This window comes from Dermacentor albipictus, unplaced genomic scaffold (assembly GCF_038994185.2).
Source record: "Dermacentor albipictus isolate Rhodes 1998 colony unplaced genomic scaffold, USDA_Dalb.pri_finalv2 scaffold_30, whole genome shotgun sequence".
NCBI lineage: Eukaryota > Metazoa > Arthropoda > Arachnida > Ixodida > Ixodidae > Dermacentor > Dermacentor albipictus.
The window spans coordinates 2,965,733-3,109,911 of NW_027225584.1; the positions used below are offsets into that span (position 1 = coordinate 2,965,733).

Sequence of the window (144,179 nt, forward strand, 5' to 3'; positions counted from 1 at the left end):
ATGTCAGAGAAACTACCCCACCACGGCAAGCGCTAATGCTGTAGACTGGAAATCATTTATAACACTGAATAAGACATTGGAAAAACGGGTTGATATCAAGACTAGCCGTTTTAAAATACGTGAAAACTGTCTTTATTTGCGGTAAAGTATACAGTAAAAAGTTAAAACAGGCGATGTTGCACAGCGCTAACAGTCTGCCAGAAGTGCTTAAATTAAAAGGAAGACTTAACGCATCTTATTGCTTAGACGCTAAAAGGAATGAGAATGTGTATGGAAACTGCAACAGAGATCTACCAAAACACGAAGCCTGCAAATGGCCCGAGCGCGTAGGCTGGCTGCTGCAGCACAGCAGGCAGGTCTTCCGGCAAAACGTGAGGCGAAGGTTCCAAAGCAGCTCGAAGGCCGCCGCCTTGACCCTATGCCGTGGACGTGCGCCCGGTCTCGACGCTGCCAGCGACGACGTCCATCTCTCGCACGCCCCCAGATTGACCATCCGTCGTCCTGTATTGTCCACCTGCAGCTGCTCCCCTAGGTAAAGGCGGTGCCAGGATTCTGTGCATCGGATTCCTTGCCTGCCATGCCGCGAAAGCTCGGTATTGGAAGCGAACCGCGAGGAACGCCCATTCCGCGTAGGCTGTGACCAAGAGTCCGGCCAGAGCGACTAGGCTGGCCGCCTCAATGATGCGGCCTTCGAACGCTTGCTTCGAAGCGTTGTGGGTGCACAAGAAAAAGCTCAGCGCGGTCACCGGCGTCAGGAGTGCGAAGCAAAACAAGTCTCCCAGCACCGCCCGCTGCGAATTGCCGTGCAGCGCCCAGTGGAAGAAGCGGCGTACGCAAGAGTGTTGGCCCGCGGTAGGAAAGCGGTGGTGGCAAAGTTCGCAATGGTCTATGTTTCGGGTGTTCAGCCAGCGCTCTAAGCAGATGACATGCACGAGGCCCATGGTGCCCGAGCACCTGCACAACGACACAAGCGAGTCCTGTTGGTCTCCCTCGTGGCAAATGCGGCATATGGGTCCGCTACTCGCCGTTACGTTGAAAGAACTGGCAGGTGTCTGTGCAGGACTGCCAGTCCACTTCGGGTCGCTTTCGAAGTCGCTACTTTGGTTCGAGCTTGGAGAAGAGGCCTGGAAAACGTCCGCAGGGGGCACGATAACTATTTTCTTGTTCTTTCCTTCGCTTTCTGGGCTCGAATCAACAAAGACAAGGTTACCCGGGGACGTACAAAATGGCGAAGGCTCGATGTCGGAGGGCAGTTCCCGGTTGGCACCGCGGGGCTCTGGAGACGGCGAAGGAGAGGACGACGACCAAGAAAAGTGGCAGTTCTGCTCTTCGTCGAGTATCGGAGCCTCGCTGTCACCCTCGTGGAAGCTCCTTCTTCGACACGCACGGCTGCGCGGTATTCGGACGGCAAGTTGCCGCAGCCGAGAACAGTGGCCACCCGTCCCAGATGGTGCGGCGGCAGCTCGTGATTGTGCTGGCGCGTCTTCGGGAAGAGCCTGGTACCGGTCGTTAGGCATGGCGCCGTCCTTGTGCTCGCGCAAGGAAGTCCGTGGCTTTATGTAGGGGATCGCACTGATCGCGCGGGCACCTACGAAAAAGTTCGTGCAGCGCCTCCTGTCGGGTACCTTAAGGTGAGGCGACGCTGATATAAAGCAACCTTCTCCTCCACTTTGGCAGTTCACTTGTGCCGTTATCATTATCGGTGTATATCAGTCCCCTCAAAACATTTTGTTTGATGTACAACTCATTGAAGCGCTACCATGCGCTACCGTCTATGAATGAAACCCACGAGGCTGTGAACTACAGCGTTTATCGTCTGCGAAAAAGGAACGTGATTGTGCGCACAAACGCATATGCTTGGCATATTCAGTTTTTCTGGACACGTACCAACTAGCGCCCCAAGCGGGCCCGGCACGAAGCTAGCGCGTTTTTAATGGAACGAGCGGGTTTTTTTGCGAATAACAAAAGCTGCAGGCTGATTATTGAAAAACGCAGGTGACAAACGTGTTCTGGATGACAGTCCACACGAGCCAAATGCAGTGATCACTCTATGGCACGTAAAAATTTTGTTCCCACAGCACTTAAAGTTTTAGCAACGGAAGCCTATGGAAACGACGAAAATTTGTGCTCAGTTTTTGAGGCAAGAACGATGACTGTAATAAAACTATCCCGTCTATCGTAATACGCAGTGCAGCGTATGTAGTCCGGAGACTCAGGTTTCGATTGATGCCTCTCTCGACTCTCCACATATGGCGTAAGACTGTTCCCGAAAGCGATTTTCGTAACACTGTCGTGAAAATTGCCGTGGTATCTATAAAAACATGAGCGTACCCCTTGGCGAAGCCTCGCTAGCCGTAGCTGAGTGGTAGAATAGCAAGCACCTTTCGTCCCGCATCACGGGCGGCCGTCGTTCGATTCCCCCTTCGCAGCGTTTTTTTTTTTTTTAAGCAGCATAGGACATAGTTTTGTAGTCTCACTAGATGGCAGAATTACAAAACCCAAGATTTGCTTTCGGTTTTGGTTTTTCAGCAGCGCATTTTTTGAAAGCCGCATAGGGCATATAGTCTCCTACCAAATGGCATAAACACAAAACTCAAGAATTGCTTTCGGTTCTGGTTTTCCAGTGGTGCTCTTGAAATATTATGCTTTCTGTTTTTCCTTCATAAAACGTAGCAGTGTCGTGTTCATTTGTTAAGTCATCGCTTTTATGAAGGCTTTATTCATTGGACAACATAACTAGAAGCTTGCGCATGGCTCTGTGTTATGAAAAAAAAAAACTTTCGTGCTTTGTAGCGTGGAACCTGCAAGAACAAGATGGCTATTCTTATTGCGTTCTTCTGGAAGGTCCGTTTTCTTCGACTTTCAGCTGTTCTTAATGGCACACACTCCGAGCGAATGACGTCCAGCTGTGCCACAGGGGGGCTAACTTAAATTTGGGAGTGATTTGCGGTGGGCCATCCTAAATTTGAGGTGATAGACGGGTGGGCCAGGCTAGTTTGGGGTTGATATGGGGGTGGGCCAACCTGGATTTGAGGATGATATGAGGGTGGGCCCACCTAAATTTGAAGGTAACATGGGGACGCGCTAACCTAACCATGGGGGTGATGTTTGGCTGGGCCAAGCTTAATTGGGGGAGGGGGGGGAAGGTGATGGTAGGACTAACCTATATTGGGGTATGATTTGCGGTGGGCCATCCTAAATTTGAGGTGATCGAGGGGTGGGCCAGCATTAGTTTGGGGCTGATATGGGGGTGGGTCAACCTCGATTTGCAGGTGGTATTGGAGTGGGCCAATATAAATTTGGCGGTGTTGTGGAGGCGGGCCAATCTGTATTTGGGGGTGATATGGGGTTGGTCCTACCTAAATGTGGGGGCAATCTCGGGGTCGGTCAATCTGAACTTGGGGGCGACAAGGGGGTGGGCCAACCTAAATTTTGGGGTGTGTCGATTGGAATTTCGGGGGACGATTTATGGAAATTCGTGGGTGGACCAACTTGAAAATTAGGGGTGGCCCAATTGAAATTGGGGATGGGCCAACTCCAAGTTTAAGGCTGGGCGAAAAAAAATCGGGCGTGGCCGACTTAAAATTGGGGGGTGGGCCAATTTTAATTTGGGGGTGGGCCTATCTAATTTTTGGGGGTGGGCCAATTGAAATTTGGGGGGCCTGTTTACGAATAGTTAGACAACACAAGTGGTGTTTCTGCATCTTTTTCATCATCGCAAAGTATGTATATTAATAATTGTTACCTAATACTCCTCAAGGTGAGCTACAACTCGAGCCTTCCCAGCCCACTGGGCTGATAATGTCACAGAAGTACTCTCATCGTGACAACTGCGACGTTCAATGCGGAGATCACATGAACAAATCGCAGACTGAGCTGACCATTTTCACAGCAATGTCATTGCTAACACTACTCGCTCGTGCTAGAGGCAACACAAGCTGACAACTATCATAATTCAACTTTCAGTCGCACGCTAGTCGACACGCTCTCAGCGCACTATTTCGCCAATCATTGGATAGAGCCTTGCTGGATGTTTTACTGTCATGTTGCGTCGTTTTTCATGAAGGCCGTCTCCCGAAAAGAGAATAGATTTTTGAGATTGACGAGGCAAGCTAGTATATAACTCATACGAAGCAAATGTATAAACGGTTATAGTGATTTTTCAAAAATGAATATAAGTAAATAAGATTTCAGATGGTATTGTTTCGACCGGGCATGACAACGAGTTTTTCCCGCCTGTCAGAGTGTTTTGACCGAAAACCTAATCATTTTGCTCAAGCGTGTTACCCAATACTACATGTGCTAAATGTAGAAAAGTGCGGTGCGTGGTCACAGCTTCAAAGCCAGTCTATTTTGTGTACGGTTGTTGATATTGTAATAATGTGGAGTTTTCTTTTTTATAAGAGCACAAAAAGAAAAATATAACAGATGGTAGCTAAGAGCAAAGTAAATTGGAAGATCTGAAACCAGCAATTATTTTTAATTTGTGGATTGGTCTTCTCCGCCGGTAGATTGCTGTCGCATTACTTCAAGGAATTTCGTTTGTGTGCAACTGCAGGAAAAACGAAAATACTACCATTTCATTGCCAGGACCTCTATGCCCTCCACACACACAAGAAGGACACCAGATAATTGGCAATATCAGTTTATAAACTGACATTGTTTTGCTAATTTCAGTGTAGCGTGGTGCCTGCGGACGGAGTATTTTCTTAGTATCAGTCCAGTGTTAGCAGTGAGAAGCAGTTCGGTCTACCATTCCCATGAGGGCATACTAGCCATTGTAGCGCTTTACTGTAGGACAAATTAAGTGCTAAAAACTTGGTGTGCCTTGTCCTTTCCGCAGGTCGTCCATCCATTCTGTGATGGTGACGATCAACATTGTGTCTGTCAGCCCTCCCCCTCATTTTTAGCTTCACCATCGCGAGAGTGGACAGAGAAAGGAAGCTTTCTTCGCAATCAGCCCCAGCGGGATTCCACCACTCGTAACTGCTGCAATTTGCATTCAGTGGCTGGGCATGCTAAGCACATTCTTAGTTTCACAATGGCTAGAGTACGCAGAAAAAGTAGAGCTTTGGTGGCTATCACTACCAGAGATAGAGATTTATACAGTACCAGTGGCACCCACGACAATAATGGAAGGGAAAATAGTCTAGAGGAATTCGAAATCCCAAAGGTAACGCCGGAAGAAGTAAAGAAAGCCTTGGGAGATATGCAAAGGGGGAAGGCAGCTGGGGAGGATCAGGTAACAGCAGATTTGTTGAAGGATGGTGGACAGATTGTTCTAGAGAAAGTGGCCGCCCTGTAGACGCAATGCCTCATAACCTCGAGCGTACCGGAATCCTGGAAGAACGCTAACATAATCCTAATTCATAAGAAAGGAGACACCAAAGACTTGAAAAATTATAGACCGATCAGCTTACTGTCCGTTGCCTACAAACTATTTACTAAGGTAATCGCAAATAGAATCAGGAACACCTTAGACTTCTGTCAAGCAAAGGACCAGGCAGGATTCCGTAAAGGCTACTCAACAATAGATCATATTCACACTATCAATCAGGTGATAGAGAAATGTGCGGAATATAACCAACCCTTATATATAGCTTTCATTGATTACGAGAAAGCGGTTGATTCTGTCGAAACCTCAGCAGTCATGGAGGCATTACGCAATCAGGGTGTAGACGAGCCGTATGTAAAAATACTGAAAGATATCTATAGCGGCTCCACAGCCACCGTAGTCCTCCATAAAGCAAGCAACAAAATCCCAATAAAGAAAGACGTCAGGCAGGGAGATACGATCTCTCCATTGCTATTCACAGCATGTTTACAGGAGGTATTCAGAGACCTGGATTGGGAAGAATTGGGGATAAAAGTTAATGGAGAGTACCTTAGTAACTTGCGATTCGCTGATGATATTGCCTTGAGTAACTCAGGGGACCAATTGCAATGCATGCTCACTGACCTGGAGAGGCAAAGCGGAATAGTGGGTCTAAAAATTAATCTGCAGAAAACTAAAGTAATGTTTAACAGTCTCGGAAGAGAACAGCAATTTACAATAGGCACCGAGGCACTGGAAGGCGTAAGGGAATACACCTACTTGGGGCAGGTAGTGACGTCGGATCCGGATCATGAGACGGAAATAATTAGGAGAATAAGAATGGGCTGGGGTGCGTTTGGCAAGCATTCTCAGATCATGAACAGCAGGTTGCCATTATCGCTCAAGAGAAAAGTATAAAATCGCTGTGTTTTACCAGTACTCACCTACGGGGCAGAAACCTGGAGGCTTACGAAAAGAGTTCTACTCAAATTCAGGACGACGCAACGAGCTATGGAAAGAAAAATGATAGGTGTAACGTTAAGGGATAAGAAAAGAGCAGATTGGGTCAGGGAACAAACGCGAGTTAATGACATCTTAGTTGAAATCAAGAAAAAGAAATGGGCATGGGCAGGACATGTAATGAGGAGGGAAGATAACCGATGGTCATTAAGGGTTACGGACTGGATCCCAAGGGAAGGGAAGCGTAGCAGGGGGCGGCAGAAAGTTAGATGGGTGGATGAGATTAAGAAGTTTGCAGGGACGGCGTGGCCACAATTAGTACATGACCGGGGCTGTTGGAGAAATATGGGAGAGGCCTTTGCCCTGCAGTGGGCGTAACCAGGCTGATGATGATGATGATGATGATGATTACTACCACGAACCCATGTCAATGCAGATATAAGTACGTGCAGGGGCTGAGTATGCTAACCTCTCCGCTGCCACCTGCTTCCACCACCTTAGATTTTCCAGGCATACCTGCTTCTTGTTTTCATCGCAGACGCATGGAGGATAAACGCGGTAACTAAAAAATCTCAGTGCCCTTCCACTCTGTGAAGAAACATGACTTGCAAAGCTGTGTATGTGGGTCCCTTATTGGTGAACTGCACCTCCACCGTATGTCGGCCCCGCATTGCACTGTCTTCGGGATCGGTCCACGTATGGGGAGTGCTTAACGCCTGCTTCACCTCCGCCGCGGGTCTCCGCGGCATGGCGTTACATTCGGGGTCAGCCCACATATGGGGAGCGCTGAACGCATGCTTCACCACCGCTGCGGGTCGGGCCGGTATTACGCTACCTTCAGGATTTGGCTCTACACGCGGACGCGATAGTGGAGAAAGTAGCCCTTAAGAGGAAGCTTTAGCTCTGGTGGTCCTATCTAAATAAATGTAAAAGGAGAATTCGTTTTTCTCGACAGCCACTGCATCTAATTTGACAAGGTTTGTTGCATGTAAAACAAGAACTTAAAATCCAGTGTCTTTTTGTTTCGAATTCTTGAATTAGGTCATCATTTGTTTATTCAAAATTGTCCAAAATTGCTAATTTTTGAAAACGAAACCATCAAATTTACAACTCTCTTTCGGCAAAGAAAACTGATATCAAAATTATGTACATTGCATCTAACAGCACATCTAAAGCAGACAAAATTGGTATATTACGCATGAATCTTAAAAAAATTTAGTAATATGGAAATACAGCTTTTCCACAACCCTTGTTCACAACGTAACGACTTCACGTAAGATATAAATCGGCATATTGGAATTGTCTAATGGATGCTGTTTACAGAACCGCGATATCAGTTCTTGATCTGGAGTTAATAATTTGTAAACTTCGTGCTTGTGTACTTTCCCACTTTCGAATTGTTGAATATTTTTTACCAAAATTCAGGCCCTAAATAGAAATTCCGCTTCCAATAGTCACGAGAATTTACCTTTCTCTCCCGAATCCAACAAAATTCATTAAAATCGGTCCAGGGGTTATCTAAGAAAAGCGTTTCGGCGTTTTACATCTATTTGAATAGGCCGAGTCCGAGTAGGGCCCGTGTTAAAGCTTCCTCTTAACGACTTTGCTGTAAAAAAAAAAGAATAAAAGAGTAAAAGAAAACAAAAACGCTGCATCCATCAATATCGCCGGCTCAGATTTCGTCATGATGGCACCGTCCCCATCGGCACGGCTCCGTGAGCAGCTACCAAACTGTTCACTTTCGTTATCTTCCTTCCCTCGGCAGCCGCGCATTGTCTTGATGCCAGCGGCGCGCTAAATCTGCACCATCATTCCGTCATGCATCGCTTCTGCGACCAAGCAAGCTTTCGGCGGCACACGTACACTGCCGCATTGACACCAAAACTTTAAACTGCTTGCTTTCGAGAAAACAGCATGAGTAAAAATGGAAGGCGACTATAAGGCCACGTGGAGTATGTTCGCGGGGCCATACTATTGATGACAGCATCCCGAAAGGCTAGATGTGGTCAGGTTGGCTTTACAGGTTTGGAAGGAATGACTGACGGTCTAGCTGCTTCATTATCACATAAACAGCGCTTGAAGTTGTTAGCGCAATTTGTGTGTGGTTCCTCCTTTGTGTCCCGTCGTGAACTGCTGTTCTTTCTGTGGCTTTACAGATGTCCTTTTCTGCGTCAGTTACGCCTCCAAGAGTGTTTACTTGGAAAATGTTCGTTTGCATGGCTCTTACAGAAGCATGTTTAGTCAAAAGTTTTTCGATTGGCTGCATAATCTCGAGGACGGGCTCCAAACTTCTCATTTTCTTTAGCCACGTAAGAACCATTACTGAAAATTTAATTAACGTAGCTTTGTTAATTAGGCAAACAACTTCTCAACTTACTCCGCATCTAAATATTACCAATCTGAACACTCGAATGATAAAATGATGTTAACATTGTTTGTATCATTTCCATAGTTTTGTTTCGTGCACTTAAAGGCAGCCGGCATATTGATGGTGTTGTAGACTTCTTATAAAGTAAGTGTGAAAGCTTGGACAGGTTATCTTGGCACAAATCAACTTCATGAGCTTAAGCACATGTGCCCAACCTTGCACGACTGCCTTTACAAACGATTCTTGTATATTATACAAGAAGCACCTCAGCGCTACGGTACATCCCACAAGGTGTGCGAGAACATTGTGTGCGCTCCCGATTAAGTGCCTGAGCATTGGTGGCATCAGGCTCGGTTTCCTGGCATCATAGGGAATAAAAACTGCTGCCTGGAGGAAAGCATTGGGTACATTTTCAGTACTTTGTAACATATGGATCAGCACGGATGTGCACGTTAGAACGAAAAGTACTGAAATATTAGGATGACGCTTTCGCTGGATGTATTTTAGCTGTCTAATAATAAGATCTAAAGAAAAATACTGTGATTTTGTGACAAATAATGCTGACATGAAATATGAGCTCCGACACAGTAGCCGTGGTGGAACTGGCCCCTGGACTATTGGGATACATTGAACCACGATACGCCGGTTTGATAGTTCGCGCTTGAATTTCCTGTATGTCGGCGTCGCTGGGCGGTGTTGGAGGCCCTTTTTAAACAACCACTATTTTTCAGCTAATATTGAAAGCAACTGTATTCCTTTTTTAAGGGGGGGGGGGGAGCTTTTTTTTTAGCGTCTAACCACAGTTCCATAGTTATCAGTTAGCTCAAGATGCGCCTGCATGTGTTTCTAATATCCAGTATGTTGTCACGGATTCCATGGCGAAAGAGCGTTATCTTATCAGATTGCGCGCGTGAAGCGAATACTGGCCTACATTCGCCGTCACATTTGAGGACCCGAGATTGCGCTGCAATGTACGAGCATTTCAGTCTGACGAACTGACGCCTTGATCCGTAGATCGGAATCAGAGGAAGCACTTTGCGCGCAGCCATCGTTGCGCTTTGAGCGTTTTCTTTTCCAGCGCAAGCTCACCTTATAATGAGATATATTCGTGAATCACTCTTTGTAAGTGTTTCGTTCTTGACATCCCTACAAAGTGAGAGTATAGAGGCGCTCCATCTTCATTGAGTGAATACTTGGAAACGGACTAGGCCTTTTCTTCCGTCTGCGTTTACACACTTACCGCATCAATTTATTTTTTATAACCTAAATTAGGAGGCTGTAAAACACAGCAACCTTTTATTAACAGGACGTTTTAATAACACAGAAAATATAAATACTTATTAGTCGGCTTTCACCTCATGGTAAGGAATTTCAATAAAGATATCTTTATGATAATTAAAAGCCTATCCTCTTGACAACGTTTAATCTGAGTTCCCCTTTGCAAGCTGATACAGACTTGCAGGTGGTTCGTATAGGGGGCCCTCAGCATATGTCTAACCGTCAAACAAAAAGTTATTCCGAATGTTTAATTTCAGGAAGGCGTGTTACCCTCCTGTCTTTCATTCCCGTTCGCAAACACGCATAAGACGAAAGTGCTGCATGAAGAGCGTCGTTAGTTAAAACCAACGAACTAGCGTAACTCACCTCGCTTATATCGCTGTCATTTAGGCTTATATAAGAAATATATATATCTTATATCGACGCATCACGAATCGAAAAAGAGCTGTCCGTGACCAGCCCAGCTAGGTTTCTTTCATTTCGTACTTCGTAGTAGCGGCTAATAGTACCTCACGAAGCAGAGCACTGAACGTGGATATGGCAGAGAAGGTGTTCTATATAATGTCTCGTCACCCACCGAAAATTGCCCGCCGTGCTACTGGTCATTCGTAGAAAATTGTATATGTGACGTCCAGCGATTTGCAACACCGCAACTGTGTTTTGCGATTGGAGAGTCCAGGTGAGAAAGAGGGTGGTTATGTAGACAAAGACACGCTATTTTCTGCAGTAACATAGGAATGCATGAATGAATGCCTTCCTTTATTGAGAAAAAAAGAGCAAGCATCAGTGGAAGCACGTCTCAGCAGATTGGGAAAGAAGCGGGGGACAAAGAGGAAAAGCTGGAGGTCGGGTGGCAGGCAAAGTCGCAGTTTAGGGGCGAGAGAATATAAGCAAGAGTTGGTGAAACCAGTTGAATTCTAGTGTAGATCTGTGATGTGGCGAGTAAATGATTGGAGTCACCGCCAAGCATCCGTCATTTACGGTTGTATAAGCACCCGCCGTTCTTGGTAACAAACGTTTACTGAAAACCAATCTTCGCAATTACTTATTCATCAGCCATACCTCGCCACGTATTTCTTAGTGGCAGGGTCAGTGGATGTCAACTGCGCTGTCGCGACAAATTACGACTATAACGTGACGCTTGCGGTTACGGTTGCCATACTCGTGACTCTTACTATTGCGCGAATACTATAAACATGGGTTTACTGCACAAGTTAGTGAACAGACATTTTAGAACCGCGTTTCTCACCTTACATACGCTCAACGCAAGCACCATTGCAGTATGTTACGGTGCGTCCCTCCAAGACAGAGACGAGAATAAAAGAACGCGTTAGAAGACAGGGTACCCACTTGGGCCTCGTGCCAAACATATCCAAGCCAACAATATTTATTTTATTTCAATAACCTAAAGGCCCCATGCGGGCGTTACGCAGGGGAGGATTCATCAAAGAAAACTTAACAATATACAACACAGAATATGAACGCCTGAAGACAGGAATAAACAAGTTAATAAGCCAGGTACAAGTTGACAGGGGAAAGAATGGCTAGGAACAGGTACTGAAATAATGCACATGTAGCGAAGCCCACAAACAAAACAAAAATCGCACCTTCAGAAGTTACAAAACATGTCATCTAATATTCCACGGAACGTTACGGCCCACACGCACACAATGAAAAAAAAAACGAAAAAAAACCCGCATATCATTCTACAGTGGAATTTTCTAAGCAGGACCAAAGAGCTGTTTGAAATGATGATGTTCCAGCGATAGCCGCAATGCTAGAAGGAAGCGAATTGCACTCTTCAATAGCCAGGACCAAAAGTGAGTATTTGTATCGTTCTGTGCGAGCAAAAATGGGTTAGTCTTCTTCATGTGGTCTACACAAGCCGGGGTGTGCGGCACCGGGAGAAGATGCGAACTTGCGGATGGTGTGTTGCTGTGGTAGAGAGTATGGAAAAAAGATAAACGGCTGTGTTTTCTGCGCATGACCAGATGCGGGAGATGGAGCAATATTTTCAGTATTGTTACACTTTGATACCGAGAGTAACGGAAACGGATGAATCGAGCAGCCTTGTTTTGTATAGATTTCAACATGTTAACAAGATCGGTATAATGACGGTTTCAGATCACGGCTGCGTATTCTATCACAGGCCTGATTAGCATGTTGAATGCGTGTAGTTTTGTGTCCTGGTTGGCTTGGTGTAGTCGGCGTCTAAGACGACCAAGTTGTTTTAAGTGTTTGGTAGTAATCAGTTCTATATGAGTGCTCCAGGATAAATACGAGCTAAAATTTACACCGCGGTATTTTACCGACGCTGAAGTTTCAATGATAGTATTATTAAATGTGTGGGCATTAGGAATCGCCTTAGCAGCGGAAGTAAACTTGATATGTATAGTTGTGTCTGCGTTAATTACCATCTGCCCTACCGCACCAATGAGTTAGCTCATCAAGATCAGTCTGGAGAGCAATGATGTTAACAATCATGTCGGCGTTTCTATGCAAAGAGGTTATGTATTTAAACTTCTGGAGTGACAGTCCAATCCACCACCTACGGGAGCGCTTGAAGCCGCCGGCGGCCATATTGTTAGAGGAAAAGGAGCACGGTTACAGTACGTGGCTGCAAGCACGCGCGACGCAACTGTGCTTGCGGTTCTGCGATGAAAAATGAAATGAGACCCCTTTAGGAAGTATATCAGTCCGGCATTAAGTGTCACTGTTGTCAAAAAAAAAAGAATGTCATGGTGGTGGGTGCCTTGTGTTCTGCGTACAATATGTTGCGAGAACTGAAAAACAGTCGTTTCCTGTTTTCTTCATTCAGTAACCTGCCGCGTGCATCGGCACTGTGATGCCCTTTCGTCGATACGTGATGCCGGGCCGTATTGGCAAAACATGACCTTGAGATATAGTATCTTTATGCCATTTCTTAAAAAAATCACTATTTGTGTTAATGAGCGTTTTTGATTTAAACCTAGAAAACAAGAAAAATATTCAACGGTAGGTCTCATTTTTGTCCGGCGTTTCAGTTCTAGCTGAAAAGAGTTGGTGAAAGCAAATTTACAATAAAGCTAAGGCGACCCACCATCTGCACGAAGCCGCAAGCCTACATGCGCTCCAATGAGGGTAACCTGCCAAAGTTAAAGTCATGCGTCACTGGCGGCTCAAGCAATCTTTAGTTTTTTTTTTGTTTCCGCATCCGTTCTTCCTGCGTCTGCGGTAAAAACGAGAAGTGGGAAGGCAGATAAAAGGAAATTGGTGGAGGCAGGTGGTAGCGTAATGGTTAGAGTGCCCATCTCCCAAATGCAAGATACTGCATTTGGGAGATGGGCTCGAATCCCGGTGGTTTGTTTGGGAAGACAGCTTTCTGTGCATTCTGGTGACTGCGACGCTCAGAATTAGGCGGCAGCCTGACGACAACGGTCGCCGTCAACGTAACAGAATAAGCGGGCGTGCAAGGTCCCACTTAAAGCCGAAAGTACATTCAGAGGAGATACGCTATACTCTTGTCGGCAAAAAAAAAGTGATGAGTAACGAGCGGTGTTGTTGAGCGACGCTGTAGACCGATAATGTCACCATAGACAGGACCATGCTCCAATTCCGGTGCTCAGCGGAAATATACATCGACAGCATTTCAACTAGCGTGTTATTGATACTTCATTCAGGTCGTTGCGTGTTTGTGTTGTGTCTTGCAGGAGCGAGTAGTATAGGAGATGACATTGGAGAGAAGGCGGTGAGCGAAGTCTGCGAAAAGTAATTGAGGGTAGCCATATTGAACACGTCGACGCCGTGTTGAAGAAAGCCTGTGACTTCAGTTGCTCAGCCGACAGAAAGGCTGGAGTGGTAGCATACCGCTGGGCGTATTTGGTAACCACAGCGATAGACACACACTTTGCGGAAGTAAACAGAGGAAAGGCACGTAGTGAGTTGGCCGCCCTTTTCAAGCTCTGGTATAGCTTGAAAAATGAATGTGGCGAAGTATGACGCACCAAATAGTATATGCCAATCCAAATGAATCAGCGTGGTCATACTTGCGCGACGTGCCATGGTGGCCTGCCACCAGGACACCATGAAGTTGCAGCGATGACAGTTTTCATTGGGTACTTGAGAATAAAAACGAGCACATCAGAAACATCCGACGGATGTTTCTACGGTATAAGAACACATCGCCTTCGCCCCCCCCCCACCCAAATAACTAAATCACGAATATAAGCTTACAAATAAGGGCATCGTAAGATCGAGCACTAGGGCGCTTGTTGATCTTGTTCAGGATGACGTCAGCGTTTCATTCAGCGTTTATTTCTGAGAAAATGAGTTGGAGTTACGTTTATTTGCATCACAATGGCGGGCGTAATCAGGCAAACATTGACAGCATTTCATTAGAGGGTGCCTGACTACTCTGTGGAGATTACGTTTAACAATGACAACAAACACAGAAAGCTTTGCTTACATCGATTCGCACATACGTGGGATACGCATAATTTTGTGACTATAAATTTAGATGCTTCAGAATGGCGCTCATTAGCCCAACATTTCCATCCACATTGAGCAAAAGCGGCTGTCGTATCCACAGTAGAATTGATTTAAATGGCTTTAATCCCATGGACATATCGTCGCCAACTTCCGTGGGAATGGAGTCGTCAAAATTGAATACAGGTGACAGGGAAATCAGGAGGTTGATGAACGGCAAGAAGGCGGAAGCTTGCACAAGACCTCAGGGATATAAAATGACTTTTTGAGCAGCTTGGTCAGGGGGCCATGCAATGGTTTCCACGTCTATTAAAAATCCTCGAAAATATTAACAAAGGCCGACAAAAATGCGCGAATTTTGGGAAAGGTGAAACCGATGGAAATTTCACGACAGCCTTAGCCTAAATATAAAAGATGACTTAAAAATAAGAAACCATAACGTTGACAGGGTGGCCAAATTCTGGCACAAATAAATCGGCTGTTGAAGCAGTTCAGCTGAAACGCAATGGTGCGAAGTAAGGCGAGAATGTCGGCAAGTGTTGAACAAAGGTCAAGTAGGTCCTGTGGCCGACGCCAGCGCTCGGCAGCTGTCAAACGACTGCACGTATTAGTGAGATGCCTGGTCATCAGTAATTACAGTATGATTCGGGTCTGAAATATTGGACGCGGACTCCATCACATTGAATACAGTGCATTCTTGGACAGATGGTACCCATTCTCTCGCAATGAGGATGGGAACAAATTGTCTCACGAGGCAGCTGTCACCTTCCTCCTACTGCCAACATTCCTTTCCCTCCGTAGTTGCTTAGCTTTTATTGGGTTCGGCTCCTAATCACGAGGTCTCAGGATCGAATCCCAACCACGGCAGCCGCATTTCAATGGGTGTGAAATGCGAAAACCCGCATACTTAGGGTTAGGCGCACGTTAAAAATCCCAAGTGGTCTAAATTATTCCCGAATCGTCCACTACGGCGCGACTCATAATGAAATCGTGGTTTTGGCAAGCAAATCCTCATAATGCGTTATGTAGCATTCGTTAAGGATGTCCTGGGCAGTCGCACAACTCTTGAATACAATTAAGTGTCAGGAGTTGCGCGCCAGGTCTTTGGATATGTCATTATCATCATCATCATCATCAGCCTGGTTACGCCCACTGCAGGGCAAAGACCTCTCCCATACTTCTCCAACAACCCCGGTCGTCTATTAATTGTGGCCCTGTCGTCCCTGCAAACTTCTTAATCTCATCCGCGCACCTAACTTTCTGCCGCCCCCTGCTACGCTTCCCATCCCCTGGAATCCAGTCCGTGTATAGTAGCTGTGTCTTACCAGTACACACCTACGGGGCAGAAACTTGGAGGCTTACGAAAAGGATTCTACTTAAATTATGGACGAGGCAACGAGCTATTGAAAGAAGAATGATGGGTGTAACGTTAAGGGATAAGAAAAGAGCAGATTGGGTGAGGGAACAAACGCGAGTTAATGACATCTTAGTTGAAATCAAGAAAAAGAAATTGGCATGGGCAGGACATGTAATGAGGAAGGAAGATAACCAATGGTCATTAAGGGTTGAATATGTGGGTAGCCTTTATGGCGTTCGATAGCTGCTAGTCTACATTGCGGCTATATAATAAAGGCGGAACGGCAACATGGTAGCGAATGTGGAGAACATACAAATCCCGCATACATTACTGCACAATAATTTTAAATAGCGTTCTTGCTTCACGCACGTGCATAACCGCATTAGGAGACTAATCTGGAAGCTAACTGCAAGTACTGTATATGTCGTACCCAAGGGTGTACCTGGCCTGGTGGCCAGTAAATGTGGCGTAATATTGCGAGCAGCTTCGGCGATAGCATGCTAACGGATGACGACATGAAGTGACTAGCGCAAGAGTGGACAGGAGACACTAAAGACGCTACAAGGAGAAGCGCCCAGTTGGAAGTTTGCGCTTATCCTTGTCGCCTGTAGTGTCCCGTGTCCACTGTTGCACTAGTCACTTTAGCATGGAATACCAACTAGCCCGGTCTCACTCCCTGCGACGACACAGGGACAGTTTGCTCAACTCTTGTTTTGTGACTTTTGTGTCAAGGTGAAAACCAACATATCCATGTATATGCCTTAATACTTAAGCACATCTAGATTTGCAGCTTCGGCGATAGCCCATGAGTGCGCATTGCAAAATCGCTAGTGAAATAATTGTGTGCTCCTTAACGAATTCGATAAGGGAAAATCAAAATCCATCCACGACGGTGTCTCTAGTAGGCGCTGTGCGATGTTCCGACGTTAACAATGTATGCCGATTGAAGAAAGGCTGCCCCGAAGTGCTTCTGACGGTTAGGCTTGCTTCTTTACTCCGTAGAATGAAAAAAAGGGAACAAAGAAAAGGAAAAGAGAAGAAAAAAAATAACCGAATCAAAAGCCCAGAATCAACAATTGCTCGTCGCGAGTAAACGCTGGATGACGAGTAATTTCCAGGCGACGAGCGAATACGCTTGATCAAGAACACTGATAACACCGGCGGGACAAGCATTGTTTTGTTTGGTTGACGTCATCACGCGTCACCACGGGAAGTTTGAAAAGTTTAAGGTGAGTACGCCACGTGGTGGCATTCACGCGAACTAAACCCTTGTGTCCAGAAAAGCTGGATACGGAGCTGCGCAACATATTTCCACTTGGCGTGGAAGCGCCATCCCGATGCTTTTTAGGCAGAAAAGGGCTGGTAGCGTTTTAGGCGGCTGACCTGAACGACGTCATGGGAAGTCTGGATGGAGCGAGTAGTAGGTGTGACCGGAGACATATAGTAGGTTACGTAGCTTACCTGACAGAGGGCACGGTAAGCGCCGGAGTAGCGGGATATCAGTTTTTCCGAGAGCCCGAAACGGCGGGTGGGAGATCGAAGAGGGACAAGATCCCCGAGAATATAATCGGCGTCCCGGCGACTACTGTCACAAATGCTTTTACTCTTGTTCTGAGAAGCACAAAGGGGACAGTGAGCAACTTGGCGTTTTTCTTGGGCTCGAGCTATGGCATCGCTTTTATACTGAGACACGGACTCTTGAGGGGTAGGCAGTATTGTATTAAAAAGCAATACTGAATCTCGGCCGCACAACAAATAAAATGGCGAATAACGTCCAGTGTCCTGGTGTGATGAATCGTACGCGAATATGACAAACGGGAGAGCAGTACCCCAGTCACGATGGTCATCAGAAACATATATGAAGAACATGTCTGTTATCATTCAATTAAGCCGCTCCGTAAGACCATTCGTCTGCGGATGGCATGCATTAGTAAATTTGTGCTTGGTAGAATAAGGACGGAGGAAGTCGCCCACATCTGTAAAGAGGAAGGAGCGACTCCTGTACACTGTAAACACAAATTAGCCCATGTGGGCGTTTTAGCAGCTGACATCCCCTTTTACCTCCCGAGCCCAAAATGCGTACCTCCACGAAAGGTAGTAAAATGGGCTGAAACCTTCATTTTTCGGAGTATCGTTTCATTTCGGAATCATTCATTCAGCTTCATTTCGGAATCGGAGTATCGTAATGGGGAAACGGGCGTTTCTCAGGAAGGGACCGCACGCAGTCTTCCCGTGAGCGCCCAATGCGAGGCGATCCACTGACCTTTGGTTCCAATCGAGTCCTGATTGTACCCCTGATTTAGAGCAAACAACCACCTTTTCAAAAGTAAGTCCTGGAACCATTACACCTTTCCACCTACCTCGGAGGACCTCGTCCTCCGAGGTAAAGAGAAAGGAGCGACCCCTGTCGGTAAAAAGTTGACGAGGAGCGCCGGGGCGAACAAGGACGTTGTGCATTACAACAGTAAGTAGGCTACGCCAGTTGGAAGTTTACCCGCCGTGCTTGCTCAGTGGCTATGGTGTTGGGCTGTTGGGCTGTAGAGCACGAGGGAGCGGGAACGAATCCCGGCCACGGCGACCGTTTTTCGGTGGGGACGAAATGCGAAAACACCCGTGGATTTAGATTTAGGTGCACGTTAAAGATCCCCAGGGTACGAAATTCGCGGAGTGCTCTACTACGGCGTGCCTCATAATCAGAAAGTGGTTTTGGCACGTTAAACCGAATAATTAGGTTACGTCAGTTGGAAGGGCTCTAGTGAACGCGAATCAAATTGTATAATGTGTTGCGACGGCAATACACTTGTTGCATCAGTCGGATCTGGGGAAAGGTACCAAGAGATCTACACCAACGCGATAGAAGGATTCGGTAGGAAAGCCAAGAGGTAGGGGTAAAGCAACAGTGAGCTCAGATGGTTTGTTCTGGAGTTGACGTAACTCACAAGAAGCGACGTAGCGGCGGCCAGATCGCTGCATACCAGGCCAAAAAATCGTCGCCGGACACGGTCGTACGCACAGATTCCCCGAGGTGACCAAAAGTGGGTACATCATTTAGCTTGGACAGAATAGCAGTGCGAAGATGCCGCGTAATAACCAGCACCATCTAATCCACTGGGGTACATGCTACGCCGATATAAAATGCCGTCCTTGAGTAGGAACATACCAAGAGAATGGTCACATGACCTAAATGTAAACTTTTCCATGATACCACGTATGCTTGGATCTCGGCGCTGTTCGGTAGCAAGGTGAGCTAAGCAGATAGAGAAAATACAGAGCAGAAGCATAGGTCGCAGGAACATCGCCTGGGTGGCGGTACAAGCAGTCGGCATCTTGGTATAAACGATCGGACTTGTAAGCAACTGTGTACGGGTATTCCTGTAGGCGTAGCGCCCAGTGACCTAGGCGATCGGTAGGGTCTTTGAGGGACGAAAGCCAGCAGAGCGCATGGTGGTCTGTGGTGAATGTAAAGTGCCGACCACATAGGTAAGGGCGCGATTTCGCCACTGCCTAGAGAACTGCAAGGCACTCACGTTCAGTAATGAAATAATTCCGCTCAGCTGGAGAAAGCAGATGGCTGGCGTAGGCAATGACGCGGTCGTGGCCTTGTTGGCGTTGGCAAAAAATGGCACCGATTCCATGACCATTGGCATCAGTGCTGACTTCTCTTGAAGCAGTCTGGTCGAAGTGCGCTAGAAGAAATGGAGATGTATGTAGAGAGATAAGCTTCGAGAAGGCAGTTGCTTGTTCAGGTCCCCAAGAAAATGAAGCACCTGCCTTCAGAAGAGCAGAGGACGAGTGACCTCCGAAAAATTGTGCATGAAGCGGCGGAAGTACGAGAACGGGCTCACGAAGCTCCGGACATATTGAGCACATGTTGGCACGGGAAACTTCTGTACGGCACGAGCTTTTCCCGGGTTTGGGCGCACACCAGATGAATGAACAATATGAACGAGGACAGTAATTTAGCGTCGTCCGAAGTGACATTTAGACGAATTAAGTTGAAGGCCAGCAGTGGGAAAAGCAGAAAGAAGGAGCGAGAGGCACTCCGGGTGCGTGGCAAATGTAGGGACAAAAACGACGGCGTTATCTAAGTATCAAATACAGATGAAGCACTTGAGGTTATGAAGGAGTGTGTCCATCATGTATTCAAAAGTAGATGGAGCATTACATGAGCCGAATGATATAAATTTGAACATGTATAGGCCATCGGCTATTATAAAGGCGGTTTTCTCTCGGGCCATGTCGTCGACGCAGTCTGCCAGTAAGCGGAACCAAGGTCGATCGAAGAAAAGTACTTCGCACCATGGAGGCAGTCGAGGGCGTAATCAAGGCGTGATAGAGGATAAACGTCTTTATTGGTGATCTTGTTGAGGTGCCGGTAATGCACGCAGAAACACCAGCTGGCGTCCTTTCTAACTAGATTGACAGGGAACGCCCAAGGACTGGATGATGGTTCAACGATTCATCGAGAGAGAATCTTCTCGACCTCCGTTCGAATGACTTGTCATTCGTGCAAGGACCGACAGTATGGTCGCCTGTGAATAGGCTGTGCGTCACCCATGTCAGTATGGTGTGTCGTAAGAGAGGTCTGGCCGAAAGGGCGGCCCAGGTCAGAAATGTTGCTGAACGCGGAGAGCAGCTAGTTGGCGTGGTGAGGCGGAAGTTTGGGAGCAATAACGTTTTTAAGCTGAGGAAGAACAGCCGGGAAAGAAGAAGAGTCAACGGGAGACGATGTAATATAAGCAGCCGAGGCTGAAAATAGGCAAACTTGGGAGAAAGACAGCGTACCTAAGGCTATGCCTTGTGGTAGGACGTGGTCACCGGTTCCTAAGTTGACGAGCTGAAGGCTGGTAGAGTTGTTGGTGATACTGATGACGGTTTGCTGAAGAGCAACGTGATGAACAAGGAGGACTTCCGCGAGAGGAGACACAACACAGTCTCCATAAGGCACAGGTGTAGATGTATAAAGCAGCACTCTGGTCATGGTTGTGGGGCGACTCGATAGTGCTCAGCGAAGCAGAGCCTGCTGGGAACTTCCTCAGGAGCGTTAGGATAGGTAGGTAGGCGGAGCTAAACTATTCTAGGCCAAGTAAAAAATGGCGACTTCCTACACTAACTATACTCTTGTAGTCAGTATAGATAAAAATATAGCCCTATTGACTTCATGAAGCACGAAATTTAAACTGTAAGGTGATTTATTAGAGCTGGCGTTGGAACTGTAATTGCAGTGCAAGTGTGATTCATTCTGCACGCAGTAGCGTCTGGAGAGGCATCAGGGAGGAAGAGGGAGTGTATATGGGTGTGCACGTCTGGAGTGTGCATGCGCGTGTACTTGAGTTTGTGCGTTCGCCCGCGCTTGTGTCTCCGTATTTGAATCTGCGTGCGAACGAGCGCGCTTATGCGTCTGCGTGCATACGCGCATTTGTGTATGCGTGCATTTCAGTGTATGTGCGTGCGTGCGCACATTTTTCTGCGTGTGTACATGCATGGGCGCGTGGAAATGTGCGTGGAGGTGACGATGCCAGTTATCTTTACGTCTGTGTGCTTGAGAGAGAAAGTGTGTGTGTGGTGAAAATATGTTTGTGTGTATAGGTTTGTGTGAGAATCTAGCATTTCCTTACTTGTACCTATTCTCGCATGCAAATGAAATATCGAATTTAAAATTATGGGCTTGTTACGTGTCAAGCTCACAATCTGATTATGAGGCTCATCGTAATGGGAGACTCCGGAATAATTTCGACTCTTTAACTAGCACCTAAATCTAAGTACACGGGTGCTTTCGCATTCCATTCCCATCGAAATGCTGCCGCCGTGGTCGGGATCTGATCCCGCGACCTCGTGCTTAGCTGGCCAACACCACAGACACTAAGCAAGCACGGCGCGGATATAGAGTTTACTTGAATCTTATTTATATTCACAGAGACAAGATTGAATGGCACGCCCTTTATACCATTATCACTTTCTGAAACCGAAACCGACGCAAAAAGAAAAAAATATATTAGGAGCCATTACACTCTGTCAAGATGGATGACCAGCTAAGCTGTAGCACATCAGACAGGATTAGACAAGGGGTCATGCATTTATTTTCACCCTTTGGTAATGGTAGTGACGATAGCCTTGTGATTACTGTGACATATACGGGTTGGCCCGGTTACAACCTTAGACAGAATCTTGGCCAAAGTAGAATCTATGCACGACCGTTGTTACCCAATTGAGTTACTTCGATCGGTCTAGCACTTCAAATTCTTCTTGCACAAGCTCAGTGAACCCTATTGCGCGAATACTATAAACATGGGTTTACTGCACAAGTTAGTGAACAGACGTTTTAGAACCGCGTTTCTCACCTTACATATGCTCAACACAAGCACCATTGCAGCATGTTACGGTGCGCGTCCCTTCAAGACAGAGACAAAAACAAAAGTACGCGTTAGAAGACAGGGTACCGACTTGGGCCTCGTGCCATACATATCCAAGCCAACAATATTTATTTTATTTCAATAACCTAAAGGCCCAATGTGGGCGTTACGTAGAGGGGGGGATTCATGAAAGAAAAGTTAACAATATACAACACAGAATATAAACGGCTGAAGACAGGAATAAACAAGTTAATAAGCCAGGTACAAGTTGACAGGGGAAAAAATGGTAGGAGCAAGTACTGAAAAAATGCACATGTAGCAAATCCCACAAAACAAAACAAAAATCGCACCTTCAGAAGTTACAAAACATGTCATCTAATATTCCACGGCACGTTACGGCTCACCGGCACACAATGAAAAAAAAACGAAAAAAAACGCAGATCATTCTACAGTGGAATTTTCTAAGTATCACCAAAGTGCTGTCTGTAATGATGATGTTCCAGCGATTGCCGCGATGCTAGAAGGAAGCGAATTCCACTCTTCAATAGCCAGGGCCAAAGGTGAGTATTTGTATCGTTCTGTCCGAGCGAAAATGGGTTAGTCTTCTTCATGTGATCTACACAAGCCAGTGTGTGCGGCACCGGGACAAGATGTGAACTTGCGAATGGTGTGTTGCTGTGGTAGAGAGTATGGAAAAAATATAAACGGCTGTGTTTTCTGTGCATGACAAGAGGCGGGAGACGGAGCGATATTTTCAGTACTGTTACACATTGATACCGAGAGTAACGGAAAATGATGAATCGAGCAGCCTTTTTTTGTATAGATTTCAACATGTTAACAAGATAGGTATAATGAGGGTTTCAGATCACGGGTGCGTATTCTATCACAGGCCTGATTAGCATGTTGAATGCGTGTAGTTTTGTGTCCTGGTTGGCTTGGTGTAGTCGGCGTTTAAGAAGACCAAGTTTTTTCAAGTCTTTGGTAGTAATCAGTTCAATATGAGTGCTCCAGGATAAATACGAGTTAAATTTACACCGAGGTATTTTACCGATGCTGAAGTTTCAATGATAGTATTATTAACTGTATGGGCATTAGGAATCGCCTTAGCAGCGGAAGTAAACTTGAGAAGTATAGTGTCTGCGTTAATTACCATCTGCCCTACCTCACCAATGAGTTAGCTCATCAAGATCAGTCTGGAGAGCAATGATGTTAACAATCATGCCGTCGTTTCTATGCAAAGAGGTTATGTATTTAAACTTCTGGGGTGACAGTCCAATCCGCCCCCTACGGGAGCGCTTGAAGCCGCCGGCGGCCATATTGTTTTAGAGGAAAAGGAGGACGGCTACAGTACGTGGCTGCAAGCACGCGCGACGCAACTGTGCTTGCGGTTCTACGATGAAAAATAGAATGAGACCCCTTTAGGAGGTATATCAGTCCGGCATTGTGTGTCGCTGTTTGTTGGCAAAAAAAAAGTGATGAGTAACGAGCGGTGTTGTTGAGCGAAACTGTAGACCGATAATGTCACCATAGACAGGACCACGCTCCAATCCCGGTGCTCAGCGGAAATATACGTCGACAGCATGTCAACTAGCGTGTTATTGATACTTCATTAAGGTCTTTGCGTGTTTGTGTTGTGTCTAGCAGGAGCGAGTAATATAGGAGATGACATTGGAGAGAAGGTGGTGAGCGAAGTCCGCAAAAAGTAATTGAGGGTAGCCATATTGAACGTCGACGCCGTGTTGAAGAAAGCTTGCGACTTCAGTTGCTCAGCCGACAGAAAGGCTTGAGTGGTAGCATGCCGCTGGGCGTATTTCGTAACCACAGCGATAGACACACTGTTTGCGGAAGTAAACAGAGGAAAGGGACGTAGTGAGTTGGCCGCCCTTTTCAAGCTCTGGTATAGCTTGAAAAATGAATGTGGCGAAGTATGACGCACCAAATAGTATATGCCAATCTAAATGAGTCCGCGCGGTCATACTTGCGCGACATGCCATGGTGGCCTGCCACCAGGACATCATGAAGTTGCAGCGATGACAGTTTTCATTGGGTACTTGAGAATAAAAACGAGCACATCAGAGACGTCCGAGGGATATTTCAACGGTATAAAAACACATCGCTCTCACCAGCCCCCCAAATGACTGATTTGATTGATTGATTTAAATGGCTTTAATCCCATGGACATAGCGTCGCCAACTTCCGTGGGAATGGAGTCGTCACAATGGAATACAGGCGACAGGGAAATCAAGAGGTTGATGAACGGCAAGAAGGCGGAAGCTTGCACAAGACGTCAGGAATATAAAATGACTTTTTGAGCAGATTGGTCAGGGGGCGATGCAATGGTTTCCACGTCTATTAAAAATCCTCCAAAATATTACCAGAGGCCGACAAAAATGCGGGCATTTCGGGAAAGGTGAAACCGCTGGAAATTTCACGACAGCCTTAGCCTAAATATAAAAGATGACTTAAAAATAAGAAACCATAACGTTGACAGGGTGGCGAAATTCTGGCACAAATAAATCGGCTGTTGGAGCAGTTCAGCTGTACGCAATGGTGCGAAATAGGGCGAGAATGTCGGCAAGTGTTGAACAAAGGTCAAGTAGGTCCTGTGGCCGACGCCAGCGCTCGGCAGCTGTCAAACGACTGCACGTATTAGCGAGATGCCTGGTCGTCAGTAATTACAGTATGATTCGGGTCTGAAATATTGGACGCGTACGCCATCACATAGAATACAGAGCATTCTACGGGGTCATTCTTGGACAGATGGTACCCATTCTCTCGCAATGAGGATGGGAACAAATTGTCTCACGTGCCGGCTGTCACCTTCCTCCTACTGCCAACATTCCTTTCCCTCCGTAGTTGCTTAGCTTTTATTGGGTTCGGCTGCTAATCACGAGGTCTCGGGATCAAATCCCAACCATGGTAGCCGTATTTCAATGGGTGTGGAATGCGAAAACCCGCTTACTTAGGGTTAGGCGCACGTTAAATATCCCAAGTGGTCTAAATTATTCCCGAATCCTCCACTACGGCGTGCCTCATAATCAGAAAGTGGTTTTGGCAAGTAAAACCTCATAATGCGTTATGTAACATTCGTTAAGGATGTCCTGGACAGTCGCGCAACTCTTGAGTACAATTAATTGTCAGGAGTTGCGCGTGAGGTTTTTGAATATGTCATCATCATCATCATCAGCCTGGTCACGCCCACTGCAGGGCACAGACTGCTCCCATACTTCTCCAACAACTCCGGTCATCTACTAATTGTGGCCATGTTGTCCCTGCAAACTTCTTAATCTCATCCGCCCACCTAACTTTCTGCCGCCCCCTGCTACGCTTCCCTTCCCTTGGAATCCAGTCCGTGTATAATAGCTGTGTCTTACCAGTACTCACCTACGGGGTAGAAACTTGGAGGCTTACGAAAAGGATTCTACTTAAATTATGGACGAGGCAACGAGCTATTGAAAGAAGAATGATGGGTGTAACGTTAAGGGATAAGAAAAGAGCAGATTGGGTGAGGGAACAAACGCGAGTTAATGACATCTTAGTTGAAATCAAGAAAAAGAAATTGGCATGGGCAGGACATGTAATGAGGAGGGAAGATAACCGATGGTCATTAAGGGTTGAATATGTGGATAGCCTTTATGGCGTTCGATGGCTGCTAGTCTACATTGCGGCTATATAATGAAGGCGGAACGGCAACATGGTAGAGAATGTGGAGAACATGCAAATCCCGCATATATTACTGCACAATAATTTTAAATAGCGTTCTTGCTTCACGCACGTGGATAACCGCTATAGGAGACTGCTTTGGAAACTAACTGCAAGTGCTGTATATGTCGTACCCAAGAGTGTACCTGGCCTGGTGGCCAGTAAATGTGACGTAATATTGCGAGCAGCTTCGGCCATAGCATGCTAACGGAAGACGACACAGACTGAAGTGACTATCGCAAGAGTGGACAGGGGACACTAAAGACGCTACAAGGACAAGCGCCCAGTTGGAAGTTTGCGCTTATCCTTGTCGCCTCTTTAGTGTCCCGTGTCCACTCTTGCGCTAGTCACTTTAGCATGGAATACCAACTAGCCCCCTCTCACACCCTGCGACGACACAGGGACAGTTTTCTCAACTCTTGTTTCGTGAATTTTGTGTCAAGATGAAAAACCAACATATCCATGTATATGTCTTAATACTTAAGCACATCTAGATTTGCAGCTGCGGCGATAGCCCATGAGTGCGCATTGCAAAGTCGCTAGTGAAGTAATTGTGTGCACCTTAACGAATTCGATATGTGAAAATCAAAATCCATCCACGACGGCGTCTCTAGTAGGCGCTGTGCGATGTTCGGACGTTAACAATGTATGCCGATTGAAGAAAGGCTGCCCCGAAGCGCTTCTGACGGTTGGGCTAGCTTCTTTACTCCGTAGAATGAAAAAAAAAGAGAAGGAAAAGAGAAGATGAAAAAGAACCGAATCAAAAGCCCAGAATCAACAATTGCTCGCCGCGAGTAAACGCTGGATGACGAGTAATTTCCTGGCGACGAGCGAATACGCTTGATCAAGAACACTGATAACGCCGGCGGGACAAGCATTGTTGCGAAGTTCAATGCGCAGGGATAGCTTTTACTTTTTTATTTTTGTTTGGTTGACGTCATCATGCGTCACCGCGGGAAGTTTGAAAAGTTTAAGGTGAGTACGCCACGTGGTGGCATTCACGCGAACTAAACCCTTGTGTCCAGAAAAGATGGATACGCCCTACTCCTCTGCCGAGCCGCTGTCCGTTGCGCGAACAGTGGTACACACCCTAAGTGCGTCTGTGTTGTCAATTACAGCTAAACACATGGCACGGATCCCGGGGTAGCGGGCCGTGTCAGTGTAAAGAAGCGGTGTCTGTGTGGTGCCATTTCCAAAAATGCGTGCCAGGGCCTGAGTTCGGGCGCGTTTCCGGCCGGCGTGTCGCTTGGTATGCATATATTGCGGGGAATCGGGGCTACATGAACGCTAGCGTCTAGAGAAGGAGCAAGGCGATATTGTGGGACGTGTGTGGGTGTCTCAGAGACAGAGTAGCCAAGACGAGGGAGTATAGCGCAGCCCTGACGGCTGCACCCGAGATGTTGGAGCTGACCGTCGCGATGAGCCTCGAGAAGCTCGCCTACGATGTGGTGAATACCAAGGCAACCCAAGCGGCGTGTTCACTACCTTCCCTAGAAGGACTACCATCTTCTGAGTCTCAATGAAGGTGACATTATGATCGAGGAGGTGATAGGTGAGGCGGCTGATTACCACAGCCTGTACTATGCGCAGCACATCTTTCTCGCGTAAGCTTCTTCTACGAATAATAATGCGGTGTAACATAGGTGTAGCTTCTGTTATGTGCTGACTCAGAAGATGCGTAGAGTCTGAGGCTTTGCCGTCACATTGAATGTGGAGCCCTACGATACGGAGTCTAGTCACCTGAGGGATAGGGCTGTCATGTAAAACAGAGACATTAGGGGATTCATTGACTCTGCGGCGCCGCCTGTGCACGAGGATCAATTCAGACTTCAAATACCGTCACTGCAAATGCCTTCACTGCAACGCGGATACTTACGGCACCCAGCATTCTAAGCCTGCTCTGTACCTTTGGCGGCAGAGTATATGGAGCTTCGCCACGACTCTCAGAAGGAGAAGAGGTACCAAGCACTGCCAAGTGGCTTTCATTCGCCTTTTATTTATTTTAATGTCATTTATTTTTACTTTGTGCTCAGTATGCATGAACTCGAACTTCAACTTTATTCGCTTTCGTTTTTCAATGTGATGCTTAGGTGGGATATCATAATCAACCATTTGAGTCGTTTTCACCTTTACGTGTTAATGAGTAACTTTGTCCATCATTCGTCACTCATAGTGCCTTAGTCCCAATATATATATATATATATACATATAGTTATTTACATTTGAAAGGTAGCCTGAAGAATTCCCCTTTACCTACTACTACTGCTTTACTCATGGCTACTAAACCTGCTACAGGGAAACAAATCTCATGGAAATTCCCGCATAAAATACCGCATTGTGCCGTCATCGGCGATTCGCAGAAGTATGTTTTCAGTCCCTTTGACCCGCACGAGGACGACGCTCCAGCCTTCGTCACGCAGTCATGTGCGTCGATTGAGGACACGTTATCGCTTTTGGACTTTGTGCCACGCTCCGTGACTACCTTGGTGCTACATGTGGGCACGAACGACCTCACCTCTCAGTCAGGCAGCATGGTCTTCCAGCGGTATAGAAACCTGCTGGACACAATTCGCAAGCTGCGCCCGCAAATCAAGAAGTTGTTCGCCACCTTGGTGCTGCCGAGAACACCAAACCGCCGTCGAGCGTGTCGCAACAGACGGTCCGTCGAGCGCTTCAACAAGGAGGCATGTCACTTCAATGCCTTGCTGCGAAATCCCTGCCGGCGAACTAGGAACGCCATTTACCTTGACCACGAGTTCCAGTGGCTGCCCCCAGGCAGAGTACTCGCATCTGATGGGGTGCGCCCCAGCTTCGAGCGGGTGGCCATCATTGCCAGTCACCTGAGGTGCGTGCTCCTGCGGGGCGGCGGACGGTCGCATGGATTTTGGCGTGATCACAACTCAAATGGTTACGCCGCGCGGCGGGGCTGACCATCCCGTCCGGGCGATGCCCAAGCTGCCCCCTGGGACGGGTCTGACAAACACGCTGCACGTGCCCGGAGCTCTGGCACGACCAGGGGCGCCAGTTGCCGGGAGGGCAGCGGACACCGTGGAGATCGCCCCACCTACGCCGAGGCTGTCGGCTGCGCAGCGCCATTGCCGAGAGATTGAATGGCCAACATTTCCGGTACAGCGCGATCCGGCACTTTTTGGTCCCGCGTGTTCATGACGTTGCGTAAAACAGTTGACAAGCGGGTGGGATCTGAGATGCATGCCTCTAATATGAATAAATATATAGCCTCAGGCGTCGCACCGAAGGGTCTTCAGGGAAAACAGAAGCTGGCAATGGATACATTTGACGAAAAAGAAAGAGAGCAGTGGCATGCTATACTACGGGAGGCCTCGCTTGGGCTCACTCGGCTGGTGGCACAGCGTACGTAGTGCATCGCAGCTTAAAAATGAGGAGCAGCTGCTGTTGTGTCAATCAAAGCTCACAGAATTGGAAGCGCTGTAACTGGTAAAATACGAGGTAAGAAAAATGTCAACATCCAAGAACAACAAAGGAAGAAACGGGAGCGTGACAATATTCCAACGGCCATCAGAGGTGATTCTCTAAGCCATAGTCTTGAATCCGAAGCGACCGGTTGTTCTGAAGTAATCAGGAAAAAAAAAAGGCACGAGGCAGTGGGTAATGCCTCAAATGTCATAAACTTGTCGAGTAGCCCATTGTCGAGTGCACAAATAAATCTCCTTTCGAAAGGTCTAACTTTTTGTCCAGCGTCCGAAAGGATGAACGAGTTTCAATTGTTTCAAGATTTGAATGATTTCTCGTGAAACTTACGACTACGGGAGTATTTTTATGATCGAAAAACTACAGAGGGGTGTCGTGATCAGCTACCTGAACCCTCCGAAAAATCATGGACACCTGGTGAGGCACGTGATAAATACTTGGACATGTATATTTGTGCGGTTCAAAAAGACATAAAAGAGTGCGAGAGGCATCGTCCCATCCGCAGTAACCTCTCAAAAGGGGAAGAGGAGGCGCTGCGAACCCTACGTGATGATCAAACAATTGTCATTAAGCCAGCGGACAAGGGTGGTGCAGTGGCGGTACTTGACCAGAGTGTTTACATAGCCGAAGGTTTCCGTCAACTAGGCAACTTTTACACAGAACTCCCAAGCGATCCTACCGAGAACTTTGAAAGCGAAATAAAGGACGCCCTAACCACTCGGCGCAAGGCAGGGCAGATAACCGATAAGACGTTCAAAGCATTGATCCCAAGAAACTCTGGCTCTGGCCATTTCTAGCTACTACCCGAAATTCACAAAATGAACAATCCCGGTTGGCCTATCGCTTCCAGTAATGGTACAGCGACCGAGAAAATATCCAGCTTTATTCACAGTCTCATCAAGGACATCCCATCTTCATTCCCCTCGTACATTTAAGACACAAATCACTTCCTTCGGGAGGTATCAAACCTGACGGTACCGGCGGGGGGTTACTGTGTCACTGGTCACTCCTTCCAGTGGCTTTGAATTCTGCCCCCCAGGGCTCCAAGAACCTGCACTCATTCCTTGACTCCACCAGCCATTGCTCATCCATTCCCTTGCACGAAATAAATTTCATCTAGAAGCTCGTGCATGTTGAATCTTTTTCCACTTGAAGATCTGCTGCTACGAAGCAGCTGTTAATTTTGCGGTATGAATCGTAAAAATAAGCTTTGCATAAGGTGTGCGCATATGAACATTTGAAATGCGTTTAAATTTACGTGTCTGCACCGCATACATTGAAAACGTGCAGCTGCTGGGAACGACGTTTAGTGATGAATGTCGGTCAACGGTCACTGACATTATTGCAGGCACGATAGTTCTGTTGGCGGCATTCATTATTCGTCTCGTTTCGGCAGCCAAAATGTGCTCACATAATTGTCTACTACACGTGTATGAAGGTTTTTTTTTAACATGCCCTTTAAATCATTTCTTGTCTTCCACCTCTGCGGGAAAACTTCATATGCATGCTGAAAAACATTGCACCGCTTTTTTGTTGCAAGGCAATGCGCGTTTGCACGCGAACTTTTGAGCTCTTCGAGCCACTGGCGTGGTCAGGATTTTATGTCGAGGGGGCTCCTATTCTTTATATGTGCATTCGTGCGTGTGTACACAGAAATTAAAAATTTCGGGGGGTAGACAGCTCTCCGGCTATGCCAACTGCTCGAGCTTGGCCTGCATTAAAAAGCGTAATCTTGCTCAGCGCTTGCGTACAGTTGCCGCGTGTAGCTCGCGACCAACAGACTAAAAAAAGCAAGTGGAACACCGCGTGGCATTTGCCTCCTGCGCGCGCGAGGAGTGGCTCCACTGCAGAGCTGGATCATAAACCGGACCTATGCGCAACACTAGTTTCCTCCGGCTGCTCGGGGTGGCGGTGACATTGTCCACGCGAATGTAGAGAAAAATCACAGTAAGCGAGTTCGTGCCTTTGTTCGAAATTCTGTGCCGCCTCTGTGTCGTGTGCTAAACAGCTTCGCTGGTCATTGCCCTTTCCAGAGTGGAATGGTTTGCGACTTTTATGCCCTGACTTTTTGGGGGGGATTGGAAATTTTGCTGCCGCCCGTGAGCAATTTAGTTGGTGTGGGCGCGCAGCAGCAGCAGTGGGTGTCAACAAACACACCCACCACTGCGGAGTCTTCTTGCGCTTCGACGCATCCGTCCTCGCCTTTGGCCACTTGCTCACGCAAAAAAAAGAATGGATGGTGTGCGGCACCACCCATTGTTCGCAGACTTCGCGCGGGCTACGTGGTGGCCGCATCTCACTCAGCTATTTGAAGCAAGCGCTCTGCTACGCTGTCGAGCAATTCGTTAACAGATTCCGACACTCGCGCAACAGTTTTAGAGAGGCGATGAAGTCATTTTTATGTGCTGCGGAGATGGGAGCGCCTTACGCATAAGGAAACAAACGCTTTTCTGGCTTCAGGCAAATATCGAAATGTCAACGAATTAATCCAGTGACGATGACGAGACAGATGTGGGGCTTCTGCCACAACGACAGTCAAATTCCTGCGATCAACGTTAAATGCAGTCACTTTAGCGCGGATACGTACGGCACCCAGCATTCTAAACCTGCTCTGGACCTTTCCCGCAGAGTATTTTGAGGTACGCCAAAACTATCACACGTGATAGCGAAAGCAGAGGGCAAGGAGAAGAGCCACGAACGGCTCTCGAAGGCTTTCATTAGCTTTCGTTTTTATTTATTTTTATTTCATTTCATTTATGTTTACTTTGTACAGAGCATGCATGCGTTTTCGAAGTTTCACATTATTCGATATTTCTTTTTATTACGATTGAAATTATATGGACACTCGAGGTGCATCGCAGCCGTCGCCGTGAGGTTCCGTATAAAGTCCCAGTGCTGTAAAAACGTCGCCGCGTGCCGTACGCTGCATGTGCGAGTGAAAGTTTGCGAGGGTGAGCCGGCGAGCAAGCACGTACGCAGGATTTTTTTCGGAGGCGGGGGGGGGGGGGGGGCAACCCAAGGTAACTTTTCAGGGCAAATAAGGCAGGGGGGGAGGGGGTATGTTTACTAGTGTAAATGTGAATGATGCCCACCGTTCGCCATAAAAACGCGCAATCCCGCAAAAGAGAAATAAAATAAGATGTATCTCGCAGGTATACGCCTGTGAGATAGAATTATGCTTTGCTTGACAAACAAGGAACCACATCAAATAGACTCGCGCAGGAAAGAAGCGCAGGAAGAACACTACCAAGAACACGTTCAAGCAGGTCCTAGAAAGACAGGTCATGCAAACGCCAACTGCATGTCAGTGCTATAACCAAATGTGGTATACCCACTGCGAGATTGGCTACCCCCACAACGTTAATTCTTGCCGTCCGGAAACTCTGAAGTGAGCAAGAAATAGAAGATAGGACAGACGAAAAGGCGAGATAGAAAGATAGATTAAAGAGGAGGACAAGAAAACGCGACTGCCGGTTTGCTCCAGGTGGTCAGCCTGCGGCTGCCGTCTATGTCAAGCAGAGACCGAAGAGGTGTTTAGCTTCCGCCCGGTGGCCTGAAAGGTTCAAACACCCGAAATCAGCTCAACCCCAGGATCCTCTTTCCCCAGACACGGATAAGCCGCGCACGGCTACGCGTGGGAAGGTCCAACACTCATGTGCTCGGGCACATGGTGTCGCAACACACTAAACACCTGCTGACGGCAGCGACACTTAGGACTGCTTATGTGTGGGAATGCGAAAGCATTGTAGTCGCTTTGGAGAAATGTTTTCGCTTAAGTATGCATCCGTATGTCGTCGTGTACGTTGTATATTGCACGGCATTCCCTTTTGTTGTTCCCTTGCTTTGTCTTCGGCGGCGTGCTTCCGTGAGCGACCACGTTTCACAGATGCCACTGAGGTAGATGCTTCGGAGTGCATCGCAATAGACGCAGCACCGATGAAATCCGAAGAGCATGCGAAACATGGGAGGCAGTGAGGTGATGTACGCAATCACGCACGCATTAGACAACTTTAGTCAACTATAACCGCAGAGATGATGCCCTTTGTGTTTGCTACGTGAAATAATCGGCAATAAAGAAAAAAAAGCCACGTGGCGTCGGGGAAGCGTACTCGCCTCGTGCCAGTGAGGCTCGGGTTCGATTCCCAGACAGTAAAAAAAAAAAATTTCAATTCTATTAATTGACTGTGCTCGGATTGACGTGAAATTTGTGAGGCTGCGAGCATTTGACGTATTTTTACTTTTCGTGCCGTCGGCCGTTTTTTGTACCATCCTTCGGTCGCGCCGGCGACAACAATGCCAGATTGTCGCATAATGGGGCGTATAATGCTGTCGCATTAAAACGAGTCTACACTAGCCCCACTTTTGCATCAGCCGCCACGCACTTCCTCACAATACAATGCAGTACAAAACTGCCAATTTATTTCGTGGCAGCATTGCGACACGCCTATCTTTTAACTGCTGCGAGGCTCAGAACCAATGACTACGCCTTAAGCGCCCACCTGCATGGATCCCTCTTCCAAATGAAACAAAAGCGTTGACACCAATTAAAAGTTCGTTTTTGTGAAACTTCTAAAGGCGATTATTATCATGTACCGGATGCCTACTACTGCTAACCATGTTCTGCCCACCCCCCCTCCCCAAACGGAAAAGGAAACTCGGTGCCCTTCGCCTCTGAAGGATGGCCAGCGAAAAGTTGCGTGTATGGGCCCCTTAATGCCGAACTGCACCTCCCCCGCGGGTCGCGACCCATCACTGCACAATCTCCAGGATCGGCCCACGTATAGGGAGCGCTTAACGCCTGCCTCACCTCTACCGCGTGCCATCCCGGTATTGCACTATATCCGGTATCGGCCCACGAGTGTAAAATGGTCGGCATACGCGAAGACGCGATCCAGGAGATCATACAGCTTTGCTGTGAAAAAAACTGTAGCCGGGAACTACCAGCGCGTAATAAAAAAGAACACAACATCTGGTAGTTCTTCAGTGCACTATCTGAGCTTCCATAAGACGATCCCGCGAATGAGCGCATACCACTGTTTATAAAACAGCGCCTTAGCACAAAAACTGGAACACAGTCCGCATTAAAAATTGACACAGAAAAACCGTAAGTTAAAGCAGCGTTATATTCTGCAGATCGCGAACAGCAGTTCCGCACAAACCCATTACATAAACAAAGTTGAATGGTATAACGCTCGATATCACATTCAAAGTGGCCAGTTTTCATAAACCCCTACCCAAACATTATGCCGATTATGCGCTTGCATCCAGCACTATGTCATAGGGCGGACTTTTATTGCGAAAGCAACACTGCTCGAGGTTTCCGCTCTTGGCCGTCGTCCCGGAGAATCCACCATTGACCTTTAGCGTGACCTATGTGTGATGTCATACCAGCTGTGGAAAAGCGGGGCCCCAACTCGGCTCGTCGCGATCGTCCCAGCGAATCCTCCACGGTATGTCGGATGATGTGTATGAGGTGAAGCTGCAACGATGTGCTGCCGCTAAGAAGCAGGGCGGCATGCGGAAGAAACGGATGAAGAGCGGGAACAGCGTTTAGCTAAACGGCGTGCATATTATGCCGCCAGGCGAATGCGTTCAACATCTCTTGATATGGGTGCATCTACAAGTATCATGCATGCTCTCAATGCTGACGCGACTTTGGCGACACCTGATCGTTCGACAGCAAGCCTTATGGATGCTTTAAACGGCGACGAGACTGCATCTACACCTTCGATGATTAGTATGGAAGTCTACAACCTGAACAGAAGATTTCCTTCGCAATCCACTAGGCTTAGCCAAGCTAAGCTTTTGCCAATTTTTTTCTTCCCAGATCTGACGAAGATCTCTAGCATGGAAATAAAGACAGGGCATTAGACATAGCGGGGGAATTAATCATTTATTCACGCAGAGCATTTCGTGAAAACTACAATTCGTAAAAACTACAATTCGTAAAAACTACAATTCGTAAAAACTACAATTCGTAAAAACTACAATTCGTAAAAACTACAATTCGTAAAAACTACAATTCGTAAAAACAACAATTCGTAAAAACTACAATTCGTAAAAACTAAAATTCGTAAAAACTACAATTCGTAAAAACTAAAATTCGTAAAAACTAAAATAAACAGAAACAAAACATTTACAGCATGCCCTAAACATCAGTCTTTACAATGTCATGCGAATCGCGTTTCCGCGTAGCCGTGGCCACCCTGCGCAGAGATCGTCGGAGGAATCCCGTGGGGCGTTTCTTCTCAGGCCCCTTGAGTGGAGCCTGTGATCCCTCTTCATGACTGAGAAAAAAAGGACAATTAGTACGGCATTAATCAGGAAACTGCACGCCTGAAAAGGCGTAACAAAAAAAAAGGAGTATTTAAAGCGCCCGAACCAGCGACAGCGCGGCTTGCCTATGATGCTGGAGACTTCGAACACGCCAAAGGCATGAGTATTGGGGCCATTCGCACCATTGCGTCGTTAGTCAGGCAGTTAAGGCGAAAGTCTTTCTAGGCTCACGGTGAAGCTTGTGTCATCACGCGATATGAAGCCAGATTAAAGAGTTAAAAATGACTGATAGTGACAGTGAATGATAAAGTTATAACAGATTGGTAAAGGCTAATGATTACTAGTAATGACGCATAATTACTACTAATTACTTGTAATGACTCCGATGTGACCACTATGTGTAATCACGGCTTGTAATGACCAGAATTGATTAGAAATGTCTAGAAATGCTTAATAGTGAGCAGTAATGAGTAAAAGAAAGAGAAAGATAGGAAACAAAGGAAGAGTTGAATGACAATAGGAGGAAGAGTCGGCTTTCGCTGTTCACCTCTTACGAGAGAGGTTAAGAGACCCTGTAATTTTTTTAACCTGCATCCCTATGATGGTGGGCACTCATCACTCGCGATAAATTTAGTTGACGGGTGACCACCGAATCACTTCGAAGACGGGAAAGGAGGTCTGGTTGGCGTGTTAAAGACCTGCAGTGTATGTGTGATGTCGCTGCTCACGCCGCACGTCTCAAAATATTTGTTTGCCTCGATGACTGAAGATACTGGTACATGAGATACCGAATGTTCCTACTCACTATTATGCATGGTAGAAACCCAACGCACAGAGAAAGAAGGTGTTCATTTTGTAGCTTAAAAAAAAGATCGAAAGGCAGCAGAGCGAGCACGGAGACTGAAAAAAAGCCTGCAACTACAAAACGCCTTCACAAATTGTACCCAGCCGCGTACAACGTACAAGACATTACAATAAGCCATCTATAATACAGGGTGTTTCAGTGAACGCTTTCAAAATTTTAGGGGTTCCCTGTGGCAGATAGCTCAATTCTAGTTTATGAGCCGGTCTGCTCAATGCGACGGACACGACTTGCACAGCAAAATTGCAATGCAATATTATATTTAAAAAGAATTCACCAATAAAATATTATGGGGTTTTACGTGCCAAAACCACTTTCTGATTATGAGGCACGCCGCAGTGGAGGACTCCGGAAATTTTTACCACCTGGGGTTCTTTAACGTGCGCCTAAATCTAAGTACCACAGGTGTTTTCGCATTTCGCCCCCATCGAAATGCGGCTGCCGTGGCCGGGATTCAATCCCGCGACCTCCTGCTCAGCAGCCCAACACCATAGCCACTGAGCAACCACGGCGGGTAATTCACTAACTTAGCTAATTATGTTATGACCCATATTGCACTTTAAAAATTCTAGCAGTGGACTTCGCAAGGCGGATCCATTTGGAGCGAAATCTGAGGACGACACCAGTCTCGAGATATGAATTCCCGAACTTTGCGGAGAAATGCATTGGCGTTTCAGTTACTTGTGTGCTTCAGTGCATGAAACGACGTTTCTTTAACAAATAACTGGAACGTCAATGCATTTCTCCGCAAAGTTCGGGAATTTATATCTTGAAACTGTTGTCATCTTCAAAATTCGCTCCATGTGGATCCGCCTTGCGAACTGCACGGCTAGAATTTGTAAACTGCAATATGGGCCATAATGTAACTAGTTGTAAACTTAGTGAATTTTCATTAATTATTCGATTGTGGGACTCAATTTCCTGTGCAAGTATTGTCCGCCGCTTCGAGTAAACCCGCTGATGAACTAGAAATGCGATATCTGCCATAGGCAACTTTGAAGATTCTTTAGTGTTTTCTGAAACACCCGCTACACAAGAGGTTACACTAAGCCGTCCATAATGTACAAGTAATCGCATTAGAATAACAACTTCGCATACGAAATGCAAATGAATGCATGTTGCACATCAAAATTGGCAAGGCACCTTCGCAATGCTTATATGACACCTTGCATTACATAGAATGAAGCAGCCAATGAAGCAGCAACATCCTTAAGTTGCACTGGCAGGCACACTATACATGCGCTGGTTCAGGGTTTTGTTGCCAGCGGTGGTGTGCTTTGTTATTGCACCCACCACGTCTTGATCACGCATATGAATTATAAACGCAAGACTGGCATCCCCTACAAATAGGAGAAGTCCCCAACCTCCGATTAGCGGCAACTTCCGCATCCTACTGGAATTACCTTGGGCAGAATTGCTCAACGCTTGTCATTACATCCCAGCGCGTCAAAAGCAGATGGAGTTAAATACTTCTGCATCTGGAGCGCCTTAAATCGACGGCACTACTACGGTGGGTAATCAGAAATCCATTAATGTCGTGCCCTTTAAGGCGACAACTGCACGGTTCGAAAGTATTAATTCTTACACAGCTCGGGAGGTTTAGAGGCAGAATGCTTTTATTGTGTGATCTCACTTATACGAGAAGGAAAGGCAGTTGACGTCTCATCCGGTTGCAGTGCCACAAACACAGTTCGGCGCTTAAAATGTTTGTAGAATTGTCCGCTGTGAAGTGAATGAAATGTAATTGAATTACCAATGAGGCTATTCAACTCAGAAATGACAGTTCTGTACATACACAATGCGTACGAAAAGGAGGCTGTCAACAGAGAGGCAAGTGCCCCACATAAGATGCCATAAGTAGGACTGCACGATCAGCTTTTTATTTATCCGCACTTTTGGGTAGAAAAGAAACCCATGCTTACTTCTGCGACTTCGGCTGAATTCCAATGAATTCCTGTTGGTTTACAAGATCACTCGGAACAGTTCAACCAGCAATCAAGCAATGGGGTACGATAAATTACCAGAGATTGAATGTATAGAAAGTCCGGGAGTTTAACCAGAGGGATTTCTGGTTCGCTACCTGGCACGGTAGGAAGGGTAGCAGGGATAAAAATAAAGAAAAAATATGCGAGCTCGACAGCGCTCAACCATACCACCGAACAAGGGCTGGAGGTGTAGGTGACACCCGCGAGGAAGGAGGCGAACTCGCCACTGCTGTCGTCTTTCGAAGGATCCTTGCTTTTCTGATGAAAAAGTACGTCCCGGAGTCGCTGCCAGGCTTGCTTTTTCTTGAAACGTGTTGCCGAAACAACATGACTCCGGTGCGGTGAACCACTGTCCCACTCCTCGGAAAGTGTGAAGCGCTCGTTCGGGTCGCACTTCTGCTGGTACGGGGGCTGCGACGAATTACGGCAAGAAAATGTTGCCGTTAGCTGAAAACACGAAATATTGGGAGGAATCAAACAGGAAAGTAAAAACTAGAGGGGCTCGCCGTGTAGCTAAATAACACACCTAACCTAATTACGGCTCTGTAGTGAATGTTTCAGCGTTATACCATCCTTGTGAGCACATTTCCATAACCTTGTAAGTCTCAGAAAACTGAGTAGAAGTAATTGTAAAGAATGACTTGTCACCTGGAATAGGTATGAAAAAGCAGCGGGTAAGACAGACTCGCCGTTTGTACGCATGGGCATTTGTGCAACTAGCATGTGTGTACTATCCGAAATATAATTAAAGGAGCGGCACTAACGAAAACAAGGTAAGTACCAATAAACGCTGGTATTCTAGAACAAATCAAGAAGCGTTTGCAGCATCGCTCACGACGATGTGAAAGACATTCACAATTTTAGAGCGCAGCTCTTAGGCGCCCGTTCCTGCGGCGAGCGTCGGCGTCCTACTTACTAACCGAGCGAACGAGCACAGCGCGAGATGGAAGACGGAAACCGAAAAGAGCGCGAAGAGGAGAGCGCGAGGAGGAAAGCGCAGGAGGAGGGTGCAGCGGAAGCGGAGGGGATGACGAAAGCGCGAGAAGAAAATCGTAGTGAAGTGCATGGCGGGCTTTGCGGCGACGATGGCTACGAGATGACGCCACAGTAGCCCGCGTCGTGTGCATGGATCCGTACACAGGAACGTAGAGGCGAGCATGGAGGTGGATAAGGCACTTAATGCTAAAAGGAAATTAACGGAAGATATAGACTTCACTGCACAACTCGCGAACAGCCTCGAACAAAGAGTCGAAGCGGTAGAACAAAGAATGACAAGCCTTGCTAAAAGCAAGGAAGAAACATTCAACACAATACAGTGTTTAATGCAAGAAACACTCAAAGCCTTCCATGACATGCTTAAAACCGAAATCATCAGCACACTACCCACCTTAGGCAGCAACACAGAAACTCCGCAATCCTCGCTCCCACCATTGAACATGGCTACGAGTCACGCAGGATAACCTCACGACGGGCACAGCATCGCCACAGATGCGCCCGACGCCAGGGCATCCCGCAGAGGGAATGGCAGAACAAGTTCGGATATTACAGTGGAACTGCAGGTCGTTTGCCAAAAAGAGGGAGGCGCTACAGTTTGCAATGGCGGACCTCGACCCCAAGGTCGATGTCATCGCGCTACAGGAAACAGAATCCGCAATCAAAATAACGGGATATACCTGCTTTAATGAGCTCTCGACAAGCAAGAAACCGACTGCCAGAACAGCCATTTCTGTGCATGGAAACACCACCGCAATGCAAATCGACTTAAAAATCGAAAATCTGCCTACATCTTTGTGCAGCTAATGCCCAAAAACAGACAGCGTAAATGCCTCTGTATACTAAACATATATAGCCCGCCAAAGTGCCATACAATCAGCTTCCCCACAATCATGACAAAGGCGAGGAAAGAGGCGGCACAAGTCCAGCTCGTCGTCCTGGGAGACTAATGTAAGCCATACCATGTGGGGCTACCCGCGAAATACTAAGAAGGGAATGTCGATACCAAATGGAGCCAACAACCACCATTTGACCCTGCTCATAGATACCAAGCAGCCGACACGTATTGACAACAGCGTGCCACGAAACACCATTCCCGATCTGATCTTCGTCCGGCAAGTGGAGGGAGCGACGTGTCCAATACAGGCCTCAATTTGGGCAGTGATCATTATGTCCTGAAAATAGAATACCTGCAGTGGGGTATAATAAAAAGAAGAAACTGCTCGTCAAACATACCAAGTGGGACCAGATTCAAACGCAACCGTCAGGCAGCAACGAAGATTAAAGACCTAAACGAAGCGGATGGCGCAGCTCCTCCAGGATGCGAAATAAGCCACGATCGAGGCGCCCACCGAGGAAGATGGCCCCAGGCCCGACTCTAAGCTGATCAGCCTCTGGGGAAAGCAGCAGACTATCCATGCAGAATGGATGAAGCCCAAACGTAACCGCACACTCAAACTAGCACTGGCCCAGGCTGAGGCGGAAGTACTGGAGTATTCACGCGAACTAAATTCGGCTCAATGCATGCAGCTGTGCAACAGGCTAAATGGCCAGCTCGGCTCGAAGAACCCCTGGTTCTTGTTTAGACATTTGCTCGATCCAGATAGCAGCTGAGGGGTAACGGCCATGAAGGTCAATCGGCTCCTTCGTGCGCATCCGGCCTCGGAGCAAGAGATCATACAGGAGCTCAACAGCCGCTATTTTAATACAGAAAGAAATGAGGTGGCGTACGCAGAGTACACTGTCGAAACGAATGGCAGCATAGATGTCGACATAACCGAGGCTGAGGTGAGAGCTGTGCTCGCCGATCTAAAAACCACCTCGGCGGCGGAGCCGGACGGCATAACGAAGAAAATGCTGCGCAACCTCGATGACCGGACAATTAGAAGCCTAACCGGCTTCTTCAATCAGGTGTGGCGCACCGGGGAACTACCACAGCCGTGAAAGGAGGCTGCCGCAGTCCTTATTCCAAAACCTGGAAAACCGCTGCAACTGGAGAATCTCCGCCCTGTCTCACTTACGTCATGTCTGGGCAAACCATTAGAGCACGTGGTTTTAACACGCCTCGCCGTCCATGCAAGACATGTAAATGTTCAAAAGGGACGTTGTGGATGCCGGAATCCCGGGGTCAGTGCGCACGATTCTAGGGCTCGATGTGCACAAAGGGTTCGAGAACGTCAGACACGAGGCCATACTCGGAAACCTATCGGACATGAATGCCGGGGCACGGGCGCAAAGATACATTACTGCCTTTCTTCTCGAGCGGACAGCCACCTTCAACATCGGAGGTATCAACAGCCCTCAGATCAATCTCTGCGATAGGGGTACACCCCAGGGTGTAGTACCATCTCCTTTGCTTTTCAACTGTACAATGAGGAACCTACCCGAAGAACTTAACAAGATCCCGCTCATCCACCATGCCATCTATGCGGACGATGTTACCATTTGGACGAGGCAAGACAATGCCGCAACCGTCAAACAGGCATTGCAAACAGCAGCCGACACGGTACAAACCTACGTGGCCGGCAACAGCCTCACATGCTCTTCTACCAAGTCAGAACTGTTTATTGCCGGCAAAACAACGCAGGCAATCAAAACTACACTGCAAATCGTAATCGGTAGAGAAGTACTTCAGGTCACCACCATCAGAGTACTGGGGCTCTTTCTAGAGGAAAAGAACTCGTTCACAGAATCTATGAAGAGACTGGCGAGCACCTCTCTCGCCAGATAACCTTCATTCCTCCTCGTTCTCACTTTCACGCTGCCTCCGCGACCGTGGCGCCACCTGCACTGCTTGAGCGTAGCAACGGCGCCAACATGCGCTCCTCGCCACTCCGTAGACGCTTCTCGAGCAAAAATGGCGCTGAAGCAAGGCTCGAGGGCCCCCCCCCCCCCATGATGCTATTAGGCCAATAGCGACGCCATGGCGGCCTCGGCCAGAGCGGGCGAGGAGGAGGAGGCGGCATTCTTCAAAGCGTGGCACTACTTTACGAAGTTTAAGGGGTTTTAGGAGGCAACCACTGAGAGGCCTCGCAGGGCTCGAGGATGTGAAGCGATGGGGAAGTGTTTTTGTGCCGCGCGCCGTTTCGAAAGATGGAATCCACTCGTCCCTAGCTCCAGTGGGAGCTTGCACAATTCGGTCAAGGAATCGGTGGCCACGCCCGCCTCCTCAGCCGCCACTGCTTGCGCAGCATATCCGCGTCTCCTGCTGCCTCACTGACACAGTTGCTTGCAGACCTCGCAACCTAGAGCTGCCACCACCTTAAACATTCACGTCCGTCACCCGGTATGTCCTCCAAATGTACGTACTTCGCAGCGAGTGCTCTTCGATTTGTCGTCCCGGATTGGCGCAAAACTGTCCGAGTTGCTGCGCACACCAACGCTCTTTGGAAATTTCTACCGTTTTCTTGGCCGTCACTACCACGAGATAGTGCAATATCGGGCCGCGGCGCGAGCAGCGGCGGAGCAGCAGGCTTTAAGCACTCCGCATACGCGGGCCGATCCGAAGATACTGCGATTCTCGGGCCGACCCGCGGCCGAGGTGCAGTTCGCCATTAAGGGCCCTACATCCAGCTGCGCTGGTCATCCTTCACAGAGTGGAAAGGTACCGATGTTTTTTTTCTTCCCCCACAGGCCGGCGGCGCCACTGGCGCGGAGAACACGGCGCGCGCCTCCCGCTGTGATTGGTTGAGTTTTTGGATACGGAGTTTCGAGTTTTTGGATCCAAGTTCCGCTGTGAAAAAGAAAAAAAAAACGCGATGGGGCGCTTGCGCGACTGCTGTTGTGCTGTGCTCGTGTGTAATGGGTGAATAAGCCCGACCACAGCCCGACTGTGGTCACGGGGAAGTGACTGGGCGCTACGCTGGTTGTGGGCCTCGGGGCCTTCGGCTCATGTCGCATAATAGAGGAAAAGCATGCCACTGACCGAGCGCTGAGGATGCGATATAGCGTCCAAGACTGCGAAAGAGAAGGAAACGGCTTTTCATTCAAGTGCAACGAAGGAAAGGGCGGAGCTCGTTAGAACTATGGAAGGCGACTACCGCTACAGTAATGTGCGCGTTCGGTAAAAATGACCTGAGAAGTTCCTACGTCGGGTGAACTCATCCAAACGCGAGAGCGTGAATTTGCACAGTGAAACTGGTCGTGCTTGCTCGTCGATTGCACTCAGCGAAACAGTAGTTGCGCAAGCACCACATCACGTGGTTTTTATGTATTTCGCATGTCTTTGTTTGGCGAAAACCAGGTAACTTTCAGCACACACAAACTACTTCAATCCCAGCTTAATTAAGGCGCTCTGGAAATTTATAATTGGCCAAATGAAGACAAATAATTAGTGATAAAACAATAGTTGTAAAGAACACACGACTACCGCTAATATGCAGTTGGTACGATAACCAGAAATCGTTTTTTTTCTTTTTTTTAAGTCTTGGTCTAATTTAGCTGGGACACTCGGTAAACACCTTGTGCTGAAGCTTCCCACAGTTGCAGTCGCACCAGAACAGCGCCTAGCGAACGGGTGGGGACAAAAATGGAAAGGATGCGTTAGACGCCCTTAAAACCTCCGATCGCATTTCACAAGGCTATCCAGAACGTGCGTTCCAGAAAGCATTCTACACAATTCGTACCGCGCATACAATCTGATTACTCAAAGTTTGTTCAGTTCAGTTTTATTCCTTAAAGGCCCCCATTTCAGGGGGTGTTACATAAGGGGTGGAATTACATTTGTAGTGAGGAAAACAAACAGCGATGGTGATTTAACATTGAAGGTGATCTGTTACACGTTCTTGAAAAGCAGGTGTTGAAACGATGGCGACGATGTCATGGGGTAGGCCGTTCCAGTCCGTGACTGCTCGAAGAAATAACGAAGCTGAAAACGTAGTAGTACGTGATAGTGGGCGGGCAACTTGAAGGGGATGACTGGTGCGGTGAGATATGCGTGACGCGGCGGCGATATACGGTGCTTGATTGACAGGAGAATAAAAGAATTTGTGATAAAGGGTGAGGCTAGCAATGCGACGACGAAAAGAGAGGGGTGACAGTCCGGATGTAGCTTTCAAGGATGAAACACTGACGTCATATGAGTATGAGGAATGATTGAATCGGGCAGTACGGTTCTGCACAGCTTCCAATGCTAGAACATAACTTGCTAGAACAAAACCAACGATAACATGCAAGTTTCAATGATGCAGGCGCGTCTCGCGCTGAGCGGTAACATGAATTTGTTAGAGGGGGAAATGCAATCACCGAGAAAAGGATAAATAAGTACACGTGCCAATATGCGCAATAATATGCTACGCCATTCACATCGCTCGCTCTGCCAGGGTTATCTGCGTAGTCCTGTTTTCTAAAACGCGGCGCATTAATAAATGTAGAATAAGATAGGGAATCTGCGATGCGCTGCCAATTTTTAATGGGGGGGGGGAGCATTCTTCCAGTGCAGCCACTGCAAAACGGGCGAGCCTATCACCGTTCTAATGAGCCGATCGCGGTGACAGTGCAGTCTGAAATTATGTGCCACAGGAGCAACTATAGGTATGTGCCACTGGGTTTAAGTTTGCGATTTTATCGAATCATTGGAAATATTCCGTATTATATTCCGTATTATTGAGACAACAGTTCTCCACAAATCATGAATGTTTCGAAATATGTAAACGTCAATCACAAGAAAAAAAAAGGGATTTATTAGCACACGCGAGGTGTAAAAGAGGCAGAGGCGACGATCGCGAATACTTGAAGTTGCGCGGCCTCGCTAGATCGTGGCGGTGCGCGATGGGACCTCGCAGAATACAAAGGCACGGCGCTAGCACTCGTGAAGCGAACAGCGTAGCAGACGGCAATCAACCGGGTAGAACCTTTGGTCGACTGCAAAGAGTGCCGCCGATCTTGCCGTGCCGTTGACTGGTGTGTGGATGCGCGCGCGCGAGTGTGTGTGTGTGTGTGTGTGTGTGTGTACCACGACGGGCCTACAAAAAAAGAGGCGACAACACACAGTGCCAGCAATTAAGTTGTTAGGCATCACTGGACATGTCTTATTTTACCGTGTCGTGATCGCGGTGCGCCAGTCATGGACTATAGTGAGAAAGGATTTTATCGATTAAGTAGAAACGCATTGCAATTGCCATTTCTCTGCATTGCTAAGCTGACAAAGTGCAAATGAAGGCAAGCATTGCAAAGAAACGGCAAAACGTCGATAACCCGCGAGAGCGGAGAACGTGAAAGCAACCGGAGAAATCTGCGAAGCTTGACTATGCTTGAGCGCTGTACGAGACGGCGCAACGTCGACAGAAAGCTACGCGTAAATAAATGCAGTGCTATGCACGGGACTTGATCCGCCTGGGAAGCTCGGTGGCTATGCCCTTCTGCAGCTGGATACGAGGCCGTGGATTCGATTACCAGCGGCATTCCGATGGGGCGGAGTGAAAGAAGGCTCGTGCCGAGGGCGCACGTTAACAACCAAGATTAGGAGGGGGAAAAATGGAATCCTGAGCTTGCGAGCGAGCGCGGAGAAGCTTGTGCAGTGCAGTGTGCCGAAGAGAGTAATTTGCTTTGGTGGAGTGCGCTAGGAATGCAGTTCTGTACGCGGTCGTAGATACCATAAATTTCGTCCCCATACGTGCTGTCGTGAAGCTTACGTCGGGGCAATGAGTGGTTTGCACTGTACCATTCGACGTACAGCAGAACACTATTCTTAGGCTTCACTTGATGCACATTGTAATTTTGAAGTTAGGGTATTTACCAAGTGCTTTCACAGGTAGAGTACCGATTACGACATAATTCGATAATTACTCGTATGTTACCGGAACATGCGAAAGCTTTTTGTTCGCTTGACGGGAAGATGGCACGAAAACTCTACAAGCCAGCAGCAGTCTTTTCGTGACTCCCACTTGCTTTGCTATCTCCGCCTTGTACTTTGCCCCCGAAAGCTGCACACTTTTCTATGAGAGATGCCGTCGTATAAGGCTCCGAATCAATATTGGCACCGAGCGGATCTTTGCTGAAAGCCTCAACCTTAATTTGCTAGTGCTCTTCCCTACATGCGGCCGCCGAATTTAGCAAGCCCCAGCATATCCACTTCGCCGGACGTTTAGCTCTCTTTTCCTCTCATATTAAGCTCGTCGTGAGGGTATAATATTAGGCCCGAAAGGGTAAGAAAAGGCACAGTCAGCTCGTTTACTCGCCCGGGTAATCAATAAACAACCCCTACAATTTGCTTGCCTTCCGTAATTTCGACCCGGTAGCAAGGACAAGACGGCACGCTATTGTGGAAAGCCTGTTGTTACGGTTACCGCTCAGCACCTCGATGACATTCTCGTCGACGGAATCGGTGAGGGCAGCTGCATTGCTGCCCTTTGGCGCCGGTGAGACGTGCAGCCAGCGCAGCATCGATTCCATTGTCGATGCACTGTTACTGACGGTATTAATCCGACAGCGCGGGACTATATACGCGAGCGCGTGAATTTAAATAGATTTTTCTCAGGTGCCATACTGCAGCGCATGCGCATTACATGACTCGCGAATTTTGACTGTCGGCGCATGTCTTACGTCACCGGTGGGCTTCTGCGTCGTCAGCGATACGCTTTTCGTGCTTCGTTTCATCTGTTACGTGCAAATATAGAGAGTGTAAGGGTAAGTTGTGTGGTTGAGTACCGATGATTACCGCCGTGCTTATGAAGCGCGTGAAACGGTAAACGTTGCACAATGACGTATATCATTTTACTTTGCGTTTTGTTGTACAAAGCAATGAAGTCTGTATGCTACCTCGATTCCGAGAGCAAGGTGTAAATAGGTTCGTGGCGGCAACGATTTAGGAGCAGCTGCAAGGATGCATTATAGCAATAGCACCGGAAGACGAAAGCTGGATGATTATTGCGCTCTCCCAGCAAGGGTACTTGCGACGCGCTATCGCTGGTCTCACGGAATGCAACTCACGGGTCGTTGGCGTTGAAAAGAGCACAGGCAATCCTGTCTCTGCAATTAAAGATGACAATCCAGTGTATGGTGCACTGTATCTGCCTTTTGAACGTCGCTGTTAGAAATGACATAAAACTACAAGTTACAGCTTGAGTGATATTGTGAACAAACGTTTGCAGAAGGAGTCGAAAGCAATATTTTTACATCGGAGCTGTTTTACGCTAGGTTCTCGCGGTTTGTGTGCGTAGGCAAAAAAGATGGCGGCCACCCCAGAGCTATAGCATAAAGCGAAAGCGTATCACCTGGTATGCCCTAGCTGTGTTTAATCGTGAGAAGTGTCAAAACGTACTGTGATGAAAAAAAGATGTAGAAGTAAAACCGGAATACGTACTGTTTAGTATGGATTTCAGTTTGATATCACGGGCTCTGTAGTGGAACCATAGAGAAAGAAATTCATTGATATCACGGGCTTTGTAGTCGAACCATAGAGAAAGAAATTCAACAAGAGGGGACACTCTTCGAAAACTGGCAACAGGAAACACGTCACGCCTAGTTTCAACTCCATCCGTTAGTTAGCTCTGACGCGAGCATCAGAAAAAAGGATGTGAAATGAACTTCCAGACAACGTTTTATTTTTTTTTTAATCTTGCCCACTAAAAGTGAAAAAGTTTTGCGTGTAAATGAACTTATACTTCGCAACTTATTTTTATTGCGTTGCCTCGCAACAAGCTAGCGGCACGCCAGACGCGCGTGCATACGTCATGCGCCAGACAAGCCGCAGGAGTGAGCGAGGCCGGCTGCGCATGTGAAGCTCGCGTGCTCGGCGACCCGTCTGTTTTGGATGTAGACCGTTTTTGGGGCTCCCGGCATTCTCTTGTGTTCCGTCTGCATTTCGACACGGCACCGCTGCACTGCTGGACTACAGCAAGGTGAGGAATTTTGTTTTACAGTCTGCGACGCGCGTCAAGCACATTTAGGCTTACTGCACAAAACTGAACCTATATAGTCACGCAGTTATCGAAAAACAGCTCTGCAGTTCAAGCCCAGTTAATGAGCTAATTACTCTTACTAGGAGATGTTTGCGACGCTTTCTATGAGCCAAAGCATTATTATAACTTATTTCGGTAGTTTTTGGGCACGCTCGCCGCACCTTGCTTTCCGACGAAAAGCACCTTGGCTGTGTGACGCAGTTTCGCGTGTACTGAATCTTACCGGGACAAGTTTTGGCGCTTTCTCTGACCCCAGACATTATGGTAACTAATTTCACTACTTTTTGGAGTACTTTTCAAGCACAGTGGCCGCGGTCGGCGTAGTGGGGCAGTTTGCGAAAAGCAGCTCGGTCGTGTGCCGCAGTTAGTTTCACGTGTACTGGATCTCACTGGTAAAAGTTCGTGACGCATTCTCTGACCCGAAAAAGTATTGTAATTGGTAGCTTTTTGGGATATCTCGAGGCATGCTCACCGCGCCTGAGGTTGTGAAGCTGTTAGCAAAAAAGCAAGCCGACCATAGTGAGTTAGTTTTGCGTGTACTGAATTTTAGTGGGACAAGTTTGTGATGCATTTTATAGCCCTGCAACAACATATACCTTATTTCAGTACTCGCGCTTGTCGAAAACGCGACGAGCGATTGCCGAGAGAGATAACACGGGAGCGTTACATGCGCCGGCAGGACGCGTGAATGATAACACGGAGGAGCTCAAGAACTTACGTATTCTGAGCGACTGAAAACAGGCTTTGCACCCACGAATCTGTCTTGAGTGCGACTAGAAGACATTCTGCGAGCGTGTAACATGGTCTGGCTGAGCCTGTGTTGTAGCCACCTCTGTGTATACTTGGCGTACCATCGCGTCGACTGAGGCCAAGTGGATTTGGAAACGCGCAGTCACCCGTGTATTTGTGCACTTAAAGTGCAGGAAATAATGCCCGGGAAGGGAGGGATGCTTGAAAATCGGTTGTTTTGTTCAGATTTTATTGCATTGTTTGGGAGGAGTCATTGCTGCGAAATCTACGTAAAAGTGAATTTATCTGTAATGCCGCTCATTCAGCACTTACGCGCGTTTCGCCTCTACATGCAATACTCCTGTTAGGCCAATATACCAAAATGATACATGCTTGTAATTTACTTTCTTTCAGCTGATGGCATCCGGTGGAGCTTTGTACAGTCGCGATCAATTTGAAGGTGATCGCGCGAGCATCGACCAGCGGGCCTTCGAAGCAGCATAGCGGCCGATTTCGGAACTGCGAAGATAAAAATTCGCTGCCTTCTTCACCTTTTATGCTCTTCCAGGCTGCAACCGTCACCCCCAAGACTAACTCGCAACATTTTTGTTTGTTTCCCTTTCATGGCAATGATGTGTGTGCGTCGATGTCTCATGCATATTTTGGCTAACAATGACGCCTCCGTACAAAAGCTGATAAGGTAATCGAAATGAATTCGCAGGTTGTCTCGCGAAGGGCGACGGGAGGGACAGTTGCTCAGGGAACAGCAAAAGAGAGAGGGGAGCTATTTGATGCTTCCCTCTCGACTGACGGCAATGACGTACTGTGGCGCTGCTCCTAGTTTGTCGCCGCTCGAGCGATCACCTTCCAATTGATCGCGACTGTACGGCAACGACTGCTGCTTACCTAGTGCCCCAACTTTGGATGAATGTAGAAGAAGCCCTGAACGAGTATTTATACAAAGCAAAATAAACATTTCATCATTTCAGAAGACGTCTTGCGTTTTCTTTATGAAATTGCACCTGACGGATTCGGCGGAGTCTTGTAAAGGTCGTTCGCAATCATTTTTACTAAATTATGAAACGATTCCACGCCAAGGCCACGCGGGGTTCAGCTGAAGCGAAAAAAATAAAAATGCCGCGCCGAACAGCGGAGCCGGCGCGGCGTGTACCAACTGGTGTTCAAAACGCGCGCGCCCGAAACCGGAAGGAATTAATACCATCCGCTTGGTGTGCTACAGTCAATTCGGCCGCTGGGCGCTATGGGAGTGTCCGCTCTGGTTGAAATTTTTTTCTCTATGGTCAAACCACGTAATCTTATCTCGGTTCCCTTCCACCCGTGCAATAGGTAGGCCGCATGCGGTGAGGACTGCGGAAGAACAGCGCGCCTACCAAGAACACCGTCGTCAACGGAAGTGGTAATGTGCGCGGCGGCGACGGGTGGCATGTGGACGAAGATCGTGCCGCAGACGCCAAGCGTATGCAGCTTTTGTTGGATCAGCCCTGCCGAATCCACAGTAATTGTGGGTGATTTCAACATAAACGTATCTCGGCCAGACGGAAAGTGGTTCGTGGCGTTTCTCTTGGAAATGGTCGACGTTCAATGTTACACAGACATATCAGTGTGCCCACGACGCGTCATCGGTCGTGTATGGACCTCACGTTGGTGAAAAACCTTCGCATGTCTCCACAGAGCCACTGGCCGTATATCATAGCGATAATAAAGCTATAGTCACCTTGGCGGTCAAATAATAAATCCAGCAAGCAAAGAAAAAGAAGGTTAAAATAAAGAAAAGTATTGAGTATGCACTTTACTAAAATAGCAACAAAAATCGTGAAAAAACGAAATTCGTTGCGGTATGTGTCTTTTTTTCTGCAGTCAATATATTTATTATAGACATATTTATCACCGTATATATACAGCTCCGCTGGTGATCGAACTTCAAACAGTGGAATGGCAGAATTTTTTGTAATTTGTTTGGGCATTAACTAGCGTATCTAATGTGGTCTTGTGCAAAGGGTATACGGGACGCGAGACCGCATTTTCTTAAGTTTTGACTGGCTGCGCGGATGACTTCGTGTTGCGCTCGCAACGATGTCCGGATGTTATCGTCTGAGTGCCCGGATAACAGCTCTAGCTCGGCGACTACACAACAGATAGAACCAGCGATAACGTTCGAAAAACTTCCGATACGTAAAGACTCGCCTTGCTCTAGGCGATAACTATGAACATTTGTCAGCCGGCGAAAGATTGACACCGGGAACTGTGAATAAGTATGCGTGTTCGCGTGGATAGCCAACAGCCAACCCGAGTACACCTGTTGGCATGAGCTAACCAAGGGAGTCGTAAGAGGCTGAGGGTGCGTGGCGTAAGTAATGGCGACAAAAAGTGTCACGCGCTATTCAGGTACTACAATGCTCCTAATCTTGTACACCCATAGTCACATCGCGAAGCGTGAGCGCTAAACCTGCCGTCGGTGGAATTGATCTAATGTTGAACCGTTAAGCGCTGCTGTAGATGTTATTGCAATAGCAATATACGGACATTACAGGCGAAGTTTCGCCTTCGCCGTGATATTTTATTTATTACACCTCAAGGATCCGACAAAGGACATTACATGAGGGGTGGGTACGACGGATATAACGTAATTAGCGTAAAATCAGGTGCATACAGGTTAAATCAATACAAATGAGTTAGTGAATACAAGGCATGATAAATAATATAACGATGTGTAGCAGTATACACGGTAATCCTATGGGTTAACGTGAATGTGTGTGATTTCTTCGACGGCAGACTTGAATTCTGCAGGTTCGGTGATCGTAACGATGTGTCCGGCAAGGCGATTCGAGTCGCGCGCAGTACGAATAAAAAATGATTGACGAAATGTTGAAGTGTGGGCACGTGGAGTAACGTCGCCGTTTGGATGGGTGTTGCGTGGCATGCGATGCGCGGGAACGATGAGTTTATTTTTAGACACCAAACAGTGAAAGAACTTGTGATAAAAATTTTGTCGAGAATTTCTGCGGCGATGAGCCAGGGCGGGTAGAAAAAGTGATTTTAGTGCTGTGATGCTAGAGTTGGTAAAAATAATCACTCAAGATGAATCTAGCCATTTGGTGTCGGACTGCTTCGAGTCTTTTAATTAGGTTTACTTGGAAAGGGTCATATATTGTACTGGCATAATTTAGCTTTGAACGGACTAGTGTGTTGTATGCCAAGAGCTTAACAGATGAAGGTGCAAGGGCGAGATTGCAACGGATGTAGCCCAAGACACGGTTTGCAGAATCAGTAACTTGATTAACACGATTGGTCCAAGTTAGATCATGAGATATGCGTACACCGAGGTATTTGAACGAGTCACCGGGAATTATAGGACAATTGTTAATGGTGCAGTCAGGATTTGCAAAGTTGCGACGACGGTGAAATGAAATTACTGCAGCTTTATTAACGTTGAGAAGCATTAACCAAGTTTTCCGTCTCTCTTCAATGTGATGAAGATCGTTATGGAGGATAGAAATATCGGTCGAGTCTGTTATGGGGCGGTATAGAATACAATCATCGGCGAGAGGCGCACTTTCCATGACACTTGAAGGGGTAAGTCGTTAATATATATCAAAAAACAGAAGTGGCCCGAGGACCGTGCCCTGGGGGACACCGGTCCTCGGGCCACTTCTGAATAAAGTCTTCTGAATATTCTGAATAAAGTATTCTGAATAAATATTGGGATAAAGTTCAAACGAAAATGAGCGGCCCGCGTGCCTCCATGCTGCGAGGGCAAGCATGCGATTGTAGCTAGGCCAACAAAGATGGTGTCTTAATGTGTGCCGTTCTACTGCGCGCCCAACCTTGGCGGTCACGTTATCGAGACCACGCTAGGCAAGGAGGGCGTATCTCGTCATCTAACCCGGTCGTGGCTGCGCATGGCTGTCCGCACGGCCGAGCCCATACGCGTCCTGCGCGCCTTATGCTGGAGATGCTTAAGGGCCGGTGGCATGGGCTACGGCACGAGCCGAGATGGTCGTTAGTTCCACAGGCGATGTCTTTCCAAGCGCCTAGACTTTTGGGTCACGTTTGGCGAGGTGACTCAGTTGAAATGGTGAAGCCATCACCAGTGTCCCGCTTTTGGACAGGCAAGCTCACTCCCCACGAGCCTACGTTCCTACAGGGACTGCGCGCAGTCATCGACTAAAATCCGTTCACGTTTGCTTGTGTGCGCGTGGCACCATGCGTGTTGACGTAAGACGCGAATGTTTACCGAAATTCTTGCGGTGTAAAAAACAGTAAGCCTTTCTTGGCGCAGTTGTGTAATACTTTGCTGGCGCTATCAATGCGCCACATTTCGAGCAAAAGTGTTACTTTATTTCAATTTCATATAGTCAACGCAAAAAAAAAAGACAAACACGATGCATTTTTTTTTCAAGAAATAACCCATCAGCCTATCGACGTCCCACCTGAGCCCTTGTTCCATGTCAGTTTGGACCTTCTCGGACCCTTTCCTACATCTGCGACAGGAAACAAATGGGTTGCCGTCGGTACCGATTAGGCGACGCGCTATGCAACGACACGAGCGCCGGCGACCAGCTGTGCTACAGGCGTGGCGGACTTCCTCCTTCGTGACATAATTTTAGTACACGGTGCCCTACGACAATTGCTGCCCGACCGAGGCCGTACCTTCTTGTCTAAAGTCGTTGACGATGCCCTGCGCTGCTGCTCCATACAGTACAAGATCGCCAAGTCATACCATCCCCGGACGAAAAGGCTCCCCGAGCGCTTGAATCCGACCTTAATAGATATGCTTTCCAAATACGTGTCGGTTGACACCGTGGTCAAAACCCTGCTGTGTCATATGTGACATTCGCATATAATTTCTCCCGCCACAACAATGCTGGATACTCTCTCTTTCACCTTTTGTTCGTACGTGAACCAGCTTTACCGTTGAACACATTTCTTCCTTCCCCTGCCACTTCGACTAGTGAATGTGAACGCAACGCCATTGGCCGAGCTGATTACGCGCGGCACATAGCCCGTAGTAGACTTCTGCTTCCCAATACAATCAGAAGCACCTTTACGGTCAGCGACGCCACAACGAACGTATTGCTCCTAGTGCCCTTCCCTGTTCCGACGGGCGGGCCTTTCTGAAAAACTCCTTCCTCGCTACACGGTGTTAAGAATGGCGAGCTACAAGGCAAAATTGCCACCCCATTACGACAAGGGGGGCAAGACGCGCATTCCGCGCCCTCTCCGTCACTGCAGCTAGGAGGCGTTCGAAGAAGCGGCCTTTGTGCTGGAAACCGCCTCCTTCCTCCAGCCCCATCGGCATTCTGACGGGACGAGTTCGGTGTGTGAACAATGATTTCGGAGTTCCCCAACGTGGACCTGATATGACACGCATGAACAACCTGCCGTGGGGAAGCCGTATTTTGGTGCTTCTCATGCTCGTCCAGGCGCAAGACAACGAGCTACTCACGATGGGCGCCGATACTTCCCGGAACGGCACCCCTCCAACGCCGGCGTCGGGCATCAGAACGCGGTTGCCTTTGTGTACGTAAACTGATCTGTGGAGCAGCGGCGAGTTGGTGATGAGTAATCGAACAGTCGCCGCCTCGTATGGCCGGCGGACCGAGTGTATAAAAACTGTTGTGCGAATGCTGGGGACACTTCTCTTGAGCAGTCATGTTAGACTGAGTCACTTCTCTCATGCAGTCCTGTTGGACTAATACTCTTTTTCTCAAGCAGTCATGTTAGACTGATTTAGTTTCTGTAAATAAACCCTTTTCCTCGTTCTCGATGAGAAACAGTTCTTCACTTCATCAATGATCTCAGCGTAAATAAGTTGGACGACGGCATGGGCCAGCTACCTTCGAATTCATGCCGTACTCCAATCTTGGCAAAGGACCACGGACGATGGGATTGAGCCCCCAATCCTGACAACTGGCTGACAGCGGTGAGATGGACTTTGCGACATGGTGCTGTATCTGCGGTGAGTGCTTGGTTTTTGCTTTGACTCTCTAGGCTTCATTTTGTGGTTGTTCTGTTTAGAACAGTAGGGAAGCTAGATTGTTGTGTGTTAGCTGGGTTGTGTTTTCCTAGCTAGATTTAGAGAGCAGAATCAAGGCAGTAAAGCAGCAGTCATGGAGTTAAGGACACTGCTGAGAGACGAGTTGTTGATTGTTGGTGAGGAACTGGGCCTAGATGTACGCAAGGAAATGCTCAAATCAGAATTATTGGAGCTAATTTCCAATCAGGCCTGTGAGGAAGATATTGAAATGGGATTGGAACTTCTGAAAAAGACAGAGAAACGGGAAAGAGAAAGAGAAGAACGGGACAGAGAAGAACGGGAAAGAGAAAGAGAGGAACGCGATAAAGATCGCGAGTTAAGAAAAATGCAACTTGAACTTGAAAGCAGACGTTTGGAGTTGTTTCAAGGAAGTGAAGGCGCTCTGGGTCGATCAAGTGAGGCAGAATCGTACCGCATGGACAGGCTATTAAAGCCATTTGAGTTCGGGACCGACATAGGCTTGTTCCTCAGCAATTTTGAAAGGACTTGCGAAAAGATGAACTTCGGCCCGAGTACATGGCCACAGCGGTTGCTGTCTATGTTGCCGTGTGAGGCGGCGGAAGTAATCGCCAGATTGAGTGTGCAGGATGCATATGATTATGCAAAAGTTAAGGCTAGTCTCCTGAAGAAATACCGCCTTTCAGCCGAAGCTTTTCGGCAAAGGTTTAGGAGCACAGGCAAGAAAGATAGCGAGGGCTATCCGGAGTTTGCATATAGCTTAAAGGCCAACCTAGTCGAGTGGCTTAAAAGCGCGGAAGTGTACGACAGCAGAGACATGATCATTGAATGCATGTGGCTAGAGCAGTTTTACAAAACCATCCCCCAAGCTGTGAAACTGTGGGTGCAAGACAGAGGTAATGTAAACACTGTGGAAAGGGCGGCTGAATTAGCCGAAGAGTACGCAACCCATAGAAAATTGAACGCCGAGGAGGGAAACTGGGACGGTCGAAATGGACCGCGGAAACCATTTCCGTTCAAAAAGGGTGCGCAAACTAGACGATCAGAGCCCGTAGACATGGCGGAAAAGCCCGCAGAAAAGAGCGAGGAGAAACTTAACGGAGAAACCGCACAAAAAGAACAGAAAAGAAAATTCGAATCTGTTAGACCAATTCGCTGTTACAAATGCCACAAACTGGGACATATAGCTGTAAACTGCGAGAAGTCTAGCGTAGTTTTTTCCTACGTGGAGGAAAAAGATGAGAATATGGAACTTTTAAGTCCATATCTCCACGACCTTCAAGTTAATGGAAAGCCATGCCGAGTGCTAAGAGACAGTGCCGCCACGCTGGACATTGTCCATCCGTCTTACGTGATGGTAGATGACTTCACCGGAGAAGTAGCATGGATAAAACCGGTTGTAGAAGAACACAGCGTGTGTCTGCCCATGGCCAAAGTCAAAATCAGTGGACCATTCGGGGAGCTAGAGACTGAGGCTGCAGTTTCCAAATTTTTGTGTCTGCAGTATCCCTACATCTTTTCGAATCGTTCGAATCAGTTACTGCGTGACAGAGGGCTCAAACTGGGAGAGGGCATAGTACAGGCATTGACCCGAGGCCAAGCTCGTAAGATCGCGGCGCTTTCGGCTGAAAATGCTCAAGCTCCTCCAGCGGAAGCAGAAAAGGGGATAACTTCAATACCCGAATCCGAGCTAGGCCCGAGGGACAAAAGAACAGTTGAGGAGAGCCTGCCAGCTGACCAGCTCAATGAGAGCGTAGCACTAGAGTGTCAGAGTTCTAGCTTGCAGGAAGAGCAAGTAGACGCGCTCACAAGCGAGACAGGGTCGTTTTTATCACCGGCCTCAAAGAACTTTGATCAACTCTTACGCGTGGATAGAGAGTCACTGGCAGCTGCGCAAAAGAATGATGAGAGCTTAGCTAAATTACGTGACACAGCTAAAGAAGGCATTGCTAGGTGCAACGTAACGATACATGAGAGAGGAGGATTGTTGTATCGGCATTACAGAGATCGAAAGGGTAGGATTTTAGATCAGTTAGTCATACCTACTAAGTATAGGGAGGACCTTTTGAGTCTTTGTCATGGAAATGGGTGGTCCAGCCACCTAGGCATAAACAAATCAAAGGAAAGATTGCTTATGGAATACTACTGGCCTGGCTGTTTCAAAGATGTAGAAAACTTTGTAAGATCATGCGACGCGTGCCAGCGTTCTGGTAAACCAGGAGAGACATGGAAAGCTCCACTGAAGGTAGTGCCCTTGATAACAGAGCCTTTCAGACGACTTGTAATACGCACGGTAGGGCCTCTTCCAAAAACAAAATCAGGCTACAGGTACTTCTTTACCATGCTGTGTCCGGCTACCAAGTTTCCAGAAGCAATCCCTTTGAAAGAGCTCAGCTCCACCGAAGTAGTAGACGCGCTTTTGACAGTGTTTGCACGAGTTGGGTTTCCAGCCGAAATTCAGGCAGATCAAGGGTCAGTATTCACGAGCGCACTGACTTCCACATTCTTGCAAAAGTGCGGGGTAAAGTTAATACACAGTTCTGTATATCACCTTCAGTCAAACAGTGTAGAGAGGTGGCATTCGGTGCTTAAGCGAGTTTTGCGTGCGCTCTGTTACGAGCACAAGGAGGACTGGGAGAACTGTATGCCGGCAACTTTGTTTGCTTTGCGAACGGTTCCACATGAAGCGACAGGGTTCTCACCAGCAGAACTAGTGTATGGGAGGACACTCCGGTCTCCACTGAAAATGTTAAGAGAGATGTGGGAGGAAAGAGGGGAGAGTCCAACAGTGGTTGAATACGTGCTAAATTTACTGGAACGGCTAAGCGCAACCCGAGAACTAGTCGGAAAGAACATGGCAATAGCTCAAATGAACGCCAAAGTCTATTACGACAAGGATGCGAGGCTTCGTACGTTTAAAGTCGACTTAACGATGAAAGCGCAAAAGTGTAGGTTTGGTTGTTCACAGGTTACTTATCTGGGCCATGTTGTCGGTCAGGACATGAGACGGCCGGCTGAGCTGAAAATAGCTACGATTGGAGAACTTTCTCAGCCACGCACGAAAACGGACCTTCGTTCATTTTTGGGACTTGTGGGGTACCATCAACGGTAGATTCCGAATTACTCGCAATTGGCAAGTCCATTCACAGACGTCCTCCGAAAGGGAGCACCGAGTAGCGTACACTGGGATAAGGACAAAGAGAACGCTTTCCAAAGTTTGAAAACGCTATTGGTTTCTCGCCGTGTGCATCGCGCGCCAGACTACACAAAGGAATTCATAGTTCAATGCGACGCAAGCGACAGAGATATGGGCGTGGTACTTAGTCAGGTCGGCGACGATAACGAGGAGCATCCTATCCTCTACGCCAGCCGTAAACTAAATGTAAAAGAGGAAGCCTACAGCGCTTCAGAGAAGGAATGCGCTTGTTTGGTTTGGGCCGCCCAGAAGTTGTCGTGTTACTTGTACGGAGCGAAGTTCATCTTCGAGACCGACCACTGTCCTCTGACGTGGCTCAATCAAATGTCACACAAAAACGGCCGCTTGCTCCGATGGAGCCTCACTCTCCAAGAGTACAACTTCTCCGTTAGATATAAGAAGGGAAAGTTGCATAGCAATGCGGATGGTTTGAGCAGGCTAATTTGAGTTCTGCGTTTGAGGGTCCCGCCTAAATTTTAGGGTTACTAGTGTTAACTTTATTGAGCGAAGACGATACCCTCTCATTTAGCAGAATTTCTTCCATGATTGCTGAATGCGTCAGCAGGAATTTGCTTCAGAAATTGGCATAGCGAAATGCAGCATTTTTTTTTTGTTTCTGCACTTGTGTTGTTTTTTTTTGAAGCCTAGCGAGTCTAAGGTGAGAGCCAATGCACGTCATCTCGGCGCAGAGCCGTGTTGTGGGGTTCGTTTTGCAGTTGCTTGTCCTTGTTGGATGTTTTGGGGCGGTGACATCAATGCACAAGTGGTCGCTGCGAGCCAAGACATCAATCCCGCCCCCCTGACCAGCAGCCGTTCTCTTCCTGCCTAGCGGTTGTCAGCGCTAGACAGTCGAGATTTTTCGGGCCATGGAGGCGCTGTTAAGAATGGCGAGCTACAAGGCAAAATTGCCACCCGATTACGACAAGGGGGGCAAGACGCGCATTCCGCGCCCTCTCCGTCACTGCAGCTAGGAGGCGTTCGAAGAAGCGGCCTTTGTGCTGGAAACCGCCTCCTTCCTCCAGCCCCATGGACATTGTGACGGGACGAGTTCGGTGTGTGAACAATGGTTTCGGAGTTCCCAACGTGGACCTGATATGACGCGCATGAACAACCTGCCGTGGGGAAGCCGTATTTTGGTGCTTCTCATGCTCGTCCAGGCGCAAGACAACGAGCTACTCACGATGGGCGCCGATACTTCCCGGAACGGCACCCCTCCAACGCCGGCGTCGGACATCAGAACGCGGTTGCCTTTGTGTACGTAAACTGATCTGTGGAGCAGCGGTGAGTTGGTGATGAGTAAACGAACAGTCGCCGCCTCGTATGGCCGGCGGACCGAGTGTATAAAAACTGTTGTGCGAATGCTGGGGACACTTCTCTTGAGCAGTCATGTTAGACTGAGTCACTTCTCTTATGCAGTCCTGTTGGACTAATACTCTTTTTCTCAAGCAGTCATGTTAGACTGATTTAGTTTCTGTAAATAAACCCTTTTCCTCGTTCTCGATGAGAAACAGTTCTTCACTTCATCAACGATCTCAGCGTAAATAAGTTGGACGACGGCATGGGCCAGCTACCTTCGAATTCATGCCGTACTCCAATCTTGGCAAAGGACCACGGACGATGGGATTGAGCCCCCAATCCTGACAACGGGCCCACACCACGCCCTTCGACGTGTGACTGACGTTACCCACGTGATTGTGCCCGCGAATCCCGCTACATGTTCCCTTCCGTTGTCCTGCGACGTCGTCCTTATTTCGAAACTCAAGCATTACCACCCTTCCTCTGTTGTGGGTCCTTATAGTGGGGCTGGGTTGGCGCTTCTGCCGCCGGGCGTCATCCTACGCGCGACTCGAAGACGATGATGTCGATAACTGAGCGTTAAATTTGTGCGTTTTTAGTGAGTAACACAACCGATGGCATGTGCTATTAAAAGCAAGGATGAGGGTGAGTAGTGGCAGAACGTACAATGTAGAATGTACATTATGAGCAGAATGTACAATGTATGTTGTTAAATTGAACCAGTGAGGCTATTGAGCATAGAAGTAGACAGCCCTGGACGTGCAAGCCTGTATGAGAAGCAGCAAGCAAGCACACAGAAAATCCACACACCGAAATAAGACGCCGCATATAAATGGGTTGTTCAATAAAGACAGGCTAGTGCTCTGAAATATTAACTTCTTAATATTATAATCAGCATGTTTACTGCTGGCTATATGCTCCGCGTTAAATGAAATGCTCACGTCCCACCATTTCTACCAAGCCAAGATAACAGGAGTGAAGCCATCTTTGGCACCTACTTAAACATCGCCTGCAATGTGTGAACTACCCCTGGTTCCATGTCTTGTTCCATGTCAAAGCACTATCCCCCCCCCTTTTTTCTACCGTTCTTCAAAGCATTGCAACAATAACCTTACCCGTTTTATAGTCCAGATCTGGCACACTTGCGTTTTTTTATGTACCTCACGGTAAAAAGGGACATGGCTCTGACATAGAAAAAACATTGGTTAAAACGTTGGAGGCGATTTCGAAGCCAGTGTCAAAAGATGGCTTCACACATGCTTGGTAGAAACGGCGGTTACGTGTGCATTTAGCTCTCTGGGGAACATACAGAAATGAACAAAAGTGCCGATGAATAATTTTTAGAAATTAAGATTTCAGAGCACCAGTTTCAATCTTTATTGCACCACCATCGTATATGAGGTACGGAATCCCCGAACATGTTTTTTTCTCTATGATTTTCCATAGACATTAAACCCATTATTTCTGCGACATTCGTCAAACGCGGTCTGCGAGCGTTCAACACGTGCACGCGCTGGTACCTTGAAAATGGGCGCTATGTTCAGCAACGCTTCTTGCTGGGAGAGTTGGTATGTACGTGGCTCGTTAATGAACAGAAAACCAGCGAAAAGGACGCGTTTTTAGTGCAGCACTCGTACTGCCCACTTCAGCCCTTGTGTACGCGTCTCTATCGATAGTTTCTTGTTATTTACAAGAACACTATGTGAAGAGTTCAACCGCGTTCACTCAACACTCTTGACCGAATTTCCTGCCAGCGCTAATCGCAACGAGACAAATTATTATTATTTATAGAAGTTGCAAGAATATTGTGGAGAGCACTCTTGTTAGCGTTCTCGGGTGATCGTACGCCCATTAAAGCAATTGGATATGAAAAATTAAAAACATCACCGCCCAAGCACTACGTACAGATGGTTAACCAGCGAAGCTGAAACGTGCGGCCCCGTTGTTTATCACAGGGTAAATTCCTACGCTTCATTAAACGATGGCTTGGGAAGCTGCCGGATCCTCGGTACGCAGTTGCTACTTGCGCTTGGCTGCACGAGCCTGTTCTTGTGCACGAGCTGTAGCATCGGCCCTGCATATGCGGACGAGCTCGGTCCCGATTCTGTTCGCGGCGTTGCTACTCGAAAGCTATCTGCTCCTCAATAGATGACGCGTGGCCTACCCATTTCGGAGCCGGAGAGAAACTGCTGCGCGAGCACTCGGCTGCAACGGAGAGCAACGACGTCACTACTGGAGTGGCTAATCCAACACTTATAGATAGCGCAAAGACTTTTCACTCCGATCCATGACGTCATGCTACCTGGCCCGACTGCTATAGAATCTAATGGGGTTGCTCATGAGTAGCCAACTGTGATTTTGACGTCACTGTTTTCATAACGCCAGCCTTGTCAATTGAAATTTCGGACCAGGTAGCGCGACGTCATGAATCGGAGTAAACAGGCCTTGTGCTATCAAGGTGGTGTTGGCTAATCGCGTGCCTCTCTTTCTCCCTCTCTTTTTTTTTCGTGCGTGCGCACGGGGTTGCGCCGGAGTACATTTCGCCTTACAGGCGAGTGACAGACGGACGCACAGACGAATCCGCTAGCTATATACAGCTTCGCTGTAACAAAAATGTGCAGCAAGGCAGTGTAGAGGTAGCTTAGACACAGAAATGCTTGCCCCGTGCTACACTGCATGGGGCAAGGGGGTACGAAGACAAAGGAACAGATTATGAAAGCTCAACAGCCCATAGAGATGGTTTGTGCGAGGAGAAGTTGGCTAATTTCCCAGGAAATAACTTCTTTGGGCTGTATGCTTTCATAATTTGTTCTCTTCCCTCATCTATTGGAAGTGTATACTCACGAAGCAACGGGCTGGAGGTAACTGTGGCTCCTCTCACGAAGCAGTCATACTCGTCTCCAACGATGCCTTCCGAAGTGTCATCGAGTTCTACATTAATAGCCTTCTTGGGCAGTCTCTGCGTGCGGTAAAGAAATACGTAGAAAAGACCACTAGATAAGAAAGCCTGTCAGGGCATACGCATAGACACTTTGCAACTAACGGTTGTGTGTTAACCACCCGGAATGCAATGAAATGAACACCAACTAAAGCAAAGAAACCCCCGTAAACTTTTATTTTTCGGAACAGCGTTTACCGGCGTCGCTTCCGAAGAATTCGGATGTACGCGTAGTGTCGCGGCTCTAGGAGGCGTTTGGGTCAGGAATCCACAAAGCCCATCGACGAATATATCCGGTTGTAGGAATGAAAGACAAAGGGTTTATTTACATTATTTACACTGGCTCCAGATACCGAAGCCCACTCCACGTAGAAGCATATTAAACGGCCGAGTTCGCATCAGGACACATCAGTTTGTCATTTTCAGATAGAGGGTCTTGACCCGTCAACGGTCGGCGACAAAGCTGCGCTGACTTCTGGATAGGCGGCTGATGAATGGGCTGGTTTGCCTCTAGTGAACGTCTAAGAAATGCTCTTCGCCGTATTGAGACGTAACAGTCTGCACCGCCGCCAAGAGATTCGGCCTGACGGTGACCAGCTGTCAGGGGCCGTATTCTGTAGCGGTTCCTTTGGGAACCGGTTCTTTTTGGCTGTTGCCATTGGTCGGCGCTTCGATGTCGTCATCCGTGGTGGGCGGGACGACAAATTTTGATGACGTCACGCAGGTTGCCAATCATATGGAAAGGAACCGGTTCCCTGCTAGGAGCGGAACCGCGGAGAAGTGGTTCGTTTGAGTCGCGCGCGGGGGCGAGCATGATGTCGAGGGTTGCTAGGGCAACCGCGGCTGCCGGCTAATCTCGCGCCAGCTGACGAGCCGGCACCTAGACGAGACGAGACAGAGACGGCAATGGCGGCTCCCTTGGTTGTGCTGCTGGCGAGTGCCGAAAGACAACGACGCGACGAGAGGCAACGACGCGACGCGTTCGGCATGGCCGAAGAAGAGTTCCGAAGGCATTTTAGTCTCTCCAAAGACATAGTGCGACGTCTTTGCGATGAGCTGGAAGGACATCTCGGACCTCAAAGATTGCGTGGTGTCGACACTACGATGAAAGTGCTGTGCGCGCTGCGGTTTTTTGCCACCGGGAGCTTTCAACAGTGCGTCGGGAATGAAGAAGCGATTGCACTGTCGTAGCCTTCGGTCAGCCGGATCATTACAGCCGTCGCCAAGGCCATTACGGTTGTGGGCAAGGAAAAAGGATGGGTTAGATTCCCATCCACGGCGCAACAGAAAGCCGCCGTCAAGGAAGGCTTTCTTAGCCGTGGAAAAATTCCAGGAGTTCTAGGATGTGTGGACGGGAGTCTGATAGCCATCGTTCGCCCTAAGAAGCTCGGCCCCGGCGAAACGGAATCGTACTGGAGCCGTGAAGGGTATTACACCCTCAACTGCATGATCGTGAGTATTGTTCATTGACAAATATTTTCGATATGTGTTTGCGCGAGTGCACGTTGTAAAAAACTTCGTTTCGTTATTTTTCATCAATTGCCGGTAATACTTGCGTTCCTATTAGAGAAAGTAGCGTTTGTGTTGTATGTGTAATGACGACTTTTATCTTTGCATAGAACACGGCCGCACTTTTTCAGTGCTCTCCAATCACAGTTGAATAGCCTTTTCGATGCTACAATGTAAACACATTACGCGCGACTTAAACCGGAATAGACGCCGTAGCAGTGAAGGGAGTCTTCGTCTGCGAGCGATCCTAACAGAAGACGAGCCTTTGTGATTCTTATTCGACGTAAAACTAAAGCATTGTGGCCAACAGACTGTAAACGCGAAAAGGAGCATCCCATCAATGAAAATGGTGTGAGGGAGAATGAGAATGTGTGGACACCCATTTGCTCTAGCTGTCAATACGGCACATGCTGTTTCCGCGTTCTTTCGCTTGTAATAGGCACTTTGTCTGAAAAAAAAAAAAACACAGGTGGCACTCTTTAGCAGAATCTTGTACAATATGGACGGAAGAAACCAAAGGAATTATTTTGCCCATTGTGTTGTTACCGTATGCCATACATGAGCATGTGAACACATGCCAACATTGCATTTGTAGGTTAAGATGACATTGTTATCATGCTGATCATTAGTTCAACTGCCTACTGCGTATGTTGATATCTCCTTTTCTGTAATTGTGTTCACTGACTGAACAGTAACTGATTGGCAAGTAGTGTTGTAAGCAAAAGGTTGTGCCAGATATTTGTTGCAGTGGCACTGACACCTTCTCTTTGCTTTCCCTTATGAGGTGTGCGACGCGCAGCTGAATATCCGGGAAATTGACCCACGGTTTCCGGGATCGTGCCACGATTCTTCCCTCTGGAGGCATTCTGCATTTCACCGCCGCCTCACTCGTGGCCTGTTACTTCATGGAGAAGTCTTGCTTGGTAAGTGCACCTAAAGTAGCAGTGCTTCTTCCACATGTAAAACATACACAGTCAAATAGTTTTGCATCCTAGCAAGCTTTAAGAAAGCGTGATTTGCTAGAAATGTGTTGTGAATGCAGCAGTACCTAATGAACCTGCAGCGACTATCGAGAGAAACAAGTCTCTCTTAAAAGGCAGATATTTATACCAGCATGTATACAACAGCTGACATGTTATGCTGTTTATTTATTAATTTCAATACACTGAATGCCATGTGGAGCGCTACAGGCAGGCGTGGAATTCTACAGAACACGTTGAAATGGCAGTTTTCAAGTATAGTGGAAAAGGGTTGGTGACAATGGACTGGGGGACCTGGTCCCTGTCCTTGGAACAAAGGAATAAGCGTGTGCGTGAAACTTTCGGCATAGACGTTAGTGATCGGTGTAGTATATATTGTAGAATGGTGCAAGTTGCGCTATTTTGCTTTGTGTCGCAATGTGTGCGATTTTTTTTGTTACAGCGACATGTGGTGCTGGAGCGATTAGAAAGGATCAAACGGGTAGCTCGATTTTGGGTACCTTCATGAGAAGAGGTACGAAAGGTAGAGCAAGGATCCCAGATACTGGCAGCATATTCGAGAGTAGACCTTAGAAGTGTTTTATAAAATAACACTTCTGAAGAGAGAAGAGCTAATAAGTTTTAGTGGAAGATGTACATTTAGGGAGGGGCAAATGGGATGAATGGAGCAGAAAACCACGAGTATGAAATAAATATTACATGTCCAACTTAACCTGAGAACGAGATTTGCAGCCAAGACAGCAGGTGAAATTGGGCTTTCTTTAAAATGAGTTGAACTTTCTTTACAACTTTCCGGGAAGGTCAATGTTTGATAGATATTGCAACAATAAATCCAAGACCCGCTCCTGTTGTAAAAGGGCCCTGGCGTAGACTGTGTTCTTGCATTGTGCCTTAATGTATCCATTTCGTTCACTGACATGCAACACTTTACAGGGGACTCTGGGTACCCGCTAGAGCCATGGATCATTACTCCTGTGCCTGGTCACCCAAATCGCCTCACGGCAGAGGGGCGCTATAATGAGGCACACGCATCAATGCGAAATGCCGTTGAGCGGTGCATAGGAGTCGTCAAGAGCCGCTTCCGATGCCTGCAGAGGTATCGGGTGCTCCACTACTCGCCTCGGAAAGCAGCCACTATTGTTGCAGCTTGTGCAGCGCTGCATAACCTCTGCCTTGCAGCAGGCGTGCCTCTGCCAGATGACCCAGATGACGACGGTGCACATGACGACAGCGCACAGGGACCAGCCCAGGCACAAGTGCCGCTTCAAGCACAGGTGCCGCCGCAGGCGCACCCTGTACAGCCTTCTCGAGCTTTGTTTCAAAGAGGCCGTGCGGTGCGCGAATCCATAGTTGGTGTGTTTCGGCTGCCCAGAAATTTGCGCATTGCCTACCTGCAAAGTGTGCGCCGGCGCATTCGCTGGCAAATGAGGCGGAGACATGTGCTGGTGTAACATGTTTTATTTTTCTTTTCATGAAGTAAATAGGCCGTGCACTTCAACATAACACATTGCGTGTGCTCACATGTGGCTAATCGTAGTATGCTGCATACTGCAGTAGTGAAAAATACATGATTTGTCTATGTTGAGCATGACAGATACACATGCAGTGACAAATAACCATGAGCCATTATGTTACTCCTTTGCTTTGTTCACTGTGCTTTTGAATATTGTCTCGCCAGGGAATTTTCTTTAAATAAAGGTTATTTCCAAGGTGAATGGCAACCAATCTTGCATTGTTGAATATTGCTTTGCGATGCCTATTTTACTGTGCAGTATGCATTGTTCCAAAGCTGAAGGTGTCTGTTCATGTGTGACACACAAGCACAGCACAAGTTACACAGCAACTGAAATGTCGTTCAGAGCAATCTGTATAGCACATATTGAAACGTATAGCAACAAGCGAGACATGCCAAGCACTTTTTGGAGCAGGATTTCTTTAAATAGCAGACACTCATGCTTCCTACTGCTTTGTTTAAACTCAAGAGTTGCTTCAACATTGCATTTCTTGCACGCATGATTTCACATAATGCTCGTAATTGCTGCTTAACAAGGTGCAACTACGCTATAACACAATATAAACAAAATCATGACAATGAAGCATTTCTTTATTTTATTCATTGGGTACCTGCTTCGCCATTCAGGCATTACAACAGGGAGGGTACAACTCATACAAATGGACACTCAAAATTACATTCATAAAGCATGGAAGAAATCATCATTTGAACAAATACAGACAGTGTCAGGTGGTAGAGTATTTCAATCCCTTATAGTACGAACATAGAAAGAGTAGCGGAAAGCGTCGCTTTTAACCCTCTATTGCATGGCGTCCCATATTTGGCACTTACCAGTTACCATTCGTTTTTGCGTGTGCGAGATTCCCAGTTGAGAATGTGATACCATCCGAGTAAATCTCATAGTTATGTGAACATATTATGGGCAAATGCTGCCATCTCTTGAGCGATACGCAAAACAGAGGTGAAGTAGATTTTGGGATGCGACGTGAAACTCTGAGGGGGCAAACACGAGCAATTGTTTTTTTTTTCTCTGAAAATTTCGACCGCAGAAACATAGAAAAATTATTTTGTCATATTTTTTGGTCTCGTCAATTCAAGGCAGTTACTAGTTTTCTCAATTTTGCCTGCAACTACAGCAGAGAAACCGAAATCGGTGTGTGCCATAATTGGCACAGTATGAACTTGAAATACAAAATATGGTAACGTGCTGCCATCTGTTCAATAGCCCGAAGTTGCAGGTCACTCTATCACAAGATGGAATTTTGACGATCGGTACAGTAAGGGCGAATTGTCTACCAAACAGCCGCCTGAAAAGCGAAAAGGAACTGAAATGTAAAGGTCGTGGTGCTTCAGAGGCACTCACAAGCGCGATAAATGACGTGGAGTTATCGTGTGTGCATTGATGCGATAACCGCGCCGTGACATTTCTGTCGAGATTTGTTGGGAGAGATCCAGTCCAAAAGACTAAGCGCTGGTTTACCTCCGCCAAGGTGTTTCGCGAGATTGATTGCCCCAGCGTAGTAAAGGTCCATAACAGGCACATGGGTGGTGTTGACCTGCTGCACTCACTGTTTGGACTTTACTGCATACATATCAGAGGTCGAAGAAATGGCACTTTCGAATTTTTACGCCTATGCTAGACTTATCGGTAGTAACAGCATGGGTATTGTACAGGAGGGTGCAGGAGCAGCTTAGGAGGAGACAAGTACTACCGCTGGCTCATTTAAAAGCAGACATTGCAGAATGCCTTACCTCGCATAACAAGTGCCTACCCAACTAACGACCAGGAAGGACTTCTAGTCAGCACATCGAATTCCAGGTTCAAGTAAAAAAAGCACAGGGACCAGCGGCCGCAATGCCACCCAAAGACTACCGATCTGACCAAGTCGGCCACTGGCCAGAATTTGACGAGAAGAAACAAAGATGTAAGCGGCCACCTTGCACAAAGAAGTCATTGGTAAGATAGAGGAAGTGCAACATTCATCTGTGCCTGAACGCAGCAGACAACTGTTTCATTTCATTCCCCACATCGCACTAAACAGACCACCGTCCGTGAAGCTTTGTTTTCCACCCATGGCAGGAAGAGCGCTCAGCCATCTTCATGGTGTGCCATATTTGGCACAAAGCTTTATCTTTATTATTACAGTCGTGTTTGTTCATTCAATCAATAATGAAAGCTGAAAAAATGACTTTTCATAATTCATGCAATAGAGGGTCAAAAGGAATCTCACATATTTTTAATTTGTGATCTCGCCTTTTAGAAACGTGGGCGGCTGAAAATACAATTACCTGGCTATCCCCGTATTAGAGTGGTATATGTTATGAAGAAATTTTAATCTGAGGTTTCGGCGACGGTGTTCAAGAAGGTGCCAATTTAATGCTTTTTTGCTTTCTGTCATGCTAAGCATCCTGTCATAATTGCCAAGGACAAACCGAACTGCACTGTTCTGCACTTTTTCTCGTTTATCTACAAGTTCTGTAGTATATGGATCCCAGCAAACACACGCATACTCTAGTGCACTGCGCACATGTGTAAAATACAGTTGCTCCCTAAGTTTCTGTGGCAAGCTACTAAAGTTACGTTTCAAGAAACCTAATGCTCCGACAGCCTTGTTCCTAACATGAGTAACGTGTCTGTTCCACCTTAGATCAGCAGAAAAAAATACACCTAAGTATTTATATTCTGACACTTGTTCAAGAGTAGCATTATTTATAATGTTAAAATTGCTGTCATATGAGCGCTTCCCGGTAAGGGTGACGTGGACAATCTTTTGCTCATTCAGTGACATTTTCCATTTTTCACACCATGTGGCAATCAAATCCAAATCATGTTGTAGTGCTTGTTGGTCAGATTCGCTGTTGATGACCTTATATACTATACAGTCATCTGCAAACATTCTAAATATTTATTTATTTATTTACGTGTACCCTACATGGCTTCGAGAAGGCATAGTGTAAGGGGGAAACACGGCAACATATTAGTATGGAATCGGGAAAGAAATAAACATCAGCATAATGAAAGGAGTGCACACAGAACATGGAAAATTAATACATTAGCAAATACAATATGTAGAGCAATAACAATAAATGGTGAACAACAACATAATAGCATAATAACATTGTAAACGTTTTTACATGTTATACAGTAGTAATAAGTATTGTAAAAAAAATTGGGAGCGCTGAAATTCTATACCTTGTAGAAAAAAATGCAAGTAAATTACAAAAGACATGACGTGTTTAGACGGTTGAAACGGCATATTGATTGCTTAGCAGATTGCGAAATGCAGTGTGTTTAGATTGGCATGCAATGGTATCTGGTAGTGCGTTCCATAAACGGACCGCACGGGGCAAAGTTGAAAAATTAAAAGCGTGTGTGTTGCCATAAATTTGGGTGTAGCTGAACTGATTGTTCAGTCATTGTGACGTCGAGGATGCTTCTTTCAGGTTTGATAAGGTTAGGCCACCTGTGTGAACAAATCTGTGAAATAATAATCGTATAGAAGATGATATATTGTTCGGCAAGTCGTTAATGTAAATTAAAAAGAGAAGAGGCCCAAGTACACTGCCTTGAGGTACACCAGAGGTGACGTCAGAGAGGCCAGAGGAAAAGTTAGCAACAACAGTGAACTGTTCGCGATTAGTAAGAAAATTACGAATCCATGATAGGGTTAGTGAGTTGAGTTTAATTGCTGAGAGCTTTGATATCAGGTGACTATGGGCTACACGATCGAATGCTTTCGAGAAATCCAAAAAGATGCAGTCAATTTGTTTATTACTGTTTATATGAAAGTGTAAGTATGACGTGAATTCTAGTAGTTAGGTTTCGCAAGAAAATCCTTTTTGGAAACCATGCTGTAAATGATGATGTAATGCCCGAAGTGGTGCCATGAATGTGACTTCTGGGGTACCCCAGAAGTCACAGGTACGTATTCAGAGGAACATCCGTTGAAAGCCACAGACATCTGTCTTGGGCGAAGATAATCGGCAATCCATGCGATAACCTTCTCAACCAATTTGTAAAGTCAAAGTTTAGCAATCAGTAGACTATGCGTAACGACGTCAAAAGCTTTTTTGAAATACAGAAATATACAATCAACAATTTGTTTCTTGTCGACTGCTGAGACTAGCTCATGAGTGAATGCAAGCAATTGTGCCGTACATGAAAAACCCTGCCGAAACCCATGCCGACTAGGATGAAGAAGGTTATTGTTATCAAGATGAGACATGATGCAGGTATACACATGTGCCATAACCTTACATACATAAAATGCTAGTTAAGGATACTTGTCCGTAATTCTCAACTCTGTTCCTCTGTCCACTCTTATGAATTGGCACCACTCGCGCTAGTTTCCAATCACCAGGAACAACGCTGTTATTTAAGAAATTTTGAAATAAGCGACAGAAGTACAAAGATGCTCGAGCAATTTATAAGGAATGATGTAGGAATATCATCCGGACCACACACTTTTGTTCGTTTCAAACTCTGTAATAATCGCTCGATGCTCGTCACACTAAATACAACCTCAGACATTTCGCCGGCTCCGACCGGAAAATCAACTCTATTAACCGCACTAATGTTTGAATGAGTAGACTGAAATACTGATGAAAGGTATTTAACAAAAATGTCGACCTTACTTGACGCAAGCGATAGTAAATAGCTTGACGATTTCCGCTCAAGCTCGGGCCATCTTTTGAGCGGCAACACTAGCGCGCGACCACACATCAGCCATAACGGCGGTGACTGAGCGAATCGCGACAGCACGTCGACTTGGCGTTGACCTATTGAAACCCATGCGCCTGATGTTCACCTCTTCGTCGGGCTCAAAGAACGGGGGGCAGACTCCGATGGCGCTCGCCCGCCCTCGCGGTCCGGGCAGGCTGCCTCCTCCGGTTCCTCTGTGATTAACACGTTTGTTAGAATATAGTGCGCAAAAGCTCCATCAGCGAGTGAGCTTACCTGGCTGCATCACGGCGGGCGTTATACACGTCTTTCTTCCACACGCCGCGCCATTGGGCTGCAGTTTTCACTGCCGGGCCCTCAGCGTTCAGCAAGGCAATCACTTGCTGCGAGAGCTCCTCCTTGCGCGCCGCCGTCAGCTGTTGACCCAGCACACACGACGCCTTCGCAAGGTAGGGGTGCTCTTCAACAAATGACACGAGTATATCGCGTTGCCTCGCTGAAACATGAGGACCCAGCCGCCTAACCTTCTGCGAGGACATCGTTTTGGATCCGCGGCATGCAAACTGGCAAGTCCAAAACGTAAACAAAGCGAGGCAACTTGTTTGCATAACGTATGGCACACCACCTAGCGACTAAATAAGAAAACAACACAAATAAACTTACAACTCCCAGTAGCGGTCTGCGCCACAAGCTCACATTTATTACTGAAAATATATATGCAAGTGTTTTATACAAACCAATGTTTTTTTTATCAAACCAGCAACATCCTTCAATTGATATATCGTCCCCCAAGTACAAACAAAAATGATGACGTGATCGTCCGGCAGACCGCCGCTCGTTGATTGGTTCCCCTCACGCCGCCCCGTTCCACTCTTTCTCCGAGTTACGTAATCCAGACGTAACAGCCAAAAGGAACCGCTACAGAATACGGCCCCAGGTTGCCCGAAGCGTTGATGTTCGGTCGCGACTTCGGAAATTGTCCTTGAAGTGATGGCTGTTGTCGCACTGCAACTTGAGGGCACAGCCCTCGCGTTGTTGCGGCATTCTTCCTAGGAAAACTGAAACTCATACTCTCTGGTCGGCGCTCCCGAGCGACACTCCTACCGGACGCTATGATCCCCACAACGCTTTACAAAGTTCTACCCCCCCCCCTCTCTCTCTCTCTGTCTTCTGTCGTGATAAGCCATCGGTAAGACAGAAATTGGTTGCCTGTCTCGATAACATCCATTGCGATACGTACAGAACACGTTCTTAAAAAAAAACCGGGTTTGTAGCTTAATATTCCCGGCTCAGACCACCTACATTATTATTCTGGCTCTCTTTCCTATACTTGACCTCGAAGTTGTATTCCTGCAAAATGAGACTGCATCTCAGCAGCTTCCCATATTTTTTCCCGATATTTGTCTCAGTCATGCAAGAGGGCAATGGTCGCTCTCGGCCGCGAATTTCGAGCCTTAAATATAGCATCCTAGCTTTTGTATGGTCCATATATACTATGCACATATACTTTTGTCAGTTTTCGACTGAGGTACAGCACGGGATGCTTTTCATCTCGTTCGTTAAGTTGAGCAAGGACGACACCTAGACCACGGTTCATGGCGTCGCAATAAAGAATAAATTATCTGGAAACGTTTGGCGAGACAAGCACAGGCCGTGAAGACAAGGCTTTCTTCTCCAAACAATCCACATATTCCAAATAAGGCTGCGAAAATCTTTCACTTTCGTGAGACTCGCGCACTAACCTTGTCTTTCCTTTCCATAAAGCACTCTCACAAAAGAAATGACACAATAAATGTTGCATAATTTACGCGCTTGAAACTACGAGAAAATTCGAGCTTATTTCTAAATACTTCCACGCACGCTCTAAGCGATACTCAAAACGCTGCCATGTTATGAATACATGTGCGAAACATGCACCAAAGCTTTGCTTGTTTTTGTCCGCGCCAGACACGCCTTAAAAGAACGGTACAAATACTTTTTAAATTGTACGGGTATCTGTGATGTTGTAACCACTTTTTTTCTTGGAACCAATAAATCTGAATCTGAATCTGTGTCTAAACAATGGCTCCTCCAAACAACGCGTTTTACTTTGAAAAGAAAATCTCGCGACCACTTCCGAAAAGTTTACTGATGCTCAAGCGCGCTACTTCTCTCCCTCCCTTTCTTTCCTCCAGCAACTTCTCTTTTTCCGGTGGCGATCAAACACACTGTCCTTATCGTCCGGCAAAACGTTGTCGCTCAAGCACTCACCCAACGTCGAGTTTGCGGAGGTCATGTCTCCTGCAGCCACGTTCCCAAGTCCACCGATCCCAGATCGTGGAACTGCCTTCTGCTGCTCTTCCTTCCAGTTTCCTCGAGTCGTTCAAGACTCCACGCCGTTACTGTGACGATTGTTCCTCCCTGAGCCACTAAGAGGAGGTCTGATGATCCCGGATCCACAGAAGTCGCTCTTCCGTCCGCAGTTACCTCGACCTTGCGAAGGCTCCCAGCTCCGTCGATCCCAGATCGTGAGGACTGCGTTCTTGATCTCACCGCTGCCAACCAGTTTGTTGCGGCTAGAGGTGACGTTTCGGACAGAAATCCATGAAATCCGTCGACGAACACATCGAGTAGTAGGACGGAGGAAAAATGGTTTCTTTACATTATGTGCACTGACTCCAGGTACGGAAGCCCACTCCATGTAGGAGCATATTAAACGTCTGAGTTCACATCAGGACACATGAGCTTGTCATCTTCAGGTCGAGGGTGTTTTCTTGGCTCGTCAACGGTCGGCCATAGAGAAATGGATTGAATAAGAGCGGACACTCGGCGAAAATTGGAAACAGGGAACACGTCATGCCATACTTTTAATATCGACGAATTGGGGCCGCGAGCATCGAGAAAAAGAAGAATGTGAAATGAGATTAACAGAAATTGTTTTATTTTCCTTATTCTTTCCCGGAATAATTAAAAATATCTGCGTATAAATTAAATTAAACTTTGCGGCTTACTTCCGTTGCCTAGCGACAGGCGAACCGGCGAATGACGAGCCAGATGTTTGCGTCATTCGTCAGACACCCCGCCGAAGCGAGAGGGAGCGGCCGCGCATCTGAGCGTTGGACTGTGCGGGCGCCCGTCTGCCTGTTTTTCTATTTTGGTATTTAGCCTGGTTTGGTGGCCTCCCGGCGAATTATTGCGTTCATTCGGAACTTCGACAAGGCAGCACTGCACTACTGGACTACGGCAAGGTGAGAAACTTTGTTCGACGGTCTGCGACGCACTTCAAGCATTTAGGCTTACTGCCCGGCAACTAGGCTGGACTTGTGCCGCAGTTAACGAAAAACAGCGTGGCCGTCGTGGAGCAGTTAATTTGAAAAAAAAGAATCGTACTGGGAGATGTTTGCGACGCTCCCTATAAGCCCCAATATTGTTTTAACTAATTTCGGTAGTTTTTGGGCACGCTAGTCGCACAGGGTGCTGTGACGCAGTTTCGCGTGTACTCAATTTTACTGCGACAAGTTTTGGCGCTTTCTCAGACTGCCAACGTTATTGAAACTAATTTCATAGCTTTTTGGGCTACCTTTCGAGCGCAGTGGGCGCACCTGGCGCTGTGACTCGGTTAGCGAAAATCAGTTCGGCCGTGGTGCGCGGTTTCGCGCTTTAATGCACTGACAAGTTCATGGCGCTTTTCTTTCTCTGACGCCCAACATTGTTGAAAATTATTTTCGATACTATTATGTTATGAGGCCCGCTCGCCGCGCCTGTTGTGACGCAGCGAAGAGCAGCTCGACCGTGGTGAGTTAGTTTGGCGCGTACTGAATCTTACTGCGACACATTTGTCGCAATTTTTATGTCCCCGCAACAATTCAAGCCTTCTTTTGGTACCCACGCTTGTCGAAAACGCGACGAGCAGTCGTCAAGAGTGATAACACGGAGTGCGTTGCTTGCGCCTGCAGAACGCACAAGTGATAAGCCAAGGAGCTCAAACGCCAAGAACTAGTATCTCGAAAATTCTGTCTTCTGAACGGCACCCACGCATTTTGTCTTGAGTGCGAATCGAAGGAAATCTGCGAGCGTCCAGCATGCTCTGGTTAAGAGCCTGTGTTGTGGCCACCTCTGTGTATTCATAGCGTACTATCGCGTCGGTTGTAGCCAAGTTCGCGAAACGCGCCGTTGCCCGCGCATTCGTGCTAATAAAGTGCAGGAAATAAGTATTGGGAAGAGGAGAATGTTTGGAATTAGAATGTGTTTGTGGTATGTACGGTATTGCTTGGGATGAGTCGGGTAATTTCTACGCCATGTGTGTAAATACGAACCGCTTTTGTTTGTAATTCCACCCACTCACCATTTTCGCACGCTTCGCCTCTACAGGCATTATTCTTTGATGTTAATACCAAAATAACGCTTGTAATTTTTTTCAGCTGACGTCGTCTGGTGGAGCTTCCCGCGGAAACTACTGCTGCTTACCTGGTTCCACAACGCTGGATGAATGCACAAAAAGCCCGTGACGAGCATTTACAAAGCATAAAATAAACGTTAATTTTTCTACATTTCACAAGGTGTCTTACATCTTTATGTAATTGCACGTGGCACAATTCAATGAAGGTTTGTGAAGATCGTTCGCAATCAATTTTACATTATAAAATAATTTGCACACAAATATTTAATAAATAAAAAATAAATATGTAAATAAATATTTGCTGCAAAAGCAAAAAAAAACGGAGCCGGCGTGACGCGCACCAGCTAGAATTCAAAACGCGCGCGCACAAAACCGAAACCGGAAGTGTGCTTCAGGTATTAACGCCCACGGCTTGGTGCGCTGCAGTGAATTCGGCCGCTGGGCTCTATGGGAGTGTCCGCTCTTGTTGTATTCCTTTCTCTATGTTACTGGCCCACGGCTGTTATAACAGCATTATCGGTCGTGACACGCCGTCGCGCACGTTTCCCAGAGACAAGAAGGTGCGTGAACTTTGCATACGTGCCTGTCAGCCACCACACCCAGCATGGAGACTTCTAAAAAATGGCTTCATTTGCGCGGACCACTTCGTCGACGATGCTTATGCGACCAGCCCAGCTGTGCTCAAAAGCCTTGGCATGCCGCTCAAAAGGCTCCTGTTGAGGCAATACAATTCAAAGAGCGGGTGCTTAGGGATGCATTCGTAACTGTTAGCTGTGTTCGCCAACTTTTGTTGTTCTGGCAACAGACCCTCTCTCTTTCTGTATGCATGTAGCCGCAGTGGTGACCGCAGGAGTGCCTGTTTAAAGAAGGGAAATTACCCTTTCATTGGCTGTGCAAGAACAGATATTCTCGCCTTGTGACAGAAATTGTTTACCCTGCGGATGCATGTGTTTATCACAAAAAAAAAAATAGTCATCTTGTGTACACTCTCGCTGCGTACAACATACGAGCGCTCTTTTAATTGATCAAATATACAAAACACAGCCAGGAAATGAACGCCAGACAACAGCATACTTGTGTAGTAATCTAAAATGCGCAGCACATTTATCTACATTGCCGTTTCACACGTTGCTTTTCAACCTCAAGCAAAAAATTCCGGATTTTCATAGGTCTCTGCATAATCATGCCTCGGGTTTCATGACTTGATTGTTCGCGCAGCATTTCCCTATTAAATGTCACAGCCAAAGACTTTCCTTTGTCTATGGCCACAGAATCGATGTAGCTAAGTGATCTGGTCGACAGGTCCCTAGCGCAGCCACCCATCTCAACGAGTTCAACCAGTAAATGGCTTCTAATGGCGTGAATATGAAAGTAGCCGTAAACACAGGGCTATGAAATGGCTGGAAAATTCTACACATGCCGTGCCTCGTCGCATAAAAACGAAGTGTGCAGCGATCGAAAGCCGACAGCGTAGGTAAGCACAAAGCGACGAGCTACGCTACCTACGATTCAGCCGTAATAGCTCCCTTTCTGCCTCAACGCGGGTCACGAAACTAGGCATTTTGCATCCTACGTAACATAGCTTTACGAACTGCTGCTGCTGCACTTCAAGATTACTAGAAAAAAAATTACCATGTTGCTGGCCCGGACTGCCTGACCGGCACGTTCAAGGCCGCCTGCTCTTCTTCGCCGCTTGACGCGGAAGGCTCGTAACCGTAAGCGGTTATATTTCTTGCTAAGTTGGAACGGTCCTCGTGTGCAGACGTGTACTCATCGCTGGTAGAGCACCAGAACCCCAATCCATGCTCGCGATTGCGGCGGCGGCGCGCCTCGAATGACCGTGGCCGGCCGGCTGGCTATCCGACGGGGGTGTCGTGACGTCACGCCTTCCAACTTGCTTGGGCCGGGCGGCGTCGCGCGCGCTCACAAAAACGCCAAAAATTAAGCCATCCGCTGAAAAATGACCGAAGTGACTACTTGTTTTCGGTGTACTCGCACGCTGAGGACTCATTTTCTGTATTATCGTAAAATGTTCAGATTTTGTGTCCGTATCCCTTTAAATCACTCGCACTCTGCATCCAACATACATAATGTATGCAATTTTACGGATTACGCCATATAACAAATACCGCTAACTATAGTGATGGTAAAATTATTTACCAACTTGATAAATATTTTAATACGCGGGTCAAAATCGCGTTCGTCTGAGGGGACATGACCTCGGGAAGCTGGTGAAGTAGTTCCTGCAAAACTAGGCGGCTAATAAGCGTTATGGAAATCATATGACCTGAGAAAGAGACTGTAATGCGGGTAACGGAATGAAAGAAAAACCGTGTCGTAACATTTTGCTGGCGTTTTACTGGAGAATTGCCGTTTTACATTGTTTCTTTAATCTGTTTTACAGTAGCCTCGCCAGGTATGTACGTCACGAGGCCTGATCTAGTCACTTTGCAGAGGTGAAATGACACTGAAGACACGGCACAAGGACACGTATGTGTACGCGTGAGCCAAAGCATACGGACCACATGGTAACCGAAAAAACAGAAGTTCTTCGTAATTAACATGCATAAATGGACACTAACGAGTGCACTGGAAAATTCGTAATGCCAAGTTCGGACTGCAACTTCACTTTTAAGTTGCATTCACAGACAGAGCAGAAAATTAGCTTTATCGCGCAATCCATGGTCGGTATACTTTTGCTCCCGGGTGTACGTAGTACAGTCATCTTCCTAATTTTATTGAGTAAATTTAACCCAGTAGCTTTAGACGTTCACACTTCTCGAACACCGGCATTAGTGTCAGAGAGCTAAAGCGACGAAGGTGCTCACCTCAACCCCACGCGCCCTCTCTTTGCACCCGCAGTATTGGGAGCAAAACTGCAAACCATGTAGATTAGATGCGCTTGAGCGCGCAATCACGTTCCTTTTTCGCAAACGATAAACACTGTAGTTCACAGCCTCGTGGGTTTCCTCAGTTGAAGGTAGCGCAAGGTAGCGCTCGAATGATTTGTACAATAAAGAAAATGTTGTGAGGGGAATGATATACACAGAAAGTGATAGCGGTATTAGCCAATAGCCAAAGGGGAGGAGAAGGTTGCGTTATATCAGCGTTGCCTCACTTTAAGGTTCCCAAGAGGAGGCGCTGCACGAACGTTTTCGTCGGTGTTAGCACGATCAGTGCGATCCCCTACATAAGTTCAGGGACTTGCTTGCACGAGCAGAAGCACGGCGTTATGCCTAACGACTGGGACAAGGTTCTTACCGAAGACGCGCCGGCACCGTCACCAGCTGCCGCCGCTCCATCTGGGACCGGTGCCCACAGTCCGCGACTGCGCAAACTTGCCGCCCGAATACCGCGCAGCCATGCACGTCCAAGAAGGAGCTTCCATGAAGGCGCTAGCAAGGCTCCGATACTCGACGAAGAGCAGAAGTGCCAATTTTCGTGGTCGTCGTCCTCTCCTTCGCCGTCCCCAAAGCCCCGCGGTGCCAGTCGGGAACTGCCCTCCGACATCGAGCCTTCGCCATCTTGCATGTCCAAGTGTAACCTTTTCTTTGTAGATTCCAGCCCCTAACTCGAAGAAAAGAGCGAGAAGAAAGTTATCGTGCCACCTACGGACGTTCTTCTGGCCTCTTCTCCAAGCTGGAGTATAACAAGCGACTTCGAAAGTGACCCGAAGTGGACTGGCAGTCCTGCACAGACACCCGCCGGCTGTCTCAACCTAACGGCGAGTAGCGGACCCATGTGCTTCATTTGCCACGAGGGAGACCAACAGGACTCGCTCGTGTCGCTGTGCAGGTGCTCGGGCACCATGGGCCTCCTGCACATCACCTGCCTAGAGCGCTGGCTGAACGCCCGAAACATAGATCATTGCGAACTTTGCCACCACCGCTTTCCAACCATGGGCCATGCCACTTGCGTGCGCCAGTTCTTCCACTGGGCGCTGCATGGCGATTCGCAGCGGGCGGTCCTGCGAGACTTGTTCTGGTTCGCGCTCCTGACGCCGGTGGCCGCACTTTGCTGTTTCTTCTGCCCTCACAGCGCCTCTAAGCAAGTGCTCGAAGGTCGCACCATTGAGGCCGCCGGCCTGGTCACTCTGGCCGGCCTCTTTGTCACGGCCTACATGGCCTGGTTGTTCCACAAGGTTCGCTTCCACTACCGAGCTTTCGCGGCGTGGCAGGTAAGGAATCCGAGGCGCAGGATCCTGGCACCGCCTTTAGCCAGAGCAACAGCTGCAGGCGGGGAAGATTTAACGACAGGCGTTCAATCGGGGGTCGTGCGAGAGCTGGTGGACGTCGTCGGAAGCGTCAACGAGACCGGGAGCCGGTGCACGGCAAAGGGTCGACGCGGCGACCAACGAGTGGCTTTGGAACCTTCGCCGAACGTTTTGCCGGAAAACCCGCCTGCTGCGCTGCAGCAGCCAGCCTACGCACACGACCCATTTACAGACTCCGCGTTTTGGTAGATGTTTCTGGTAGTTTTGGTAAACGCTTTTACTCGTCTTGTGGTCTAAGCGAAAGGATGCGTTAAGTATTCCTTGTAATTTGAACATTTTTATTGGACTGTCAGCGCTGTGCAGCTTCGCCTGTTTTAACTTTTTGCTCGATGCGTTTCTGCAAATAAAGAGCTTGCTCTTATTTTAAATCTGCTAGTCTTGATATCTACTAGTTTTTCGTGTCTTTCTCAGTGCCAGAAATGATTTCCAGTCGGCAGCATTAGCTCATGGCGTGGTGGTGTAATTTCTTTGACGTTGCTCAACTAAGCCCGAGGGCGCAGGATCGGATTCCGGCCGCGATGACCGCATTTTGATTTGGACGAAATGCAAAAACGTCCCTGTACCGCGAAGAGGGCGCATGTTAAAAAATCCAGTGTGGTAAAACTAATCGGGACTCCCCCACTGGCGTGCCTTCTAATATTGTCGTTTTGGCACGTCAAACCCCAGATTTTTTTTTACAGCAGTTAGAGCTTTACGTTTCTCAAAACTTATTTGCAGCATTTCGGAGTATCCACGGTGTCGCAGGATTTCGCTAATGCATAGCAAAGTAGAAAGCTTTTATAGCATTTTCGCATGACAATACGGACGCAATTCTCACCATGCTGGTACCGCAACAGGGCGACCACGTTGACGTCGGTGCGCCCTGTCACACGTACTTTGGTTTACTTTCTGGTGAAATCCGTCCTTCACTGCATTGTCGATATTATCGTTTTGTTGCTCGGCGCCTGACTTCTGCATACGGTGGTACACTCTAAAAAAAAAGAGAGTAAAAAGCGAGTCACAGCAACTTGACTCTCTTTTTTCTTACGAAGACCCATTTTCGCGCGTGTAGAGTCACAAAACAAGAGTCAACATTTGTGTGTGGGTCGTATGACTCTTAATAGGACGCGAAGAGTCGTCGTGCAAGATTGCGACTCCTCTGATATTCGAGATGAGTCTGGCGAGAGAAAGATTAAAATGCAGGAGAAGAAATACCAGATAACGTCTTCTGTTTTAGGCAGGCCCTCGGGTTCCGGTCCTGGTTGTAATCAGTTCAGTTGAGTTCAGTTTCATTCCTTAAAGGCCCCCATTTCAGGGGGTGTTACATAAGGGGTGGGATTACATTTGTAGTGAGGAAAACAAACAGCGATGGTGATTTAACATTGAAGGTGATCTGTTAAGCGTTCTTGAAAAGCAGGTGTTGAAGCGATGGCGACGATGTCATGGGGTAGGCCGTTCCAGACCGTGGCTGCTCGAAGAAATAACAAGGCTGAAAACGTAGTAGTACGTGATAGTGGGCGGGCAACTTGAAGGGGATGACTGGTGGGGTGAGATATGCGTGATGCGGCGGCGATATACGGTGCTTGATTGAGAGGAGAATAAAAGAATTTGTGATAAAGGGTGAGGCTAGCAATGCGACGACGAAAAGAGAGGGGTGACAGTCCGGATGTAGCTTTCAAGGATGAAACACTGACGTCATATGAGTATGAGGAATGAATGAATCGGGCAGCACGATTCTGCACAGCTTCCAATGCGGTGATTAGATATGCTTGAAGTGGGCTCCAGATGGGGCATGCATATTCTAATTTGGGTCTTATAAGTGATTTATACGCGAGCAATTTAACATGTGGTGGGGCAAGACGAAGGTCACGTTTTAGAAAACCGAGTGTTTTGTTTGATGCTGAAATGGTGTTACCGACATGCGGTGTATCATTCTTTCGTCAAGCTTGTCATGTTCTGCAATTACATCGAACTCTAAATATCGATTTTCCTTGAACATGTTTGTTGATATATCACACGCTTAAGCGATAGCTGGCTTCCTATGCTAAGGAAGACCCGGATTTGTCACAATGGATTCTGACCATAAGTAAATCTAAAAAATATAGCATTGGCTACTAAAGAGAGCACAGCAACGAGATAACAAGTTCAGTAGGCGCACTCAACAGTGTCGATTGTAAATGTAATTGCGCTACGTAAAGTTAAATTATGAGAATTTAGGTTCCAAAATCAAGATCTTGTTATGAGGCGCACGGTAACGGAAAACTGCAGATTTATTTTCAGCAGCTCGGGTTATTTAACGTGCACGGAATGCACAATATACGCGCGTTTTCGCATTCTGCCCCCATTGGAGTGCGACTGCTGCGGTTGTGATTGGACCCGTGACTTCGAGCTCAGCAGCGCAACACCAAAGCCACTGGGCTACCACAGTGCGTTGCGTTCCGCGACCAGAAACAAACACTAGCGTACGCAGCACTGCTTTTGAACCCCCCAAAAATTTAAAAACAAAAATATAGCAGTTTCCCCCCAATGCTGCATGAACCACTGCACGAACAACTGCACGAACCAAGGTTCGTAGCTTCATCGCCTGAATAAACTGCAGTAAACAATCGCTTACTCCGTAAATTAGCAAGCACGGGGTCACGCGCGCACGTGCAAACATGAACAGATTTCACTCAATGACCGCGAACACTCGTTGCCACAGCGTCCGCGTGATGAAGGGCGCGAACAGAGCGGACAGAACGCTTCTGCTGCCTCGTCCTTCTAAGCGCCCCCGAAACTTGAAATGGCGATATAGAAGCGCCTTTCCCCTCTCCCCCCCCTCCCCACTTTGCACCCATCGGGAATTATCTCCAAGACAGAGCGAGAGTGGCGCCAGACCGGGCTAGAGCAACGGCCAGAGGAGAAGCGTGCTAAACCAGCGCCTCCTTTCCTCGGCTTGCACGCGTTTTATCACGTGACCACCTATAGATACTTGGGGCACCCATCCAGGCACTATACACCTCGGCTCGCCCTCGTACACTTCCTTTAACGCGCACAGCTAACGGCGCAGGATAGGATCTTATCGCACTTTATACGTAAGCTCACGGCAACACCGACAGATATATTTCGGCGGTTGTGTCCATATAATTGCTATCGCAAAATTCGCAATACATAGAAAATTTTACTAAGGACCAACCACGCTGCTGCCATGTCGTGATAGAGGGGTGAACGATAGTTCTAGAAAATGTGTTGCTAAATCTCCGCCAAATGACTATACGCTCGATTTGTGTTAGAGCGGCACACAGTCGCAAGAACTTGTGGAGGAAATACCGGAGTTCTGGCAGCTTGAGGTGCACTAGATCATTCAGTAACATGGGCGGCTTTGTAGTTCTACCTTACATCAGAGCAAACTGCACTCGACAGAAATCAAGGGCAGCCGCACCGTTATAGCTAAGCAAATTAAGGACAATTACGCCGCGTCTTCACACTTCGAGCACGCTCCGACAGCCCAGCGATAGATATTTAAAACACAACCACACTCGGACGAGAAAATTTTGCTTCTGCCAAGTGAACGTAGCGGGTATTTCAAGACGCGTGTTAAATTCATGGCTGTTTCATTCGCAAACATTACTTAAGTGACGTAAAATTATCAGTGAGCAAAACAGTTTTTATTTCAACGCAAGGAAACAAAACCGAAACTAGCGCAACTGTTTTGCCCAGTTTTGCAGATACAAAATGATCCAAAGCCGAAGCCGTCAATAGCATGACGCCATTTTGAACTTGTGCTGCATCATGCGCGAGTACGTTGTCGTTGAGTGGTTCTGAAATCGCTGCGTTAAGGGCGACTGCAACCAAGCGTTGTGGCAAGATACAGTGGGAGCTTCTGTCCGTGCTGTGTGATTGCGACGAGGGGACCACCGCCAGCAGCAGCGTATCGCCGATAAGCGCCCGAAGTGCTACGGTTTGCACTGCATCTTTCATTGTGATATGGGAGATCGCAACGGACCGAGACGACCAGATGCATACGAACGACTACTAGCGGGGAGTGACCTGTGCCATATTTCTCTTAACGTCTCAGGTAAGCATATCAGCTTTTGTTCCGAGTTTACAAACGGCGCGTACTCGGCCTTTCCGGTACGGCTACATTTTGCGCCATGTTTCTCTTGGCAGTTCACAGACGTTTCTTAGGCATGCGTGCGCGTATGTATGCGGAAATACTACTGGCAGACGGAAGCCTCAGGATAAACACCGTTCTTAACGACTCTAGTGACGAGTGGCCTGTCGCATCGAAAAATCCGTAGAATATACTGTAGATACAATACTAGCACCAGTGTGACTTTCGCATGGCGAAGACAGGTAATCGAAAGGGCAGCTTGTGCATTCTGAAGATTTACTAGCGCTTTAGGTATATTGCCGCGAATAATAAAAGCGCTACAACGCTGTATGGCAGTGTCAGGCGATGTGGCAGCACAGATATTTTAAGAGCGGTTAAGCGGCTGCATGCACAAGCGAACAGACACAGCGCTTTCAAAGCGCTGAAAGAGAACAAACTTTTTGTGCATTTGGCTGTAAGTAGAAAACACTTTAGCTCACAATATAATGTATTATTTTTACGTAATCTTTATTTTCACGGTTGTAAAAATTTAAAAAGCAGGAATATGCTGCAACATTTATATAGTAAATCCTACTACGCTTACAAAACCTGGCTGTGTTATGTGGTAAAATTGAACTATTGCTACTGGATTTTTTATATTGAGTTCGGTGGTTTATGAAAAAAAAAGGTCCTTTTATGTGTAGTTTTATGTTAGTGCGTATATTTGCCCAGCAGAAATGAGTTGATTGCAAAGTTGCACCTTCCAGCGAGCTGCATATGAACCCAAGTTTATCCTGTCTTGGCTATTGTAATGTGCATACAACAATTTTAAGTATATACAGCTGTAGTTGGCTTAGTCGCTGCAATATATTTTGTAAAAGTAGAAGGCCATTTATTATTTTGCTGCTTCCATGCAGAAATACTTTTTTTCTTGTAGCAAGAAACGCTGACAGTATTGAATGAAATGAAGTGTGTTGTATTTTCCTACTAACTTAATAAAGGAAATTTCGTCTGCCGTGTATCGGAGATTAGTTTACCTTCTTGTACTAAACAATGCATTATGTCCTCGGCTACTGCTGTTGTCCTGTGTACTTTTATAATTTTGAAATGTATTTTATTTTAGGTATTCAAGAAATGGCAACAGCCAGAAGTCACCATCTTACCAGCACGTTACGGGTGAGACAAATCGTAGCAGGCACTTTTGCATATCTCATTAGCATATGATGCTATTTGTTGTAATTTTTGTGTCCACTTTCCTGTCTTTATGCATTTTACTATTATTGTGCAAAGGGTAACAGTTTTACATTGAGACAGAGTAATCACCCAAAGGGGAGACATGGCTGGAGGAGACAACACACACAAGCCTCCTTTGTCCGTATCTTTATGTTGCGCAGTTACTCTGTCGTTATCTACCAACAAGCCCAAGTTCCTCATCAGCTACATTTACTAATGATCCGTTATTACAGTTTCATTGACATAACATTGAAAGTACAGAGGTACACAGGAAGACAAGAGACTTGAACTGATGAAGAGCCGTAGAACAAGGACCGCTGGAGCCAATATTTCGACAAAGAGAAGGAGATTTTTCTTCTCAAAACGTTGGCTCCAATGAATTTTCTTGTTCTATCACTATTTACGGTTGAAAGAAAGCATTATTCCTCTTGCTTAAGTATTATGCATTATGGCATAAAAATTAGCAGGGTGAAATATGAGGAATGTCAAAATTCTTGTATATTCCAGTGCTAAAGCGAAAGCCAGGAAAACAAGATGTAGAGAACCACATTGTTATTTTTCACTGCCCAGTTTAGCCAGCTTTATTTCGAGCTTGCACTTTGTTGCATTAACGACCACTGGAATTCGTTAATTGAATTAGCTTGGTGATTTACTTATATTGAGAGATTTTGAACTTGTAATAATGCAGCTTGACATAATGCATGTAAAAATAATTTACAATGACATATTTAGGTGGCAGGCTTGCAGTTGTCTAGCAGATCACTTGATGGTATGAGCTCAGGTTTCAACCGAGCTTCCATGCACAAACCGGTTACACATTTTTTGTTTCATTGTTTGGATTTTCATAAGCATAAGTACCGTTTCTTTTTTATTGGGCTTCTAGTTGTGTCGTAGGAGCTAACTGTTTACCTTTATTTGTATTGGTAGCCATGTTACACAAACAGCTTAGTTTTATTGTAAATCATGTCATGGTGGGACTAAAAACATTTGTGCAAATTTGTTGCAGGTACACTCTGGCGGCTCCTACCCCTGTGTCCTCCCACCACCCTGTCCTGACTACGTCCACTAGGTAGTTGGGAGCCTTTGGCGGCTTCTGCCACTGCATCCTGCCGCCACCATGTCCCGACTATGTCCACTAGGGAGTTGGCAGCCTTAGTGATGATGCCAGCATGCTGACAGCCGACAGAAAGATTCAGGTAAATACCTGTAATTAAGCGACGTCTTTTTGAGTGAAATGGCTTGTCACTCAGCAATGAAAGACGTAACTTCGAAGCAGTTTAGACTCCCTGCTATCTGTGCAGGGATGCTCAAGTCCATGCATTTTGTCTTAGCCCCCAAGAGGCTATGTGTATTAGACGAAATGCGATGTAAATTTTCAAACTGCAAGAGACCACTTGCACAATTTTTTTTGCATAACACAAAAACTACTTTGATAAAGCTTTACCAATTTAAAAAGAATACAATGTACTCTCATACATGGTATTTGGTATAAATTTACTAGGGCTGCCTCAATGGTAAGCAGGCCGATAAACGTACACCAAAACTGTCTTCTTTTCCAAGTTCATCCTCCTCTCTGCACTGCTGCATAATGTATCTTTCTGATACCATTCTTGCACACAGCACAAGTCCTAAACACATGGATTGCATAAATTTGCAGCTTTTGCTGTAGGTCACTTTTGTGAAAATAAAGTTAATAAGCCATTTTGTCCATTTTTAATCAGCCATAATAAACTGAGCAGTGGCTAATAAGCAGTGAAGTTTTTGGTGTAAGGCCTCTCTTCGTTGTTAAAAATTTGGCCCTCTTAATGAAATAACCAAATTTTTGGCTGCCATTTTATGATGCATACTTTGGTGCATTACACGAAATTTGACATAATGTTTATGGCAGTAAAAATTCTTTTTGCTTCAAGTATTGTGTGAAATTGAGATTTGTTCTATAATGAAAGGCCCTCAGTTTTCAAGAAGAAATTCCAAGTGGTTGTGTGCCAGGTTGGAAGAGCTGGCATGGAATAGCCTACTTACACAAATAGGGAGGGTCATGTACACTTGACTTTATGTTAAGATACTATTATTGATCCACAAAAGACAAATTGAAGGATTCCATCCTATAAGCAGCTCTTCACATTCATTTCCACTTTTGCACATTTATATACCTTGAGTCTGGTAACTTGTGTCTGTTTTCATCATCTGCTATGTGCAGATGGTTAACTTCAGATTTGCCCTATGGTACACAATATTTTGGTGCTAATATATGAATGTGTTTTTCAGGTCGCCTCGAAATTTTACCCAAGCCATGCCGCACACTCAGGCCAGGCCTCTTGCGAACGATGTATAACCAGGCTCAACGCATCAGGGTCGAGGGAGTCCGGAGATCAAGGCAACCTGCTGTGCAACCAGCGTGCAACCTTTGGTGACCCCTCTACATGCGCTACCTATTTCACAGCTGTGCCTCACCTACCATCTATCCAAACAGCATCACCGGCTGTGATCACTTATCGAACCATGGATGAATGTTGGGGTGGAGTGATTTGAACAGACATTCTATTTGTCTCTTCAAATTCTTTGTAAATATTTCTGTTATAATTCATATGTGTCTTTAGTATCTAGTTTTTAATAGTTCCTTTCTCTTAGAATTCTCACCATCAGCCCCTGCTATTCTAATGTATACCCGCCTTTAAGCCCCGTTTCTCGTAGTTCTTTCGTACTTGTGGATGTAATTGATAGGTTATTAATTCTTGTTGTACGGAAGGCTAAAATACGAACTTACGGCATTTTTTCTTCCTTTCATAATCTACAGCACTGCAATGTGTTCAAGAAATGTAACATAACACGGGCTCTGGTGCAGGATAAATTTAAGAGCAATATAGAGTACTTATTTCAAGCACCCATTATTTTTTAAAAACTCAAGGATATAGGAGCACAAGAAAGAAACTATTGAACTAGAGAAACATTGGTTCCCCTCATAAGTCTGGTAATAATGTGACTTCTTTCACTGCAAAGATACTGGTACTCGCATACAAGGTTTGAGACATGAAAGCTATGATACCCTTGGCATTTCTCAGTGCTTATTTGCCACACTGACGAATGTCCAAGGCAGCATAGGTTTCATGCACACATTGGTTGTATTACACCTTTTGAGTATTGCATTTCTCAAACACACGGGTTTGCAGCAGTGCTTTAAATAGCAGATGTATTTCCTAATTTTCAGAATTTGTTAGTGCAAGAGTAACGCTACAGATCATGTAAAAATAATTTTACAGACTATATTTCCATGGATGCATGTTTCTTCTGATGACGTAGCAGTGCCAAGTGGTCGGGGGATGAATGTCTATTTCAGATTTAAATATTGGCTTCCAGGCCTGGGTTAGTCTCCTACACTGAGTATTCTAGATGAAAGCCCAGTTACTAGAGGAAACTGAATAAAACTAGCAATTATAAACATCAAAAGATCTTGTTCGGGACACTAATGTAACAATCAGCAAGGTTCTTTGTGCATTCATTTCCAGATTTGCGAGATTATATTTTGACTGGTTTCATTAATTCGAGAACAATTATTTGTTTATTCTCATGCTAGAGTTGGCTGCCCCCATTCGCATACAACCCCTTTACAGGCTAAAAATTAAGTGTAATAATAGGCTGTTTTTCGGTTTTGCGCCCTCAGTGTTAAGGGATGCAAACGGTGACATACAACAGAATGCAGAAAAATGTCCAAGGAATGCAAGCCGGGCATGGGACTTATTAGACAGATGCATGCGTGTGCTATTTATAAAACTCCCTATGGTATGCCTCAAGGCGTTTTGTAACCCTTTGGTAGAAACACTGACACCCACTTATTAAGGGCAAATGCTCCCCGAAACAACTTTTTTAATTTATACTAGAAATTTGAATGTACTGCTATTCATAGGGAGTTTTATGTAGATTTGAATTGTCATTGGTTTTTGTGTAGCTGGTGTTTAGTTATGTCCTACATAGTGGCAATATATTTTTATGGGCACTTGTGTGTAAAAGTTTCGCGAATGGTTTCATGCTGTATCTTATTTAGCTAGGTGTATACCGCAAAGTGGCGATACCTATCCAAACAGCTTGTACAATTACTGGAATTATGCAAAAAATATGAGGCCACTTTAAATAATTTTTAGATTGCAATTTCAATTAGATACTGGTATTCTGCTTATCTTGAAGAGTATGTATGCCAAATTTAATTTGTATAGGACAATTATAAAGCACGAGGTTATTCTCATGCTATTGTGAGAAAAAATTATTGAAGTATTCTCAATAATTTTAGTAGCAGGCCTGCCTGCCTGCCTACTAATCTTGCATACTTCTAGTAACTTTACGTGCTGTTTGAATAGATATCGGCACCTGGCAGTCTACAGGGAGCTGAGTTAGCTGCAGCACACTGCTTTTTTGTGAAAATTTAATACACAAGAAAGTGCCCGCAAATATCACTATGTATTTTGCCGTTGTATAGGACATAACTCAAGAAGCAGCTAAACAAAAACTAATGGAATATATGAAATCTGCATGAAGAACTCTACAATTGGCTCTCTTTTGAAACCTCTAGTACAAATAATAAAAATATTTCGAGTAATATTCTATCAGCAAAACGTTCCCCTTGCTACAGTGACCTACAACATAGCGACGCAAAGCTTAAGGCAAGTCCTCTTGTCGAAGCGAATATGGGCTGTCTTCCCAAGGGCTCCTGTTAAAGACGGTGAATTTTCCTGCATTTACCAGAAGTGCAATACTAAAATGTTTGTGAATGTGCGATTGGTATTGGCACACTAACAGAAAAAAAGACAGTTCTGTGAAATGTAGACTTGAGACGTGACTTTGTTGGACATTTAAATTTTGACTCCATATATTTGTGTTTTGTACTGAGTGTTTCACCGGTGACTGCCACTAATTATTGAACATAACTGCTTCATGACAGTGCGACAATTTTCACTAACATAAATTTTAGCTGTGGCAGGCATTAGAATCACAGTACTCAATAACGTCTACTTTGTAAGAACTCAGATTAGCACCAGTTCTGAGATACATATACCCAAAAAGTAATGATCAAATAGATTTCTTTTCCACACAGAATTGTCCTACAAGGATTACAGAAGGATTTTGGCAAAGTAATATTTGAAAGAGCGAAGCATGTTCCACCAAGTATGGTGACAAATATTTCAGAGCTGCCAGTCTGAGGACTCCTACAAACTAACAATACCTTCAGCACTGACTAGCTTCAATAATGGGATGTCAGTGTTTTGCTAAAATTAATGAAACTTCAATTATTGTGATCTTGTTTAAGAAGACATATGTAATTAACATGCAGTTCTAATCTCTGTCACTTTTGTAAATATTTCCCAATTATTTTTTCAGGCTACAATTTTTGGTAATAATGGTATTCATTGCAGAAAAAGGTAGTACATGGCATTTAATAAAGAAGGTACTGGTCATTGTAGATTTTCTGTCTTCAGCATTTGTTCTGTTCCACAGCTGTTTCTTGAAATTTGAAATGATGTACCCATCACTTTGTTAGCGATCAACAGGGAAATCTGTCAGTATGTTTTGTTTAAAATGGAGCTGATCAACCCAATAGTTAGGCTATTTGCTAATTATAAATTACAATGATAATAGTACACGACCATAAGAACAGACTGATGCTGAATAGCAGCTGTGCCCAGCTACATCCACGCAGCTTTGCCACACAATGTGCATGTGTTCAGAAGAACCAAATGCCCCAGAGAGAAAGCAACAGTAACTAATTGTTCGTCATCTTGTACAAGCAGATTATGCTCTAGATGTAAATCATGCTCAGTAAATACATAAGTCAGTCATGTGAGGTGTCTCACTTTTGGTTGCAAGTTGGAACTTATTACAATCTTGGTTGTTTTTATTTTGTTTCCTTTGTGAGCATGAGTGACTTAGTTGCCTTGGAACATATTATCAAAACTGTTTCTTTATCACTGGGAATCACAAAATTTCAATTACACATAAAATTTCCAGTTACTGATATGGTAGACTTCGAAGTTAATTCTCCTATCTACCAAGTAGTTTTATCATTCATTGAAACATATCCATGCAATGCACAATGGGAACCCAAATTATAAATATCTGTTCTTGCTTTCTACCCTGCTCTACAACATTAAGAAGATACAAAGCAAAACTATAAGTTTACAATTGTTCCCCATAACCTGAGTTTCACTTAGAATTTGAAAAACAAAATTGACATCCTGCTATAGTGTGAGAGTTGCTTTGGGCACCAAGTGAACTGCGTAGCAACTGTGCTAGAGTACACAACAAAGCAGAAAATCGCACCAGATTGCAATGGCAGTGGTAAGTTAAGAAGTTAAGAACAGATGTTTTATTTCACGCACCATTAATGTGGCTTATCATCTGCTCCTGTTTTGTGGGAACGCATACATTGGGAAGACAATTTTTTGCACCAATCTTACCTTAGTTGGACACTTGAGAAAGATAGAAATCAAGAACAGGTTGCGAATCAAGAACACTGTGTTGCCCACAGTATATTTATTATCTGAATGTGTTTCACTCTACAACAGACTACTGTGGTAGATAATCATAAAGAAAACACTTCTTTCTGCATATATGCGAAAGTGTAGGGAAGCATTACATAACTCAGTCATGCTTTCCAAGTTAAAAATTGGAATAAGGACGATCACAACAACATTGTATGAGTGATTTGTAAATGTGGCATCTAATGGAACTTATTTACGCATGTGCTGAGGGTACATTACAGCCAGTGCATAATCTGTCTGCTCTTAGAGGATAGCTTGTGATGAGTAAAAGAAGCCTTCCTCACATTTTCCTCTTTGTTTCTTTTGGACCTCGGTGCACCATGTGTATTGTTACAGCTGCATGCATGCAGCTGGGTATAGTTTATGTGTTCTGCTACCTCCCTTGTCCTCATTATTCATGTGCTATCTTTGCCGTAACAAAATACAGCTACCTGTGCTACATATTTTGTCAGCGTGTTTGCATTATGGCAAGTTTTGTATTAGTGGTTATTGCAATCTGCGAAATTGTCTGTCAGCTATTATACTTCGTCTTGAAAAGTATGTTTGTCAACATAAATAAACAATTAGTATAAATTTTGCTCTATTTATTTTTGTAATATTATCTGTTGTGAAGCTTTTATACACTGTTGCATGTTGTATGACAATAAAATTGATGCACAACTTTTTAATGTGGTATTTTTCAGATCAATTTTCAACTGACGCTAACACGCACAAGTTGTGGGGGAAAAGTGCCAACAAGAGTACCATAAGGTAAGACAGCTGTTCTTACTGTTAGATTGGATTATCAATTGCCAACCAGTTGTTTTCAGCAAGCATAGTATGACGCATAGATTATGTAATCTAAGTTGGAATATTGTTTTTATTGCACTTGATTATCTGGGTCTCCTTTGTACATAAGTGCGGCCTTCTTTATTTGTTATGTGTAGCTTGCTTAAAATGTTAAATCGTAAGTTCTAAATAAAAACACGTCTCGAAGAACAGTGAAATAGGTTTAACTTATAAATGTTTTGACATTAGAGACCTGTGCAGTGCTGAATTGAACTTCTACATGAGTTACATAATATTATGGGGTCTCATTATGGTTCTGAGTTGCATTGCAGTGTCATGCATATGCACCTGCAGGCTACATATTGGATGTTTATTTAAGACTGTTTTGCTTGGTTGGCTATTGATTCCAGTTTAATAGTAATGAGAACTGTCTTGCTTTCATGGTGATTCTGTGCTGACTAATACATTTGAATTTTCCAGAAGACAACAAAGGGTGATGAAATGTTAACATTTTGTTGCTAACCTGCCACGTCCTTTTTGGCAAGTTTGCTACGGGTTCTTTCTTGTATGTTGTCTTTTCACAGTAGCCATCTTGAGAACTAGCCATAGTCGTGTGTACTTACAGCAAAAGTTGGTGACACATTTTGAAAAGCGGCTCGACACTGCCATCCGAGAGTCACACGACTTACATGGATTAGTTATTTTACTCCATTTACAAGAGTCCTGCACCACGCACTAAGGGTAACTTGACACACACTGCTGGAGTCATCAGACTCATCAAGAATAGTTGCCCGAATCATTCAGCAGTGGTCATGTCACCCTTTTATCTTGAGTCGTTCGACTCATTTAGAATTGTTAACGGACTCCCTCAGCACTAGTCTTGTAACGCTTTTGAGAGGGTATAGGCGACTATTACAACAGAGTGTGCATTACTATTGTGTGTGGAGTCACGCAAACACCTTGTATTGAGCACGGATAGTCTCGGGACTCTCTGCCGAAAGAGAGTTCGGGTGTCTCCCACAAAGTGTGTCGTATACGTGGCGAGTCCAGACTCTCCGAAAAGAGTAAGAGGTACTCTTTTTTTTCTTAGTGTGTAACGTAAGATTGCGGCCCCGGTGACCTAATGCAAACCATATATCTGTGATGTCGTCCGTGCCTTGTGGGATTGCTACGTGGTTCCAATGGCATGAGAGAAAGAGGGGATGCGGTTCAAACATTGCAAATTGTATAAAAATTCTGAGGCAATAATAAAAAAAATGCAACTTAGCTTGCAAGCGCGGATGTGCGCACTTGGTCGAACATAACCTTAATTGATGACCCACTCCAGGCGTCCTCGAAGATTTAATTAGCTCGTCAAAGTATCTACAAGAATCCTCACACGGCAGCTGAGGACGGAAACATCGTCTGATAAAGACCTAAACCCTATAAAGAAATGACGCTTGCAATTGACCTTGTAGCGGGAGCGGGGACTGTTTCTGCCAGCTTGTCTATGGAATATTTGTCTGTTTTCTTGTTATAGAGCTATTTACGTACGAAAAGAACGTCCTAGGCGACGAAATAGAAAATAAGCAGATGCTCACAGATCTTGTCAACGTTTTCAGCAGAAAAAGCTCCCAGTAGTGCTGAGGGCCGGCCAATTGTATTGCCTGAGATGGCTACTAAGTTCCTTGTCTGATATTAAGGCTGATGTGAAAAAGTAGATTCGACGATCAATGCCATAAAGGTCGAACTGACATCCCTCAGGGCATCTATAAGCTTTTTAAGTGACAGTTTTGATGAACTAATGCACTAAATAAAATCCGAGCTGAATGGTGCAAGAAGTCGCAGCCTCGAGTGCCAGAAAGAGAACACGAAGACAAAGAAGTAGGTGACAATAGAAAACTGCTGACGGACTAGCACTCGAGACGGAACAACATTGAATTGAAAGGTATACCCCTGTTGTTGGAAATGAAAACCTATAGAAAGCAGTAGAAACCATTGCCAGCTGTTTACGCGTGTGGTTTTCCTGTCAAGAATTTGATGTTTGAGAACAGAGTACCGACACAGGTCAACAATGCTCGAAATGTTGCGTTAAAATTTCGCTCGCGGCCCGTGCGTGATAAGGTACTAAAATCGGCAAAAGTGAACAGGCTTAACGCAACAATGCTTGGTTTCCAAACAAATCCACGCGCGTTCGTGAACGAACACTGGTGCCTTGAGGATACGGTTTTGCTAAGCAGGGCCCTACAGAGGCGGAAAAAAAAGAAAGAAAAGCTGGAGATTCGTCGGGCTGTCAGAAGGAAAAGTCTTGGCAAGAAAATCGGAGAACTCGAAGGTCATTCACATCCCGCGTGAGGATGATTTCGCGAGGCTAGTGTAGGTATACCTGGGACTTCAAGTCCGCCTATTAGCATAACCATGGCGCTCACAATAACACAAGCCGATCAACTGCTATGCGATAGGAGGGCGACTATTTTTTTTACTGCAACATTCGCAGCATAAAAAAAAAATTGAACTTGCTCCCACCACTTTTATAAAAGCATGGGCACAGATTCGAGGGGTGTTAGTAGCAACCAGGGAAACTTGGTAAAAAGAGAGAAGGTGGCCATTCCTGGTTATGTAACTTTGCCGCATCTGCGCATCCCCTGTTCACGTTGTGGCGGCGTGGCTATGCATTCACTGAAATATAGCTGAATTGCAGTTCCCCAGATACAGAAGCCCTATTTCTTCGATCGCACTGTAGCGGTATGATCGGCGTCGTTTATCGCGAGCGAAATTCTAATGCTGCTTCTTTTTTCGATAAGATGGAACAAATATTCTTCCATCTGTCCAAGAAGTGCAACAACGCGGTGGTGATTCTCGGAGACGTGAACGTTGACGCACATTAGTCATAATAATTATACCAGAACTACTTAATTCATTCAACTTTCGCAACACGATCAACATTAACCAACCTGAAAAACTAATGCGTCGGCAACTATTGACCTATGTTGAGTAGCACTGAATGAAAAAGGTATGCTGGCATTTACGATGCAGCGATATCGGATCACCTTCCTGTTTTCGTTTCCGTTAATGACGTAAGGAAAAAGAGTGCTACGTGTTTGAAAATGGCCAGCAAAGGGGATTATAACTTACTGCAGAATGACATTCTCGGCATTGACTTTAATAATGTATACGATAATGATGTCAATATCGAATATCAGAATGTAATAGTTCTTTTCTGTGTCGTCAACGATAGCTGTTGAAACGCAACTGTACGCTCATAGAAGACTCTTTTGAGTCCCTGGATGATGAATGAGATGCTTGCATTGCTGAAGCAAAATATATTTCTGCTTCGGCAAATGGAGGGCTACATAAACCTAACGATAATTATTCAGGCCTGTTTAAAATTTTAATAAACCCGTATATTTCATGACAGCACGAAATGGGGAATACTGTTCCTCTCTTACTGAACAAGCTCAAGGTAAGTGTAAAAAAACTTGGGAGATCGTAAACTAATTGTTTGGATATCTACCTTGAGAACGTACTGTGGATAAATTAATTATTATTTTGCTTAGATCGGGTCAGTATTAGCAGCGCACTTCTCTTCTAATAGAAACCAATACTTTTCACACTCTTTATTGAATACGTTATTTGCTGTTCACAACATAAGGGGAAATTCAATATGTTGCTAATATGAGCACCAGTAAAGCAGCGAGGTTAGTGAAAGATGATATTGGTGTCCTGAGCCCCGTCTTACCATTTTGCCATTCGTTGCGTACGTCAAGGTATCCCTCTTGTTTAAATTGAAGCCGAAGTCGCACCGGTATATAAATACGGCAATCGCTCTGATCCTTCAAGTTTACGGACCTATATCTGTTTTGTATATTATCAATATTATTTTTGAAATAAAACATTGGAAACCGAGACTATCGACAGCGCGAAACGGCATGAACTAAGCAAGGAAGATACACCGACAAACGCTGTGAAAAAGCTTAAGCATATCGGCCCACGCTGTAACAGACCTATTTGCGTCCACCAGTATAAGGAAATCATCGACATACCTACATGCTCTTTTTCGTGTGCAGTGCAAGGACCACTTCCTGGCATGTGAGGCAGCAGTTATCTGCGCTTGTCCGCTCTTCTCTCTTGCGCAGTTCGTGCCGTTTCCAGTCAAGTTTCAGTATTGAATACTAACGTGTCCAACGTACCGTCCATCTGAAAGCTATTGCAAAACGTGTACGCTACTTCCTTGAAGAACACCATGCAATTTGCTCGGACCAACCTGGATTCGGGTTACATAACTCCACTGCAACAGCTGTGCTAACTTTAGCAGAAAAAATTACCACGGCATTTCCGAATAACCTGCTTGCCGCTGTAGTTTTCCTTGATCTAAAGAAAGCTTTCGATACAGAAGATTTATTTATTTATTTATTAAGAATACTGCAGGCCTTAGAAGGCCCAGGCAGGAGGGGAAAGGTACATACAAAAAAAGGAAACACAATAGATAGACGAAGGAGTAAAAAAAAAGCTCCGGAAAAAATGCAATAGAAAGTACAAATGCATAATGAGTAAAGCACCTAAATAATGCATGGGGAGTGGCAGATACAAATTGAAACACTGTTTCACAAGCACAATTTCAAAGCACTGGAAATGTAATAGAAAAAAAGAGGAGTGCATTAATTCAAAATTATTACGACGCGTAAATCAATAAATATTGCACAACGATACAAGCTCAAATCAGATTTTGTAACAACAAGCACTAATATTAGATAGTAATGGACGTTATTGAGTCAGTGCTGAGAAGTTTGTTATAATGTAGGCTGTTCCATTCCGTTACTGTTCGAGGGAAAAAGGAAGACATAAAGACATTGGTTCTACCATTATAAGGCGTTAATGAGGCAGCGTGGCGATGTCTTGTTCGGCGGGCAGGAAGGGGTGTTATGTAAGGTTCGGGAGAAAGAGATTGTTTATCGTTACTCAGTAAGAAGAGAAATTTAAGCCTGTGAATTTTTCTTCTTAGTTGCAAAGACTGAGTATTGTGTTCAGCCATTAACTGAGTTGGCGAATCACTTGAGCGATATTTAGAGAAGATAAACCTTACTGCTTTACGTTGTATCATTTCTAGCGCATCGATGTTAGTTTTAGTGTAGGGATCCCATGCAATAGCTGCATACTCGAGTTTAGGACGGACAAGAGAGGTGTAGGCGATAAGACGGGTTTCGGAAGGAGTGTGTTTTAATTTATGCCTGAGGTAGCAAAGCTTCTTAAAAGCTGAGTTGCAAAGATGAGAGATGTGGGAGTTGCAACTAAGGTTACTGGCTATTGTAACACTGAGGTACTTATATTAATTCACCTCCGTAAGAGGTTTGGATGCTAGGCTATCGGTACACGAAAATTTATTAATTTTTCTAGTGATCTTCTTAAATACTGTTTTATCAATGTTAAGCTGGCTATCCCAGCGAGAACACCACGCTAGTATGTCTTGAAGGATAGAGTTTAGAATAACTTGATCTTGTTGGCAGGTGATCTCATTAAAGAGGAGACAGTCATCAGCAAATAGTTTTATTTGTACGGGTTGAGTAACAGTGTCTACAATGTCATCAATATATGTGTTAAATAATAATGGCCCAGGAACACTTCCCTGGGGAACACGAGAAGTGACAGGAAGGACGCTGGAAGAACAACTATCAACTACTATGAATTGCGTACGGTTAGAAAGATAAGCACGAATCCAATTTACGAGATGTGAAGGAATGTTGACATGTTCAAGTTTTTCTATTAGCTTTGCGTGCGATACAAGATCAAATGCTTTCCTGAAGTAAAAAAAAATTTGATGTCAGTTTGCCGTGATTTGTCGATAGTGCTAGCTAGACTGTGAATTACAGTGGTTAATTGGGTTACAATTGGTTACATCACGGGATTTTGCTAATGAAATTAAAACACTGTACGCTTTCCGCATCAAACGTTTCGACTCATTTGCTAGTAACATAATTGACGTCACCAGTCCTTTTTGGGGACGCGTGACAATATTATAATAGGATGGTAAACTCTCCTAAGCGGAGCATCCCGCTCGGCTAGCTGACTTTGCCGGCAGCCGCCGATCGTTCGAGCCGGTACGGTTAGCTCCCGGTTGTCGAAGCAGCAGCGGACGGAGCTTGCAATGAAAACGCCGCGAGTCATAAAACGTTTATTTTGGTGGGAATGTTAGCATCCGGATATGTCGCGGTTAAATGAACACAGAGTTGGTTCTCCCTGTACTTGAGCCGCGTTGCACGGTGGTCGCTGCGTGCCGCCAGTCTGCGAAACCAAGTGTGGACAGGCGCTGACACATCGGCAGTGTGTTTGGACGACGTGAACACCGCTCTTTGTTCAAAGGGTGCATGTCGCTCCCACCAGTCCCGTGCTGGCGTCAGCAGCCTCCGAATATACGATATTTTTAACGTAATCTTCTTAGAGTGCCGAGCCTCGATGAGCCTGGCGAATAGTGGCATTTATAGAAAGCAGATATTGCAACACGCGAGCAGTTTGAATTGTACGCTTCCAGAAGTCGGAGGTCCGTGACATATGCGAAAACTGGAACGCGGTGACGGCGTCTTCAACTATTTTGCTGTAGTGAACAGACGCGGTAGCCGCGGCAGTGGCCTGACAGAAGCCGAGAAATGAAACTTGCTTTCTCACCGCATATACTCTCGCACGCAGAGGGCCGCAGCTTTGCCTGTGGTGCGCCAGATGGCGCTCACTATCTTGCAACCCTTGCTATCGTGAAAAAACATTAACAATGAAGGGGAAGAGAAAGGCAGGCATAATGAAGCACAGAGCGCTTTGGGGATACAATAGGTACGAGGTCCTCCGATGTATGTGGAAAGGTGTAATGGTTCCAGGACTTACTTTTGGAAATGCGGTTGTTCGCTTTAAATCAGGGGTACAATCAGGACTCGACGGGAACCAAAGGTCAGTGGGTCGCCTCGCACTGGGCGCTCACGGGAAGACTACAAATGAAGTTGTGCAGGGTGATATGGGCTGGACTAGGTTCGCAGTAAAATTGGGTATGAAGAACGGCTGAGGAATATGGAAGAAAGTCAATGTGCTGGGAGAGTGTTCAGGTATCTGTACAGGAAAAACATTGATTCACAGTGGAGGAAAAGAACTAGGAAGCTTACCAGCAAGTATGCGGCCTGTAGGGTGCGCAACACAGCAAAAAGGAAGGTCAAGCGGAGAGTCAGAGTGGCTGAAATAATCTCATGGGTGGCGGCAATGGAAAAGAAACTTGCCATGAGTAACTACTTAAGAGGAAAAAACGAAATCAGGAAAGAAACCATTTATGATAAATCAAGGGGAAGCTCATTACTTTTCGAAGCGAGATCGGGATGCCTTAGAACACGCACCTATAAAGCGAGATATAAGAAGGAAGAAGAAGCGGTTGCTTGCTGCGGTAAAGCTGGGGGCACTATGGAGCATGTTTTATTAGATTGTGAAGACGTCTACCCAGCGGTCGATTTAGACACCACTGGTCTTCTTAAAGTCCTTGGGTTTAGCGGGAGCAGTGGTAAAGTAAACATGTGCGCAATAGGTATTAGTAAGAGGCGATTGGAGTATTGGTGGAAGAAAAGTAGGGAAACGACAAAAGGCGGAGACGTACAAAAGCACAGTTCGTCTAGGGGATCAGAAAATTTGGGTGTGGTAGTTCATAGTGGTTTTTTTTTTCGTTTTTATTGTTTAACCTAGCTAGGACATTAGGTAGTATACTAGCAATAGCTTGGCGGCGCAACCCACTGCCCCGTTCCAAAAGAGACGCTCATAACATCCATCCATTCATGCACCGTGGAAAAGTAAACAGTCCGCAATAGATATTAGTAAGAGGTTATTGGAAGATTGGTGGAAGAAAAGTAGGGAAACGACAAAAACTGGAGACGTACAAAAGCAAAGTTTGCAATAGTTGGTCAGAAAATGTGGTTGTGGGGATTCACAGCGTTTTTTTCTTCTTTTTTGCTTTTTTACCCTGGGCAGGACATTACGCAGTATAATAGCAAGAGCTCGGTGGGGCAACCCACCGCCCCGTTCCAAAGGGGACGCTTACAACATCCATCCATCCATCCAACCGTGGAAAAGTTAACAGTCCGCAGTAGAGATTAGTAAGAGGTGATTGGAATATTGGTGGAAGAAAAGTAGGGAAACGGCAAAAGACGGAGACGTAGAAAAGCAAAGTTTGTGATAGTTGGTCAGAAAAGTTTGTGGTGGGGGTTCATAGTGCTTTTTTTTTTCTTTTCTTTTTTACCTAGTGTCAGGGTTGTCGAACGATCCTACGGCTGTCAAGCAGATGTAGGACTCGTCGGACTACCTCGCCGCTGCCACCATTTGAAGGAGTCGAAGCTCGTAGATGAGGAACTCGGTTAACAGGATTTATTTACAGGATTAACATATTTTAAGACAAGACACACATCGGCAGTCTAGCGCGACTCCCATATGGAGCCCGCAAGATTAACATTCAGCAAACAGCATTCGAGCACACAGCTCACTACTACATTTTCAGCATAACAACGAGCACTCAGCTCCTTACGACGAGCACGACACGAGCACGCTCTAGCAGTCGGGAAACGCTGCTTATAAGCTCTCCGCTTGACGTCATAGTTCGACGTCATCGCTCGGCGTGCACGGAGTGCGAGTGGTCGGAAACGTTCGTCCATTCATTGTAAACTTGCCGCCGCCCCGCAGTGCAGCCCACACACACAAAGGCTAACACGTTCGAGCCTACACACACAAAGGCTAACACGTTCGAGGGCCCCGTGGACGGAAATGTTCGTGTTGCACACACACACAGCTCTCAGTGCCGCACAGCTCTCCGTGTTGACGTCAGAGGGCTTTGTAGAACTGTGCGCCGTCCCGGGTGGCGCGGCGGCGCACCACATTCGAGAGCTGACCGCGCGCCACGTGGCCGCCGGTCATCCGTAGTTCTCAGAAGGCGCCTCGTCTGGGGGGCTTGGAACACGCGCAGCGGGCTGAAAGCTGGCACGTTGCCACCCCGTACGGCCATTCCTAACACTAGGTAGGACATTAGGCAGTATATTAACAAGAGCTTGGTGGCGCAACCCACCACCCCTTTCCAGAGGGGACGCTCATAACGTCCATCCATCCAGCGTGCATTAAACAAGACAACACAATATCTCAAACGAAGCTGGAGTCTTTAAACCTGTTTAAAAGGCTCGCCGATCTCGCCGACAAGAAACATCGGCAGCCGCGTCGGCGGCGCACGCCGACGTCTCACGAGAAATTGATTTCTGGGATCGCCAGCCGTTTGTGCGCAGGCGCGAGTAAAAGCGGGGGCGAGATAGAAAATTGGGGTCTTTGGTGTTTAAATATATGACTCTGCCTAGGAACTACGGAGTAGGTTTCTTAGCGTGTGTTGTATACGTTTGTCCCCTAGACATCCCAGCATCGCGGAGCGCGGTCGAGATTGTTTTCGCTGCGCCACCGGCGGCCCGCGCGGTGAGGCAGTGGGCACAGTCCCCCCATTTGGTGATCACTGTGCCTGAAGGGACAAGGTTCTGACTAGTGTTGTATAAGTCGCGGGTCGCTTTTTCGTCGCGACGATTGATCGTATTTTTTTTTTCACGCACTGCTCCATGAAGGTGCATTAACCGGCAAACGGAGGCCTCAGGAGAGCACCGGAGGTTATCATAAAGCAGGCGACGCAGGATCTGCAGGGCACCCAAGGGGTAACAGGGGGATGAAAGGTGGAAGCAGGGCGGCCCGTGGATTGGGACCGCGGAGGCCGAAGCGTGCCAGCGGGTGTTCGCATAAAAAATTCCCTTATACAGCCCTGGCACGCGCAGGACTCCGCGAGCCCCAACCCACGGATCAGTCTGGGTTCTAGCTTTGGTGTACCCGTTGCCACTTTGGTGCCCTGGAGGTGTTGCCAACAATGCGAAATAGTGACACGTTGTTACGATGAGTAAAAACACACGATTAAATAAATATAATTACGTCCATAATAGTTCTGCGGAAACCCGCAAGGTGGAGAGAAGTAATTAATAAAGGGGATGATCGAAAGACCCTGCCTAATCGAAACGGAGGATGGATCCCTAATTTGCTATGGTTGTCTCGAGAGGTTGCCGGTCTGGCGGGCGCCCTGCAGGGATTTCGGGCCCCTCTGTGTGTGTGCGTGACTAACGGAAGAACCCTTTCCGCAAACTTTGCGACTCTAGAGGGGGAACCCTTTCCGGAAACAAACAGGACTCACGGGTTGCCGCCAGCTGAGGCAAGCACGTGCAACGTCGCCTATAAGAAAGGGAGCAGCCGCAACGCACCGACGGGACACAGTACATGTCACGTGACGCTGACCTGAGTGAAATCCCGCCTACGATTTAAGCGGGTCTATTTAAGCGGCCGCACAATGTATTTTTCATTTATTCATTCACCAACCATGCAATAAATAGTGCAAATTTCGCACTACAACCATCTCGCCCTTGCCTGGACGCAATGGGCTACCGGACGCCTGCAGCCTGCCGACAACGCCACGCTACCCCGCAGTAAGGCCAGTCGAGGCACAGAACACCTATGTCGATGTTCGAGTAACATGCGTCGCTACAAGGCGTAAACCATAGAGTTAGTAGAACAACTCTGGAGGAAAAGCTGGGCCGGAAAAGTGGGAACCTCTAGGGCGCCGCCCTGTTGTTACTGGTTAATGTGGCCAGCGCGATTACTATTGAAAGAGCTGAAAACAAGTACAGGTCACCTTATGCTTTGTCATCTAAAACGCATACCTGATGGCTTTATGAAGGTGGTGCGTTAATATTAAGTTTACAGAAAGCGATCGCTAAGTCCGTGACTTATGTAAATCACGATGTACGCATTCATGCAATGAAGAATGACGCGAATTTCGGTTTCGAATCTGTTTTTTGGATGCGTAATAGTTTCGTACAGTTTAGATTTCACATGGGATCGCGCGTCGACATCGGACGCTATGGCACACTCGTGCCTTATGTGCCACCGAAGCCCCGAACTGCTCTGGCATATACCTTGACATGTAAGTAAACGAATGTATCTCCTTGTTGAGCCTATCACGCGAGTAGGCAGCTCTTGTGGTGCATCACAATCGTTTGAGAAGCGTCACAGTAGAGCATTTTTCTACTTGCGGAGCGGTGTTTTTATTTGCAGGTTTCCCTTCAGTAGGAAATTGCTGGACAGGCGGACCAGCGCACCGGAATTGTACTGGCGAAGCCACAAGCAGCTCAAAGAATCTGTTTAAATGTTGCCCTTTGAACAGTCATGCTTCTACAAAAGCCACAGCAGAAAAACAGCCTGATGCCGAGTATTTCTGTGCCACGAAGTAATCAAGAGGCGAGTGCCTAATGCGGACGAAGTCGAGTGCATCGAGACTTAGAACGACAGAAAGCTGAGCTAGTTGGTAAGGATTCATTATGCAAAACAGATGTGAGGCGTGTAGACAGGACACAAGAGTAGAGAAGTGGGCGGCGCTCGTGTTGTTTGCTTGTAAATACTCTACTCTTGTGTCCTGTCTGCACGCCTCACCTCCGTTTTGCATAACGAGTGCATCAACCCACATATTATTAGCGTAGGCGTTTTGTTAACTGTGCAATATTTTCAACACTTCCTTGCATGCCATTTCATGTGGAATATCTTTTCCGGTCACAAATTTGTGCAGCGAATCTATTTGCATGATCGACTCCGGGCCTGTGGGACCGTTCACTTGCACTTGATGCTGAGTCTTTTACGTGTATCCATAAACTGCAGATGTGTACATCAGATCTCTGCGAGCATTTTCAAAATTCAATTATTTTAGACAACAGGCACATATGCAATACTGATATTATCTCAAATACCACTAAGCAGCTGGGACACAATTTTGTTGATCATACTTGCAGGTAAAATAAGTAGATCATGTGGACAGCTCCAGCTCATTTTCCTTAAATCAGTGTGTACAAGGGGTGTGCAAAAATAATTCTTTATCGCGCACCGATTATTTTGCTGTATAAGCAAGAGAATCCACCACGTTAGTGTAACGTATCTTGTACATCACACTAATATGTGCTTTAATTTACCAAGTGAGATGAGTTACTCTTATGGCTCATTCAGTCATATCACACTGCAAGCTGCATTCATCTATCTTCAATTAGATTTTGCAAATGTTTAATGAAACATGTTTCCCTTTTATGCAGATATGCAATGGCAAGCCCTTCCGTGTGTTCCAAAGGTAAAATTTAAGCTCTAAATTAAAGAAGACTTTTCTAGTCAGAAACAAGTAATAATGGTGAATGCAGAGTATCACAAGCCCAAGGTACAGAAATTATGAGAAGTGCCGAATGATTTTAAGGAAAGAGTCGTATTAGTAAATGCAAGACTCGTTAGTGGAGGTCAAGCAAGTCAATATAGATAGAATACTCTGCAAAATTATGCAAGAGAGGGGATGTCAAACAATGCGTCAGGAAATGCGTTGTTTTTCTGCAAAACAAAAGCTGATTGCCATTACATAAGTCACTTTAGCATCATGAGGCTGCTGCTTGATAAATTCAGAAATAAACCAAAATACAAGACACGCAAAAATAAAAAACAATTTAATGATGCTCTCTCCACACTGGGATAAATAAAAACAAACACATCACATCTAATGTGGACATATAAGACGCCTTGTGAAACACTAAAGGAAAAATTCAGTTTCGAGCTATGGCACTTGCCGCATAGATGTGGGGGGCCTTGCACTAATAGTGATAGTTACGACTGCATTTAGAAATTGAAAGCATTCATGCAGACAAGGATGATTCTTTATATTTTTGGCTACCACTTCAAATGCCTCCACTAAGGGTTACAATGCTGCACGCAGCCATACTAAGGATCTCGCAGCAACACCTGGAAGTAAAAAGCAAAAAGCAGTCAAAGTGCTGGTGTGTACTGGACACTATGTTTGAAAACTTTTAGGCAAGAGGAGTGCAAGAAGCGGACATAACAACTGCATTTATTTGCATAATTCCCCATTTGAATGGCCTTTTCTTTTTGCTTAGACAATGCCTACGCCTAGCAGCTCCCTCATACACACTCCGCAAGCCAAGAGGCCGTGGAGGCAAATGCAGGTAAGAGGCAAGAAGCAATAGCACTGGTTTCGACATTCATCTAATTTCTTTCTTTTTCTTTCGTTTAGGCAGCCAGCACACCCCGAACAGCCACCTCGACTGCGGGTGTGTCACCCTAGTCACCAAGGAAACATTTGAGGGAAAGCGACAGGCAATGTGACCAGCCGCTTCTCCATGTAAACAATACTCTTTCTCTCGGATGACTCCTACGCCTCGCCACGCCAGCACACTTGTGCACAAAGATGCCACGGAGGCACGTGCAGGTCAGAGGCAAGAAGCAGTGGCACTGGTGTCGACATTCACCCAATTTCTTTTTCTTACACCGAGGCAGCCAGCACGCCTCGAACAGCCACCTTGACTGCGGGTGTGTCAGTACATTCCTGTTGTACATATGCTCATAATAAACTTCAGTAAACTTGAACTTGATAATAAACTTGAAGGGAAATGGGACATTTATTGTACACGTACAATATATGTTATACTTTGCAGCGCTACAGAGCGTATTTTGAAGCTTCCCCCTATATTTTGCACCTTTAATTACGTATGTGTTGTGTGGCCCTCAATGCAGTTCACCTTGTAGCAGCTGCTTTGTCTGTGTATCGCACATTGGCTAAAGCTCATGATATCCACATACTTCTCTCACATATGCAAAATAAAGTTCTATGTAGTCCTCAGTGTCACAACAAAAAATAAAAGTAAGCAATCCGATTGTGGAATTGTGTTTATTACAGTGATTCCTATGACAGTTACTGACAAGTTGACAACTTGAACTGGTCAATCCGTCCATAGCCTCCTTTATTTTTCAAAAATAAAGGAGGCTATGATCCGTCATGGCAAGGAATTGTATGTATACATAAAAAAAGGGGGATATGTGTGTGTGTTTGTAGTTGGGGGTATAGGATTAGGGCGGTACGAAAAAATGTACCAACATAGTACTCTAGACCCATTTCGTTAAGGTACCGTAACAAAGCGTATTATGCATAAAGTTCATACAACCAACTCTGATACTACTACACACGCCAGGCGACGCGAGCTACATGCCATGACGCATTCGCGACTGCACCGGATGCCCTCCATATTATTTTCGTTAATCGTGTTCACTGCACCGAGGCAAAAGAAAGATCATGGGCGCAGGTGCCTTTAAAATATCCCGACCTTGCGAGGCACTGCTGCGCGTGCCAGGGAATCTGTCCGTGCGAACACTCCCTGGCACACACCTGACTCGGCGGCCCCAACCTACGTACTGTTCTGCTTCGAGCTTTGATCCCCCCACTGTTCCTTGGGTGCCCTGGAGTTCCTGCGCCGCCTGCTTTATTATAATCTCAGGTGCTCTCCTGAGACTTCCGTTTGTCGGTTACATGCGCCTTACAGCTGGATCATTAATTATAATAATAAAGAAACCCGATCTATCGTTACCCGCCGCAGTTGCTCAGTGGCTATGGTGTTGGGCTGCTGAGCACGACGTCGCGGGATCGAATCCCGGCCACGGCGGCCGCATTGCGATGGGGGCGAAACGCGAAAACACCCGTGTACTTAGATTTCGGTGCACGCTAAAGAACCCCAGGTGGTCGAAATTTCCGGAGTCCTCCACTACGGCGTGCCTCATAATCAGAAAGTGGTTTTGGCACGTAAAACCCCTAATCTATCTAATCCGACCTATCGTCGCGACAATACATCGCGAAAGCGGCTTTTGCAGCATACCGCATCCGTGCGAACAGAATTACTGAACGCCAACGAGGAATCTGACCACAGCTTCAAGGTAACCTCGTCGAGTGAAACTCCTGCAACAGGCGTGACCGCTGAAAACCGCATACCGCCGGACACTTCAACACGATCATCCCTCGGTTGCATAACTGCCACCTGTACGGCCAACATGGACCACACCCACACCGTCCCGCAACGTAGAATAAAGAACCAACTTATAAAGCCCAAACACACGGCTGCACGCACACATCAAAAGACACTACAAGCGAGACGGCATGCTGCTACGCTGCTACGGTTGCCGGATTAAAACTGACTACTGTCACCAAGTCTAGCAAGCGTCTCAGGAGCTGGCAACCTCGGCGCGTAGCAACATGGCGGTGCTCTTGCGGTTCCCGATTTCAATGCATGGGCCCTATGGGTAGCTTGTCCTCTAGAGGCAGCATAGTAACTCTATGGCGTAAGCCGAAGTGACCAGAATCGTGCAGCCACCTGGTGGCGCAGGGCTAACACAGACAAAAATAGCTAATATTGCAGTGACCAAGTGTATTTTACTTTGCTTCGGGTGAAAATTGTTGGCAGCAACACGATTACGCCATTGCCGAACATTTACACCAGCGGCGAAGCAGAATGCATTTGGTTACTACAATATTACCTGTTTCACCGCCGGTCTCGAGGGGAAGCGCGCGCTCCCCTAGAGACCGGCCGTGCCTGTTTTTCTCTGTTTGAGCTTTGCGCCACCAGATGGCTGCACCATGCAGGTCGCTGTAAGGTCCCTCTATAATTTCCAAGGTAGCGACATCTGCCGCGCGCGCCACCTAGGAAGTTCCTGTAGCAGACGGCGCCCACGCTAAACCGCGGCATTCGTGAGGTGAAAAAATATCTGCATACGCACGGAAATAAAACCTACGGGTGCTTGACTGTGGCGAAAAATGCAAGAAGGACCCGAACTGCTAAATTTAGTGTTTTAATTTCAAATGGGTGCTCCAAGAAAATAGCTCAAGAGAGCGTAATGAGGGCTTGATCGGCTCGATTCCGCATGTTTACGCTTCGTTCGTTTGCGCTCAATCACCGCGCGAGCCTTGGTGATTGCTTACGCTTAATCCCGTATGCTCTGTGAAATCTTTTGCATGTAAGTGTGCTGCGTACACATAGCGGTTGCATTGAACGAAGAAGTCGTGTAAAAATGAAGGCTGACAGTCGCTTGGACCGGAAAACTTTCGACATAACGTCGCTCAAACGTGCGATTCTCAAAGCGCGCGACCCTCACGGCAAATAAACAACATCCTGTGTGTTTGTGGAAACGAGTGCGCCAACATTCTTCTTGTCGCTGAGTGTGTCTGTCGTGTAGCGATTACACGACGACTGCTGTATCTTGTGGTTCAATTTTACGAGCCAGTGCAACTGTCGTGACATGATGAAGAGGCGGTATGGATCGTGTCAGCGTGTCTCCTCGATCGTGTTCGGGCTGCCAGCGCGATCTGATCTCGCGGCACACCAACATCGAGCGTAGTGTGTGCGCGTGAGTGAATGTGGTTGACTGTTCTCGTGAACCGTGCGACGTCGCCGCGTAAACTCGAATCATGACGCGCATTGTTGTGTTTATCCCTTTTCGCCTCCGTGCACCGCTAAAGCCCCGTAAGAATTAGAGGGCTCTTATACGAAACGCACGCGGATTACCCAGCTATTACTGCACTGTGTTTTGCTGGCAATCCGTGTATCGCTTGTGGCGTTTTTCTTATGTTCATTTGCAGTTGTGTGTTTTTCCTCAGCAAAATGGCATTGCCGATTACTCAAACATCTTCGAGTGTAAGGGAAACTTGGAAGGAACGAGCTCGCAGCTGTATGTAATGTACTTTGATATACTGTATTACGCTTTATTATTTGACGGCCAGTAGCTGTGGCTATATATGCAGTATTCGTTTTTAAAAACAGAGCAATGCAGGCACTTAGCAATATATTTATTCACATATGCAATGCACAAAATACGAGTAGGATATTGGAAATTACATTTTGGACATGTTGTAAAGCGCAGTTAAGAACGCGCGCACTAACACAGGAAAGTGTAAAAGTAGAATTCGCTGCTGAATTTTATTTTTTATCGCACGTAACGCAATTCGGATATTTGTCAGCGAGTTAATGCGTTTCTACTCCACTATTTACTTGCATGCTAGGTCATACTGCACTTGCTAAGTGAATGGGCTCGTAATGCACTAAAATCAGTAATCTCCACAAACTTCGGTCGTCAACATTCATGCGCGCGAATAAAATACTATCGCAGCTCTGCACACACAGGTGTATACTATCTCTCGCACCTTCGTATCGCTCTACGTTACTTTCCTCGCATAGTCGTGCAGTTACCGACGGTTCAGTCTGTCCGTCCATTCCTATGCAACCAGAATTACCTTCTGGTAAGGTTTTGTTTGCTATGCGGGATGCAAAATAACTTCTTGTCGTCCTCCGTCTGATCTCGGTACCCATCCGCACAGCAACAAGGCATTTCGGTCCTTCGCATCCTAGGTTATACCGATCTATTCAGCGGGCTCACAGCGAACTAAAATAAATAATCTCCACAAACTTCGGCCCTCAACATTCATGCACGAGAGTGAAATACTATCACCGCTCGACACACGCACGTGTATACTTTCTATCGCACCTTTGTATCGTTGTATGTTACTTGCCTCGCATAGTCGTGCTGTTACCGACGGTTCAAAGTCCGTCCGTGCAATTCTGTATAGCCATACTTTTCGTCTGGTTAGGTTCTGGTAGCCGCGCGCGATGCAAAATAACTTCTTGCCATCCTTCGTCCGGTTTCGGCACCCAACCGCACAGCAACAAGGCATATCAGACCTCCCGGAACGAAATTATCGCAGCGATGTGCAAAGCACAACAGGCTAAACGCGCGCTTTTCGCCTGGCGCGCAGGAACTTTCATGGCGGCAAAGGGGCGGAGCAAGGTCACATGTCGCCGATCAACCTATCGCAGGCGTTGTCGGCTGGATCAAAGCCTGGCGGTACTTTTAAATGATTGAGGGACTTTAGGTCGCTGAAGAACAAACGCTGAAGAAATGAAACCTTCGTAGTCAGCATCACCGCTAGGTATTGCCTATCGAATCAAACAGCACAGATAGCTTTAGCATCGATTACCACAGTGCGTGGGATCCGCACAATTTTCTATACTGTGAAGTTATACGCTTAACGATCTCGCTCATTTTAATGGGATAGTTATATTCGAAGTGGGAAAAAAGAAGCTGTCGGGTCCCCGGCACATTTGATTTTAACGGCTTCAGTCGAATAGACGCTGCGTGATTGAAGACTTCCGTGGAAATTTAGTCGTCAAAATTGGCTACAATCGATGGTGAATTCAGGAAGTTGATGAACGGCAAGAAGACAAAAGCTTGTCGACGGCCTCAGGAAAATAAAGCTACTTTTTGAGCAGCATGTTCAGGGGGCCGTGCTATGGTTTCAACGTGTATCAGAAATCCTCCAAAATATGAACAGAGGCCGACAAAAATACGGGCATCTTTGGACAGGCGAAATCGTTGAAAATCCCAGGACTGCAATAACGTAAATATAAAGATAACTTAAAGATAAAAATACCATAATGTACGTTGGTAGGGAAGCCACATTTCGGGACGAATAACTTGTCTGTTGAAAGAGTTCAGCTGAAATCCGATGGTACCAAATAGGGCGAGAATGTCGGCTAGCGTCCTCATAGGGAGAAGCCCAGTATATCCTAAGGCCGACGCCAGCGTCAGGAAACTATCGGTTGACTACACATATAAGCGAGATGCTTACTGGTCACTCTTAGAGGGTGAATCCTTACAGGGTAAGGAATGGGTCTGAAATTGGAGACGTGGACCACATCACATTAATTACAATGCACTCTACGGTGTCATTTTTCGATGGCTGATACCGATTTTCGCGCAATGAGAATCCGAACAAATTGTTGCATGCGCCGACTGTCACCTTCGTTGAATTGCCAACATTCCTTAATGATGTCCTCGACAGTCGCACAAGTCTTGAATGCAATTAAGTGTGAGGAGTTGTGCTCGAGGCTTTTGAGTATGTGAGCAGCCTTTTTGGCGTTCGATAACTGCTAGTCTACATTGCGGCTATCATATAAAAGGAGAAGGGCAACATGGTAGACAACATGGTGATCAGACAAATCCTGCATGTGTAATCTTGCGCAATAATCTTAAATAGGAGCCATCTTTCACGCATGTGAATAACCGTCACAGGGCAGTACTTCGACAACTAAATGCAAGTAGTGTATATGTCATACCCAGGAGCGTAGCCAGGGGGGGGGGGGCGGGGGCGGAGGCTGACGGGGCTTCAGCCCCCCGGAAATTTTTCGCGCTGTCTTGCGCCGCCGACCAAAACAAAAAATATTTCAGCCCCATCGGAGCACAAAGTTTCAATCGCGTTTCGCTGGAGAGCAGGCTCGTCGCGGCATCTCGCGGATGCCGCGTGATCTACGGAACGCATGGATTTCAATTTCGAAACTTTATGGGTATAATGTTCTCATGAACTTTTTATGTGAAAGGTTCATTTACGTTTCCAAAGTCGCGCTTTAGATTTTCAATTCCGGAACTTTGTGGGTTTAATATTGCTGCAAACATTTGGTGTCAAAAATACATTACCTTTTCTTCTCTTCGTACATCGGACCATACAACGGGACAAGCCAAATCAACACACTATTAGACAAATGGACAGAGTACGCAGCGAGGCCCGATGAGACGAAGCGTTGTGGTGGTTCATTTGTGCCGTCGTATCACAGAGAATAATATCGACATCTTTTTTTCACCTGCGCCAAAGCATCCGTGTTAGACACTAAAGCCATCAAAGGTAACTGAGCTCTTATTTCTTTTTCTACTTTGTATTTTATTCGCGAGTACACACTGAGCCTGTTCAATTTTCTTGTTCTCGCTACCCGCGGGCTTCCAAAACCAGCGAGAGCGCATGCGTTTTTCTCGTGTTGCCCCGACCACCGCGCGGAGCACTTCGGCGCGCGTTCGTTTGTCTCACCGAGTGGATATTTGCCTCGCAGATTTTTAGACGCTTTCTGGCTAGTCGACGTGTAAAAGAAACAATGGTCGCTCGCAGCCATCGTTTGAGACTCGACCGATTGCAATGTGTTGTCTTGAGCGCAACCTCTTCGGAAAGTCTTGTCTCGCCGGTGTAGGGTACCGATTGGTATGCGTATGGTTCTCTGTGGGCCAAGCGTCTCACGTATTCTTCGATATTCCTTCGGTAGCCACATTAAGTGCCCATCCGAGCCTGTTGATATCGCAGCATTAAAAAAAGGAAGAATAAAAACGTGGCTGCCTGTTTTAGAAGCCTCCCAAAAGCCCGGAATCAATCACCGCTGGGTTTGCCTCGTCGAGACTAAACGTTCTTAGGATGACAAATAATTTCCAGCCGACGAGCGGCCACTCTTTATCAAGAACACTGATAACGTTGGCGGAATATGCTTTGAGGTGACGTTGAATGCGCAGGGATAGCTTTTAATTTTATTTTTGCTTCGTTGACGTCATTACTACGTCACCGCGTGAAGCTTGAAAAGCTTAAGGTCACTACGGCAAGTGGTTACACTCCAGCGAACTAAAACGCTGATGTCCAGAAAAGCTTGATACGACCAGGATATTAAAAAATACACAAGAAATATAGAGAGATTACAATGATGTATGCAATGAATGAAGCAACACATGTTAGTAAACGTACAATTATTTAGAACTGAGGTTGAACAGCGCGAATAAAATAAGGACACGAGGAAACAAAATACCACGTATGTATAAACATATATTTGAGATATATTTCATTAAGGCCCTCGTACCCATGACCTTTGGTGGGAGTTGAACCCGGGACCTTTGCTGATAATTAGGGCGAAGGTAATTAAGGTAGAATTTTATCTCACCCTTTGTGGGCGAATACAAGTAATCGGAAGTAACAATGCCTTCGAACGAAAATGTCCAGTAATATAATTAACGTTTCGTGAGCCCGCAGGCTTCATACTCCTCTGCTTATACGCTAATGTCACTGTCAAGTTGTTCTTAGTGCAGTTTGAACTTCAAAATTTCGAAAATTTGGTAAAAAAAAGAAACAAGGGAAAAAAGGGTTCCTTTTCTGCCACTCAAGGTTTCCTGAAATTTGTATTTTTTTAAGTATTGTTATTTTTCTGGCTTTATAAAATTTTCGTTAAATTCTCAAAGAGAGTTGCGTTTGTGAAACAGTATCACATGTGACTTAATGAGTGCTTGCCCTTTTAAGATTATTTTGTTGAGCTGTTTTCCTGTTGAGATGCGAAACGACTGCTTATCTTGTATGGTTTTGTTTATATCCTTGGGCCCGGACTATGTTTTTACGGCTATGCGTTCAATGGTAATAAAACTGGGTAAAGTTTATTGAAAAATATGGAAGGACTTGCTTACAGTGCTCCGCACTCTTATCGGTGGAATGCTTCAGGTATCACTCGTACGCGCTGATCATGGTATTTTGAGAGTATGGTGCATTCTTTAAAAAGTGCCTCACAGCCACATACACCGCAATGCAGCCACTGTTGTCTATCTCGTGCTTACTTTCGGACCACGTTTGAGTCTCCACGTTTCCTGCCATTCGCCCAGAGCCCCGTTCCTCCGACATGGAAACGACCCGTTAGGTTTTGCGCTGTAAAGTCATGCGCCAACCAGCTAAAATTCGTACGCTTGTGACAACAGGTAGTTGCCTTTCTATTCTAGGCGAGCAAAAAGAAAAAAAAAAACCTTACCCTCGCAATCAGTTGCGTCACAGAAAGAGGAGGAGGCAATCTTTTCATGTCGACACTGCCGCCACCTAATGTGAAGTTAGTATAATGAGCGTCAAATTTTGTTGTGCGTATCTGGGAATAGACGCATCTGCGAAAGTATACAAAAATTGAGTTGTATTGTAATGGGATTTTCTTCGAGTTTCTAATATAGACGTGTACCATAACTGCAACAGTTTAAAAGGGTAATGATCCATTTTTTGTTAATTCTGGTTTTGTTAACTTGTTAGGAAAGGCTGTATCTGCCAGCGCGCACACAGCTTCACGTGCCGAAACAGTAGTTACGCGACTATCGTAGCCTATTTACAAAACTGCCTAATAAATTTCCCTTTCTGGACTTGACATAGTCTGTTATTTCTCCTGAAGCCTCGACTCAGAGATCGAGCAATACCGATGTTTGCTGCGCTCAGGCCGATGATTGCGTGCGCATGCTTGTCATTTTCCCGTGTGGAAAAGACAACGCTTAGATACACAGGTTTAAAAAAAAAGATTCGGTCGGTACGTTATAACGAGGAAAAATTGCCCGTTTAACCCCAGGTGGCCCAACGTAATCCGCAATCCGCCACTACGGCATGCCTCATAATCGTATCGTGCTTTTTGAACGCAAATTAAAGCCCAGAATTTTTTTTTATAAGATTGATAATAGTAGCGAATCGGGCAAGTTTTTATCGGCTCGTTTTCGAAAAAGCGCGTAAAACGAGGAACAAGCTGAAAAGGAAGATACGTGAGATGTGCGATGTTACAGTAACACTTAAATGCTGTGCGAAGCTGCGTGGTAGCCAGTAAAGTATAATCTGTGCTTTGTTGTGCTGAATATTGGGTTCGACGACACGAATGGCGGTTGTTTTCATATCTCGAATTATACCACGGAATCCTTTATTGCAAGTAGGATATCTTCCACGAACACTCTTGGCCTGACTTGCGTCACTTGCTGAACGCAAGAGCAGCCCAGATGTTTCATATTTTAAATCATAATGCTCACTTGCTTAAATCACTCGCACTCTGCATCCAACGTACATAATGTATGCAATTTTACGGATTACGCCATCATAACAAATACCGCTAACTATAGTGATGGTAAAATTATCTAGCAACTCGATAAATATTTTAATACGCGGGTCAAAATCGCGTTCGTCTGAGGGGACATGACCTCGGGAAGCGGGTGAAGTAGTTCCTGCAAAACTAGGTGGCTAATAAGCGTTATGGAAATCATATGACCTGAGAAAGAGACTGTAATGCGGGTAACGGAATGAAAGAAAAAGCGTGTCGTAACATTTTGCTGGCGTTTTACTGGAGAATTGCCGTTTTACATTGTTTCTTTAATCTGTTTTACAGTAGCCTCGCCAGGTATGTACGTCACGAGGCCTGATCTAGTCACTTTGCAGAGGTAAAATGACACTGAAGACGCGGCACAAGGACACGTTTGTGTACGCGTGAGCAAAAGTATACGGACCACATGGTCACCGAAAAAACAGAAGTTCTTCGTAATTAACACGCATAAATGGACACTAACGAGTGCACTAGAAAATTCGTAATGCCAAGTTTGGACTGCAACCTCACTTTTAAGTTGCATTCAGAGACAGAGCAGAAAATTAGCTTTATCGCGCAATCCATGGTCGGTATACTTTTTCTCCCGGGTGTACGTAGTACAGTCATCTTCCTGATTTTATTGAGTAAATTTAACTCAGTAGCTTTAGACGTTCACACTTCTCGAACACCGGCATTAGTGTCAGCGAGCTAAAGCGACGAAGGTGCTCACCTCAACCCCGCGCGCCATCTCTTTGCACCCGCAGTATTGAGAGCAAAACTGCAACCATGTAGATTAGATGCGCTTGTGCGCACAATCACGTTCCTTTTTCGGAAACGATAAACACTGTAGTTCACAGCCTCGTGGGTTTCCTTCGTTGAAGGTAGCGCAAGGTAGCGCTCGAATGATTTGTACAATAAAGAAAATCTTGTGAGGGCAATGATATACACAGAAAGTGATAACGGTATTAGCCAATAGCCAAAGGGGAGGAGAAGGTTGCGTTATATCAGCGTTGCCTCACTTTAGGGTTCCCGAGAGGAGGCGCTGCACGAACGTTTTCGTCGGTGTTAGCACGATCAGTGCGATCCCCTACATAAGTTCAGGGACTTGCTTGCACGAGCAGAAGCACGACGTTATGCCGAACGACTGGGACAAGGTTCTTACCGAAGACGCGCCGGCACCGTCACCAGCTGCCGCCGCTCCATCTGGGACAGGTGGCCACAGTCCGCGACTGCGCAAACTTGCCGCCCGAATACCGCACAGCCATGCACGTCCAAGAAGGAGCTTCCACGAAGGCGCTAGCAAGGCTCCGATACTCGACGAAGAGCAGAAGTGCCAATTTTCGTGGTCGTCGTCCTCTGCTTCGCCGTCCCCAAAGCCCCGCGGTGCCAGTCGGGAACTGCCCTCCGACATCAAGCCTTCGCCATCTTGCACGTGCAAGGGTAACCTTTTCTTTGTAGATTCCAGCCCCGAACGCGAAGAAAAGAGCGAGAAGAAAGTTATCGTGCCACCTACGGACGTTCTTCTGGCCTCTTCTCCAAGCTGGAGTACAACAAGCGACTTCGAAAGTGACCCGAAGTGGACTGGCAGTCCTGCACAGACACCCGCCGGCTGTCTCAACCTAACGGCGAGTAGCGGACCCATGTGCCGCATTTGCCACGAGGGAGACCAACAGGATTCGCTCGTGTCGCTGTGCAGGTGCTCGGGCACCATGGGCCTCCTGCACATCACCTGCCTAGAGCACTGGCTGAACGCCCGAAACATAGATCATTGCGAACTTTGCAACCACCGCTTTCCAACCGTGGGCCATGCCACTTGCGTGCGCCAGTTCTTCCACTGGGCGCTGCACGGCGATTCTCAGCGGGCGGTCCTGCGAGACTTGTTCTGGTTCGCGCTCCTGACGCCGGTGGCCGCACTTTGCTGTTTTTTGTGCCCTCACAGCGTCTCTAAGCAAGTGCTCGAAGGTCGCACCATTGAGGCCGCCGGCCTGGTCACTCTGGCCGGCCTCTTTGTCACGGCCTACATGGCCTGGTTGTTCCACAAGGTTCGCTTCCACTACCGAGCTTTCGCGGCATGGCAGGTAAGGAATCCGAGGCGCAGGATCCTGGCACCGCCTTTAGCCAGAGCAACAGCTGCAGGCGGGGAAGATTTAACGACAGGCGTTCAATCGGGTGTCGTGCGAGAGCTGGTGGACGTCGTCGTCGGAAGCGTCAACGAGACCGGGCGCCGGTGCACGGCACAGGGTCGACGCGGCGACCAACGAGTTGCTTTGGAACCTTCGCCGAACGTTTTGCCGGAAAACCCGCCTGCTGCGCTGGAGCAGCCAGCCTACACACACGACCCATTTACAGACTCCGTGTTTTGGTAGATGTTTCTGGTAGTTTTGGTAAACGCTTTTACTCGTCTTATGGTCTAGGCGAAAGGATGCGTTAAGTATTCCTTGTAATTTGAACATTTTTTATCGGAGTGTCAGCGCTGTGCAACTTCGCCTGTTTTAACTTTTTACTCGATGCGTTTCTGCAAATGAACAGCTTGCTCTTATTTTAAATCAGCTAGTCTTGATATCGACTAGTATTTCGTGTCTTTCTCTGTGCCAGAAATTAATTTGAGTCGGCAGCATTAGCTCATGGCGTGGTGGTGTAATTTCTTTGACGTTGTGAAACTAAGCCCGAGGGTGCAGGATCGGATTCCGGCCGCGATGGCCGCATTTTAATTTGGACAAAATGCAAAAACGTCCCTGTACCGCGAAGAGGGCGCATGTTAAAAAATCCAGTGGTAAAACTAATCGGGACTCCCCCACTGGCGTGCCTTCTAATATTGTCGTTTTGGCACGTCAAACCCCAGATTTTTTTTTTTTTTACAGCAGTTAGAACTTTATGTATCTTAAACCTTATTTGCAGCATTTCGGAGTATCCACGGTGTTACAGGATTTCGCTAATGCATAGCAAAGTAGAAAGCTTCTATAACATTTTGGCATGACAATACGGACGCAATTCTCACCATGCTGGTACCGCAACAGGGCGGCCACGTTGAAGTCGCTGCGCGCTATCCCACGTACTTTGGTTTACTTTCTGGTGAAATCCGTCCTTCACTGCATTGTCGATATTATCGTTTTGTGGCTCGGCGCCTGACTTCTGCATACGGTTGTAACGTAAGATTGCGGCCGCGGTGACCTAATGCAAACCATATAGCTGTGATGTCGTCCGTGCCTTGTGGGATTGCTACGTGGTTCCAATGGCATGAGAGAAAAGGGGATGCGGTTCAAACATTGCAAATTGTATAAAAATTCTGAGGCAATAATAAAAAAAATGCAACTTAGCTTGCAAGCGCGGATGTGCGCACTTGGTCGAACATAACCTTAATTGATGACCCACTCCAGGCGTCCTCGAAGATTTAATTAGCTCGTCAAAGTATCTACAAGAATCCTCACACGGCAGCTGAGGACGGAAACATCGTCTGATAAAGACCTAAACCCTATAAAGAAATGACGCTTGTAATTGACCTTGTAGCACGAGCGGGGACTGTTTCTGCCAGGTTGTCCATGGAATATTTGTCTGTTTTCTTGTTATAGAGCTATTTACGTACGAAAAGAACGTAATAGGCGACGAAATAGAAAATAAGCAGATGCTCACAGATCTTGTCAACGTTTTAAGCAAAAGAAGGTCCCAGTACTGCTGAGGGCCTGCCAACTGTATTGCCTGAGATGGCTACTAAGTTCCTTGTCTGATATTAAGGCTGATGGGAAAAAGTAGATTCGACGAACAATGCCATAAAGGTCGAACTGACATCCCTCAGGGCATCTATAAGCTATTTAAGTGACAGTTTTGATGAACTAATGCACTAAATAAAATCCGAGCTGAATGGTGCAAGAAGTCGCAGCCTCGAGTGCCAGAAAGAGAAGACGAAGACAAAGAAGTAGGTGACACTAGAAAACTGCTGACGGACCTGCACTCGCGACGGAACAACATTGAATTGAAAGGTATACCCTTGTTGTTGGAAATGAAAACCTATAGAAAGCAGTAGAAACCATTGCCAGCTGTTTACGCGTGTGGTTTTCCTGTCAAGAATTTGACGTTTGAGAACAGAGTACCGACACAGGTCAACAATGCTCGAAATGTCGCGTTAAAATTTCGCTCGCGGCCCGTGCGTGATAAGGTACTAAAATCGGCAAAAGTGAACAGGCTTAACGCAACAATGCTCGGTTTCCAAACAAATGCACGCGCGTTCGTGAACGAACACTGGTGCCTTGAGGATACGGTTTTGCTAAGCTGGGCCCTACAGAGGCGGAAAAGAAAAAGAAAAGCTGGAGATTCGTCGGGCTGTCAGAAGGAAAAGTCTTGTCAAGAAAATCGGAGAACTCGAAGGTCATTCACATCCCGTTTGAGGATGGCTTCGCGAGGCTAGTGTAGGTATACCTGGGACCTGAAGTCCGCCTATTAGCATAACCGTGTCGCTCACACTAACACAAGCCGATCAACTGCTATGCGATAGGAGTACGACTATTTTTTTTACTGCAGCATTCGCAGCATAAAAAAAATTGAACTTGCTCCTAACACTTTTATAAAAGCATGGGCACAGATTCGAGGGGTGTTGGTAACAACCACGGAAACTTGGTTAAAAAAGAAAAGGAGAGAAGGTTGCCATTCCTGGTTATGTAACTCTGTCGCATCTGCGCATCCCCTGTTCAGGTTGTGGTGGCGTGGCTATGGATTCACTGAATTATCGCTGAATTGCAGTTCCCCAGATACAGAAGCCCTATTTCTTCGATTGCACTGTAGCGGTATGATCGGCGTCGTTTATCGCGAGCAAAATTCTAATGCTGCTTCTTTTTCCGATAAAATGGAACAAATATGCTTCCATCTGTCCATGAAGTGGAACAACGCGGTGGTAATTCTTGGAGACCTGAACGTTGACGCACATTAGTCATAATAATTATACAGAACTACTTAATTCGTTCAACATTCGCAACACGATCAACATTTACCAACCTGATAAAACTAATGCGTCGGCAACTACAATTGACCTATGTTGAGTAGCACTGAATCAAAAAGGTATGCTGGCATTTACGATGCAGCGATATCGGATCACCTTCCTGTTTTCGTTTCCGTTAATGAAGTAAGGAAAAAGAGTGCAACGTGTTCGAAAATGGTCAGCAAAGGGGATTATAACTTACTGCAGAATGACATTCTCGGCATTGACTTTAATAATGTATGCGATAATGAGGTCAACATCAAATATCAGAATGTAATAGTTCTTTTCTGTGTCGTCAACAATAGCTGTTGAAACGTAACTGTACGCTCATAGAAGACTCCTTTGAGTCCCTGGATGACGAGTGAGATACTTGCATTGCTGAAGCAAAAGATATTTCTGCTTCGGCAAGTGGAGGGCTACATAAACCTAACGATAACTATTCAGGCCAGTTTAAAATTTTAATAAACCCGTATATTTCATGACAGAACGAAGGGGGGAATACTATTCCTCCCTTACTGAACAAGCTCAAGGTAAGTGTAAAAGAACTTGGGAGATCGTAAACTAATTGTTTGGAGATCTACCTTGAGAACGTACTGTGGATAACTTAATTATTATTTCGCTGAAATCGGGTCAGTATTAGCAGCGAACTTCTCTTCTAATAGAAACCAATACTTTTCACACTCTTTATTGAATGCGTTATTTGGTGTTCACAACATAAGGGGAAATTCAATATGTTGCTAATATGAGCACCAGTAAAGCAACGCGGTTAGTGAAATATAATATTGGTGTCCTGAGCTCCGTCTTACCATATTACCGTTCGTTGCGTACGTCAAGGTATCCCTCTTGTTTAAATTGAAGCCGAAGTCGTACCGGTATATAAAACGGCAATCGCTCTGATCTTTCGAGTTACGATCCTATACCTGTTTTGAGTATTATCAATATTATTTTTGAAATAAAACATTTCAAACCGAGACTGCCGACAGCGTGGAACGGCACGAACTAAGCAAGGAAGATACACCGACAAGCGTTGTGAAAAGCTTAACCATATCGGCCCGCGCTGTAACAGACCTATTTCCATCCACCAGTATAAGGAAATCATCGACATACCTACATGCTTTTTTTATTCGTGTGCAGTGCAAGGACCACTTTTTGGCATGTGAGGCAGAAGTTATCTGCGCTTGTCCGTTCTTCTCCGTTGTGCAGTTCATGTCGTTTCGTGTTAAGTTTCAGTATGGAATACTAACGTGTCCAACGTACCGTTCATCTTAAAGTTATTGCAAAATGTGTACGCAACTTCCTTGAAGAACGCCACGCAATTTGCCCAGACCAACCTGGATTCGGGGGACATCACTCCACGGCAACAGCTGTGCTAAGTTTTGCAGAAAAGATTACCACAGCATTTTCAAATAACCTGCTTGCCGCTGTAGTTCTCCTTGACCTAAAGAAAGCTTTCGATACAGAAGATTTATTTATTTATTTATTAAGAATACTGCAGGCCTTAGAAGGACCAGGAAGGAGGGGAAAGGTTCATGCAAAAAAAGAAAACGCAATGGATAGACGAAGGACTAAAAAAAAAGAAAGCTCCGGAAAAATGTTTTATTAGAATGTGAAGACGTCCAGCCAGCGGTCGATTTAAACACCACTGGCCTCCTTGAAGCCCTTGGGTTCAGCGGGAGCAGTGGTAAAGTAAACCTGTCCGCAATAGGTATTAGTACGAGGCGATTGGAAGATTGGTGGAATAAAAGTAGGGAAACGACAAAAGACGGAGACGTACAAAGACACAGTTCGCTATATGGGATCAGAAAATTTGGGTGTGGTAGTTCATAGTGTTTTTTTTCGTTTTTAATTGTTTAACCTAGGTAGGATATTAGGTAGTATAATAGCAATAGCTTTGGGGCGCAACGCACCGCCCCGTTACAAAGGGGACGCTCATAACATCCATCCATCCATCCATCCAACCGTAGAAAAGTAAACAGTCCGCAATAGTGATTAGTAAGAGGCGATTGGAAGATTGCTGGAAGAAAAGTAGGGAAACGACAAAAAACGGAGACGTACAAAAGCAAAGTTTGTAATAGTTGGTCAGAAAATTTGGTTGTGGGGGTTCATAGTGCTTTTTTTCCTTTTCTTTTTTAACCTAGGTAGGACATTATAGGCAGTATATTAGCAAGAGCTTGGTGGCGCAACCCACCACCCCCTTGCAGAGGGGACGCTGATAACATCCAGCCATCCACCGTCCATTAAGCAAGACAACAAAAAATCTCAAATGGAGCTGGAGTGTTTATACCTGTTTAAAAGGCGCGCCACTCTCGCCGACAAGAAACATCGGCAGCCGCGTCGGCAGCGGTCGTCGACGTCTCACGAGAAATTGATTTCTGGGATCGCCAGCCGTTTGTGCGCAGGCGCGAGTAAAAGCGGGGGCGAGATAGAAAATTGGGGGCATTGGTGTTTAAATATATGACTCTGCCTAGGAACTACGGAGTAGGTTTCTTAGCGTTTGTTGTATACGTTTGTCCCCTAGACATCCCAGCATCGCGGAGCGCGGTCGAGATTGTTTTCGCTGCGCCACCGGCTGCCCGCGCGGTGAGGCAGTGGGCACAGTCGCCCCATTTGGTGATCACTGTGCCTGAAGGGACAAGGTTCTGACTAGTGTTGTATAAGTCGCGGGTCGCTTTTTCGTCGCGACGATTGATCGTATTTTTTTTTTCACGCACTGCTCCATGAAGGTGCATTAACCGGCAAACGGAGGCCTCAGGAGAGCACCGGAGGTTATCATAAAGCAGGCGACGCAGGATCTGCAGGGCACCCAAGGGGTAACAGGGGGATGAAAGGTGGAAGCAGGGCGGCCCGTGGATTGGGACCGCGGAGGCCGAAGCGTGCCAGCGGGTGTTCGCATAAAAAATTCCCTTATACAGCCCTGGCACGCGCAGGACTCCGCGAGCCCCAACCCGCGGATCAGTCTGGGTTCTAGCTTTGGTGTACCCGTTGCCACTTTGGTGCCCTGGAGGTGTTGCCAACAATGCGAAATAGTGACACGTTGTTACGATGAGTTAAAACACACGATTAAAAAAATATAATTACGTCCATAATAGTTCTGCGAAAACCCGCAAGGTGGAGAGAAGTAATTAATAAAGGGGATGATCGAAAGACCCTGCCTAATCGAAACGGAGGATGGATCCCTAATTTGCTATGGTTGTCTCGAGAGGTTGCCGGTCTGGCGGGCGCCCTGCAGGGATTTCGGGCCCCTCTGTGTGTGTGCGCGACTAAGAGAAGAACGCTTTCCGCAAACTGTGCGACTCTAGAGGGAGAACCCTTTCCGGAACCAAACAGGACTCACGGGTTGCCGCCAGCTGAGGCAAGCACGTGCAGCGTCGCCTATAAGAAAGGGAGCAGCCGCAAAGCACCGACGGGATACAGTACATGTCACGTGACGCTGACGTGAGTGAAATCCCGCCTACGATTTAAGCGGGGCTATTGAAGCGGCCGCGCAATGTATTTTTTATTTATTCATTCACCAACCATGCAATAAATAGTGCAAATTTCGCACTATAAACATCTCGCCCTTGCCTGGACGCCATGGGATACCGGACGCCTGCAGCCTGCCGACAACGCCACGCTACACTGTAGTAAGGCCAGTCGAGGCACAGAACACCTACGTCGATGTTCGAGTAACATGCGTCGCTACAAGGCGTAAACCGAAGTGATCTGAATCGTGCAGCCACCTGGTGGCGCAGGGCTAACACCGACAAAAATAGCTAATATTGCAGTGACCACGTGTATTTTACTTTGCTTCGGGTGAAAATTGTTGGCAGCAACACGATTACGCCAGTGCCGAACATTTACACCAGCGGCGAAGCAGAATGCATTTGGTTACTACAATATTACCTGTTTCACGGCCGGTCTCGAGGGGAAGCGCGCGCTCCCCTAGAGACCGGCCGTGCCTGTTTTTCTCTGTTTGAGCTTTGCGCCACCAGGTGGCTGCACCATGCAGGTCGCTGAAGAACAAACGCTGAAGAAATGAAACATTCGTAGTCAGCGTCACCGCTAGGTATTGCCTATCGAATCAAACAGCACAGAGAGCTTTGTTTACATCGATTACCACAGTGCGTGGGATCCGCACAATTTTCTAGACTGTGAAGTTATACGCTTAACGATCTCGCACATTTTAATGGGATAGTTATATTCGAAGTGGGAAAAAAGAAGCTGTCGGGTCCCCGGCACATTTGATTTTAACGGCTTCAGTCGAATAGACGCTGCGTGATTGAAGACTTCCGTGGAAATTTAGTCGTCAAAATTGGCTACAATCGATGGTGAATTCAGGAAGTTGATGAACGGCAAGAAGACAAAAGCTTGTCGACGGCCTCAGGAAAATAAAGCTACTTTTTGAGCAGCATGTTCAGGGGGCCGTGCTATGGTTTCAACGTGTATCAGAAATCCTCCAAAATATGAACAGAGGCCGACAAAAATACGGGCATCTTTGGACAGGCGAAATCGTTGAAAATCCCAGGACTGCGATAACGTAAATATAAAGATAACTTAAAGATAAAAATACCATAATGTACGTTGGTAGGGAAGCCACATTTCGGGACGAATAACTTGTCTGTTGAAAGAGTTCAGCTGAAATCCGATGGTACCAAATAGGGCGAGAATGTCGGCTAGCGTCCTCATAGGGAGAAGCCCAGTATATCCTAAGGCCGACGCCAGCGTCAGGAAACTATCGGTTGATTACACATATAAGCGAGATGCTTACTGGTCACTCTTAGAGGGTGAATCCTTACAGGGTGAGGAATGGGTCTGAAATTGGAGACGTAAACCCCATCACTATAATTACAATGCACTCTACGGTGTCATTTTTCGATGGCTGATACCGATTTTAGCGCAATGAGAATCCGAACAAATTGTTTCATGCGCCGACTGTCACCTTCGTTGAATTGCCAACATTCCTTAATGATGTCCTCGACAGTCGCACAAGTCTTGAATACAATTAAGTGTGAGGAGTTGTGCTCGAGGCTTTTTAGTATGTGAGCAGCCTTTTTGGCGTTCGATAACTGCTAGTCTACATTGCGGTTATCATATAAAAGGAGAAGGGCAACATGGTAGACAATATGGCGATCAGACAAATCCTGCATGTGTAATCTTGCGCAATAACCTTAAATAGGAGCCATCTTTCACGCATGTGAATAACCGTGACAGGGCAGTACTTCGACAACTAAATGCAAGTACTGTATATGTCATACCCAGGGGCGTAGCCAGGGGGGGAGGGGGGGGGCGGAGGCTGACGGGGCTTCAGCCCCCCGGAAATTTTTCGCGCTGTCTTGCGCCACCGACCAAAACAAAAAATATTTCAGCGCAAGCATTGCAAACTCGGGCTAGATTTCGCGGTAAAGCCCATACACCTGAAGTCACACGACGCGAGGAGCCCCATCGGAGCACAAAGTTTCAAGGGCGTTTCGATGGAGAGCGGGCTCGTCGCGGCATCTCGCGGATGCCGCGTGATCTACGGAACGCATGGATTTCAATTTCGAAACTTTATGGGTATAATGTTCTCATGAACTTTTTATGTGAAAGGTTCATTTACGTTTCCAAAGTCGCGCTTTAGATTTTCAATTCCGGAACTTTGTGGGTTTAATATTGCTGCAAACATTTGGTGCCAAAGATACATTAACTTTTCTTCTGTTCGTACATCGGACCATACAACGGGACAAGCCAAATCAACACACTATTAGACAAATGGACAAAGCACGCAGCGAGGCCCGATGAGACGAAGCGTTGTGGTGGTTCATTTGTGCCGTCGTATCACAGAGAATAATATCGACATCTTTTTTTCACCTGGGCCAAAGCATCCGTGTTAGACACTAAAGCCATCAAAGGTAACTGAGTTCTTATTTCTTTTTCTACTTTGTATTTTATTCGCGAGTACACACTGAGCCTGTTCAATTTTCTTGTTCTCGCTACCCGCGGGCTTCCAAAACCAGCGAGAGCGCATGCTTTTTTCTCGTGTTGCCCCGACCACCGCGCGGAGCACTTCGGCGCGCGTTCGTTTGTCTCACCGAGTGGATATTTGCCTCGCAGATTTTTAGACGCTTTCTGGCTAGTCGACGTGTAAAAGAAACAATGGTCGCTCGCAGCCATCGTTTGGGACTCGACCGATTGCAATGTGTTGTCTTGAGCGCAACCTCTTCGGAAAGTCTTGTCTCGCCGGTGTAGGCTACCGATTGGTGTGCGTATGGTTCTCTGTGGGCCAAGCGTCTCACGTATTCTTCGATATTCCTTCGGTGGCCACATTAAGTGCCCATCCGAGCCCGTTGATATCGCAGCATTAAAAAAAGGAAGAATAAAAACGTGGCTGCCTGTTTTAGAAGCCTCCCAAAAGCCCGGAATCAATCACCGCTGGGTTTGCCTCGTCGAGACTAAACGTTCTTAGGATGACAAATAATTTCCAGCCGACGAGCGGCCACTCTTTATCAAGAACACTGATAACGTTGGCGGAATATGCTTTGAGGTGACGTTGAATGCGCAGGGATAGCTTTTAATTTTATTTTTGCTTCGTTGACGTCATTACTACGTCACCGCGTGAAGCTTGAAAAGCTTGAGGTCACTACGGCAAGTGGTTACACTCCCGCGAACTAAAACGCTGATGTCCAGAAAAGCTTGATACGACCAGGATAATAAAAAATACACAAGAAATATAGAGAGATTACAATGATGTATGCAATGAATGAAGCAACACATGTTAGTAAAAGTACAATTATTTAGAACTGAGGATGAACAGCGCGAATAAAATAAGGACACGAGGAAACAAAATACCACGTATGTATAAACATATATTTGAGATATATTTAATTAAGGTCCTCGTACCCATGACCTTTGGTGGGAGTTGAACCCGGGACCTTTGCTGTTAATTAGGGCGAAGGTAATTAAGGTAGAATTTTATCTCACCCTTTGTGGGCGAATACAAGTAATGGGAAGTAACAATGCCTTCGAACGAAAATGTCCAGTAATATAATTAACGTTTCGTGAGCCCGCAGGCTTCATACTCCTCTGCTTATACGCTAATGTCACTGTCAAGTTGTTCTTAGTGCAGTTTGAACTTCAAAATTTCGAAAATTTGGTAAAAAAAAGAAACAAGGGAAAAAGGGTTCTTTTACTGCCACTCAAAATTTCCGGAAATTTGTATTTTTTTAAGTATTGTTATTTTTCTGGCTTTATAAAGTTTTCGTTAAATTCTCAAAGAGAGTTGCGTTTGTGAAACAGTATCACATGTGACTTAATGAGTGCTTGCCCTTTTAAGATTATTTTGTTGAGCTGTTTTCCTGTTGAGATGCGAAACGACTGCTTATCTTGTATGGTTTTGTTTATATCCTTGGGCCCGGACTATGTTTTTACGGCTATGCTTTCAATGGTAATCAAACTGGGTAAAGTTTATTGAAAAATATGGAAGGACTTGCTTACAATGCTTCGTCACTCTTATCGGTGGAATGCTTCAGGTATCACTCGTACGCGCTGATCATGGTATTTTGAGAGTATGGTGCATTCTTTAAAAAGTGCCTCACAGCCACATACACCGCAATGCAGCCACTGTTGTCTATCTCGTGCTTACTTTCGGACCACGTTTGAGTCTCCACGTTTCCTGCCATTCGCCCAGAGCCCCGTTCCTCCGACATGGAAACGACCCGTTAGGTTTTGCGCTGTAAAGTCATGCGCCAACCAGCTAAAATTCGTACGCTTGTGACAACAGGTAGTTGCCTTTCTATTCTAGGCGAGCAAAAAGAAAAAAAAACCCTTACCCTCGCAATCAGTTGCGTCACAGAAAGACGAGGAGGCAATCTTTTCATGTCGACACTGCCGCCACCTAATGTGAAGTTAGGATAATGAGCGTCAAATTTTATTGTGCGTATCTGGGAATAGACGCATCTGCGAAAGTATACAAAAATTGAGTTGTATTGTAATGGGATTTTCTTCGAGTTTCTAATATAAACGTGTACCATAACTGCAACAGTTTAAAAGGGTAATGATCCATTTTTTGTTAATTCTGGTTTTGTTAACTTGTTAGGAAAGGCTGTATCTGCCAGCGCGCACACAGCTTCACGTGCCGAAACAGTAGTTACGCGCCTATCGTAGCCTATTTACAAAACTTCCTAATAAATTTCCCTTTCTGGACTTGACATAGTCTGTTATTTCTTCTGACACCCGCCGTGGTTGCTCAGTGGCTATGGTGTTGGGCTGCTGAGCACGAGGTCGCGGGATCGAATCCCGGCCACGGCGGCCGCATTTCGATGGGGGCGAAATGCGAAAACACCCGTGTGCTTAGATTTAGGTGCACGTTAAAGAACCCCAGGTGGTCAAAATTTCCGGAGTCCTCCACTACGGCGTGCCTCATAATCACAAAGTGGTTTTGGCACGTAAAACCCCAAATATTATTATTATTATTATTTCTTCTGAAGCCTCGACTGAGAGATCGAGCAATACCGATGTTTGCTTCGCTCAGGCCGATGATTGTGTGCGCATGCTTGTCATTTTCCCGAGTGGAAAAGACAACGCTTAGATACACAGGTTTAAAAAAAAAGATTCGGTCGGTATGTTAAAACGAGGAAAAATTGCCCGTTTAACCCCAGGTGGCCCAACGTAATCCGCAATCCGCCACTACAGCATGCCTCATAATCGTATCGTGCTTTTTGAACGCAAATTAAAGCCCAGAATTTTTTTTTATAAGATTGATAATAGTAGCGAATCGGGCAAGTTTGTATCGGCTCGTTTTCGAAAAACCGCGTAAAACGAGGAACAAGCTGAAAAGGAAGATACGTGAGATGTGCGATGTTACAGTAACACTTAAATGCTGTGCGAAGCTGCGTGGTAGCCAGTAAAGTATAATCTGTGCTTTGTTGTGCTGAATATTGGGTTCGACGACACGAATGGCGGTTGTTTTCATATCTCGAATTATACCACGGAATCCTTTATTGCAAGTAGGATATCTTCCACGAACACTCTTGGCCTGACTTGCGTCACTTGCTGAACGCAAGAGCAGCCCAGATGTTTGATATTTTAAATATTAATGCTCACTTGCTTAAATCACTCGCACTCTGCATCCAACATACATAATGTATGCAATTTTACGGATTACAACATCATAACAAATACCGCTAACTATAGTGATGGTAAAATTATCTAGCAACTCGATAAATATTTTAATACGCGGGTCAAAATCGCGTTCGTCTGAGGGGACTTGACCTCGGGAAGCTGGTGAAGTAGTTCCTGCAAAACTAGGCGGCTAATAAGCGTTATGGAAATCATATGACCTGAGAAAGAGACTGTAATGCGGGTAACGGAATGAAGGAAAAAGCGTGTCGTAACATTTTGCTGGCGTTTTACTGGAGAATCGCCGTTTTACATTGTTTCTTTAATCTGTTTTACAGTAGCCTCGCCAGGTATGTACGTCACGAGGCCTGATCTAGTCACTTTGCAGAGGTAAAATGACACTGAAGACGCGGCACAAGGACACGTATGTGTACGCGTGAGCAAAAGTATACGGACCACATGGTCACCGAAAAAACAGAAGTTCTTCGTAATTAACACGCATAAATGGACACTAACGAGTGCACTAGAAAATTCGTAATGCCAAGTTTGGACTGCAACCTCACTTTTAAGTTGCATTCACAGACAGAGCAGAAAATTAGCTTTATCGCGCAATCCATGGTCGCTATACTTTTGCTCCCGGGTGTACGTAGTACAGTCATCTTCCTGATTTTATTGAGTAAATTTAACTCAGTAGCTTTAGACGTTCACACTTCTCGAACACCGGCATTAGTGTCAGCGAGCTAAAGCGACGAAGGTGCTCACCTCAACCCCACGCGCCCTCTCTTTGCACCCGCAGTATTGAGAGCAAAACTGCAAACCATGTAGATTAGATGCGCTTGTGCGCACAATCACGTTCCTTTTTCGGAAACGATAAACACTGTAGTTCACAGCCTCGTGGGTTTCCTTCGTTGAAGGTGGCGCAAGGTAGCGCTCGAATGATTTGTACAATAAAGAAAATCTTGTGAGGGGAATGATCTACACAGAAAGTGATAACGGTATTAGCCAATAGCCAAAGCGGAGGAGAAGGTTGCGTTATATCAGCGTTGCCTCACTTTAAGGTTCCCGAGAGGAGGCGCTGCACGAACGTTTTCGTCGATGTTGGCACGATCAGTGCGATCCCCTACATCAGGGACTTGCTCGCACGAGCAGAAGCACGACGTTATGCCGAACGACTGGGACAAGGTTCTTACCGAAGACGCGCCGGCACCGTCACCAGCTGCCGCCGCTCCATCTGGGACAGGTGGCCACAGTCCGCGACTGCGCAAACTTGCCGCCCGAATACCGCACAGCCATGCACGTCCAAGAAGGAGCTTCCACGAAGGCGCTAGCAAGGCTCCGATACTCGACGAAGAGCAGAAGTGCCAATTTTCGTGGTCGTCGTCCTCTCCTTCGCCGTCCCCAAAGCCCCGCGGTGCCAGTCGGGAACTGCCCTCCGACATCGAGCCTTCGCCATCTTGCACGTGCAAGGGTAACCTTTTCTTTGTAGATTCCAGCCCCGAACGCGAAGAAAAGAGCGAGAAGAAAGTTATCGTGCCACCTACGGACGTTCTTCTGGCCTCTTCTCCAAGCTGGAGTACAACAAGCGACTTCGAAAGTGTCCCGAAGTGGACTGGCAGTCCTGCACAGACACCCGCCGGCTGTCTCAACCTAACGGCGAGTAGCGGACCCATGTGCCGCATTTGCCACGAGGGAGACCAACAGGATTCGCTCGTGTCGCTGTGCAGGTGCTCGGGCACCATGGGCCTCCTGCACATCACCTGCCTAGAGCGCTGGCTGAACGCCCGAAACATAGATCATTGCGAACTTTGCAACCACCGCTTTCCAACCGTGGGCCAAGCCACTTGCGTGCGCCAGTTCTTCCACTGGGCGCTGCATGGCGATTCGCAGCGGGCGGTCCTGCGAGACTTGTTCTGGTTCGCGCTCCTGACGCCGGTGGCCGCACTTTGCTGTTTCTTGTGCCCTCACAGCGCCTCTAAGCAAGTGCTCGAAGGTCGCACCATTGAGGCCGCCGGCCTGGTCACTGTGGCCGGCCTCTTTGTCACGGCCTACATGGCCTGGTTGTTCCACAAGGTTCGCTTCCACTACCGAGCTTTCGCGGCGTGGCAGGTAAGGAATCCGAGGCGCAGGATCCTGGCACCGCCTTTAGCCAGAGCAACAGCTGTAGGCGGGGAAGATTTAACGACAGGCGTTCAATCGGGGGTCGTGCGAGAGCTGGTGGACGTCGTCGTCGGAAGCGTCAACGAGACCGGGCGCCGGTGCACGGCAAAGGGTCGACGCGGCGACCGACGAGTGGCCTTGGAACCTTCGCCGAACGTTTTGCCGGAAAACGCGCCTGCTGCGCTGGAGCAGCCAGCCTACACACACGACCCATTTACAGACTCCGTGTTTTGGTAGATGTTTCTGGTAGTTTTGGTAAACGCTTTTACTCGTCTTATGGTCTAGGCGAAAGGATGCGTTAAGTATTCCTTGTAATTTGAACATTTTTTATCGGAGTGTCAGCGCTGTGCAACTTCGCCTGTTTTAACTTTTTACTCGATGCGTTTCTGCAAATAAACAGCTTGCTCTTATTTTAAATCAGCTAGTCTTGATATCGACTAGTATTTCGTGTCTTTCTCTGTGCCAGAAATTAATTTGAGTCGGCAGCATTAGCTCATGGCGTGGTGGTGTAATTTCTTTGACGTTGTGAAACTAAGCCCGAGGGCGCAGGATCGGATTCCGGCCGCGATGGCCGCATTTTGATTTGGACGAAATGCAAAAACGTCCCTGTACCGCGAAGAGGGCGCATGTTAAAAAATCCAGTGTGGTAAAACTAATCGGGACTCCCCCACTGGCGTGCCTTCTAATATTGTCGTTTTGGCACGTCAAACCCCAGATTTTTTTTTTTACAGCAGTTAGAACTTTATGTATCTTAAACCTTATTTGCAGCATTTCGGAGTATCCACGGTGTTACAGGATTTCGCTAATGCATAGCAAAGTAGAAAGCTTCTATAACATTTTGGCATGACAATACGGACGCAATTCTCACCATGCTATTACCGCAACAGGGCGGCCACGTTTAAGTCGGTGCGCGCTATCCCACGTACTTTCGTTTACTTTCTGGTGAAATCCGTCTTTCACTGCATTGTCGATATTATCGTTTTGTTGCTCGGCGCCTGACTTCTGCATACGGTTGTAACGTAAGATTGCGGCCGCGGTGACCTAATGCAAACCATATATCTGTGATGTCGTCCGTGCCTTGTGGGATTGCTACGTGGTTCCAATGGCATGAGAGAAAGAGGGGATGCGGTTCAAACATTGCAAATTGTATAAAAATTCTGAGGCAATAATAAAAAAAATGCAACTTATCTTGCAAGCGCGGATGTGCGCACTTGGTCGAACATAACCTTAATTGATGACCCACTCCAGGCGTCCTCGAAGATTTATTTAGCTCGTCAATGTATCTACAAGAATCCTCACACGGCAGCTGAGGACGGAAACATCGTCTGATAAAGACCTAAACCCTATAAAGAAATGACGCTTGTAATTGACCTTGTAGCACGAGCGGGGACTGTTTCTGCCAGCTTGTCCATGGAATATTTGTCTGTTTTCTTGTTATAGAGCTATTTACGTACGAAAAGAACGTAATAGGCGACGAAATAGAAAATAGGCAGATGCTCACAGATCTTGTCAACGTTTTAAGCAAAAGAAGGTCCCAGTACTGCTGAGGGCCTGCCAACTGTATTGCCTGAGATGGCTACTAAGTTCCTTGTCTGATATTAAGGCTGATGGGAAAAAGTAGATTCGACGAACAATGCCATAAAGGTCGAACTGACATCCCTCAGGGCATCTATAAGCTTTTTAAGTGACAGTTTTGATGAACTAATGCACTAAATAAAATCCGAGCTGAATGGTGCAAGAAGTCGCAGCCTCGAGTGCCAGAAAGAGAAGACGAAGACAAAGAAGTAGGTGACACTAGAAAACTGCTGACGGACCTGCACTCGCGACGGAACAACATCGAATTGAAAGGTATACCCCTGTTGTTGAAAATGAAAACCTATAGAAAGCAGTAGAAACCATTGCCAGCTGTTTACGGGTGTGGTTTTCCTGTCAAGAATTTGACGTTTGAGAACACAGTACCGACACAGGTCAACAATGCTCGAAATGTCGCGTTAAAATTTCGCTCTCGGCCCGTGCGTGATAAGGTACTAAAATCGGCAAAAGTGAACAGGCTTAACGCAACAATGCTCGGTTTCCAAACAAATGCACGCGCGTTCGTGAACGAACACTGGTGCCTTGAGGATACGGTTTTGCTAAGCAGGGCCCTGCAGAGGCGGAAAAGAAAGAAAGAAAAGCTGGAGATTCGTCGGGCTGTCAGAAGGAAAAGTCTTGGCAAGAAAATCGGAGAACTCGAAGGTCATTCACATCCCGTTTGAGGATGACCTCGCGAGGCTAGTGTAGGTATACCTGGGACTTCAAGTCCGCCTATTAGCATAACCATGGCGCTCACAATAACACAAGCCGATCAACAGCTATTCAAATTCAAATTATTTATTTATTCTTTAAAACACAATAAAAGTGTGTCCAGTACTGTTTGGACCCGTAGCCATAGGCTAGTTATGGGTCCATGAAATGAAATTCTATAATGCAGGCACTTCGTCACATGCACAATAAAAACTTGGAAGAGCGGAGAGGGGGATATATACATAACAAAAATGACAAAAAGAAAGCATAACAAGGAACAGTCGCTTCAAGTAAAAAACATCGTGTATGTTATATTACAATAATTAATGGGATGGCAAAATCAGATAGATGTCTTTTAACATGTTTATTGCATGCGCTGAAATAATTTTTTAGCTGTAAGTGCTAAATTTTGAGCGTATTTTATTTCTTGTGGAAGAGTATTCCATATCTGGACGCCAATGAAAGAGAGCCGTCGTTCTCCGTAAACGTTATGCGTGGGCGGTAGATTAAAGTTGCCTAATAATACATTTCTGGTAGTACGCGGTGATATATGGAAGAGGGAGATGTGGAAGGGGTGGTTGTTTCTTACGATACTGCTTACGACAGTTGCTGTTTTTAGGAGGCGTAGTGAATCGAAGGGTAATATCCCTAGGTTGTGGAATAATGGGAGAATGGATAATGGGTCGTGGAACTGCTATGCGATAGGAGTACGACTATTTTTTTACTGCAATGTTCGCAGCATAAGCAAAAATTTGAACTAGCTCCTCGCACTTTTATCAAAGCATGGGCACAGATTCGAGAGGTGTTGCTAGCAATCACTGAAACCTGGTTAAAAAAAGGAGAGAAGGTGGTCATTCCTGGTTATGTAACTCCTTCCAGGGTAACTCCAGGGTAACTGTCGCTTCCGCACAACCCTGTTCATGTGGTGGCGGCGTGGCGACGCATTCACTGAATTATTATCACTGAATTGCAGTTCCCCAGATATAGAAGCACTATTTCTTAGATTGCACTGTAGCGGTATAATCGGTACCGTTTATCTGGCGCAAAATTCTACTGCTGCTTCTTTTTTCGATAAAATAGAACAAATACATGCATTCTTTCATCTTTCGAGGAAGTACAACACTGCGGTGGTAATCCTTGGAGACGTGAACGTTGACACACATTAGCCATATTAATTATACAGAATTACTTAATTCTTTCAACTTTCGCAACACGATCAACATTAACTAACCTGATTGACTAATGCGTCAGCAATAACAACGGACCTATGTTGCCTAGCACTGAATCGAAAAGGAATGCTGGCGTTTACGATGCACCAATATCAGATCACCTTCCTGTTTTTGTTTCCATTAATGACGTAAGGAAAAAGAGTGCTACGTAATTGGTCATGGTCAGCAACGCAGATTACAGCTTACTGCAAAATAACATACTTGCCATTGACTTTGAAAATGTATGCTATAATGACGTCAATATTGAATTTCAGAATGCAATAAAAATTTTTCCTGTGCCATCGACCATAGCCGTTGAAACGTAGCTGTACGCTCATAGAAGACTACTATGAGTCCCTGGATGACGAATGAGATACTTGCTTTGCTGAAGCAAAAAGCTTTCCGCTTCAACAAATGGAGGGCCAGATAAACATAACGATTACTGTTTAGGCTGCAGTTTGAAATTTTAAGAAACCCGTATCTTTCACGGGAGCATGAAAGGGAGAATATTATTCCACTCTTACTGAACAAGCTCAGGGTAAGTGTAAGAGAACGTGGGAGCTCGTAAACAAATTGTTTGGAGATTTACCTTCAGAATGCACTGTGGATAACTTTAATTAACATTTCGCAGAAATCGGGTCAGTATTAGCAGCGCAGTTCTCTTCTAATAGAAACCAATACATTTCACGCTCTTTTTTAATACGTTGTCTGGTGTTCACAACATTTGAAGAAATTCAATAAGCTGTTGCTAATATGAGCACCAGCAAAGCAGCGCGGTTAGTGAAATATAAAAGTGGTATCCTGGCCCAGTCTTATGTCACGCATTTAACCATTCGCCGCGTACGTCAAGTATGCCTGTTCTTTAAAAAAAACCAAAGTCGCACCGGTATATGAAGACGGAAATTGCTCTGATCTTTCAAGTTAAAGGCCTATATCTGTTTTAAGTATTCTCAAAGTTATTCTTAAAGAAAATATTGCAAACTGAACCTATTGACAGCGCAGAACGGCACGAACTACACGAGGAAGATACACGGACAAGCACTCTGAACAGCTTAAGCGTATCGCGGCCCGCGCTGTAACCGCTCTACCTGCATGCACCAGTATAAGGAAATCATCGAGATACCTAAATGTTAGTTTTTTTTCGTGTGCCGTGCAAGCACCGCTGCCTGGAATGTGAGGCAAAAGTTGTCTGCGCTTGTCCGTGCTTCTCTCTTGTGAAGTTCGTGCCATTTCGTGTTGTCAACAGTTTCAGTATGGAGCACCAACGCGTCCAACGTACCGTCCTTTAGAAAATTATTGCAAAACGTGCAGGCATCTTCCTTGAAGAAGGTCGCGCATTTTCCCTGACCAACATGGATTCGGGTCACATCACTCCACATTAACAGCTGTGCTAGCTTTAGCAGAAGAAATTACCACGGCATGACACAATAACCTGCTTGCCGTTGTTGTTTCCCTTAGCCTAAAGAAAGCTTTCGGTACAGTAAATCACGCAATTTCACTAATGAAATTAAAACACTACGCTTTCCACGTGAAATTTTTCAACTTGTTTGATAGCTACTAAGCAAACGCACACAAGTGGTCAGAAGGCGGAATCTTTCATCTTCTTTATTAAACATAAAAAAGAGAGGTACTGCAGGGATTCGTTCTCGGACCCTCGCTGTTTTCGCTGCCCAGTCGACCGATTGTTTCCAGTACCGTGCGAGCGTCCACTGGCCGGCCGGTGCTGCGTTCTCCAGGGTAGCGTACCTCACCGCTGCCTACCAGTTGTTACGACGCCTGTTTTTAGAAGCTCGACCGATGTTATTATCGGGTAGCGTGGCGTTGTCGGCGGGCTTCAAGTGTCCGGTAGACTATGGCGATCAGGCAGGGACGATACGATTTCTAGTGCGAAGCTTGCACGGTTTATTCAATGGTTGGTGAAACATGAGAAGAAGAGAATGAAGTGGAAAAGTTCATTGCGGGGCTCTTCAAATAGGCCCACTAAAGTCCTAGGCGGGATCTTGCTCACGTCAACGTCACGTGATATGCACTGAGTTCCACGGTGCTCGGCGGTGGCACCCACTCACCCGGCGACCTTTCACGAGTCCGCCTCCGCAGTTGGCAACCAGTAGGTGCGGGATCGTAGGCACTTGTCCTTTTGTAGGGGATGTTGGTTCGCGGAAGTTCTCCTGCAGAGCTTGCCAGTTCGTGGAAAAGACGTCTGGTTGTGGATAGGCGGCTGATCTATTGTCCCAGTTGACGTCTTCACGAGCGTGCCTCCGCTGGCGGCAGCCCGGGGTCCTGTCTGGTTCGCGCAAAGGGTTTTCACGCACACACACAAAGGGGCCTGTGAACACTGCGGGGTGTGCGCCCGACCAGCATCCACTCGAGACAACCACCGCAAATTAGGCATCCATCCTTCGTTCCGCTTAGGCATGCACACACACGAAGGGGCCTGTAAGCACTGCGGGGCCCTCCCAGATCGGTCATCCATTCGAAACAACCATGGCAAATTAGGAATCCACCATTCGTTTCGATCAGGCATGGTGGTAGAGCGTCCTTTTTGTCCGGGGTGTTACACGCCAACCATGACACCGGTCAGCGTCTTCTAACCGCGTAAAGCGACGAGATTAGCAAGAATAGCGCATGCGCACTAAGTTGACTGGAAGCCGTCATTTCCATGTGCCAGGGAGCTTGCACCAAGTTAATCATGCCAGAGGCTGTGTCGTGCTGCTGGAAGGGGCCCAGCAGACGAAACTCGCGCTTCCAGTGAACTTGGTGCGCGGCGCTAGTCTTGCTCGCGGGTATTATTGGTATTATATCTAGTATGGGTATTAGAATAATACCGATACTAGATATGCTCAACACAGTGCCACGTTGTTTCGTGAAATGGAAATTTTACCTTTTGACATCTTACATCAAACTGCTTTTACTATCCATGGTGTCATTGAACGCAACTTCATCCCCGCCTAACTAGATGCGTCACTGTACACAATTTCAATCTTTCAGCGACTAACAATGTTTATGGAAAGCAACTACTTCAATTTGATGGAGTTAAAGTCTGAAACGACGTGCCACGCCACGTAAAAAAAAAAAAAATTCCAGTGCACTTGTATACCTGCTCCAGGAAAACGGCTAAATCTATGTACTCGCATGTTTTTTTTTGTTCTAGGTTACTGTTCATTTAGGTCAATGAAATATTTTTGTTCTCCACCGTAGGTGTGATTGGTATGCATAATTTTTTTTTTGTCATCTATTAGCACTGTATTATATTGTAATCGCAGTGTATGTAGCACGATGTTGTAGGTTATGCTAATTGTATTGACACATGTATTTATATTTATCGGGCGACCAGGTTTCGCCGGCTAACAAATCTTATCGCACAGCGCGGGACGCGCTTGCATGTATCCGAAGTTTCTGGAAAGTTATCGATGCTGCTATCCGCAGTCTGTTATCGCCGAACCTTGTGTTATCTGATTTATTCGCCTGACGCGAATGATGTAGAACTTTATGGAAGGCACGCGGGTCCCAACGATTAGTCTGGAACATTCGACGACTCTTTATAAAAGCCGACGCGCTTGACCCGCTGATCAGGTTTTCGACGATCGCCGACTGTGTTCGCCGCTATCGTTGTGCTTTAAGTGTAGCCTGTTTTGTGGGCACAGGTTCGCCCAATAAAAGCTAGTTTTGTCTTTCACAGTACTGCTACTGTGTCATTAAACGTCACTACCACGTGACAGTATTATCATGCGTTTTATTCCTTGCATGAGTTGCCCTTTATTGATTCACAGTTCATGTTTTCTTTTTCTCATTTATTTTCTTTCTCAGCAGAAATAAATTTTTCATTTGTTGTCTTTGTATAATTTATTGATAGTACTTACATATTAAAGCCGTGAAGTGCTCTCCAGCATCCTGCTTTCTCGCAAGCCTAAAAAGGACACGCTACACCTTACTACGCATGCAACTTGAACGCTACTGAACCAACAGGCAATCACAAATTATCGAGATTTATCTCGAAGCAGTGATTTACCGTACTTCTGCACGACTTCCAATGTCAACATGGACATTCTCCGAAGTTGGCACAAAAAGAAGAAAAAGGTGCTCTTAGCAGCGGATGCAGCTCCTCGTTATGTCTTGGGACGAGTTGTACGCGTAATTCGCCTACAATTACAAGGTTGAATACACCTTAAAAAGCCCAAATTGGGAACAGTGTTACCAAGATTACTGCATGTGCCCGACCAAGTGACAAGTTCTTTGCTAAGGAGCCGTCGTATTTCCCTTGTATTTACCGCAATGGTTCAACCTCTGCCTCCCATCTGGAATATGTGGTATGGAATCCCGCCTGAATTTTTCAAAATTATTTTAAACATAAGGCCCACGTCGCAAGAAATCAGGTGTCAGCGTCGGACGCCGTTCAGCGACAAATCACGCCGAAATGAAAAACATAAATATCTTTCTGGGTTCAAAATTGATTTATGTGGTGATCGCAACTTTTACGCAATATGTATAATTCTGTTCTGTACTTGCAGTGCATAGCATGTGTTGTGTGTTTTGGCCGTTCGAAATATCTGACTTTACATATGCGTACATATGCTGCACTCATACACAAAACTTTGCGATTCATGTACTGGTGGACGGTACATTTTTTTTTATTCATCCACTGTGCTACTGAGTGTCATATTTTGTGTCACTATTTTCCCTTTTTACGGAAATTGGTTTCCTTTGCCTAGTGACAAGGGGCAGCTGGTGCCACCATAAAGGCGCCAACCTCTCCTAATATTCATTTCAATAATAATTAAAAAAGACAACCACAACCACGCAGAACCTCCGCGTGGAGGAGATGCTTTAGTGAACTAATTGAATTCCTCAAAGTAAAATGCGTCAGAGAAATCGCAAAGGATGACCTGAACACAGCCTAGAGACACGATAGCGTAGGAGTTTAGTTTGAATATACCACTAAACATAATTACGTTACGCGGACGCTCAAAGACAAGCTATTTTCCAGTGTTTCTGCCATTCATAGAGCGACGTGGTGCGCACGGTTCTTTGCAACATCATCGCGGTCGCCTCCGCGCATGCGCGAGAAAGCTGTGCTTCCCGGGAAGCGTGACAAGCTGTCAGAGATCTGTGAGTGCTATCGCGTTCCACTCCTAAAGTCGAAGCTTAGGCGTCCTGCAAATGTTATATCTCGATTATTCACAGAAGTTTCTGGAACTGATACTCCAGGGCTATGCGGGTGTCAGCGTTTGGTTCTCTTCGGCAGCGCGCCTGCAAGGAACACTATCAGTGAACATCATAAGAATCATGTTATATGTAATATCAAATGGAAAGTCATTTTGATATTGTCGCGTGGTTGGTGCGCGCGGGGCACGAGCACGCAGGGACGGACCGAAACGTGCGGCCGCTTGCTTGGACGAAAAGGGAATGCCCCTTCTTTATTGGGCCCGAAGATGTAGAGACACACACAGGGGGCACAACACTCTGGTGGCAGCCTAACGAATGGGGCTGAACTGTGGCGACCTCTACATCTCCCCCTTGAAGCATTGGAGGTTAGACGGGAGAGATTCAGGAAGCCAAACACGTCAAAAGTTTCACAAGTTCAAACGGCGCGGCGAATATAGGCCGGCCGTAACGTGTTCGTGTCACACCGTCACTGCGGTCCCTGGCTGCAGGGGACTGTTGCACAGACTGTCCGAGGGGGACCGTTGATTCCACGATGTTGGCAGGCCGAGGCTCCTGACAGCGAAGTTGCTGCAGTGGTGGTGGTTCCTCTCCGGAGGCAGTAGGCCCAAAAGGCACTAGGTGACGCCGGTTGCGCTGTAGGGTGCCACCTCGCTCCGTTTCGACCACGTAGCTTCTTGGTCTTTGCCCCGGACTGAGAACCGTAGCCTGCACTTGATCAGGTCGCACCCAGACACGCTGACCTGTTTGGAGTGGCGGCAAGTCTCGAGCTCCATGATGCCTGTTGTAGTTGTCGGCCTGCTTCTGCTTGTAAGTCGCATCTTTGGCGACGACTTCTTTCATTGGGGGCCAGTTGGGACCTAGCTGGGAGCCTTGCTTTGGGATTCTGGTTCTGAGTTGACGTCCCATCAACAGCTGGGCTGGACTAAAGCCGTTGTCTCCTGGAGTATCCCTATAGCTGAGCAGAGCCAGATAAGGATCCTTTGACTTGCGAAACAGGTCCTTGATAGTACGCACTATCGCACTTGATAGTACGTAGTAGTCCTCTCCGCCTCTCCGTTCGATTGAGCGTAGTGTGGACTGCTGGTCCTGTGGTTAAAGCCGTATGACGCTGCAAACGCCGCGAACTCTTGCGACGAGAATGGTGGGCCGTTGTCTGACCTGACTTCTTGCGGGATTCCATAGCGGGCAAAGATGGATTTGAGAGCGTCGATGACTGCCTGAGCTGTCGTGCTCCTCAGGGTCACCACCTCAGGGAACCTTGAGTAATAGTCCACCACCAGGATGAACGTCTGGCCGTTGAGGTGGAACAAGTCCATTCCAAGGAATTCCCAGGGATGTCCAGGTAGGGCTGTGGAGAGCAGGGGCTCGGCAATGTTCACGCGGGTGGAAGCGCACTGTTCACAGTTGGCAACGAGAGAGGCAATGTCTGTCGAGATACCGGGCCACCAAATTACTCCCGAGCTAGGGCTTTGGTCCTGTTGATGCCCTGATGACCTTCATGCAACAGCGTCAAGACCGCTGGCCGAAGGGACAATGGGATGACTAAGCGGGCGCCTTTCAACAGAACACCGTCGCAGACAGAAAGCTCGTCTGCCATCGAGGCGTACTTTGTGAGGTGCACTGGTATCGTGGTCTTTTTAGGCCAACCATTCTGGCAGTAGGAGGCGAGGGCTTTGCACTTTCCATCGGACTCTTGTGCCTGTCGCACGTCTTTAGGGCTGAGTGGCAAGACTTCCGACATGCGGCCGACTACCTGTGCTGCAAAAAGTTCGATAGCGTCTAGAGGAGTGGGTGGCTTGTAGGTGATGCGTGACAACGTATCAGCTGTGGCTAGCAGCTTTCCTGGCACGTGCAGCATACGGAACTGGTAACGCATGGTCTTCAGCCGTAGCCTCTGAATACGAGGCGGCAACACGTCCAGTTCCATCTTGCCCAGAAGCGAAACGAGTGGTAGGTGGTCAGTCTCGACGTCGAAGGGGATGCCACGGACGAACTCGTCGAACCTTTGGATAGCCCACGTCGTTGCCAAAGCTTCTTTTTCACTCTGGCTGTAACGCTGCTCGGTATCGGTCATTGACCTCGAAGCGAATGCGACTGGGCGGCGCTCTCCTGAGGGTTGCGTCTGTAGCAAAACTGCGCCGAGTCCGAATGAGCTTACGTCTGCAGACACCGTAGTGGCGTACGACGGGTGGTACTTGGCCATGCACCTGTCTGACGTCAAGAGTTCCTTGATTTTCTCGAATGCTGCCTTTTGGTCGTGCTGCCACACCAAACTTGCAGACTTGTTCAGTAAGGCTCTGATGGGAGCTGTGACGTCCGAGATGTGTGGCAAGAACCTGGCAGGATGGTTCACCATTCCGAGCAGCCTTCGAACGCCAGCGACGTCCGTTGGGGCTTCCATGGCTTTGACTGCTTCGGCCTTGCCCGGATCTGGCCTGATGCCCTGTGCTGAGACGACAACTGCGAGGAAGGAGACCTCGGGTACCCCAAAACGACACTTGTCCTGGTCAAATGTGATACCTGCTATTGCAAGGCGAGGTAGCACCTGGCTCAGTCTGGCGTCATGTTCCTGGCGGGTGCGTCCAAAAACCAAAATATCATCTATCATATTGGCGACTCCTTCTTGGCCTTCCAGGATTCTTGCCATCTGCTTTTGGAAGTACTCTGGTGCGGAGGTGAGGCCAAAGGGGAGCCGGCAGAAGCAGTATCGGCCATATGGGGTGATGAATGTCGTAAGCTCTTGGGAGTCTTCTGAGAGCTTCACCTGGTGGAAGCTTGCGGTCGCGTCCAGTTTCGAAAAAACTGTTGCATTGCCGAGGAGGCCAAGGACTTGCTCGACAGTTGGCAGAAGATGTCTTTCACGAAGGACGACCTTGTTGAGTTGTGTTAAGTCGACGCAGAGGCGGTAGGAACCATCGCCTTTCCGGACGACGACGAGACCCGAGCACCATGGTGTTGGCTTGTCGACCCTACGGATCACGCCTGCGCTTTCCAATTTGTCCAGCTCGCGGCGGACAATCTCGAGTAGCGGGATGAGGATCCTGCGAGGTACGCTTAGCGAGAAAGGTACGGCATCGGGTTCCAACCGGATGTTGTATTGGTCCTTGAGGGTGCCGAATCCATTGAAGAGCTCGGCGTGCAGCGTTGCTTTTGAAGTCTTGAGTTGATCAAGAAACCGGACTACTTGGAGGGCTTGGAGCGCTGGCAGTCCCAGAAAAGGCACAGTGAGAGACTGGATCACGTAGAGACGCTGACAGCTTGCTTTCCCTTGCCACTGAAGTCGTGCCACATACGAGCCCAGCACGCGCAGCTGCGTGTCGACTTGGTCGAGTTTGGCAGGCAAGGTAGGAAAGTCGCTGGGAACAGCAGATATGTCGGCTCCGGAGTCGACTTTGAACTGCGCTGTGTAGTCGTCAACGGTGACGTCGACGAACTTTGCCGAGGCGGGCGTCGCGACGGCGTGCAGGTGAACGGAGCTGAGCTTGTACTGCTTGAACTTCCGCGAGCGGTATACTTCGGCAAAGTGGCCTTTCTTTTTGCAGAAGTTGCAGGTGGAGCGACGGGCTGGGCAGTCTGAACGCCGATGAGGCGCGCGGCCGCAGAATTCACATGTGGACGGCTCGCGTGAGCGCTCTGCTAGCGACTGCGGCGAACGAGGCTTAGCGGTGCAGCGGTGGCGAGAGGGGAACTTGTTAGCTTTTGCGGCGTCGAGGTTGAGCTCGCGGGAGTGCTCGGTGTGGTTCCGGGGCAACGCCTTTTCCCTGTCGGCGTCTTCGGATTGACGGGCTTGTGTCCAGGCGTCCTGTAGCGTCAACTTCGCGTTCCGGCACAGCTGGTCCGAGAGACGAGAGTCGCGCAGGCCGACGACGAACTGGTCGTATACGAGCCTTTCCTCGACAGCAGCAGACGGATAGTTACAGCGCTTAACCATCCTGCGCAGTTCTGCGTAGTACGTGTCAACGCTTTCGTCGGGCAGCTGAACACGTCTGTGGAACCGTGACGATTCGTAAAGCTCGTTTGCCGGGTGCACGAAGTGCTCAGTGAAGCCGGGGGCAACAGCTTGGTATGAGGCGAGACAGGGCGTCGAGCGAGAAGGTCTCGAGAAGCGGGCGGGCCTCCAGGCCCATGCAGTACAGTAGCGAGCGTACCTGCATGTCTTCCGACGCTTGCGTCAGTCCTGAGACTGCTGCGTAGTCTTCGTAGCGGCTGAGCCATGTCGCCCACGTTGGCGGGTTCGCGAAGTCGAACGGTGCCGGCGGCTGGAAGTTGACGCCGTACAATTTCGGCGGCTCGCCGGTCTCGAGGGACATCTTGGTGCCTTCCTTTGAGGTGAGGGACAAGGCAGGGCGGAGTTATCCGGCCACTTCTGACACCATGTCGCGTGGTTGGTGCCACGC

General features: G+C 46.6%; 2 protein-coding genes and 2 long non-coding RNA genes across 4 annotated transcripts; 2 read left to right on the plus strand and 2 right to left on the minus strand.

The window, feature by feature from the left end:
• Positions 1-108: 108 nt before the first annotated feature.
• LOC135918070 (E3 ubiquitin-protein ligase MARCHF2-like) lies at positions 109-1,674 on the minus strand. The gene has a single exon (XM_065451734.2). The coding sequence runs from the start codon at positions 1,515-1,517 to the stop codon at positions 417-419; it is 1,101 nt and encodes a 366-aa protein (XP_065307806.2). The 5' UTR covers positions 1,518-1,674; the 3' UTR covers positions 109-416.
• A 33,446-nt stretch (positions 1,675-35,120) lies between these two features.
• LOC135918089 (uncharacterized) lies at positions 35,121-46,790 on the minus strand. The gene is made up of 3 exons (XR_010569544.2): positions 46,649-46,790; positions 38,538-38,780; positions 35,121-35,533 (listed from the first exon to the last, which is right to left on the minus strand). It is a non-coding gene; the product is annotated as an uncharacterized lncRNA (long non-coding RNA).
• A 32,447-nt stretch (positions 46,791-79,237) lies between these two features.
• LOC139052738 (E3 ubiquitin-protein ligase MARCHF3-like) lies at positions 79,238-79,960 on the plus strand. Its single transcript, XM_070529791.1, has one exon. It carries the CDS (start codon positions 79,238-79,240, stop codon positions 79,958-79,960), a length of 723 nt encoding a protein of 240 aa, XP_070385892.1.
• A 3,352-nt stretch (positions 79,961-83,312) lies between these two features.
• LOC135918088 (uncharacterized) lies at positions 83,313-92,249 on the plus strand. The gene is made up of 4 exons (XR_010569543.2): positions 83,313-83,807; positions 84,946-84,998; positions 86,062-86,251; positions 87,324-92,249. It is a non-coding gene; the product is annotated as an uncharacterized lncRNA (long non-coding RNA).
• Positions 92,250-144,179: the final 51,930 nt, after the last annotated feature.

What these genes read in the sequence shown, in the direction of transcription:
- LOC135918070 (XM_065451734.2), bottom strand. Translation starts at nt 1,517, where the DNA reads ATGCCTAACGACCGGTACCAGGCTCTTCCCGAAGACGCGCCAGCACAA.
- LOC139052738 (XM_070529791.1), top strand. Translation starts at nt 79,238, where the DNA reads ATGTGCTTCATTTGCCACGAGGGAGACCAACAGGACTCGCTCGTGTCG.